The 144179-nt window shown below is 48.2% G+C and overlaps 5 protein-coding genes and 1 long non-coding RNA gene across 7 annotated transcripts in view; 3 read left to right on the forward strand and 3 right to left on the reverse strand.

Annotated features, from left to right (window-relative positions):
* The first annotated feature begins 20672 nt into the window (after positions 1–20672).
* synpo (synaptopodin) lies at positions 20673–41019 on the forward strand. The gene is made up of 4 exons (XM_033029749.1): positions 20673–21151; positions 30878–32067; positions 32203–32550; positions 40211–41019. The coding sequence occupies exons 1-4, from the start codon at positions 20821–20823 to the stop codon at positions 40700–40702; spliced, it is 2361 nt and encodes a 786-aa protein (XP_032885640.1). The 5' UTR covers positions 20673–20820; the 3' UTR covers positions 40703–41019.
* Positions 40823–64043, reverse strand: LOC116978542. The gene is made up of 3 exons (XR_004413467.1): positions 64033–64043; positions 46172–46439; positions 40823–40927 (listed from the first exon to the last, which is right to left on the reverse strand). It is a non-coding gene; the product is annotated as an uncharacterized LOC116978542 (long non-coding RNA).
* myoz3 (myozenin 3) lies at positions 45243–62284 on the forward strand. Its single transcript, XM_033029750.1, has 6 exons — positions 45243–45478; positions 53861–53956; positions 55058–55269; positions 56631–56784; positions 57857–58040; positions 61589–62284. Exons 2-6 carry the CDS (start codon positions 53881–53883, stop codon positions 61764–61766), a joined length of 804 nt encoding a protein of 267 aa, XP_032885641.1. The 5' UTR covers positions 45243–45478; positions 53861–53880; the 3' UTR covers positions 61767–62284.
* Positions 64044–68934: 4891 nt separating the features above from the next.
* Positions 68935–83909, reverse strand: rbm22 (RNA binding motif protein 22). Its single transcript, XM_033029751.1, has 11 exons — positions 83781–83909; positions 79224–79277; positions 78478–78507; positions 77253–77385; positions 76038–76138; positions 75142–75314; positions 73745–73945; positions 72761–72925; positions 72231–72322; positions 71955–72089; positions 68935–71272 (listed from the first exon to the last, which is right to left on the reverse strand). The coding sequence occupies exons 1-11, from the start codon at positions 83832–83834 to the stop codon at positions 71139–71141; spliced, it is 1272 nt and encodes a 423-aa protein (XP_032885642.1). The 5' UTR covers positions 83835–83909; the 3' UTR covers positions 68935–71138.
* A 6388-nt stretch (positions 83910–90297) lies between these two features.
* Positions 90298–115451, reverse strand: dctn4 (dynactin subunit 4). 2 transcript variants are annotated; one of them, XM_033029752.1, is made up of 14 exons: positions 115257–115436; positions 110684–110754; positions 108761–108939; positions 107565–107608; positions 106783–106890; positions 104905–104925; positions 102422–102495; positions 100851–100963; positions 100032–100141; positions 96238–96311; positions 94609–94663; positions 93417–93524; positions 91636–91733; positions 90298–91271 (listed from the first exon to the last, which is right to left on the reverse strand). In XM_033029752.1, exons 1-14 carry the CDS (start codon positions 115389–115391, stop codon positions 91058–91060), a joined length of 1404 nt encoding a protein of 467 aa, XP_032885643.1. In that variant the 5' UTR covers positions 115392–115436; the 3' UTR covers positions 90298–91057. The 2 variants fall into 2 exon arrangements, with proteins under 2 accessions (XP_032885643.1, XP_032885644.1); XM_033029753.1 differs by lacking the exon at positions 104905–104925 and having other exon boundaries at positions 115257–115451.
* Positions 115452–137870: 22419 nt separating this feature from the next.
* gpx3 (glutathione peroxidase 3) overlaps positions 137871–144179 on the forward strand; it is a 17627-nt gene continuing 11318 nt past the window's right edge. The window contains exon 1 of the mRNA XM_033029755.1: positions 137871–138035. Within this exon, the coding sequence (XP_032885646.1) occupies positions 137964–138035 (72 nt within the window). The 5' untranslated portion in view covers positions 137871–137963. The remainder of the gene's footprint in view (positions 138036–144179) is intronic.

Below are 144179 nucleotides of genomic sequence, written 5' to 3' on the forward strand. Positions count from 1 at the left end.
TGTGGGAGGAAACTGGAACACCCGGAGAAAACCCACGGGGTCGCAGGGAGAACGTACAAACTCCGTACAGGCAGCACCCGGTAGTCAGGATCAAACCCAGGTCTCTGGCGCCGTGAGGCAGCAACTCTACCGCTACGCCACTGTCTACCCTATAACTGCAATTGGTGGTTTATATCAAATATAGAGCAAGGTGCTGGAGTAACTCAGTGACTCATGCAGCATCTCTGGAGGAAAAAGATCATATTTCTCCAGTAATGCTGCCTGACCCACTGTTATTCCAGTATTTTGTGTCTACCTATGCCAAACGTTGGCTCCCACTGTCTGACAGCGGTTAATTCACCCCTTGAAACACGTTACGCCAAGAAACTCCGCCAAAGACACTGCCCTGACAATTCAAGACAAGTTCTCGCTCGTCCAATATTTTCTTTGCTTCCCCCTTCTTTACCGATTTGACTTCTGAAATCTTGTAACCCGATCTTTGAGAATTCTGAAGCAATTTGCTTTCTAACTAACCAGAGAAAGACAGAAAAAAAATATTCCAGCAACTTTGGCAGCTTTAACAAGTTTGATTTTTTACTTCATTTCTCCCCCTCCCCTTCCCTCCCCTCCCCTCCAGACCTAACTAGGTCAACAAAAGAAATTCTATTTGATTAGGTTTCCTCCCCTCCGCTCTTTCTCCTCCCCGTCTGTGTAAGTGACACGGGGCAGTAGAGACCCAGGCAGCAAGGCAGGAGACTCTCTCCCTCTCTCTCGGTCTCCCCGACCCAAGGTCCTGTCGACGCCGCAGGTAAGACGGACACGATCCGGTCTGTCTGTGTGTCTGGGCTGGGGCAAGGGTTGGGAAACGCCAACGGAGACTTGTTGTCTACACGATGCGAGCAAGATAGGAGGGGGAGACGCGGCGATCGATGTCCCGGGCCAGAGAGAGACACAGAGAGACAGACAGACAGGGAGAGAGGGAGAGTTTGTAGACCGTTCACCCAGCATTGCTGTTCGGTCCCTTATGCTCATACTAGCCCCTACACAACGCAATCAAGGGAACGGGGCGATATTTCAGGTCGGAGGGAAAAAACAGACCGCCCACCCGTCATTGCGGATCAGAGCAGAGAGAGACAGACTTTTCGGCCAGTTATACCCATACTAGCCCCCTACACAATGCAAGTATGGAAGGGGAACGGGGCGATGTCTTGGGCCGGAACGAGGGAAAAACAGAGACCGTCCACCCATCAGAGCAGAGGGGAGAGAGAGAGAGAGAGAGAGAGAGAGAGCAAAAGAGAGACTTCGGCCCGTTATACTCATGCCAGCCCCTCCACAATGCAAGCAAGGGAAGGGGGCGAGGCGATGTGGCGGGCCGGAGAGAAGGAAAAACAGACTGAGGCCGTCCACCCCTCATTGTAGAGCAGAGGCAGGCTCTTCGGCCTGTTTACGCTATACTAGCCCTTATACAATGCCAGAAATGGAGGGGGGACGGGTAATCTCATAGGCTAGAGAGGGAGGGGGGGAAGCAGACTTTAGAGAGACGGTCCACCCTTCACAGCAGAGCCGAGGGATGGTCCTTCGGCCCGCCATACCCATGCTAGCCTCCTTCCCCCTCAGGGGCCAAAACTTAGCTCGCCGAATAGAATTATTTTCTGCACCGAAAAAACAGTGCCCCGTGCATCTAATTAATTCCCAGTGTTGGAACCCCCAAATTTGAAGACTTTGGGAGACAGAGAAGAGGGAAATACAACTGTTAAGAACTGTTACAGTCCCGCGGCGGAGACTTACGATGCTGTTTACCGGCCTGTTTGTGGTCCCCGGAAAGATCTCTCCCTTGGCTCCCCACAGATGACGATTGACATGTTGAGAATCCCAGATTTCCAGGTCTATTGTTGTTGGTTGTTGTTGCTGCTGCTCCTGCCTCTTCAATCCTAGAACGGGCTCTTCGGGCCGAACGGCTCCCCCTCTGCTCCCGTTCAAACTCTCTCCCCCACATCGCGGTGTGCAGAGGTTTGTGGCTCAGTCTAGGAGAATGCTGCCTGGATTACAGGGTGTTAGATACAGGGAGCGGTTGGAGAGGGTGCAGAGGAGGTTTACCAGAATGCTGCCTGGGTTAGCTACAGGGAATTAAATGCAGGGAGAGGTTGGACAGACTTGGATTGTTTTCTCTGGAGAGTTGGAGGTTGCAGGGAGACCAGACAGAAGTATAACTAAAATGATGATAGGGTAGAACTTTTTACCCCAGGGTGGAAATATCAAATACTAGAGATATTAGGACCTAAGTTTAAAGGAGATGTGCGGGGTACGCTTTTTTTTAAATATAGAGGGTGGTGGGTGCCAGGGGTGGTGATGGAGGCAGATACGATAGTGGAGTTTAAGAGGCTTTTGAAAGGCACATGGATATGCTGAGAATGGAGGGATATGGATCAGGTTCAGGCAGAGGAGATTACTTTAATTTAGCATCCTGTTCAGCACGGACGTTGTGGGCCGAAGGGCCCCATTCCTGTGCTGTACTGTGCAGCGGTAGAGCTGCTGCCTCACAGCACCAGGAGACCTGGGTTTGAGCCCGACTATGGATGCTGTCTGTTTGTGGAGTTTGTATGTTCTCCCTGTGACCGCGTGGGTTTTATCCGGGTGCTCCGGTTTCCTCCAGAAGCTCGTAGGTTAATTGGCTTTAGTAAAAATTGTAAATTGTCCCTAGTGTGTAGGATAGTGCTGGTGTCAGGGGATCGATGGTCGAGGCAAACTCGGTGAGACGTTGGGCCTGCTTCTGCGCTGTATCTCTACAGTCTAAAGTCGAACAGGGAGATAAATACCACTTCAGTATGCATCTGTTTTCTATTATCTATAGAGCTCTGAGTGATAATTCTGGTGCTATTAACAATTTTTCCTGCCTTTGAGGAACTGAAAGTAAATGCTAGGAGAGGATGCATTGATTCATGGAGGTGGTTGGACAGACATGTTGGGTCACATCTGTCGAGTGAACTCAACCGAAAACCTTGCAGCATGAATTTTGGAACTGAATGAAACAGAGAAAAATAGGTGCAGGAGTAGGCCATTTGGCCCTTCGAGCCAGCACCGCCATTCAATATGATCATGGCTGATCATCTATAATTAGTACCCCAATCCTGCTTTTTCACCACACCCCTTGATTCCTTTAGCCCTAAGAGCTAAATCTAACACTGATCTATATCCCTCCCTCCAGCTTTACATTTCACTCCTCCTCTTAGTTTTAGTTTAGTTTTAGAGATACAGCGCGGAAATTGGCCCTACGGCGCACCAAGTCTGTGCCGACCAGCGATCACCCCGTACACTAGCATTATCCTACACACTAGGGACAATTTACAATTATCCCAAGCTAATTAACTTACAAACCTGCATGTCTTTAGAGTGTGGGAGGAAACTGGAGCACCCGGAGAAAACCCACGCAGGTCACGGGGAGAACGTACAAACTCCATACGGACAGCACCCGTAGTCAGGATCAAACCCGGGTCTCTGGCGCTGTAAGGCAGCAACTCTACTGCTGCACCACCGTGCCCCCTGATGGGAAAGGGCAGAAGAGGAAGTGACCAGGGTGAGACTGGTCCTTGATATAATCATTACGTTGTCATTAAGCCACGTTTTCATGCAGAGGGTGGTGGGTGTACGGAACGAGCTGCCAGAGGAGATAGCTGAGGCAGGTACTATAACAACATTTAAAAGACATTTGAACAGGTACATAGATATGAAAGGCTTAGAAGGATATGGGCCAAATATCAGCAGGTGGGACTAGTGCAGATGGGCCGAAGGTGCTGTTTCCATGATGTATGGCTGATTCTATAAACTCTGTGAATAATTGTAAATGGGATTTGGACAAGACAAGACAAGAGACATTTATTGTCACATGCACCAATTGGTACAATGAAATTTGGGGTCGCCATACAGCCATACGAATAAAAGAGAAGAACAGAACACGATAGACTTTAACATAAACATCCCCTACACAGCCGAATCAAAGTTTCCCACTGTGAGGGAAGGCCCAAAGTTCAGTCAGAGGGGCAGGATAAATAGGGATTCAAAGGGTTAAGGACAATGGGCAGCAGAGTTGTGCAGGGGTAGAGCTACTGCCTTACAGGGCCAGATACCCGGGTTCGATCCTGACTACAGGTGCAGTCTGTACGGAGTTTGTACGTTCTTCCCGTGCCCTATGTGGGTGCTCCGGTTTCCTCACATACTCCAAAGACGTACAGGTTTGTAGCTCAATTGTCTTGGTATAAATGTAAATGTAAAAAAGCTATCCCGAGTGGGTGTAGGGCAGTGTTAATGTGCGGGGATCGCTGGTCAGTGCGGAATCGATGGGCCGAAGGGCCTGTTGCTGCGCTGTATCTCTCAACTAAACTAAACTAGCAGGGAGTGTGGGGCTAAATATAATTGTATTCAAAGATCCGGCATCGTCACAATGGGCTGAATAACCACCTTTTGCCACGTGTCTGCGATCTGATGCCTCGTAACAATGTACAGAACATCACACTTCAAGTCAAGAGTGTGTTTAATTGTCATATGTACCGACACCAGAACAACAAAATCCTTACTCGCTGCAGCACAACAGGTCTGTGAACACTGTGCACATAAATAACATATTAAAGTAAAAATAAAGCTCAATAAATTTAAAGAAAATGATGAGTGCAAAAGAAGCCCAAGGTCCCCAGTAAACCCATGATAGTCAGTAGTTCAAAGTTTAAAACATACCCTCATTCAAAAGGCATTTGGATACACATTTTCCACCAATCTGCTTCACAATAAATCATTCCACATCCCAATGACTGGCTTTGCAAACGTCTAATTCTCTAAGCTATCTGCCGGCTGATAAAGGTGGATAATCTTTCACTGTTTACTCTCAGTCCGGCTAACATTACCTGTCCTGAATTCCCTCGTAAGCCGACCTTCCCCCTTGTTCAACAACCCGAACGCCCAGGAATGAAGGAGATGACAGAGAGTGGTGGACACTGCCCGGTCCATCGCAGATACTGACCCTCCCCACCATCGAAGGGGTCTACATGAGGCACTGCCCCAAAACGGCAGCCAGCATCATCAGACACACACCACCTGGGCCACGCTCACATCTCACTGCCACCACCAAGAAGAAGGTACAGGAGCCTGAAAACAGGGATCTCCAGGTTCTTCACAACCACTATTAGGTTCTTGAACACTGCACAATGCTAATCTAAACTACAAATACTAACTGTCTTGGTTGCACTGGGGACTGGGCTTTTTTTTGCACTAATGTTTTATTAATTTATTGAACTTTTTTGTAGTTTATGATGTTATCTATGAGTACTGTGTTTAGGCCTGTTGCCCTGCTGCAAGTAAGACATTCCTGGTTCTGTTTTCGGTACATTTGACAATTAAACACTCTTGACTCTTAACCCGAATTCCGAAACTAACCATGTACAAATACAACACCTGTTGGAGCGGATCGCGTGGGTTTCCTCCAGGTGCTCTGGTTTCCTCCCACATCCCAAAGACGTGCAGTTTGTAGGTTAATTGATCCGGGCTGTAAATTACCCCTAGTGTGTAAGAAGTGGATGAGAAAGTGGGATAACATAAAACTAGTGAGAATGGGTTGACCTGGACTCAGTGGGCCGAAGGGCCTGTTTCCATGCTGTGTCTTTAAACTAAGCTAAATCAAGATGTCTTCCATTTAACCCATGAAAGCAGTGATGTTGAGACTAGTGTCTGCAAATGGCTTTAATGACTAATCCAGGAATTCAATGCCACTGACGGCGGTGGAGGCCAAGTCATTGGGCATTTTTAAAACAGAGATTGACGGGTTCTTGATTAGTAAGAGTGTCAATCATTACGGGGATAAGGCAGGAGAATGGGGTTGAGGAGGAAAGATTGAACAGCCATGATGAATGGTGGAGTAGACTCGATGGGCCGAATGGCCTAATTCTGCTCCAATGACATGAACTTGCGAATCCTCAGTAAAAAAGGTTTTTAATGAAGTGAAGATGGAGTAGTGAGATCTCCATTGACAGGGAGTTGTGGCGATGAATGAGTTAAGGGTGGATCTGGAAGAGACATTTCACTAAGAGAGCCAAATTATTTGTAGTTCTGGAAATAGTTGATTAACACAGCAAGGAATAGCAGCAGTTTGGGTCCAGAAGGGACAGCATCTTCTGAGAATGAGGGTCTTGCCCGACAGAATCTCTCATCTCATAGAGAGTGTGTGGCTGGGGAACAAGTCAGTACTCAAGGGCCTGAGCTATAGGGAGAGGTTGGGCAGACTGGGACTTTACTCCTTGCAGCTCTATAAGGTGATCTTATAAAGGTGTATAAAATCATGAGGGGAATAGATTGGGTGAATGGACTCTGTAACCCAGAGTGGAGGACTCAAGAATCTGAGGACATAGTTTAGTTTATTGTCTCATGTACCGAGGAACAGAGAAAAGCTATTTGTTGAGCGCTGTCCAGTCAGCGGAAAGACTATATACGATTACAGTCAAGCCGCCCACAGTGTACAGATACAGGATAAAGGGAATAATGTTTAGTGTAAGGTAAAGTCCGATTAAAGATAGATTTAAGGTGAGGTTGGAAAGATTTAATAGGAACCTGAGCAGCAACTTTTTCACGCAGAGGGTGGTAGGTCTATGGAATGAGCCGCCAGAGGAGATAGTTTACTTTACTTTAGAGGTACAGCACAGAAACAAGCCCTTCGGCCCACCGAGTCCGTGCCGACCAACAATCACCCCGTACACTTGCAACATCCCACACGCTAGGAACAGTTAACAATTTTACTGAAGCCAATTGACCTACAAATCTGTACGTCTTTGGAATGTGGTAGAAAACCCACGTCAGATCACAAGGAGATTGTATCAACTCTAGACAGACAGCATCCATAGTCAGTATTGATCCCGGGACTCTGCAGCTGTAAGGCAGCTACTCCATCACTGTGCCACCAAGCCGCCCCAGTTGAGGCAGGTACTATCACAACGTTTAAGAAACAGTTGGACACGGACCTGGATAGGTCAAGTATAGAGGGATATGGGTCAAACACTGGCAGGTGAGGCAGTATAGATAGGGCATGTTGGCCAGCATAGGCAAATAGGACCAAAAGGTATTTTTCCACACTGCCTGACTCTATGACTCTAAACGCATCTAAACTTCTATAGATGCACCATAGCTTTGATTTGGGGGTTTTTCATACCTTACATTCATTTGTTCTTAGTACCCTTTCATAGTTCTAGTTTCCCTCTCCCATGGCTCTCAGTCTGAAGAAGGGTCTTGACCCGAAACATCATCTTTTCCTTTTCTCCAGAGATGCTGCCTGACCTACTGATTTACTCCAGCATTTTGTATCTATCTTCGGTGTAAACCACCATCTGCAGTTCCTTCCCAGCCATGGAAAGCGTAATGTCGGGTTGCTTCACAGCTTGGTTTGGGATCGGCTCTGCCCAAGACCGCAAGGAATTGCAGGGAGTTGTCTAGTCCGTCACACACACCAGACTCCCCAACACTGACTCAACCTACACACCATTGCTGCCTGGCCTGGCCTGGCCTGGTTTGGCTGCAGATGTAGGGTAGAGCTCCCTCATTCTAGAGGCCAGTTTGGTGAACAGACAGAAGCTGTTTCAATGAGCACCAGTCAGCCGCATCAGGTCACAGGTATCAGACTGATCACACAAGCGGTGACCTGAACACCAGGTAAATTAATGCATCTACCCTTCTGTCAGTTCAATTGGGTTGAGTTATGTTTAGTTTAGTTTAGAGTTACAGCTCAGTATAAGGCCCTTCGGCCCACTGAATCTGTGCCGACCAACAGTCCCCGTAAACTAGCACTATCCTACACACTAGGGACAATTTACGATTTTTACTAAAGCCAATTAACCAACAAACCCGTACATCTTTAAAGTGTGGGAGGAAACTGGAGCAGCCGGTGAAAACCCACGCAGCCATAGAAGAACGTACAAACTCCATTCAGACAGCACCCGTAGTCAGGATGGAACCCGGGTCTGTAAGGCGCAACCTTACCTCAGCGCCACCGTGCCGCCCTGATGTAATGTTATAACTAATGGAAGGAACCCTGAATCACTATGCACCTGTCCCAGGGCACAGACAGCACGGGTTAGAATGAAATAACATCCTCACAGCACCAGAAACCCGGGTTCAACCCTGTCTGCACAGGGTTTGTACATTGTCCCTGTGACCACGTGGGTTTTCTCTAGATGCTCCGGTTTCCTCCCACATTCCAAAGACTTGTGGGTTTGTAGGTTAATTGGCTTAGGTGAAATTGGGAATTGACCCGAGTGTGGAGGATTATGCTAGTATACAGGGTGATCGCTGGTCGGCGTGGACTCGGTGGGCCGAAGGGCTTGTTTCCATGCTGTATCGCTGAAGTCTAACCTCTATAGCAGCTCTAAGTAACCACTCACTCAGTACACTGAGAATCTATACAGGGCGGGAGCATACCCTGTTCCACAGTTCATCGTATGCCTGAGTCTTTGTCTGTACCTTAAATAATTGATAGCCTTACGAAAGGAGACTGCCTCTCACTCCGTCAACTAAAGGAGATAATGTTTCCTCATCACTCAAGGAACGTAGAACAGCACAGCACATAACAAGCTGCTTCAACCCACAATGGTCTCGATACCAAGATGAACTAATCTCCTCTGCTGCATGTGATCCATATCCCTCCATTCCCTGCATATCCATGTGCCTCTAAAAGCCTCAAATGTCACAATCATACCTGCCTCCACCACCACCTCTGGCAGCGCATTCTAGGCACCCACCATTCTAGGTACTGTGAAATCAAATTGACCCACACATCTTCTTTAAACTTTCCCCCTCTCACCTTAAACCTACGCCTTCTAGACGTTAGACTTTAGAGATAAAGCGTGGAAACAGGCCCTTCGGCCCACCGAGTCCGCGACGACCATCGATCACCCCATACACTAACATTATCCTACACACTAAGGACAATTTATAATTTTACCGAAACCAATTAACCTACAAACCCACACATCTTTGGAGTGTGGGAGGAAACCGAAGCACCTGGAGAAAACCCACTCGGTCACACAGGGAGAACATACAAATTTCATACAGACAGTATCGTAATCAAGATCAGACCCAGGTCTCTGGCGCTGTAAGGCAGCAACTCTACCGCTGCACCACTGTGCCATCATCTAGTCTTTGACATTATCACCCAGGGAGAAAGGTTCTGACTGTCTACCCTATCTATGCCAGAGTCAAGAGTGTTTTACTGTCATACGTCCTGAGACAGCACAATGAAGTTCTTACTTGCTGCAGTACAACAGATATGTTTATTTTATTTATTCAACTTTATTTCGGACTCAAGCTCCAGACAAGGGACAACATTACACAAAATACATTGCATATAAAAACCGTTAAATACATGTAAATATTTAGTATATCACTTATAAAAGCATCATAAATTATATACAAAAAACACAATACATGTTTTAAAATCCAGAATAAAAAAGAAAAATCAGCGTCCTACAACGAGACAGCGATACCAGTGTCTCCACAACTAGGATTCGTAGCGTGTAGTGTTTGACAAGGCCATGATAATTACATATTTAGAGTCATTTATCCTGCAAATAAATTTATACATATGATTTCTTAGGATAGCTTCTAAAGTACTGACTCCTGCAGCCACAAACATGTTACTAACACTACACCATCTAGGTTTCCTTAGCAGTGTTCTCATGGCATCATTATATGCCACCTTTAGTCTCTGCAAACTTGTCTTTCCGTAGTTTAACCACAGGTGCGCAGTATAGAGTTGTGTGCAGTATGCTCTAAACAGAGACATCTTCACCACATCTGTACACGCACCAAACTTACGCAAGAGAATATTCGCCTGTACATACAGCATACGTCGTTGCCTATAAATATCCTCATCATCTGTCATTTGTTCTGTAATAAAATGCCCTAGATATTTTACCTTATTGCAGACACTAAGATTATTGTCAGACAATTTAAAATCAGGAAATTTTAGACATTTATCCACTTTGGTTCAACAGATCATAACAGCACTCTTACAAGCATTATATATAATATCATGTTCCACACCATACACTGAGCATATAGTAAGGAGCTGCTGTAGACCAGCACTAGATGGACTAAAGACCACAAGATCATCTGCATACATAATATGGTTCACTAAAATATTACCAATCATGCACCCAGTATTACAGGCTTGCAATTGCTTGGACAGATCATCAATATAAAGATTAAAAAGGACTGTGGACAAAATTCCCCCTTGTCTAACACCATTGCTAACCCCAAATGGGGCTGAGATCCTATTGCCCCATTTTACTTGCATAGTCTGGTGGGCATACCAGTAGGCCAGAATTCTCACAATGTATTTAGGCATCCCTCTTTGACTCATTTTAACAAACAGGTTTCCATAATTAACACTATCAAAGGCTTTGGAAGCATCAATAAAGCACATAAGAATTGTAGAGTTTTTGGCTCTATATTTGTTCACAATCTCATTTAGGGCATATATGCAAAAGTCAGTGCCATCTTTGGCTTTAAAACCAAACTGGTTATCTACCAAACTGGTTAACAAACTCATTTACTCTATCCAGTAGAATTCTTTCGAGGACTTTTGACAATATGCTGGCTAAAGCTATGGGCCTGTAATTATTTAGGCTGCCTACTTTACCAGCTTTGTCCTTAATGACCGGCATTAGCAGAACAGACAACATTGAGTCTGGTAACAAGCCATGAATCATAAAGCCAGTAAAACAAATAGCTAGGAGAGGAGCTATCCTCATACTCGCATACTTAAGATGTTCAGCAGAAATATGATCTAAACCACTTGCTTTGTTGTTGGACAGCTTGTTCATGGCAAGATACTCCTCATGTGACATAATCACCATTGAGTCATTACTCTCAATATTGTCCACCCTATACAAGTCACCTTGGACACAGGTGAATTAAGTCCTATAATGTTGTCGCCATAACTCCGCGATATTAGCTGTTCTGGAGATTCCATCTACAGTGCATGGTAGAGATGTTTTGCAACTGTTAAGCGCTCTCACTTGTTTCCAAAAATCAGTAGCATTGTTATTTAGCAGCTTCTTAGCCATGGAATCAGCCCTCATAGCTTGCTCATTTTTACAGGTGAAGTGAATAGCATACTTATACCTTGCATTAGTGAGCTTCTTGTACTCAAACACAGGCCCCTGTCTGGGTCTACCTGCCATAGCCCATGATTTAGTGGCTTCACGGGCTTCAGCGTGATACTCAGCCACTTACTTATTCCTGCCAGGCCTGATGTTATGTGTCTTATTTTTATGCTTGCAGTAGGGCTTACTGCCTACATATAAGGCGCTTACTATACATGAAGCAGATATTTCTCCTGTGCTTCATATCCTTACAATTAACATTACTACACATTATTGCATCTTTAGGTAGATGAATATAGCTTAAGGATTTATCTGTATGGTCATAATAGGCTAAGATGTCCTCCTTTGTGAGGGTTGACCAGTCCAGTTTTTCTGTGTTTAAACTATTTCCATCTCTGGATACCACAGGTAGGTGTTCAACATTTATTGTCATAGCAACAGGTATATGATCAGTCATTGCTGCCCCATACAATGAGGCATGTGCATCATCTGTACTAATACAGTGGTCCAGCCATGACGTAGTGTGCCAGGCCTCACTAATGTGTATCATTATCTGTAGGTAAAAGCACTTTGCTTGACAATATTAAATTATTATCTTGACAGAACTGAGCCACATGATTGGCAAATAATGTTCCTGTCTGAGATATCTGCATTCATATCCCCAATGACATATACACTAGGATAATTATAGTTTTGAATAAAATAATAGATGAAAGCAAGCCTATTTAAATATTCATCCTCATTCTGATGGCAATCATAGGGTGTATACACATTCAGGATTACAAATTCCTTGTCTTTGTGAGCAAAGTGTATTGCAATACACCAATCAGCATCAAGCCGAACCTCATTTATTGATGAGTCAAGCTTCTTGCTCCATAGAGTGTTTAACTAGACTAAGTGGGACATGTTGGGTCCCAGCATCACACAGGAGGGCTGGTCCCCCAACGCAATATTCCACCTCTCCACCAATTCCAATATTGGTGGCCAGTGGGGAGAGCTTTCTGGAGTGCTAGTATGGGTGTTGTGCGCTGAAGGGACTGGTTCACAGAGGGCTAGTATGGACATTGTGGGCCGAATGTATTCTTGGGCTGGCAGTCACTCAAGCCTGTTGTGCTGGTAGCTCACTCACTCACAGCTGGTGGGCTCGCAGTTGACACGGCTATTCCTTGAAATTCCATTTCAAGCAGGGTGCAAGGGCACCAAATTCAAGTGCAGTTTCATACCATTTCAAGCAGGGTGCAAGGCCACAAAAGACAGCGAGTCATGACCTCTCCCTCCCCATCTTGCAGGGACTGAGCCACGCCCACACTTCCGGGTTTTATAGTCCCTTCCCCATCCCAGGGGCGTGGCCTTCATTGCGTGATTGACAGGAGAGAGAATCTCAACATTTTTGAAACACTAATAACTCTTTTATTTTTAATCGATGGGAAAAATCGTCAGCACCTGATGAACGGAGGGGGACACTGAGTAAGCTGGCCAAAAATCACAGCCGTACGTGGTAGCGCCTTTTCTAAATTCAATATATAGCGCAAACGGGAAGTGGTCAAGATTAGACTTTTAATTATGTAGAAGGCAAGGCAGCTCTAATTAGGCAAGGCAGCTTTAATTAGGCAAGGTAGCTTGCTTTAGTACTTTCAAAACCAAAGGCAAGGCAGCTTGCTTTAACACTTTCAAAACCAAAGGCAAGGCGGCTCGCTTTAGCACTTTCAAAACCAACGGCAACACAGCTTGCTTTAGCACTTTCAAAACCAAAGGGAACACAGCTTTAGCACTTTCAAACCAAAACACCTTTTCCATTTTCAAACTACATTTTCAAACCACATTAAGGGCACTGACAGGTCAGTAAAACCACTCACAGTTTAGAACATGTGTTCGGTGTTATTCACAGCTCAGACTGAGAATTGCGACCTCTCGCTCCCCCATCTTGCAGAGAACTGAGCACCTCCACACTTCTGGGATTTATAGTCCCTCCGGAAGGGGCGTGGCCTTCAGGAGAGAGATTCTCAACATTTTTTAAACACTAATAACTCTTTTATTTTTAATCGATGGGAAAAATCCTCTTGTCCTGCGCAGCGGAGGTGGCCAAAAATCACAGCCGTAAGTGGCAGCATTTTTTCCAAAATCAATATACAGAATAACTGGAAGTGGTCAAGATCAGACTTTTAGTAATATAGATAATTTGATGCTGTAGGGAAGAAGCTGCTCCTGAACCTGGACATCACAGGTTGCAGGCTCCTGTATCTTCTTCCCGATGGCAGGAGAGAGATGAGAGCGTGGTCAGGGTGGTGTGGGTCTCTGATAATGCTGGCTGCCTTTTTGAGGCAGTGTCTCCTGCAGATTCCTTCACAGGTCAGCTCCCGCGATGGACCCGGGCAGTGCCCACCACTCTCTGTAATCTCCTTCCTTCCTAGGCGTTTGTTGCGGAACAAGGGGGGCAGGTCGGATTAGGAGGGAGTTCAGAACAAATAACGTGAGCCGGACTGAGAGTAAACAGTGAAAGATTATCCACCTCTATCAGTCAGCAGAAAGCATAGCGAATTAGGAGTTTGCAAAGGCAGTCGCTGGGATGTGGATTTATTGCAAGGCAGATGCATTCGATGGTGGAGAGGTCAGTACACGTGATGGACCAGGCAGTTTTAGTTTTTTTTAGATTTAGTTATTTAGTTTAGTTCAGAGATACAGTGCGGAAACAGGCCCTTCGGCCCACCAGGTCCACACTGACCAGCGATCCCCGCACATTAACACTATCCTACACCGACTAGGGACAATTTTTACATTTAACAAGCCAATTAACCTACAAACCTGTACGTCTTTGGAGTGTGAAAGGTATCGGAGAAAAGCCATGCAGGTCACGGGGAGAATGTACAAACTCCGTACAGACAGCACCCGTAGCTGGGATCGAACCCGGGTCTCCGGCGCTGCATTCGCTGTGAGGCAGCAACTCTACCGCTGCGCCACCGTGACATTTCAGTACAAGTATCACAATACATTCGCACATAAGTACATCTTAGATAACCATCTCAGATACAGTACAAGTGTATAGCAGTAGTACACTGAGACAATATACAGAGTCGCCATTTTCAAGTCCCAGTTGTTGTAAGTGTAGAGTTCTTGGCCTGGCCATGAAGGCCCGATGTCCTGGCGCTGTTGCAGGGTTGCCTTGTCCAAGTATAGCCATGGTGCTCTTCGCCGCTGCACCACCACTGCAGGTCATGCTGGGTCCATGCACTCGGCCTCTTGGAGCGGCGCCCGGTCCAGCCGAGCCCCAGGCTGCTGCAGGGCCCACTCCACCGTCGAGGCCGTGCATTCCCTCCCGCTGCCGGTCTGCTTGCCAGCCCTCCATGCGACTCTCTCCACTCTGGGCGGGGGAGCTGGCGAGTGAATCCTTGCCCGGGGTGGCCAAGCCGGATTTACCGGGCAAATCTCCGGTCCACAGAGGGCAAGCCGGGCCTACTGCTGGGCCTGGGCTGGGCTGCGGCCTTTGTCCAGTACTCCAGCTCTTTGTGCAGCAATCCATCCACACACAACAACCAGCACGTGGCTGTTTCTGTCCAGGGAAAGTTGATGTTGTCACAAGGAACTGCAGATGCTGGAATCACGAGCAAAAAACAAAGTACTGGAGGAACTCAGCAGTTCAGCAGCAGCTTTGGAGGAAACAGACAGACAACATTTCAGGTCAGGACTCTTTCTCTTGGGATAGACACAAAATGCTGGAGTAACTCAGCAGGACAGGCTGTTACTCCAGCATTTTGTGTCTGTCTTTAGTCTAAACCAGTATCTGCAGTTCCTTCCTACACAACTCTTTTTCTTGGGTGCAGTTTCCCCTGGGAGAGATGGCGTTGAGGGGAGGAGCTGAGGTCTACCCTGAGTCTAAACACAAAGCTGCACTCGTTCTGAAACTATTCCTCGTCCTGCCAATCCCTCAGGCTGCCTCTCTGCTATTTTCTCAACTCAACATTCAAGAGTGTTTAATTGTCATCTCTACCGAAAATTGCTGCCTCACAGCATCCGGGACCCAGGTTTGATCCTGATTACGGCTGCTGTCCACATGCAGTTTGTACCTTCTTGCTGTGACCACGTGGGTTTTCTCCGGGTGCTCTGGTTTCCTCCCACACTCCAAAGACATAGATTAATTGGCTGCTGTAAATTGTCCCTGGTGTGTAGGATAGAACTAATGTTTATCGTGGCAACAAAGAACTGCAGATGCTTTTTTATACCAAAGATAGATACAAAGTGCTGGAGTAAATCAGCGGGTCAGGCCACATCTGTGGAGGAGCAGTATACGTGACGCTTCGGGTCGAGACCCTTCTTCAGACAGGAAGTCTGCTATCCTTTTTCTCCCTTCCTTTTTCTCCAGAGATGCTACCTGACCAGCTGAGTTACTCCAGCGTTTTGTGTCTATATACGGGTGATCGTGCGTCAGCCTGGACTCAGTGGGCCGAAGGGCCTGTTCCCACACGGTATCACCAAACTAAAACTAAGTAGCTTAACAGGCCTGTAAAAACAATTCTCATAGATCAGTGTGGTGGAGTGGTAGAGTTGCTACCTAACAGTGCCAGAGAGCCGGGTTTGATCTAGACTATGGGGTGCTGTCTGTACGGAGTTTGCACGTTCTCCCGGCGACTGCATGAGTTTTCTCTGGTTTCCTCTCGCATTCCAAAGACGTACAGGTTTGTAGGTTAATTGGCTTTGGTAAAATTGTACGTTGTCCCTAGTGTGTAGGATAGTGCCAGTGTATGGGGATCACTGGTCGGCGTGGACTCGGTGGACCGCAGGGTCAGTTTTCGCGCTGTATGTCTGAAGCCTAAAGTCTAAAGTAAAGTAACACTGGTTTTAAACTTGTGGAGAGACAGTGCATGTCTGCAACAATATGGAGCTGGTGTTGAGGAGAAAATGCATCACATCCGCGCCAGATACTGATGGGAGCTTGGTCAATCTCTCTGACTCAAACCCAAACCATTCCTCTCATTTTAATTCACTCCCTCCCTCTCACTCCCTCTCCCAACGGGTGCTATCCAGTTAGTGTGCAGCCCACAGGAGCTTGTTCCAGGACCACAGGACCATCCCTCTCCCTCAGTCCAACAGGGGAAATCTCACATAGTGATCCAACTCTAACGGCGACCTGCAGGTTACACAGGTCATAATTTAGTTTATTGTCATATGTACCAAGGTACCGTGAAAAGCTTTTTAGTTGCGTGCCATCCAGGCAGCGGAAAGACTATACAAGATTACAATCTGGCCGAGCATAGTGCACAGATACCAGATAAAGGGAATAACGTTTAGTGCAGGATAAAGTCCAGTAAAGTCTGATTAAAGATACAGGTTTACTATTTAATAATAATCTTTGACAAATCCACGCTGGGAAAAAGGTTCTGACTGTCTACCCTATCTATGCCTCTCATCATTTTATATATACTTCTATCAGGTCTCCCCTCAGTCTTCAACACTGAAGGTGACTTTAAGGGACTTCAAGATCAGCGGTAATCCTGCAGTTAACTCCCTCTGGTGGTTATTTGATAAGAAAAAAAGTGTAAAACAAAGTGCTGGAAGAACTCAGCGGGTCAGGCGGCATCTGTGGAGGGGAAGGGATATTGATTCAAGTCGGGACCCTGCATCGGGTAGATTTGGACGGTAAGGGTTTCGACCCAAAATGTCACCTATCCATTTCCTCCACAGATGCTGTCTGACCTGCTGAGTTCTTCCAGCTTTTTGTGTTTTACTCAAGATTAAAGCATCTGTTGTTTAGTTTAGGTTTACAGTCATACAGCGTGGAAACAGGCCCTTTGGCCCAACTTGCCCACATTGACCAACATGCCCCATCCACGCTAGTCCCACCTGCCTACATTTGGCCCATATCCCTCAAAACCGGTTCTATCCATGTACCTGTCTAAATGTTTCTTAAACGTCGCGATTGTACTTGCCTCAACTACCTCCTTTGGCAGCTCGTTCCATACATCCACCGCCCTTGGTGAGAAAAAGTTACCCCTAAGGTTCCTATTAAATCTTTCCCCCCTCACCTTAAACCTGTGGTTCTCCATTCCCCTACTCTGGACAAGAGACCCAGTGCGTCCACTCGATCTATTCCTCTCGTGATTTTGTACATGATTTTAGTCTAATTTTAGTTTAGTTTAATTTAGTTTTGTTTATTATTGTCACGTGTACCAGAGGTCGATGTGAAAAGCTTTTGTTTGCATTCTATTCAATCAGCGGACAGACTATACACTGGGACAGACTGGGTTTCAACAACTAAGTTACAGAGATAGGTTGAATAAGTTAGGTCTTTATTCTCTGGAGCGCAGAAGGTTAAGGGGGGACTTGATAGAGGTCTTTAAAATGATGAGAGGGATAGACAGAGTTGATGTGATCAAGCTTTTCCCTTTGAGAATAGGGAAGATTCAAACAAGAGGACATGACTTCAGAATTAAGGGACAGAAGTTTAGGGGTAACATGAGGGGGAACTTCTTTACTCAGAGAGTGGTAGCGGTGTGGAATGAGCTTCCAGTGGAAGTGGTGGCGGCAGGTTCGTTGGTATCATTTAAAAATAAATTGGATAGGCATATGGATGAGAAGGGAATGGAGGGTTATGGATTGAGTGCAGGCAGGTGGGACTAAGGGAAAAAAGTTGTTCGGCACGGACTTGTAGGGTCGAGATGGCCTGTTTCCGTGCTGTAATTGTTATATGGTTATATGGTTATACATGATTACAATCATGCTGTCCAGAGTGTACAGATACAGGATAAATGGAACAACATTTAGTGCAAAGATATAACTGAAGATCGACAAAGTCTGATTAAAGATAGTTCAAAGCTCTCTAATGAGGTAGATGGGCCATTCTCTAGCTGATGCAGTTCTCTGTCTCTCAACCATATTGCTCCTGTGCAGAACACATTATTTACTTTTAGTATAGACTATAGATATTAGTGATACAGTGTGGAAACAGGCCATTTGGCCCACCGAATCTGTGCTGACCAGCGATCACCCCGTACACTAGTTCTATCCTAAACACTAGGGACAATTTACAGAAGCCAATTAACCTACAAATTATCATATCTTTGGAGTGTGGGAGGAAACCGGAGCAACCGGGGAAATCCCACGTGATCAGAGGGTGAATGTACAAACTCCGTACAGACAGCACCCATAGTCAGGATCGAGCTGGGGTCCCTGGCGCTGTGAGGCAGCAACTCTACCAATGCTCTATCCTACACACCAGGGACAATTAACAATTTTACTGAAGCCAATTAACCTACAAACCCGCATATCTTTGGAGTGTGGGAGGAAACCGGAGCACCCAGAGAAAAACCACGCAGTCAGAGGGACAACGTACAAACTCCGTTCTAAACTCCACAAAGAATAAACAAAAGAGACCTGGTACCATCCTCGTGAACCTTCTCTGCATCCGTCCAGCTTAAGGTCTTATGGGCTCTGGCACGCTCCGGGAGGAGCGATTGCAAATGAAAACAGCCCCTGTCATCAGCTGGAACTAAATCAGTCCCTCAGACGTCTGAATCATGGCTGATCTCTGCTGAATGTCTAATTAGCACAGGCATGTAAGCCGCTGAATAATTGGATCAACGAGATGCACATGGCAGAAGCCGGCTCTAAACGTGCAGGACAACCTCTGGGATTTGTCCATAAAGTCCCCGTCTGTTAGAAGCTGGACAAATATTTGGAGTATTGCATTCAATCTTGCTGTAGGAAGGATGCCATTAAGCTGGAAAGAGTGGATGTTGCCAGGAATCATAAGATTATAGACGTAGCAGCAGAACCATCGAGTCTACTCTGCCATTCGATCATGGCTGATCTATCTTTCCCTCTCAACCCCGTTCTCCTGCCTTCTCCTCATAACCTTTGACACCCTTACTAATCAAGTATCTGTCATTCCCCACTTTAAAAATACCCAATGATTTGGCCTCCACAGCCATTTGTGGCATTGAATTCCACAGATTCACCACCCCCTGGCTACAGAAATTCTTCCTTATCTCCTTTCGAAAGATACGTCCTTTTATTCCGAGGCTGTGCCCTCTGGTCCTAGACTCTCCCACTAGTAGAAGCATCCTCTCCACATCCACTTTATCCAGGCTTCTCACTATTCGGTAAGCTTCAATGAGGTGTCCCCTCATCCTTCTAAACTCCATTGAGTACAGGCCCAGAGCCATCAAATGGCCATCCTACGTTAAACGTTCTCTTGTCTTCTCTTCTCTTTCAGGTGGTCGGTCGGGAAACAGAAGTGCGTGCCGGGACGGGGAGGATGTGAGGATTCTTGTCTTTGTTCCCACCACCGCTGCCAGCACCCCTGCTCCCGACCATGGGGAGGCGCTGAGGGCGGTCCCAGCACAGGCAGAGTATCACCCCCCGGCTCAGCTGTCTACGGTAGGTCTGGGCAACCGTTGCCGGCAGCTGGGGCCGCTGTGACTGCTGGACTCTAAGTCCTTGTCCTGCGGCCAGGACAAGGGCTTAGAGACAGACACACGCGCACTCACGCACACGCACACACACACATGCACACACACACGCGCACACACACATGCACACGCACACACACACACGCACACACACGCGCGCACACACATGCACACGCATATATACACGCACACACACACACATATACATATTCATACACATACACATGCCTGCACACACGCACGCACACACACACGTGCACACGCAGACATACACACACGCACGCATTTTCTCTCTTTCACTGTCTCTCACACATACACTCACAGTTCTACACACACATACACACATGCGCACACACTTGAACACACATAATCATATATGCACATACACAAACATATGTTGTACACCCGCAAACACACATACATGGTTGTCCACTCACAATGCATAGTCGTGCAAATACACATACACTCAATCCTACACTCGTGCACATATGTACAAATACAAGTACTGACATATACACACATACACAGAAACACAACACACATGTTCTGAAGAAGGGTGCTGACCTAAAATGTCATATTTCCCTGTTCTCCAGAGATGCTGTCTTACCTACTGAGTTACTCCAGCACTTTGTGTCTTTTTTGTAAACCAGAATATGCCGTTCCTTGTGTCTACCACATCATTAACACGTGCAATGAAGTTGTTTCTCACTCCACTAACCCACTCTGTTATCCCCCCTCGCCTACAGTTTGCCTCTGAAGACCCTCAAAGGTGTGGGTCCCCGTTGCCAGATGCCAGAAGTCAGATCGTTCCACGCTGAGGACCGCTTGCCCTCACCTTAACACATCGCCCGAACCAGGAGGCAGGTCGGACGGAGCCCTGTGTACCTACGATAAAAGACACGAGGTTTGCAACACTCAACACGAGGACTTGATACTTGTTGAAGGTTGTTCTTTTAGAAGCCACGCACCAGCCAAGCAATGTTAAACTAGGAGGACATCTTGCTGTTGGATACCTGCTGAAAGTTGTTCATCAACAAGCTAAGAAACGTTGAACTAGGAGGACACTGTGCTTCTATCTCCATCTTTTGGACACCTTGCAGTTGGACTCGACATCTGTTGAAGATTCTTCCCAGACAAACCAAGCAGCATTGAACTGGGAGGAGCCCTTGTTTCTATCTCCATCTTGCGGTTGGACTTGATACCTGTTGAAGGTTGTTCCACAACCAGCCACACAAGGCTCAATCACCGTTGAAGTGGGTTGGACATCCTGCCACCTCCTGCAGGTGGAGACACTGACCGGCCAGATGCAGTTCGAGGCAGATGTGCGTCCGTGCAGTTACATCACACAGGAGCCAAAGTCCGGATGGCCCGTGGGAGGGGCAGCTCCCTCCCCACCAGGCATGTGGGAGGAGGCAGGCGGGCGAAAGGGCGGAGTGGTGGGTGTGGACGTGGAAAGGCTGTGTCTCTCACTCAACATCTCCGGGGTCTCTGGACCAGCTCCTACGGCCTGCGAGGAGGTCGGCTCCCTGGACGAAGGCATGGACCCCATCGACAAACCCCCGGAGTGCGGTGAAGAGGAGAGGTCCACCAACAGGGGCCCTGGTGGGAGCGAAACTCCACATCAAACTCCAGCAAGTAAGGATGGTTATCTCGATTCCTCCCACGCAGTGACCTTTAGAAACTATATCTTTTCAATAAAACCTCAATGATTAGATACTGCACTGTTAGCAATAAAGGTCCCACAGCAGTGTGTCAGGAAATTAGCGCAAGCTTACAAACACAGTGGAGGTAGTGTGGGTAGTGTGGGAGGGGCAGTACTAAACATAGAAACATAGAAAATAGGTGCAGGAGTAGGCCATTCGGCCCTTCGAGCCTGCACCGCCATTCAATATGATCATGGCTGATCATCCAACTCAGTATCCCATCCCTGCCTTCTCTCCATACCCCCTGATACTTTTAGCCACAAGGGCCACATCTAACTCCCTCTTAAATATAGCCAATGAACTGGCCTCAACTACCATCTGTGGCAGAGAATTCCACAGATTCATCACTCTGTGAAAAATGTTTTTCTCATCTCGGTCCTAAAAGATTTCCCCCTTATCCTTAAACTGTGACCCCTTGTCCTGGACTTCCCCAGCATCGGGAACAATCTTCCTGCATCTAGCCTGTCCAACCCCTTAAGAATTTTGTAAGTTTCTATAAGATCCCCCCTCAATCTTCTAAATTCTAGCGAGTACAAGCCGAGTCTATCCAGTCTTTCTTCATACCATTCGCTTTCTTCACTGCCTGCTGCACCTGCATGCCTACTTTCAATGACTGGTGTACCATGACACCCAGGTCTCGTTGCATCTCCCCTTTTCCTAATCAGCCACCATTCAGATAATATACTGAGGGAGTGCGCACTGTAGGGGGGGGGGGCGGCACAGTATTGAGGGAGCGCCGCATTGTGAGAGGGGTGGTAGGGTTCCTCAGGATGCTCCACTTTCCTCCCACATCCCAGCGACGTGGGGGATTGTAGGTTAATCAGCCCTCTGTAAATTTAACCGCTCTAGTGTGTAGGGAATGGATGCAAAAGTGGAATAACATAGAACTAGTGTGAACGGGTGATCAATGGCCGTCGCCGACTCGGTGGGCCGAAGGGCCTGTTTCCCTGCTGTATCTCTAAACTAAACTATACTACATTAAAGGGTCCTGATCCGAAACGTAACCTATACATGTTCTCCAGAGATAGTGACTGACCTGCTGAATTATTCCAGCACTTTGTCTCCACCTAAACCACATTAAACCTCTTCTGCGCTTTCTTCAAAGATAGTATGTAAGTATCTTAGCATGTAATTAGGGAAACTAATATTATAATTTATTGTGAGGGAATTTAATACAAAAGTTGGTAAATAATCTTTCAGTTTGATAGATCTGGGGTACTTAGAACCTAGAATATAGAACTATGAACATTACAGCACAAGAGCTGGCCCTTCGGCCCACAATGTCTGTGCCTAACGTGATGCCAAGACCAACTCTTATCTGCCTGATCTGCGTGATCCATGTCTCTCCATTCCCTGCCTATCCATGTGCTATCTCCCGAATGCCAAACACTTCGACTCCCCATTCCCATTCCCACACTGACCGTTCTGTCCTGGGCCTCCTCCACTGTCAGAGTGAGGCCACACACAAACTGGAGGAACCGCACCTCATATTTCGCTTGGCCAGCTCACAACCCAGCGGTGTGAGTGTTGATTTCTCTCATTTTAAGTAACCCCTGCATTCCCTCTCTCTCCGTCTCTCCCCCACCCCAGTGGTCCTGCTAGTTTCACTGTTTATATCCCTTCGTTAGCACCTCTTCCACAGCCAACAATGGACCATTGTGGACTCCATCTTTCCTGGGTCATCGGTGCTGGCCCTGATTTGTACCTTGTCATACCTCCAGTTTCCCTCTCCCCTGACTCTCAGTCTGAAGAAGAGTCTCGACACTTCGCTGATTCCTTTTCTCCAGAGATGCTGCCTGACCCACTGAGTTACACCAACATCTTGAGTCAATGTTCTGCCTATCCAGAAGTCTGTGGGCTGTATCTTAGCTTAAAGCTAGATGTTTATTTAGACTGTACTTTAAACTTTAGAGATCCAGCATGGAATCAAGCCTTTAGGCCCACGGGCTCCATGCCGACCAGCGATCACCCCGTATAGTAGCACTATGTTATACACCAGGGACAATTTTACAGAAGCCAATTAACCCACAAACCTACATGTCTTTGGAATGTGGGAGGAAGCCAGAGCACCCAGAGAAAACCCACGCAGTCCCAGGGAAGACGTACAAACTCCACACAGACAGCGCCCGCTGTCAGGGTCGAACCCGGGTCTCCGGCACTGTGAGGTGGTGGATCTACCACTGCGCCACTGTGCTGCCCGATTCTTTAGGAAACAAAAGAAAACTGCAAAGTGCTGGAGTAACTCAGCGGGTCAGGCAGCATCTCGGGAGAATTCAATTCAATTCAATTCAACTTTAATGTCATTGCACAAATACTGAGTATGGGTACAACGAAATGCAGTTTTGCGTCAGTCCGTAGTAGTAGTGCATATAGAAATTAAAAAAAAAGAAGATACAGAATAATCAAAAATACAGAATAATTAAACAATGGGGACGGAGGGACCGGAGAAATCTATCGGCGGGACTCCGAGTTCAGCAATGTGATGGTATAATTGTAGAAGCTGTTCCTCATCCTGCTGGTACGAGACCTGAGGCTCCTGTACCGCCTCCCTGATGGGAGGAGGGCAAACAGTCCATGGTTGGGGTGGGAGGGGTCTTTAATGACCTTCCCAGCCCGTCTCAGACACCGTTTTCGGTGGAGGGCATCCATGGCAGGGAGCGGGGCACCGATGATGTGCTGCGCGGTTTTCACCACCCGTTGTAGTGCCTTCCTGTCCGCAACAGTGCAGCTGCTGTACCATACCGTGAAGCAGGTGGTCAGGATGCTCTCGATGGTACAGCGGTAGAAGTTGGTACGTATCTGGGGGGACAGGTGGGCTTTCTTGAGCCTCCTCAGGAAGTAAAGGCGTTGCTGTGCCTTTTTGATCAGCGTGGAGGAGTTGAGGGACCAGGACAAATCCTCCGAGATGTGTACCCCGAGGAATTTGTAGCTGGAGACGTGCTCCACCTCAGTCCCGTTTATATGGATGGGGGTATGACTGGGGGTATGACTGCCTCCTCTGACGGTAGAGAACATGGACAGGTGACGTTTCGGGTTGGGACTCTTTTTCAAACTCTGTTAGTTTTAAAGGACCTGCAATGGGTGTGATGTGTTGCCTCCCGAGCAAAGGTTGACAGGTTGGTCTTTGAACTGCAAGAGATTAGAGAAAAGGGAGAGGATGTTACTGTTATTGTTTTATTATTGTCACGGTACCAAGATACAGTGGAAAAAAATCTGTTTGTGTTCTGTCCAGTCAAACCATACCGTACACGAGTACAATCAAACCACACGCTGGTACAGCAAGTCGTGCAAAGCGAAAAATACCAGAGTGCAGAATATAGCGTTAGGGCGGCACAGTGGTGCAACGGTAGTGTTGCTGCCTCACAGTGGTGCAACGGTAGAGTTGCTGCCTCACAGTGGCAGAGACCCGGGTTCCATCCTGACCTCGGGTGCTGCTTCACTCTGCACACCGACAAATGCTTATCAATATTGCAGGTCCTATAATTACACATGCAACCAGAAAGTTACTTTGATATTTCTTCACAAGATCCAGGCATCATTGACAAAGACAGCATTCATCGCCCATCCCAAATTGCCCTGGAGGAAATGTGGCCGAACTACCTTTATTGATGGATTGATGGATGGATGGATCAATTGATTGATTGATTTACAGTGGAATCTTATAGAGTCTAACATGGGCAGGAAATATATACAGCAAATGGTAGGGCTCGGGGGAGTTTTGTGGAGCAGAGCGATCCAAGAGGGTGGTACATAGTTCCTTGAAAGTGGCGTCACAGGTAGATATTGTTATAGAGCTGAGGAATCTAGCAGTGCAGGTACATCATTCCATGAAAATGGCTTCTCAGGTAGATAGGGTGGTCAAAAATGATTTTGGCACATTGGCCTTCATCAGTCAGAGTCTTGAGTATAGTTGAGAGGTCATGTTGCAGTTAGATAAGACGTTTGTGAGGCCACATTTATTGTGTTCAGTTTTGCACACCATGTTATAAGATGTTGGAAAGGGTACAGAGAAGATTTACGAGGATGTTGCTAGGACTCGAGGGTCTGAGCTGTAGGGAGAGGTTGAGCAGGATAGGATTCTATTCCTTGGAGCGCAGGAGGATGAGGGATGATCTTATAAAGGTGTATAAAATCATGAGAGGAATACATCAGATTTCCAGAGTAGGGAAATTGAGAACCAGAGGACATATGTTTAAAGTGAGGGAGGAAAAGATTTAATAAGAACCTGAGAAATAGCTTTTTTACACAAAGGGTGGTGGGTGTACGGAACGAGCTGCAGGAGGAGGTAGTTGAGGAGGGCACTATTGCAATGTTTAAGAAACATTTAGACAGGTACAAGGATTGGACACGTTTACAGGGGCCAAACGCAGGCAGGTGGGATGAGCGTAGAGGTTGGTCGTTGTGGGCAAGTTAGGCCAAAGGCCATATGACTTGATAATTTCATAACTGCAAAAAAAACACTAAGTGCTAGAGAAACTCAGCGGGTCAGGCAGCATCTGTGGAGGGAATGGACATGTGACGTTTCGTCAGACTGACCCAATTCATCGTCGGTCCATTTCCTGCGCAGATGCTGCCTGAACGGCTGAGTTACTCCAGCACTTCTGCTCAAGTGATGCATAGAAAGTCGTTTTTAACTGTTCTGGACTCTCAGCACGTAGAACAGTACAGCACAGCACAGCCCCACAATGTCCATGTCGAACACGATGCCAAGTTACACTGACCTCCTCTGCCTGCACATGGTGCATATCCCGCCATTCCCTGCATATCCATGTGCTGATCTAAAAGCCCCTTAAATAACATTATTGTATCTGCCTCCACCACCACCACCACCCCCGGCAGCGTCCCAATCTTTAGGTCTCGGTGAGTTTACCTAAAGCAAAACACAAAGTGCTGGAGTAACTCAGCAGGTCAGGCAATATTGCACAATATTGATTTCCAGTAAGGAATCAGGCCCTTCGGCCCACCGAGTCCATGCCAACCATCGATCGCCCGTTCTCACTAGTTCTATGTTATCCCACTTTCTCATTCACTCCCTGTACGCTAGAGGCAATTTACAGAAGCCAATTAACCTACAAACCCGCACGCTTTGGAGTGTGGGAGGAAACCGGAGCACCCGGAGGAATCCCACGCAGTCACATGGAGAACGTGAAAACTCCATACAGGCAGCACCCAATGTTAGGATTGAATCCAGGTCTCAGGTGCTGTGAGGCAACGGCTCTAACCGCTGTGCCACTGTGCTGGTATTTCTTGTTCCAATGTTCCTCAAATTTAAACTAAAAATAAAACACAGGAATTCACTTATCTTGTGGCTATCCACGAGGCATGTGCTATTTAACTTGCTTTAATTGCGTGCTTTAAATACACAGCACATAGTATGTTGGTTTAAATAGTTGATATTTTGCTGACTGTCTTTTAACATATTCCCCTGGAATTTCCTAGCTTGTTGTCACCTAAACCGATGCCCTCTGGATGTTAATTCCCTTACTCTGGGTAAAAGACGTTGTGCATTCACCGTATCTATTCCCCTCATTGTGTTGAGACATTTGGGCCTTTGAATATTTATTTTCCCAAATCCTCCAGCACTCACCTCTTAGATGAATTTGCCAGCTGGTTGTGGAACATTTCTCGTTGCTTGCCACTGCTGGTTCTCTCTGACTGAAACATGAGGGTGGGTGTCTTAAATTAGCTGCACCGACCGTACCTTTTATAACACCATGTTCTCTATCAGCATCTTATAGATGTGTACAAAATCATGAGAGGAATAGATCGGGGAGACGCACAGTGTAGGGAATTGGGAGGTCATATTGCAGTTGTAGAAGACATTGGTAAAGCTGCATTGTGCTCAGTTTTGGTCACCATGTTACCGGAACGATGTTGTCAAGCAGGGAAAGGTGCAGAGAAGATTTACAAGGATGTTGCTAGGAATCGAGGACCTGAGTTATAGGAAGAGGTTGAGCAGGCTAGGACTCTCTTCGTTGGAACGCAGTAGAATGAGGTGATCTTATAGAGGTGTACAAAATCATAAGAGGAACAGATCGGGTAGGCACACAGAGTCACGTGCCCAGAGTTGGGGAATCAAGAACCAGAGAACATAGGTTTAAGGTGAGGGGGGAACGATTTAATAGGAACCTGAGGGGTAACTTCTTCACACAGTGGGTGTATGGAACAAGCTGTCGGAAGAGGTATTTGAGGCAGGTACTTTAATAATGTTTAAGAAATAATTAGATAGGTACATGGATAGGAAAGGTTTAGAGGGATATGGGCCAAATGTAGGCAAGTGGGACAGGTGTAGATGGAGCATGATGGTCAATGTGGCCAAGTTACGCCGATGGGCCTGTTTACACTCTGTGGGATTCTACGACCTCTCCACAAATCCATGGATTATTTATCTGCGTATTTTTGGAGTCATCAACACATAGATTAGTTTAGTTTAGTTTATTCTCATGTGTACCAAGTGTACCATGTGTACCATATGTACCACGGTACAGTAAAAAGCTTTTGTTGCGTGCTAACCAGTCAGCAGAAAGACAATACATGATTACAATCAATCCATTTACAGTGTGTAGATACATGATAAGGGAATAACGTTTAGTGCAAGGTAAAGCCAGCAAAGTCTGATCAAGGATAGTCCGAGGGTCACCAAAGAGGTAGATAGTAGTTCAGCACTGCTCTCTGGTTGTGATAGGATGATTCAGTTGCCTGATAACAGCGGGGAAGAAACTGTCCCTGAATCTGGTGGCGTGTAGTTTCACACTATATTTCTTTTGCCTGATGGGAGAGAGGGGTCAAACAGTGTGGAAACAGGCCCTTCGGTCCAACTGATCCATGCATCCTCGTCCCACCCTCCCATCTCCTCAGGCCCTCGGGTCCTGGCAAATCCTCCTAAATCTTCTCTGCATCCTTTATTTCTGCCTTCATATCATCCTTCCTATAGCAGGGTAACCAAAACTGCCCCCTTCACCTTAAACCTGTGTTCTCCGGCCTTCATTCCCGTACCCTGGGTAAATGACTATATGCATTCACCCTATATCTGTACGGTTTAGTTTTAGGCAAACAGCATGGCCCTTCGGCCCACCAAGTCCGCATCGACCATTGATCACCCAATCCCACTGGTTCCATGTAGATACAAGGAACTGCAAGTAAATTCATGTTCATGTGATAGGAGCATAGAAACATAGAAACAGAAAATAGGTGCAGCAGGAGGCCATTCGGCCCTTCGAGCCAGCACTGCCATTCATTGTGATCATGGCTGATCGTACCCTATCAATAACCCATGCCTGCCTTCTCCCCAGAATTAGGCCCTTCAGCCCATCAAGTCTACACTGCCTTTCAATCATGGCTGATCTATCTTTCCCTCTCAACTCCATTCTCCTGCCTTCTCCCCATAACCCCTGACACCCTTCCTAATCACAAATCTATCAGTATCTGCCTTAAAAGTGGACCTGACCTCCGCAGCCTTCTAAAATGCTAGAGTAATTCAGCGGGTCAGGCAGCATCTCTGAAGAAAAGGAATAGGTGAGATGCTGCCTGACCGCTGAGTTACTCCAGCATTTTCTGTCTATCTTCAGTGTAAACCAGTATCTGCAGTTCCTTCCAGCACATTTTGGCTGCTCCACTGTGAAATCTCTCAAGGTATGCCAACATTGAAGAAGTTCTCCTCCTCTCTCTGACGGGAGTTCTGTATGACCCTCTCTCGCTGCTCCCCCTCTAAAGATTCCTCCTGCTCTCCGCTGCCCCTTTTCAATACCTCTAGTTTCCCTCTCCCCTGACTCTCAGTCTGAAGAAGGGTCTGGTCCCAAAACGTCACCTATTCCTTCTCTCCAGAGATGCTGCCTGACCCACTGAGTTACTCCAGCACTTTGTGCCTATAAACAAGGAACTGCAGATGCTGCTTTACACAAAAGGACACAAAGTGCTGGTGTAACTCTTGTGTACCTTCATGTATCCTCTTGCACTTTGTGTTTTGCTCAAGATTCCAGCAACCGCAGTGTCTTTAAGAGGGGGAGTGTGGAGGGCGGGCGCTATGACCCATGAGGGGGAATATCCAAGCTGTCTGCAGCATGTTTGGAAATGGATGCAGCCGCTCCGATTCTGTGCCATTTAATCCGCTCTGGCGATTTCATTGCACTCCACAGAAAGTTAAAGTTAGTTTGACAGACACATGCATTTGTTACTGACTATCTAATAGCACGCTGGCAAGAATAAAAAAGGGCGGGACAGAGTTGGAAATGATATTGCAAAAAAGCAGAGGGCAACGTTACCGTTTGATCTGGGCTCGGAGGGGAAGCAAGGTAAGAAACGACAAATATTTCGAGCATGGAGCTCAGTAACGAATCCTGCATTTATGCATTTTGCTGTTTGCACCAAATACAATCAAATAAAAACCTTACGGAAGTAAACCGTCGATTCATAAACTTGGCACTGGTAAAGTTTCAAACTTTTTTAAAAAGGTTCATTTTTCATGATAAAAGTTTGCAGTAACCGAAATTATATCTGCAATATATATTAAAAAAAACGTGATTAATGTTGTCCGATTAAATATAATAGTTTAACGGGTTAATTCGGAAGGTTTTGTTTTCAGTAAACTGACTTGGTTTTGAAATGTTATTAATCAGTGTATTGCGTTTCCCTGCTAATTTTCCATGCGGTGGTGTAATTTCCCGGAGTAACGGGAAAGGAGACGAATCCTAAACTCTCTTCTCCGCCGGACCCGAATGTTGATGCTAGAGTCATCTGTTGACAGACTATGTGCGTCAATATGTTCTGTGCCATTTCATTCTGTGGGACAGATATACTGAAGCAAACTCTTATAGCTTGCACATGTGGCGCCATCTCCCGTTAACAGCACACCCGCAAACTGCGGAAGAAAATATGCATTCATGTAGCGCCTGTCCCGTGTGGAATTGAGAGCAGCTGGCAGCCAATTCACACGCAGAGAGCAAGTCCATAAATCCCTGCAATAACTCGGCAGGTCCCCAACAACCCTCACCAACTTCCACAGATGTGCCGTAGAAAGCATTTTATTGGAATGCATCACAGCATGGTTTGGGAACAGCTCCATCCAAGACCACAACAAATTGCGGTGAATTGTGGACGCAGCCCAGACCATTGCACAAACCAACCTCCCTTCCATTGACTCCATCTACACTTCACGCTGCCTGGCTAGGCCACCAAAATAATCAAGGACCAATCACCCCCCCTTTTGCCCCAGGATGAAATGTCTAAGACTAGAGGGCATAGCTTAATGTGTGAGGGGGAATGTTTAAAGGCGATGTGTGGGGCAAATGTGTGTTTTTTAAACGGAGGTGGTGGGGGCCTGGAACACGCCTCCAGGAGTGTTGGAGGAGACGTATACGATAGTGGCGTTTAAGGGACTTTTGGATAGGCACGTGGTTAAAGAGGGATATGGATCACATCCCTGTATACAAACCTGCACGCCTTTGGAGGGTTGGAGGAAACCGGAGCACCCGGAGAAAACCCACGCGGTCACAGGGAGAACGTACAAACTCCGTAAAGTCAGCACCCATGGTCAGGATCAAACCTGGGTCTCTGGCGCTGTGAGGCAACTCTGCAGCTGCGCTATCGTGCCGCCTCTCGGTGTTGTTTTAACCAGCTGGACCTGATCACTAACGCCACCTTCCTTCCATCCTTCCTTCAGGTCTCCACGGCAACTGGGGAGGAAGCGAACAGGAGGTTGTGGGGCCAACGGTCCAGAGCGGGCAGATCGCCACACAGCAGACGACGCCGCCCAGCGCCAACTCCAAGGGCGCCCTCCTCTTCAACCGGCGTAAGAAGCGGGTCAACCAGTTTGCGCTCGGTGAGCCGGCAGGCCCGGATGGAGGGGGCAGGGAGCCCGAGGGATGTCTAAGCCCCGAGGAGACCAGCGTGCCCTACTTCGAGCAGCAGTCAGCCAGCATGGAGAAGGAGAAGGAAGAGGAGGTGGTGGTGGTGGTGGCGGCTAGGCCTCAGGCTGAGGAAGTGAAGGGGCCCAGCCTAACTGCCCACGCCGAGGCCTATTTGGAGCTGCCGAGGGAGGCCCGAGGGGCGACCGAGGGCCAGAGGGGGGCCCTGCAGCCTTGGTCGGCCAAGACAGGCATCCTGGAGCATTCGAGACTCCGCAACGCCAGCCGGAAACCCATGTTCACCTTCCACGAGCGGCCCAGGCTGGAGCCCAATCCCGAGCTGCTGTCTCTGGTGCACGGAGCTGACGGGCAGCGCAAGGCCGCAGGTGGAGGTGGAGGTGGAGGCGGGGGCGGGCCAGGGCAGGGTCCGGGCGACGAGCTGGGCCTGGGGGCCGAGGCCTGCATGCTAGGTCAGCCCAAGGCCCCGGCTCCCGGACCCCCTGCTGGCGAGGAACGGCCGGCGCCAGCCTGGGCCTCGTGCTTGAGGCCTCGAGAGCTGAGGGGGGCGCCGCCGCCTCTACGCAGGCCCGGGGGCTCGCCAGGTCTGTCCGAGGTACGGGGCAAAGGGGCCGAGCTGTTCGCCCGGCGCCAGACTCGCATGGAGCGCTTCACCATCGAGGGCCCAGCTCCTAGGCCCCCCTCGCCCACTGCCTCGCTGCCGCCCAGTTGGAAGTGCAGTAACAGTCTAGTCCTGCTCCGGGGCAGGTCCTACAATGGCAAGGCTGAGGCTCCAGGTCTAGTCCGGGGTGGAGCATTCAACAACAAAACCGAGGCTCCAGGCCTAGTCCGAGGCAGGGCCTACAACGGCAAGGCCGGGGCTTCGGGCCTAGTCCAAAGTACAGCCTACAGCAGTAAAGCTGAGGCTCCAGGCCTTGTCCGGGGCAGGTCCTATAGCAACAAGGCCGAGGCTCCAGGCCTAGTCCGGAGCGGGTCATATAACGGCAAGGCCGAGTCTCCAAGCCCAGTCCCAGGCAGGTCCTACAGCAACAAGGCCGAGGCTCCAGGCCTAGTCCGGAGTGGGTCATATAACGGCAAGGCCGAGGCTCCAAGCCTAGTCCCAGGCAGGTCCTACAGCAACAAGGCCGAGGCTCCAGGCCTAGTCCGGGGCGGGTCCTACAGCAACAAGGCCGAGGCTCCAGTCCTAATCCCGGGCGGGACCTATAACGGCAAGGCTGAGGCTCCAGGCCTAGTCCGCCGGCAGATCAGCTCGACCTCCTTGGTGCTATTGCCGCCCACCGGGGCCTCTCCCACTGGGCGCGGCTCGGCTCCCCCTCCCCCTACCGCTGCCAGGCCGCCCGCGCCCAGGATCAACGGTGTCGCTGCGGAGACGACTCGAGGCGCCGACTCACCCACTGCCGGAGTTGGGCGCGGAGGAACGACCACCCCCAGGCCCAGCTTCTCGGCGAGGAGAGCCGGACTCGAGGCCCAGGTGTGGATGCCGCGCGGGGTATTTCTGTGAACGTTACGCATGTGCGTGCGTGTTGTGGCGTGTGGGGAACATGTGTCTGTCCCCTCCAGCAACATGCAGGCCCCGAGGCCTCACCTCGAATCCCAGGCCCACTCCCGTGACGACCACTCCATAATCTCGCATTCTCTGTATGCTTACTACTCCTCTCCCGACATACAAATGTGCGCTGCCCCTCTGCTACCATGTCCCTCCCCTCCCCTCCCTCTCTTCCCCTTTCTCCCCTCTCCTCCTACACCTGCGCCCGCCCCTTTCTCTCACTCCCCTCAGCCCCGTCACCCACTCCTCTCCATGATGTACACACGCACTCCCCCACGCTCTCACTCACCCCCAGGGCAGGGATTCTGAGTCGTTGATAGCAGCATTAAAGGGACATTGAAGTAAATACTTTAAGCTCAGGGTCACAAATCCGCTGCCTGAGAAGTTAAAACCAGCAGAACCCCCAAATATTTTAAAGAAAACTTAAATATCTAAAGAGCTGTGATTCTCATGATGGAAAGTGGGATTTAGTTCGGACCAGGTCAGACAAGATGGGCCAAATGGCCTCCTGAGTCCGATTTCTCCAAAGAACATCAAAGGGTTATTGAGCTCTATCCGAAACGTCACCTCTCCCTCTTCACCAGAGATGCTGCCTGACGCATTGAGTTACTCCAGCACTTTGTGTATATTTTTGTTAACCAGTTTCTGCAGTTACTTGTGTCTCCATCTCTTTGTTCTGTTGACCTGCGCCCTGAGCCGCTGAGTTCCTCCAGCACTCTGTCTTTTGCTCAAGATTCCAGCATCTGCAGTTCCTTGTGTTTCCTGATTTAAACTGGCAAAAGAAGTTTGTGGAATTCAAGGAACTGCAGTTGCTGGAATCTTGAGCCGAAGACAAAGTGCTAGAGGAACTCAGCGGGTCAGGCAGCATCTGTGGAGGGAATGGACAGGCGACATTTCGAGTCAGTTTGAAATGTCGCCTGTTCATTTCCTCCACAGATGCTGCCAGATCCGCTGAGTTCCTCCAGCACTTTATGCGTTACTTGAATCCCGAACTATCTCCATGCCCTTTAATGTGGGTGACAGAGTCATATCTGCCTCATTAGGCTCTTTAGAACCACTGCCTCACAGAGCCAGAGACCTGGTTCGATCCCAACCTCGTGTGCTATCTGTGTGTGTAGAGTTTGCATATTCTCCCTGTGACCGCCTGGGTTTCCTCCAGGTGTAATTAAGTCACAGCGTAATACAGTGTGGAAACAGGCCCTTCAGCCCAACTTGCCCACGCCGGCCAACTTGCCCCATCTGCACTTGTCGCACCTGCCTACATTTGACCCATATCCGTCTAAACCTATCCTATCCGTGTACCTATCTAAATGTTTCTGCAATGTTGTGATAGTACCTGCCTCAACTACCCCCTCCAGCAGCTCGTTCCATACACCCACCACCCTCGAAGTGAAAATGTTGCCCCTTGGGTTTCTATTAAATCTTTCCCCTCTGATCAGGTGCTCTGGTTTCCACCCATGTCCAAAGGCATGTGGGGTTTGTAGGTTAATTGGCCCTCTGTAAATTGCCCCTAGTGCGTGGGGAGTGCATGAGCAAGTGGGAAAGTATGACGCTGTGGGCCGAAGGGCCTGTTTCCAAGCTGTATCTTTGAATGCAACCAAAACTCATGGGCCTTATATCCCCACTGGTAGCAAAATCCTCTCCCCAACATCCTTATCTTTATGACACAGATAAATATGTTTCTGTTTGACTGACTGAATCTGGGCATGCTACTACACTAAAATTGTTGATTCTTGCTCTTTTACTCTATCTGTAATTTATTAAACCTCTCGCAATGAATTGTGATTTACTACTTCTGTTCTGTAATCTGAAATATTCTACTGTACTTCAGCCGGATTGTATTCTGCACTTTAATAAAGCTATTCCTTTCAATTTCCTCTCTCTCTCTTTCTCTTTTTCTCTCTCTTCCCCTCTCCCTCAGATATATCGGCCCAACTTGTCCTTGCCTACCAAGATGCACGAGTCCCACTTGCTCGTATTTGGCTCATGTCCCTCCTCCAAACCTTTCCTGTCCATGTATCTGTCCAAACGTCTTTTAAATGTAGATCTGATACCTCCCACAACTATCTCCTCTGGCAGCTCGTTCCATACATCCATCACTCTCTGTGAGAACAAGTTGGCCCTCAGGTTTCTATCATTATTGGCGCAGTGGGTAGAGGCACTGCCAGGGTTCGATTCTGACCCCGAGGGGTGGGGGGGGGGGGGGGAAGAGGTGTGTCTGTGTCATAGAAAATAGGTGCAGGAGGAGGCCATTCGGCCCTTCGAGCCAGCACCGCCATTCATTGTGATCATTACTGATCGTCCCCAATCAATAACCCGTGCCTGCCTTCTCCCCATATCCCTTGATTCCACTAGCCCCTAGAGCTCTATCTAACTCTCTCTTAAATCCACCCAGTGATTTGGCCTCCACTACCCACTGTGGAAGGGCCTGTTTCCCCGCGGTATGTCTACAGTAGACGGGTTGGTTAGTAAGTTTGCAGATGATACCAAGATTACTGGGGTCGTGGACTGTGAGGAAGGCTGTCAAAGTGTAGAGTGGGATATAGATCAGCTACAGAAATGAGCAGAGAAATGGCAGATGGAGTTTAATCCGAGCAAGTGTGTGAAGTGTTGCACTTTGGGAGGTCAAATGTATGGGGAAAGTATACAATCAAAGCCTAACAGCATTGATGTACAGAGGGATCTTGGGATCCAAGTCCCGAGCTCTCTAAGTGGCAACACAAGTAGATAGATTGGTAAAGAAGGCGTACGATATGCTTGCCTTCATTGGTTCGGGCATTGAGTATAAGAGTCAGGAAGTCATGATGCACGGTTTGGTTAGGCCGTATTTGGAGTATTGCGTGCAGTTCTGGTCGCCCCATTACAGGAAGGATGTGGAGGCTTTGCAGGTGGGTGTGGAGGAGGTTTACCAGAATGCTGCCTGGTTCAGCTACAGCGAGAGGTTGGACAGACTTGGTTTGTTTTCTCTGGAATGCCAGAGGTTGAGGAGAGACCTGAAAGAAGTGTGTTATCAGGCAACTGAACCATCCTATCACCAACTAGAGAGTAGTCCTCACATAGAAACATAGAAAATAGGTGCAGGAGTAGGCCATTCGGCCCTTCGAGCCTGCACCTCCATTCAATATGATCATGGCTGATCATCCAACTCAGTATCCTGTACCTGCCTTCTCTCCATACCCCCTGATCCCTTTAGCCACAAGGGCCACATCTAACTCCCTCTTAAATATAGCCAATGAACTGGCCTCAACTACCTTCTGTGGCAGAGAATTCCAGAGATTCATCACTCTGTGTGAAAAATGTTTTTCTCATCTCGGTCCTAAAAGATTTCCCCCTTATCCTTAAACTGTGACACCTTTTTCTGGACTTCCCCAACATCGGGAACAATCTTCCTGCATCTAGCCTGTCCAACCCCTTAAGAATTTTGTAAGTTTCTATAAGATCCCCCCTCAATCTTCTAAATTCTAGCGAGTACAAACCGAGTCTATCCAGTCTTTCTTCATATGAACCTCCCATCTGACCTTCCATATATCTCTTTGGAAATCTTTGAACTATCTTTAATTGTCTTTATCAGACTAATGATGGTTCAGTTTATATTGGCGTCACATGTTTTTGGTGAGTGCTATCCAATCAGCGAAAAGACTACACATGGTTACAATCAAGCCGTCCACAGTGTACAGATACAGGATAAAGGAAATAATGTTTAGTGCAAAATTAAGTCCAGTAATGTCCAATTACAGATAATTTGAGAGCCTCCAGTGAGGTAGATGGGAGGTCAGGCCACAGAAAATGTTCTAATTATTTGTACACTTTGTACAATCATGTGTAGTCTTTTCTCTGAATGGATAGATCACAACAAAAGCTTTTCTTACTGTACCTCAGTAGACATGACAATAATAATGAACTGAATTGAATATAATTAAAGGGCGCTGTCTGAGGGAGGTACCCAGATGTGGCACGGTGGCGCAGCGGTGGAGTTGCTGCCTCACACGCCAGTGACCTGGGTTCCATCCTGACTAAGGGTGCTGTCTGTACAGAGTTTGCACGTTCTGTAACCGTGTTGGTTTTCTCCGGGGGCTCTGGTTTCCCTCCCCATCCCAAATCCGTGCAGGTTTGTAGGTTAATTGGCTTCGGAAAAAATTAAATAATCTTAGTGTGTGGGATAATGCTAGTGTACAGGGTGATCGCTGGTCGGCATGGACTCGGTGGGCCAAAGAGCCTGTTTCCACGCTGTATCTCTAAAGTCTAAGGTCCTTTTGAACGCTTGAGCTTGCAGAACAAGGCCGGGCACTGCCCTCCAAGGCTGGACACTGCCCTCCAAGGCTGGACACTGCCCTCCAAGGCTGGACACTGCCCTCCAAGGCTGGACACTGCCCTCCAAGGCTGGACACTGCCCTCCAAGGCTGGACACTGCCCTCCAAGGCCGGGCACTGCCCTCCAAGGCCGGGCACTGCCCTCCAAGGCTGGACACTGCCCTCCAAGGCTGGACACTGCCCTCCAAGGCTGGACACTGCCCTCCAAGGCTGGACATTGCCTCTGGTCGGGAGCTACAGAAAAGTCAGAACCTTCCAGTGTAACTCTCGGTGTAACTGAAGAGCAGAAACAAGCACAGCAATCGTGTGCTGTGGTCACCACAAGGACATGGTTGTGTTGGAGTGGTGGGGAGGAAATGTTGCTTGGCATGGAATGTTTCAATTATGTTTAGCTTAGTTTCGAGATACAGCGTGGAAACAGGCCCTTCGGCCCACCGGAGTCCATGCTAACCATGCGATCAGCATATACTTGTCACCTGTTCCTTTCCTCCAGAGATGCTGCCTGACCCGCTAAGTTACTGTGTGTGAATCCCCATACACAAGTTCTACGCTGCACACTAGGGACAATTTATAGAAGCCAATTAACCTACAAACACGTGCGTCTTTGGGATGTGGGAGGAAACTGGAGCAACCGGAGAAAACCCCTTGTGGTCACAGAGGGAACCATGCAGACAGCACCCGTAGTCAAGATCGGCGCTGTGAGGCAGCAACTCTACCACTGTGCCACCTTTTTCCCATGGTGGAAATGAACAAAAGACTAGCGGGCGGAGCTTTCAGGTAGGAGGGGCAAAGTTTGAAGGAGCTGTGTGGTCAGGTGGTTTTACACAGAGTGGTGGGTGCCTGGAATGCGCTGCCGGGGATGGTGGTGGAGGCAGAGACGATGGTGCAGTTTGCGTGATCTTTTCATATAGGCGCATGGATATGCAGGGGAAATAGGGATATGGATTATGGGCAAGCAGTGGAGTTCAACTCAGCATCATGTTCAGCATAGACATTTTGGGCTGAAGGGCTGCACTGCTAAAGAGTCACTGATTCATACAACACAGAAACAGGCCCTTCAGCCCAACTTGCCCATGCCAACCAACATGCCCCACAGAGTTGTGAGTCTGTGGAATTCTCTGTCTCAGAGGGCGGTGGAGGCAGGTTCTCTGGACATTTTTAAGAGAGAGCTAGATAGGGCTCTTAAAAATAGCGGAGTCAGGGGATATGGGGAGAAGGCAGGAACGGGGTACTGATTGGGGATGATCAGCCATGATCACATTAAATGGCGGTGCTGGCTCGAAGGGCCGAATGGCCTACTCCTGCACCTATTGTCTATTATCTACACTATTCATCTCAACCTCTTCTATCCATGTACGTGCAATTATCTTTTAAGTGTTATTACTCCTGCCTCAACTACCTCCTCTGGCTGCTCGTTCCATATACCCACCATCCTCTGTGTGGAAGAATTTGTCCCTCAGGTTCCTATTAAATATTTCTCCTTGTATCTTAAACTTATTTCCTCTGGTTCTTGTTTCCCCTACTCTGGGTAAAAGACTGACCATTCATCTTATTATTCTGTCTGAAGAAGGGTTCCGATCTGAAATGTCAGCTATCCATGTTCTGTGGAGATGCTGCCTGACCCGCCGAGTTACTCCAGCACTTTGTTTCTTTCCTTGGTATAAGCCAACATCTGCAGTTCCTTCCTACACATCTTAGATGTTCCCTTCTACACCTACTGTGTGGAAAAAATGTCCCTTTTGAACTTTTTCCTTTCATTCTGTTCAGTGTTCTATGTTATAGAACAAATTGTAATGTGAAAAACTGTAGTAAATGTAATTTCGTTCAAACCTAGGTTTGATTGACAATAAATAGCATTCCATTATAGAGTCATACACTGTGGAAACAGGCCCTTCAGTCCAACTTGCCCACGCTGACCAACATGTCCCATCTACACTGGTCTCATGTACCCGTGTTTGGCCCATATCCCTCTAAACCTTTCCTATCCATGTACGTGTGCATATGTTTCTTAATCATTCCGATAGTACCTGCCTCATCTACCTCCTCCAGCAGCTCGTTCCGTACACCTACCACCCTTTGTGTGGAAAAAGCCACCTCTCGGGTTTCTGTTAAATCTTTCCCTCCCTCACCTTAAACCTATGTTCTCTGGTTCTCGATTCCCCAACTCTGGGCAAGTGACTGTGTGTGCCCACCCGATCTGTTCCTCTTATGATTCTGTTCACCTCCATAAGATCACCCCTCATCTTCCTACTCTCCAACGAAGAGAGTCCTAGCCTGCTCAACCTCTCCCTATAGATCAGGCCCTCGAGTCCCAGCAACATCCTCGTAAATCTTCTCTGCGCCTTTACCTGCTTGACGACATTGTTCCTGTAACATGGTGACCCAAACTGAACACAATGGCAGCCTCACCAATGTCTTCTACAACTGCAATATGACCTCCCAATGTCTCTACTCGATGCTCTGACTGATGGCCAATGTGCCAAAAGCCTTTTTGACCACCCCATCTAACTGTGATACCGCTTCCCAGGACTTATGTACCTTCACTCCTGGATCTCACTGCTCTGCAACCCTCGCCAGAGCCCTGCCGTTCACAGCGTAGATCCTACCCATGTTAGATTTTCCAAAATGCAACACCTCACATTTCTCTGTATTAAATTCCATCAACCATTCCTCAGCCCACCTGGCCAACCAAATGATCCTGCTGCAATTTTTGACGGCCATCTTCACCATCAGGGTAATGGAGAAGTCCAATCCAATGAATTCCTTTCACCTGCCACTTCTGCAGGCTGGAAGAGTGTGTGTTCCATGCCGACATGGGGTGTGTGAGGTTGCAGCCCCTGTTTGAGTATTTGAAGGGGCCGCTCCTTGCCTCCTGGCTGCACTTCACTCCCACCATCCTCATCTTTGGGCACCCTGTGCGTAGGGGAGAGGTTGGAGCAGAGGATGTCCTGGTTGGGTTGCTCCTGGGCCTGGCCATTCGTGGGTCACGGCGCCTGGCGGAAGAGGGCTCTGCCCGTGCCGAATGCCTGTCCCTATTCCGGGGTTACGCCCAGGGTTCACGTGGTGCCCACGGGCAGCGTGGAGGGTTCCGGGACCGCTGGGTACCACGAGGGGTTAACTGTATCCTGGATCAGGATTGTAATATAGTTATTTAATATTTACTATTAAGGGTATTTGATAACTTTGTATCACGGAGGTGGGTGCATTGGTATTGCATGTGTTGTAAATATGATTATTGTAAATAATTGATGGCATTTATTTTTGTAATAAACCAGGGGTGGACATCTCCTGTGACTCCCCCGTGGAAGACCACCCTGGAACGTAGAACCAGTGGCCCCAGGACCTACATGGACACCATCCAGAGGGAGGCAGTGATGAGTCCCCGGTCCCCCCCAAGCCCAGTCACCCCCTCGTTCTCGCCAGGGCCGGAGGTGACGGGGAGCCGCCGGCTGAAGGATCTTCTGGCCAAGAACGTGGTGATCGCGGCTCGTCGCAAGAAGCTCTCCGACTCCAGCGCCTCTTCTCCCGGCGTTCCCGGAGAGCCGCCGTCCCCCCTCAGCCCCCGGAGTGACTGCTTCTCCCCTCTCTCCCCGGGAGTCTCCCCTCCGGCCGCGTACATCCGATCGCCGCTGAGGGTGTACCGCAGATCGCTGACCGACTCGGAGTTCTCCCTGGGCTCGGACGATTCCGGAGCCCGGTCTCCCAGCTACCACAACTTCTGCCCCAGGGGCTGGTGTGCGAACAGACGCAGGACCAGCGAGCAATGACTCCCCTCTCCACCGCCAGCGGGAGGTGCAGCGGGCAGCGAGAGGCCGCAGACTGGCATCCATCACCAAGACCCGCCAGGCTGCAGACACCCGGCAGGTCGGGCAGCATCTGTGGAGGAAGGAACGGAGTCTGCAGCGAGAAGCCTTCAGAAATCGAACACTTTTTATCTTTGAAGCTTTCGATTGCCAGATCCAGATCCAGCCCACCGTGTCTGTGCCGACCTGCTCACACTAATTCTACGTTATCCCACTTGCTCATCCACTGCCTACACACTAGGGGGCAACTTTTACAAAGGGCAAAATTAACCTACAAACCAGCACGGGCACATCTTTGGGACATGGGAGGAAGCCAGAGCGCCCGGAGGAAGCCCACGCGGTTGCAGAGAGAATGTGCAAACTCCACACAGACAGTGATAGCACCCGAGATCAGGATCGAACCTGGGTCTCTGGCGCCATGAGGCAGTGGTTCTACTTGCTGCTACGCCACATCCTGTGCTCCGTCCCGACTTGGACACATCTCGTCGTCCTGAATCCCGGGATCTCCCTCCCACCAGCGCCGTAGGAGTGACTTCACCAGAAAGACCATAGTTGGTGACTCATCCCGACATCAGACAGTGGTGAATCTGTGGAATTCATTGCCACAGACGGCTGTGGAGGCCGTCAATGAGTATTTTTGAGGCAGAGATAGATAGATTCTTGGGTGTCAGATGTTATGGGGAGAAGGCAGGAGAGTGGGGTTAGCAGGGAAAGATAGATCAGCCATGATTGAATGGCGGAGTGGACTTAATGGGCTGAATGGCCTAATTCTGTTCCTATCACTTATGAACATGAACATGACACTGGGGACGGACATCAGCTGGCCGCGTTCATCTTACCTGCTTACTGGAAGCAAACACACAATTCATATGTCCAGCGTTTGACTGCTCTGGGCCTGTACTCGCTGGAGTTTAGAAGGATGAGGGGGTCCACATGGAAACTTACTGAATAGTGAAAGGCCTGGATAGAGTGGATGTGCATAGGATGTTCACATTAGTGGGAGAGTCTAGGACCAGAGGCCACAGCCTCAGAATAAAAGGACGCACCTTCAGAAAGGAGATGAGGAGGAATTTCTTTAGCCAGAAGGTGGTGAATCTGTGGAATTCATTGCCACAGAGGGCAGAGCAGGCCAAGGCATTGGGTATTTTTAAAGTTAAGATTGACGGATCCTTCATTAGTATGGGTGTCGGGTTATGGGGAGAAGGCACGAGAATGGGGTTGAGAGGAATAGATAGATCAGCCATGAGTGAATGGCGGAGTAGACTTGAAGGGCTGAATAGCCTAATTCTGCTCAGACTTTGCTTCTTTAACGCACCAATTTATTCCACAAACTTCAAAGTGTGCGTGGCAAATGAATGGTGACATTGGATGCACGCCTGTCCCCAGGCAAATGTGGACAGAGGTCGCTGGCACAGCGGGTAGAGATACTGCTTCACAGCGCCAGAGACTCCAGGTTTGGTCCTGACCTCCGGCACTGAGAGAGCGTGTGCTTGTTTGTGGAGTTTGCACGTCACCCCCATGGCCGTGTGGGTTTTCCCACACCCCCAAAGACTTGCGGGAAGGACCACTGTAACTGTTGCCAATTGCCAGCAAAATCAAAGGGTAACTGATGGCGTGAGAAGGAATGGGCAAGAGGGAAATTGGAAAGGGAGAATGGGAGCGATGGGGATTATGGATGCTGTAATCCATAATCTGCACACAGACAGCGCCCGTGGTCAGATTCTAACGCACGTCTCTGGTGCTGTGTGAGGCAGCAACTCAACCCACTGTCTCACTAGAAGTTGTTTTTGTAGAAATGCAATCAGAAAGTTTCTAAGCCAGAAACTTCAGATTCTTTCCGGATTTCTCATAATTAAAAATCTCACTGAAGTTTGAAAAGATTGCAAACTTTTAAAGAAAATTGAAAAGGAATTTAGCAAGAAGCTTGGCCCTGACGAGTCGTGGCCGTCTCCCACCAGCAGCCCTGGATCCCCCCACTGTGGAACTGGGAGAGGGAAGCCGCTGAGCCCGGCCCCTGCTCAACCCGAAGACCGGGAACCAGAGAGGAGGGTGGAGGGAGTCGGTGACGATGGCAGACACTGGACAAGGGACAGTAGGAAGGACTGGGGGGTCTTATCTTCCATTCCCTCAAGGTCGGTTGTGGGAGGTGCCCCGGGGGCACGAAGGCTGAAGATGGCCGGACGAGGAGAGGGACAATGGTTCACGGGATGATCCGCACAGAGGCGACGCCTGCAATGGACCAATATGGCCAACTGCAGCTGGGACTGGGAAATGTTACCAAACCTGGCGATTCTTGCATACAGACTCAGTGGGCTGTTTCTGTGCATTATGTGCTTAACCTGGGATTGTACTCATGTGACAATAATCTTATTGATCTGAAGACAAAAAAAATCACTGTACATCTGATAATTAAGGAACCTTTGAAATTCTCTTTCCTAGCCAACGGGTAAGAAACCAACAACTATCCATTCTGAAGCAGATCCATTTTAAATCTCTTGCAAGACAATATACACTTTTAATTCCGCTTTCAGCAGTCAGATAGCAACAAGAAAGCACATAGGCCATCAAATCATCTCTCTCTGCGCTTCTTGCTGTGTGGCAGGTTCTGATTTCTGAAAGATTGCAAACTTTTTTATTATAATGATATGTAAATGAAATGCTGTTATATAAAAACGTACGGATGTGGAATATTTCCCATTGTGGTCTTTATTTCTTTCCGTCATTCCCAATTATTCTCCGCTTGTTTCAAATGGGAGTTTCTCGGATAGAACTGAAGGCAGGAGGAGGCAATGCAGATGCCGGAACCTGGAGCAAACATTGGTTTAGGTTCATTATTGTCACGTGTGCTGAGGTACAGGGGAAAGATTTTGTTTTGCACGCTATCCAATCAGATCAGATAATATTACACATAGATACAATCAACTCCAAATCAAGTATAATATGTAAAACAAAGGGGAAGATACAGAGTGCAGAATATAGTTCTCAGCATTGTAGCGCATCAGTTCCAGAGACAAAGTCCAATATTCACAATGGGGTTGATGTTCCCTTTGGTCTGTGTGATGGACTGGGCTACATCTGCAAGCTTTGTTTAGAGATACAGCATGGAAACAGGCCTTTCAGCCCACCGAGTCCATGCCGACCATTAATCAGTTCTATGTTATCCCACTTTCTCATCCACTCCCCTACACACTAGGGGGCAATTTGCAGAGGGCCAATTAACCTACAAACCTGCTATCTTTGAAATATGGGAGGAAACCAGAGCACCTGGTCAGGGGGGAAAGATTTAATAGAAACCCGAGGGGTAACTTTTTCAGTCAGAGGATGGTGGGTGTGTGCAACGAGCTGCCGGAGGGGGGTGGTCGAGGCAGGGTACTATCACAACATTGAGGAAATATTTAGATAGGTAAATCCACATGGACACAGGGAAAGCATACAAACTTCACACAGACAGCACCTGAGGTGAGGATTGAACCCAGGTCTCGGGCGCTGTGAGGCAACCGCTCTACCCGCTGCACCACTGCTGCTTTAAATTTTGCATGCTATCCAATCAGATCAGATAACACTTGAGGCAAACTCAAGTACAACAGGTACAAAGGGGAAGATACAAAGTGCAGAATATAGTTCTCAGCATTGTAGCGCATCAGTTCCAAAGTCCAATGTCCGCAATGGGGTAGAGGTGAATCGGACAGTACCCTAGCTTGTGGAATGATCGCTCAGAAGCCTGATAACAGAGGGGAAGAAGCTTTTCCTGAGTCTGGTGCCGCGCGCTTTCAAGCTTCTATACCTTCTGCCGGATAGGGAGTGGGGAGAATGACTGGGGTGGGACAGGGACAAGTCCTTGATGTTAGCTGCTTTTCCCGAGGCTGCGTGGTGTAGATGGAATCGAGTTGAAAGCGCGCACCACCCTACTCAGGAACAGTTTCTTCCTCTCTGTTATCAGACTCTTGAACGGACGTCTCATATGCTATAGATGAATTTTCTGATCTTCCAACCTACCTAGTTTCGGCCCTGACACTTTTTTTCACTTGCATTTCCTCTGTAGCGTAAAACTATATTCTGCACTCTGTTAATTATCCTTTAGAACTACTATGATGTGCTCATGTATGGTATGATTTAGCAGAGGAGACAGGCGCATGGATATGCAGGGAATGGAATGATATGGATCACGTGCAGGCAGAGGAGATTAAATTACCGTCATCGTGTTTGGCACGGACATTGTGGGCCGAAGGGCCTGTTCCTGTGCTGTACTGTTATGTATTCCACCAAGGGGAGGTGGGAGTGCGTGGTTTTAATCAGATCAGCCCACATGTGATAGCACGGTGGTCTGAGGGGCTGAATGGCCTTGTTCGTACGTTAGTACATTAATAAGTGCTACGCTTTGGGCCATCGTTGACCTCTCCCCTGGGTCTAACACTTGCTGTTGCCAACTTGTTTTTCTGACAGGCTATTTGAGCTTCGATGTTAGCTTGCAGTGCAGGGCAGCTGTGCAGACATGTTGCAGGCAAGAGGCAACAAAGATGTCTTGAACTAAATATAAATCTGATGTAGGGTGTGCAGGAACTTGGCATCCTCAGCTCCCACTTCTGGGACTGGCCGGGAGAGATTGACAGAGAGGAATTAGGACCCGCACTCATTTCCCGGAGAGCGTGGGAGAAACCAGGAGTGTGTATTGGAAGAGAGTTAGAAGGCAAACGAAAAGGAGAATTAATAAGGAGGGGTTTACCAAAGGTCAAAGCAAAGGTAGGAGATCGACAAATTCTGCTTCTAATTCAAGCTCTTTAGATGCACAGAATCTGAAACATAGTCTGCACCGACTATTGATCACCTGTTCACACTTGTGGACACCGTAAAAAACTAATCTTCCACAAAAGGTTTTGTATAGTTTAGTTTAGTGTCACGTACACCGAGGTACAGTAAAAAGCTATTTTGTTGCGTGCTATCTAGTCGGTGGAAAGATTACTCATGATGCCAATCAGGCTGTCCACAATGTACAGATACTGGTTTAGTTTTGTTTATTGTCACGTGTACCAATGTACAGTGAAAAAACTTTTTGTTGTGTGCTATCCAGTCAGCGGAAAGACTATACATGATTGCAAACAAGCCGTCCACTGTGTACAGATACAGGATAAAGGGAATAACAGTTAGTGCAAGGTAAAGTCTAGTAAAGTCTGATTAAAGATAGATAGTCTCCCATGAGGTAGATGGGTGGTCAGGACCGCTCTCTAGTTGGTAATAGGCCACATATTGTTATGGTCACACTGCTATTTCTGTGGTTGCTTTCACAATTCACGAAATAAACCGCTTTCTTCTACCCTTGCTTATATATCGTGTGCTGGCTAAATATGGAAATGGCCATTGGCATTTGGACTTAGTTTAGTTCAGAGATGCAGCGTGGAAGCCAGCCCTTCGGCCCACCGAGTCCGTGCCGACTACCGATCACCCGTTCACACTAGTTTTACGTTATCTCACTTTCTCATCCACTCCCTACATCCCACGGTCATTTTACAGAGGGACAAGTCAGCTACAAACACGCACGTGTATGCCCTCTAGTCATTGATATTTCCACCCTGGGAAGAAACGTTCTGACTATCTCCCCATAATTACTATGCTTCCCATAATTTTAGATACTTCTATCTGGTCTTCCGTCAACCAGAGGTGTTCCAGAGACAACAATCCCAGTTTGCCCAAACTCTCCCTGTTGCTAATACCTCCTAATCCAGGCAGAATCCTGGTAAAATTATCATATGTACCGACAGCAGAGCTATGAAATTGTTACTTACTGCAGCCTAACATGCCTGTAATCACAATAACACACAGATACATATACAATAATCAATAGTACAATAAATTAATAACCATAATATTAAGTACCTACAATAGTGCAAAGACTGAAGTCTGTAGTGCAACCAAAGACACAGTCCATAGAAGATCATGGTTGCCGAGGTTGGTGCAGTGCAGCGTTCAAGAGCCTGATTGTTTTTGGGATGAAGCTGTTCCTGAACCTGGACGTTACAGTTTTCAGGCTCCTGTACCTTCCTCTCGACGGTAGGAGTGAAATGAGAGCGTGGCCAGGGTGGTGTGGGTCTCTGATGATGCTGACTACCTTTTTGAGGCAGTGCCTCCTGTAGATCCCTTCGATGGTGGGGAGGTCAGTATCCGTGATGGACCGGGCAGTGTCCACCACTCTCTGTAATCGCCTTCGTACCGGGCCATGGTGCAACCTAATGGAACCAGCTTTGGGAACAGCTCCATCCGAGACCACAAGAAATTGTAGAGAGTTGTGGACGCAGCCCAGACCGTCACACAAACCAACCTCCCTTCCGTTGACTCCACTTACTCCTCATGCTGCCTTGGCAAGGCCACCAACATAAACAAGGACCAGTCTCACCCCGGTCACTCCCTCTTCTCCTGTCTCCCATCAGGCTTGAGGTACAGAAGTGTGAAAACCCACACCTCCAGATTCAATGATAGTTTCTTCCCAGCTGTTATCAGGCATCTGAACCATCCTATCACCAACTAGAGAGCGTTCCTGACCTCCGATCTACCTCATTGGAGACCCTCAGGCTATCTTTAATCGGACTTTATTGGACTTTACCTTGCACTAAATTTTATTCCCTTTATCCTGTATCTGTACACTGTGGATTGATTGTAATCATGTATAGTCTTTCTGCTGACAGTGAAAAGCTTTTCACTCGACCTCGGTACACGTGACAATAAACTAAGTGAATATGCCCTGCACCACACACCTGTAATAGTTAGAGAAAATACTGATTGACACAAGAAATCTTTGCAGATCACATCCTGTATCAGTCGGAAGAGATTTGCAGCTTCCCTGGAGTGTTGAAGACAAGATTACTTCTTCATCGAAGCAGATTGTCCCATCGTTCAACACGCTGTCAAAATAACTACTGTTGCCAGCAATAAAATAGTGACCACACTTGTACAGTATTATCAGAGTTGCTACAACAGCACTGCAATGTCTTTTCATGCCAAGTTAAATTAATCTCTTCTATACATGATCCATATCCCTCCATTCCCTGCATAATCTAAAAGCCTCTTAAAGACCACTATCATATCTGCCTCCTCCACCACCCCTGGCAGTGCGTCCCAGGCCCCCACCACCCTCTGTGTACACACATCTATCTCCTTTACACTTTGCCCCTCTCACCTTAAAGCTATGCCCTCCAGTCTTTGACTTTTCCACCTTGGGGATAAAGGTCTACCCTATCTATGCCTCATAATATTATATATTTCTATCCCCCCATCAGTCTGAAGAAGGGTTTCGGCCCGAAACGTCGCCTATTTCCTTCTCTCGATAGATGCTGCTGCACCCGCTGAGTTTCTCCAGCATTTTTGTGTACCTTATATACTTCTCTTAGGTCTCCCCTCAGCCTCCGACACACATCTCCATTAAATATTTCGCTCTCTCACCTTATTCTCTTCAGGCTTTGACATTTCCACCCTGAGGGAATAAGGCTCTGCCTCCACTATCTACGCCTCTCATAGTTTCATATATCAGATCTCCCTTCAACCTCCATCATTCTAGGCAAAACAATCTACGTCTGTCCAACCCTCTCCCTGTAGCTAATACCCTCTATTCCAGGCATCATTCTGGTAAACCTCCTCTGCACCCTCTCCAAAGCCTCCACATCCTTCCTGTAATGGGGCGACCACAGCCGCACGCAATACTCCAACTGCAGCCCTGACCAAAGTCCTATAGTGACTTCCTGACTCTTGTACTCAATGGTTGCGTTTCCTCCCAGATAACAAACATGTGCCGCCTTACAAGTTAATTTACCATCACAAATGCCGCCATGGTGTGGTCGAGTGGTAGAACAGCCCGTTTCCCAGCTGTACCTCTCTGTGAATGAATGGCACCATTTAGTGTAGTGTAGAGATATAGCATGGAAACAGGCCCTTCACCCGACCTGCAATTACCCCGTACACAAGCACCATACTACCCACGAGGGACAATTCACAATTTTTTCCCTAAGCCAATTAACCTACAAAGCTGCACGTCTTTGGGATGTGGGCGGAAACCGGAGCACCCGGAGAAAACCCACACGGTCTCAGGGAGAACGTACAAACTCCATACAGACAGCACCCTGAGTCTATTACCAGGGTTGGGGAAATCAAGAACCCAAGAATCAAGTGTAGATTTAAAGTGAGGAGGGGAAAGATTGAATGGGAACCTGGGGGGCAACGTTTACACACAGAAGATGGTGGGTGTATGTAATGAGCTGCCAGAGTAGGTAGTTGAGGCAGGTACTATAACAGCATTTAAAAGACATCTGGACAGGTACATGGATGGGAAAGGGCCAAACGCAGACAGGTGGGACTAGTGTAGATGGGGCATCTTGGTTGGTGTGACATGTATTCACCCTATCTATACCCCTCTTGATTTTATACACCTCTTATTCAGTGATCCATTGTTCTAGATTCTTCCACAAGAGGAAATCCACCTACTAGCCTTTCCAGCAACTAATGTACTTCATTCGGTCCGCTGGAACTCCCGGTTGCTAACTATTTTAACTCCCCTTCCCATTCCCACACTGTCCTTTCTGTCCTGGGTCTCTTCCATTACTTGAGTGAGGCCACACACAAACTGGAGGGACAGCACCTCTTATTCCGCTTGGGTAGCTTACACCCCAGCGGTATGAACGTTGAATTCTCCAATTTTAGGTAACCCCACCCCCGCTCTTTCCCCGCATCTATCTCCCCTGTGTCCCGCCTGGACTCCCACATGTTTTCCCCTACCCCTCCTTTGGCTACCTACATTCCTTCCTCTAGCTTCACAATTCACACCTTCTGTCTTTTCATCTCTGGCCTTTGTCCTACCATCTGCTTATCAACCCCCACCCACCCCTCACCTGTATCCACCTATCCCCCTCACCTCACCAGGCCATGTCCTGCCCCTCCTAGCTTCCTCTTCCCCTTTATCCTGTATCTGTACACTGCGGGCGACTATTGTAATCATGTATAGTCTTTCCACTGATTGGATAGCGTGCAACAAAAAGCTTTTCACTGTACCTCGGTACACGTGATCATAAACTGAACTAAACCAAACTAAACTCGGAGGTTATTTTAACTCATTGTGAGCTGGTTTCACATATTGACACGTCTCGGACTGTTTATCTCATTCCCACCGTGACTGCTTCTCGTTGACTTTAGTTGAAATAAACCCTCACTGTCATCGGCAGCCAAGATGGCAGCGGCTGTGGCATGACATGAAGATTAATCTCCAATCTTCCGCTCCGATTTTATATTTTGCTTACAGTGGGAAACGTGATCACTCTCGCTGGGATCATTGACATAAACTGCCATCCGTATGTAGAACTGCATTTGGATCATAGAGTCATCGCCTCCTGGAGCCATACAGCACAGAAACAGGCCCTTCAGCCCAATTATTCCATGCCGACAAAGATGGCTCGTTCCTCTTGTATATGGGAATTTTTTGAGGATGTAACTAGGAAAATGGACAAGGGAGAGCCAGTGGATGTAGTGTACCTGAACTTTCAGAAAGCATTTGATAGTCCCACATAGGGGATTAGTGGGCAAAATTAGAGCACATGGTATTGGGGGTAGAGTGCTGACATGGATAGAAAATTGGTTGGCAGACAGGAAACAAAGAGTGGGATTAACGGGTCCCTTTCAGAATGGCAGGCAGGTACCGCATGGCTCGGTGCTGGGACCGCAGCTATTTACAATATACATTAATGATTTGATGAAGGGATTAAAGGTAACATTAGCAAATTTGCAGACGACACAAAGCTGGGTGGCAGTGTGAACTGTGAGGAGGAAGCTATGAGGAGGCAGGGTGACTTAGACAGGTTACATGAGTGGGCAGATGCAGTTTAATGTGGATAAATGTGAGGTTATCCAATTTGGTAGCAAAAACAGGAAGGCAGATTACTATCTAAATAGTGTCAAGTTGGGAAAAGGGGAAGTACAACGGGATCTGGGGGTCCTTGTTCATCAGTCAATGATGGTAAGCATGCAGGTACAGCAGGTAGTGAAGAAAGCGAATGGCATGTTGGCCTCATAACAAGAGGAGTTCAGTATAGGAGCAAAGAGGTCCTTCTGCAGTTGTACAGGGCCCTAGTGAGACCACACCTGTGTGCAGTTTTCGTCTCCAAATTTGAGGAAGGACATTCTTGCTATTGAGGGAGTGCAGCGTAGGTTCACAAGGTTATCTCGGGACTGGCGGGACTGTCGTATGTTGAAAGAATGGAGCGGCTGGGCTTGTACACTCTGGAATTTAGAAGGATGAGAGGGTATCTTATTGAAACATATAAGATTATTAAGGGTTTGGACATGCTAGAGGTAGGAAACATGTTCCCGATGTTGGGGGAGTCCAGAACCAGGGGCCACAGTTTAAGAATAAGTGGTAAGCCATTTAGAACGGAGATAAGAAAAAAAAATTTCACCCAGAGAGTTGTGAATCTGGGAAATTCTCTGCCTCAGAAGGCGACAGAGGCCAATTCTCTGGATGCTTTCAAGAGAGAGTTAGATAGAGCTGAAATATTTTTGAAATATTTACAAAATTATTCAAGACAAGAATGGAACCTAATACTGAAACGATTATATTTGGTGTAATGGAAGATGGGAATAAATTGAACACATCTCAAAATCTATTCCTTAACTATGGTTTAATAATAGCAAAAAAATTAATTCTTAAATTTTGGAAGGGTACATCAATACCAACGCTTAAAATGTGGATTGCAAGTATGTTGGACACCGCTCATCTTGAGGAAATGCGATTCCTCCTAATGGATAAATCAGACCAATTCATAACGAGTTGGTCTCCATTCGTCGTTTTTTTGGAATCATATGGTGCAACACAATTGTAAAAAATAACTGTTTCAGGACTGGACGAGGGTTGGTCAAGATTATAAATAATGATCTCCTTTTCTTTTTTATTTTATTTTCTTTTCTCTATTTTCTCTCTCAACTTTCTTCATTTACTCGTTTTCTTTTTTCACACACTATATATTTCACATCTTTCTATCCTTTACTATCTAACTTCTTTTTCTTATTCTAATATTTTTTCAATGTAACAAAAAAAAAAAAAGAAGTTGTACATAAAATGTATTATGAAAATATATATTAGGCACTTTGGTGCCATATGACTGTACTTACTTCTAATAAAATAAAATATTTAAAAAAAAATAGAGCTCTTAAAGATAGCAGAGTCAGGGGATATGGGGAGAAGGCACGAATGGGGTACTGATTGGGGATGATCAGCCATGATCACAGTGAATGGCGGTGCTGGCTCAAAGGGCTGAATGGCCTACTCCTGCACCTATTGTCTAGTGTTTATTGTCTATTGATAGTCTGGAGAAGAGTCCTGACCCAAACGTCACCTATCCATGTTCTACAGAGATGCTGACTGATCCACTGAGTTACTCCAGCATATTGTGTCATTTTTCTTTGTAAAACCTGCATTTGCAGATCCTGGTGCCTATGGGCCCTCCTGCTGTCACCTGACCCATATTACTCCAAACTTCTCATGTCCTTTTACCTGCACAAGCATCTTAAATGTTATGAATACACCTGCCTCAACTACCTCCTCTGGCAGCTCGTTCCATACACCCACCACCCTCTGAGTGAAAAAGTTCCTATTAAATCTTTCCCCTCTCACCTTAAAGCTATTCTCACTAATGTATATAATAATACCACAGGTAGGCTGATCCAGAAGAATAGGATGCAGGGGATGAACAGAGACCTTCCCATCTTCTTCCCATCAACCAAGGCTCTTGAACGCTACAAACTCCAACTAAACCATGAACAATGAACGGTCTTGGTTGACACTGGGGACTTTGGGCCTTTGCTTTGTTTTGCACTAATATTGGGGATTTTATTTATCAACCTGCTTTTGGTTGTTATATTATCTATGGAGTACTCTGTTCACAGAGCTGTTGTGCTGTTGCAAATAAAAAGTTCATTGTTCCGTTTCGGTATAAATGACAAGTTAACTCTTGACTCTAAACCTGGTCGCTCGGATTCAGAACCAGCCTACTGATAGAAGGCAGATAGGTGGTTGTGGTGGAAAGACAATATTCAGGCTGGAGGCCTGTGACCAGTGGAGGTCTGCAGGGATTTGTGTTGGGACCTCTGCTGTTTGTCTGCACACGCACACGCTCACTCACACACACACGCACACGCTCACTCACACACACACGCACACGCTCACTCACACACACACCCACTCACTCACACCACACGCACACGCTCACTCACACACACGCACACGCTCACTCACACACGCTCACTCACACACACACCCACTCACTCACACGCGCTCACTCACACACACACACACACACACACTCACTCACACACACATACATGATTTGGAGTTAAATGTAAAAAACACAAGGTGCTGGAGTAACTCAGTGGGTAAGGCAACATCTACACATCTCTGGAGGACACTTCCTTGCGTCTACAGTGTGGACTTAAATGTAGACAGTTTGGTTAATACGCTTGCAGATGACACCAAGATTGCTGGGGTCACAGACTGTGGGGAAAGAGGTCAAGGTATACAGCGGGATATAGATCAGCTACAGAAATGAGCGGAGAAATGGCAGATGGAGTTTAATCCGAGCAAGTGTGTGAGGTGTTGGACTTGAAGAGGTCAAATGTAAAGGGGAGAGTATACAGTTAACGGCAAGACCCCTAACAGCATTGATGTACAGAGGGATCTTGGAGTCCAAGTCCATAACTCCCTGAAAGTGGCAATACAAGTAGATTAAGCACTAAGGATAAGTCTCTGTGATGGGATGGGATATTATCCCAGGTTATTGAGAGAGGCTAGAGAGGAGATTGCATGGGCCTTGACAAAGATCTTTGCATCTTCTCAAGCCACAGACGAGGTCCCAGAAGACTGAAGAGGAGCTAAAGTAATGCTGGGGATGGTTGTGGAGGCAGATACGATAGTGACATTTAGGGGGCTTTTGGATAGGCAATTGGATATGCAGGGAATGGAGGGATATGGATCACGTGCACACAGATAAGATTTGGTCTTGGTATCATGACCGGCACAGACATTGTGGGCCGAAGGGCCTGAATCTGTGCTGTACTGTTCTATGGCTCAGCTGCCCTCTCTGCTGTTCTCTCCCCCAGCACCGGAGTAAACGTTGGGAATGATGTCGCATGCTTCCCTAATACGGGAGAGGAAGGAGAAGGCATCGGCCATCGCGAGGGAAGCCCATGGGGGAGGTAAGAACCCTCAGACGCGGTAGAACCACCACCTCACAGCGCCAGAGACCCGGGTTCAACCCTGACCTCGGGTGCTGTCTATACGGAGTTTGTCTGTTCTCCCTGTGACCGCGTGGGTTTTCTCCGGATGCCTCCCACACTCCAAAGACATGCAGGTTTGCAGGTTAATTGGCTTCTGCAAATGATCCCTAGTGTGTAGTGTACAGGGATCGCTGGTCAGCGTGGACTCGGTGGGCCGAAGGGCCTGTTTCTCTAAAGTCTAAAGTCTAAGGGATTGGTCATTCACGGCACAGGGGTGGATTGAGGAGAGATGACGAGTCATTCAGCCCATCTCATCCATGCCGCCCATAGACTGAAGATTATATCCGCCTCCATAAGACAAAGGAGCAGAATTAGGCCATTCAGTCCATCGTGCCTACTCCGCCATTCAATCATGGCTGATCTATCTTTCCCTCTCAACCCCGTTCTCCTGCCTTCTCCTCCTAACTTTTGACGCCCTTACTAATCAAGAACCTATCAAACTCCATCTTACATATACTCATTGACTTCACAGCCGTCTGTGGCAATGAATTCCACAGATTCACCAACCTCTGACTAAAGAAGTTCTCCCTTGCCTACCCCTCTCTTGATCCACACCCTCCAAAGGTCTTGGGTGGAGATGTAGCCCAGTCCATACCGTCGCGATACATCACAACTTTGCTTGGGAACAGCTCTGCCCAAGGCCGCAAGAAATGAGAGTTGTGGATGTAGCCCAATCCATCACACAGACCAGACTCCATCAACACTTCACACCGCCTCGGGAAAAGCAGCTAATATAATCAAAGACTAGGCCCTGTCCCACCCCGATCATTTCCCCTTCTCCCCTCCGGCAGGAGGTACAGAAGCTTAAAAGCGCAGACCACCAGACTCAGGAACAGCTTCTTCCCCTCTGTTATCTTGCTTCTGAACAGCAACTCTGCCATTGCACCAGCGTAAAGTTCGGGATGCTGAGTGTTTCCTGCATTTCTGTATTGATTTTGGGTTTGTGTGCCATTCAACCACCTCTGGTTCCTGCCGATTAAGTTGCCTTCTCCATCCTCTACCCCCCTCCGTGTTTTTCAGCAATAGTGCAACTTGACCTGGGCAAGAAGGTGAGTGTTCCCCAGGACCTGATGATGGAGGAACTCTCCCTCTTCGCCAACAAGGGATCCAAGATGTTCCAGATGAGGCAGAAGAGAGTCGACAAGTTCACGGTGGAAGGGGTAGGAGGAGCGCCAGGAAGGAGTGGCCTCGGTGGCATGAACGCTGCGGGATATCCTGGCCCGGGACACATGGTAAACCAACGCCTCCGTGAGGATCATTGACTGGGTTCCTGAGGAGGGGGTGGGGGGGGGTGGGGGGGGGTGAAGGATTGGGGACCCTTGGTGGAGATCAATTGTCCCACGGGTGGAGAAACATCTGTGGTCCCAGGGTTGAGAAAGATCCATGGTCACTGGGTGAAGATCAATGAACCCTATCTGGAGGAGATTGATGGTTACTGGGTGGAGAGACATCAATGGACAGGTGGAGGAAGACCAATGGTCCCTGGGTGCAGGAAGATCAGTGGTCCTAGTGTGGAGGAAGATTGGTGGTTCATCGGTAGAGGAGGATCTATGAACCCAGCGTGGAGCAGATCAATGGTCCATGGGTGGAGACCAAACAGTCCCTGGATGGATGAAGATCAGTGGTTCCAGTGTGGAGGAAGATCAATGGTCCCAGGGTAGAGAAAGACCATTGAACTCTATGTGGAGGAACATTGATGGTCCCAGGGAAATGTTGGTTTTTAGTCTATGGAACTATCAGCAAACATTTTAAGGATGTTGTAAAGCATGTTACCATCTGGGAACTAGAGAGGCAACTTTTTCACACAGGGTGTATGGAACGAGCTGCCAGACGAGGTAGTTGAGGCAGGTATTATAATAACATTTAAAAGACACTTGGACAGGTACATGAATAAGAAACCTATCAATCTCCACTGACATACCCAATGACATTGTATCCACCGCCATCTGTGTCAATGAATTCCATAGAATCACCATCCTCTGGTTGAAGAAATTCCGCCTCATCTCCTTTCTAAAGGTACGTCTTTTTATTCTGAGGCCGTGCCCTCTGGTCCTAGATTCTCCCAATCGTGGAAACATCCTCTCCACATCCACTCTATTCAGGCCTTTCGCTATTCGGTAAGTTTCAATGAGGTCCCCTTTCCTTTCAAACTCCAGCGAGTACAGGCCCAGTGCCATTAAACGCTCCTCATACGTTAACCCAAATCCCTGTTTAGTTGCCAGTGTGCCAAGGGGGTTTGGGCTGTGCACCATCTCTCACAACAGGCGGCACAGTTGCTACATTTCAGCGCCAGAGGCCCGGGTTCGATCCTGACTACAGGTGCTGTCTGTACGGAATTTGCAAGTTGTCCCTGTGACCGTGTGGGTTTCCTCCCACACTCCAAAGACGTCCAGGTTTGTGGGCTAATTGCCTTAGGTAAAAATTGTACTTTGTCCCTAGTGTGTACGCTAGTGCTAGTGCATGGAATGATCGCAGGTCGGCACGGACTCATTGGGCCGAAGGGCCCGTTTTCGCGCTGTATCTCGAAACGGAACTAAACTAAAACACCCCTGCCGTCGACCCATATCTCAAACGCTGCTTCCCTGCTCCGCAGAACGTTGATGGGATGAAGGAAAACTACCGGTCGGAGGTCCACATCGCCCATCGCGGCAAGCATCCTGGCCCGGCCGTGGCTCCAAAACCCTTCGGCAGGCTCTCCGCGGCCAAGAACATCAACGTCGTGCTGAACCCCAGCATCATCGCTCCAGGTTACGACCTCCCATACCGCGATGGTCCCAGGGTGGAGGAGATCAATGGTCTCAGGGCATAGAGGAACCAATGGCCCTTGTGTGGGGATCAATGGTCCCAGGGCAGAAGGGAAATCAATGGTTAATGGGTGGAGGAGATCTATGGTTCCTGGGTGGAGGAAATTGATGGTACCAGGATGGAGGAGATAGATGGTTCCAGGGTGGAGAGGAATCAATGGTCTCTAGATGGAGGAGATATATTGTCCCAGAATGGAGGGGGATAAATTGTCCTTGGGTCAATGGTGTCAAGGTGTAAGAATCTCAATGGTCCCTGATTGGAACAGATCAATGGTCCCAGAGTGGAGGAGATAGATGGTCCCTGGGCAGAGGAGATAGATGGTTCCAGGGTGGAGGGGAAAGAATTGTCCTTGGTGTAGGAATATCAACGGGCCCTGGGTGGAGCAGATCAATGGTCCCAGGGTGGAAGGGAATTAATGTGGGTGGAGGAGATAGATGGTCCCAGAGTGGAGGAGAATAAATTGTCCTTGGGAGGAAGTCAATTGTGACAAGTTTCTAGGAATATCAGTGGTCGCTGGAAGGAGGGAGAGCAATGGTCCCTGGAAGGAGGAGGGCCAATGGTTCTTGGGTGGAGATCGATGGTTACAGGGGGGAGGAGATGTATGGTCCCAGGGTGGATGGGAATCAATGGTCCCTGGGTGAATGTCAATGGTACCAAGATGTATGAATATCAATGGTCTCTGAGTGGAGCAGATCAATGGTCCCTGTGTGGAGGAAATCATTGGTCCCAGGGTGAAGATGGATCGTCACTGGGTGGAGGGGAATCAATGGTCCATTGTGTGGAGGAGATCGTTGGTCCCTAGATGGAGATCAATGGTCCCTTGGGCCGAGAGGATGGTCTCAACAGCCAAGATTATCAGCCTGAAGTCCCAAAACATCACGTATCCACATTCTCCAGAGATGCTGCCTGATCCACTGTTACTACAGCACTTGGATCATTTTTTCCGTAAACCAGCATCTGCAGTTCCTGGCGTCCACATCTGGATTTAATGGTCCTCTGCCCTTGACTCTCCAGGTTACTCCGGTCCGCTGAAGGAAATCCCACCAGAGAAGTTCAACATCACGGCCATCCCGAGGTCATACCAGTCGCCCTGGACAGAGGACCTGGGATACCAGGACCATCTCATCGACATGATGATCAATGAGCTTCCAGAAGCCCCTCCGAACCCCAAGCTCCAAACCTACCGGTGTTTCAACAGGTAAGTGCCGGGGAGCGGGGGGGGAGGAGAGGGGGGGTTCAATATGCCCACTCCTGGATTTTCAGTCCAGTCCACTTTTGGTCACCCTGTTATAGGAAAGATGTTGTCAAGCTGGAAGGGCTGCAGAGATTTAGTTTAATTTTGACATACAGCATGGAAACAGGCCCTTTAGCCTACTGAGTCTGCCCCGAAACTTCACCTACCCATGTTTTCCAGAGATGCTGCGCGACGCGTTGAGTTACTCCAGCACTTTGTGTCTATCTTTGGTATAAGGCCATAAGACATAGGGAGCAGAATTAGGCCATTCGGCCCATTGAGTCTACTACGCCATTTGATCATGGCTGATCTGTTTCCCTCTCGGCCCAACTCTCCTGCCTTCTCCCTGTAACCTTTAACACCCTTACTAATCCTGGGATGTCAGGACTTTCATATGAAGAAAGACTGGATAGACTCGGCTTGTACTCACTAGAATTTAGAAGATTGAGGGGGGATCTTATAGAAACTTACGAAATTCTTAGGGGGTTGGACAGGCTAGATGCAGGAAGATTGTTCCCGATGTTGGGGTAGTCCAGAACAAGTGGTCACAGTTTAAGGATAAGGGGGAAATCTTTTAGAACCGAGATGAGGAAAACATTTTTCACAGAGAGTGGTGAATCTCTGGAATTCTCTGCCACAGAAGGTAGTTGAGGCCAGTTCATTGGCTATATTTAAGAGGGAGTTAGATGTGGCCCTTGTGGCAAAAGGGATCAGGGGGTATGGAGAGAAGGCAGGTACAGGATACTGAGTTGGATGATCAGCCATGATCATATTGAATGGCGGTGCTGGCTCGAAGGGCCGAATGGTCTACTCATGCACCTATTTTCTATGTCTATGTAATCAAGAGCCTGTCAATCTCCACTTTAAAATACCCAATGATTTGGCCTCCACAGCTGTCTGGGGCAATGAATTTGGCAGATTCACCACCCTCTGGCTAAAGAAATTCCTCCTCATCTTTCTAAAGGTATATCATTTTATTCTGTCAAGTACTAGAGGGCGTAACTTCAAGGTGAGAGGGGCAAAGATGTACAGGGTATGTTTTTTTTTAACACACAGAGTGTTGCCAGGGGTGGTGGTGGACGCAGATATGACTGCAGAAATAAGGAACTGCAGATTCTGAATTACAAAAAAAGACACAAAGTGCAGGAGTAACTCATCGGGTCAGGCAGCATCTCAGAAGAACGCGGATAGGTGAAGTTTCAGGTCAGGACCCTCCTTCATATACAATAGTGGTCAAGGGGCTTTTAGACAGGAACATGGATATGCAGGGCATGGAGGGATATGGACCACGTGCAGGCAGATCAAATTAGCACTGCAAAATGAGGGCCAAAGGGCCTATTCTAAGTAACCTGCATTCCCTCCCCTCCACTCTCTCCTTCCCCACCCTTGTCATCCTGCCAGTTCCACTGTTCGCATCCTTGTATCCCTCCTGTTATCACACCTTCCCCAGCCAACATTACTGAGGTTATCTGTTGCCGGCCCCGATTTGGGCTCCGACCCAAAATGTCCTATTGTTTTTCTCCAGAGATGCTGGCTAACCCTCTGAGTTACTCCAGCACTTTGTGTCGATCTTCTGTACTGTTATAGAGTCAAACAGCTCGGAAACAGGCCCTTCAACCCAACTTACCCACTCCAACCAACATATCCCCTGCACTAGGCCCACCAGCCTGCGTTTGGCCCATATCCCTCTGAAGCTATCAAAAGGGTACTGCAGATGCTGGAATATCGAAGGTACACAAAATTGCTGGGGAAACTCAGCGGGTGCAGCAGCATCTATGGAGCGAAGAAGGGTTTCGGCCCGAAACGTCGCCTATTTCCTTCGCTCCATAGATACTGCTGCACCCGCTGAGTTTCCCCAGCAATTTTGTGTCCCTCTGAAGCTATCCTGTCCTATGTACATACCTGTCTAAATGTTTCTTAAATGTTGCAATAGTACCTGTCTCAACTACCTCCTCCGGTAGCTCGTTCCATTTACCCACCACCCTCTGTGTGAAAAAGTTGCCCCTCAGATTCCTATTAAATCTTTCCCCTCTCACCTTAAACCTGTGTTCTTTGCTACTCAATTCAACTACTCTGGCCAAGAGACTGTGCGTCTACCGGATCTATTCCTATCATGATTCTGTACTGATCTATGGTCTATGTCCCTCTTAAATCTTTCCCCTCGCACCGTAAGCTTGCGCCCTCTAGTTTTACAAGCCTCTACCCTTGGGAAAAAGACTGAGTGTTCACGGTAATATCAGAATATTTTATTCATATATAATTCATTAAACACATGGCTTTTCTGTACAGGGCACAGGTCCAACATTTAAACTCTGGTTTATTCTGGGCTGAAGTGACTTCACTACAGTGCCATGTAATGAATACATGATCCAAGTTAGACCTAAGTGCAGAAATAGTGTTGCTAACTCACTAATAATCTTTTACTGGAGCTCCCCTTTGCAGGGGAACGCACGGAGCCCATGCTGACCACAAATGACCCTAGGCGATGTGACCTCCCCCCAAGAATTCGATGGGCCGAATGGTCTAATTTTGCTCATTTACTTTAAACTTTTACTTCAGAGTTATGCCACGGAAAAAGGCCCTTCGGCCCACCGTGTCCATGCCGACTACACTAGCACTATCCTACACAGCAGGGACAATTTACAGAAGCCAATTAAACTACAATCATGCACAACTTTGGGATGTGGGAGGAAAACAGAGCACCCGGAGAACATCCACATGGATACACTGAGAACAAACTCTGTACAGACAGCATCCAAGGTCAGGATTCATCCCGGGTCTCAGGCGCTGTGAGGCAGCAGCTCTACCACTGTATCGCCCCAATCAATGACCTTAAGGTCAGTAGCTTTGGTGGGCCAAAGGGCCTGTTCCTGCACTGTATGACTCTAGGGTCAGTACAGACTTAGTGGGCCAAAGGACCTGTTCCTCTGCTGTACCATTTTATGGTTAGTACAGGTACAGTGGGCTGAAGGGCCTATTGGTGCGCTGTATGACCCTACGGTTAATACTGGTATGGTGGGCCGAAGGACCTGTTCATGTGTCGCATGACTATAGGGTTAGTTCAGGTACACTGGACCAAAGGCTCTGTGTTGTGTACTGCATGATTCTATGGCTAGTACAGGTATGTTGGACCAAAGGGCCTGTTCTTGTGCTGTGCAACTCTAGGGTTAGTACAAACTCAGTGAGCTGAATGGCATGTTTGTGTGCTATCCGATTCCAGGGTTAGTACAGGTACAGTGGGCCGAATGGTCCATTCCTGTGCAGTATGACTAGGGTTAGTACAGGCACATTGGGCTGAAGGGCCTGTTTGTGTGCTCTATGACTATGTTAGTACAGTCACGTTGGGCAGAATGGTTTGTTTGGGCACTGTCTGACTCGAGGGTTAATACATGCATGTTGTGCCGAAGGGCCTGTTCCTATGCTGTACGACTCTATGTTTAGCACAGGTGCTTTGGGCTGAAGGGCCTGCACTGTCTCAGTGGGGCTGAGTTCTGTTCCCTGTGCTGTTCCAGAGCTGCCATCCCGTTCGGAGGCTGCGGGAGGCTGTTCTCAGTGCCGGACCTGGAGAACATGGAGACGCCGGAGGAAACCGTGGCCCCGGACGTCAGCCGCCTTACCAACAGGCCCAGCTTCAACCGCAGAGCCCGCGGCTGGACCGGGCCACCCCTGCCTGAGTCCGCCGACCTCTGAGCAGGAAACACTGCCAGGAACAGAGGGGGGTGATGCTGCGGTAGTGAGGGAGAGGCCCACACTCACTCACACACACACACACATATCCTTTCACATTCATATACTTGATCACTCACTCCCCTCCCCATCACATGCTCCCTATCCCTCTCTTCCTCTTTCACACCCATTTACTTTCTCTCTCACACTTTCATACACTCACTACCCCTCACACACACCCCCTCCCTCCCACTCCCCCATATACACTGACAGCACATACCTCGAGAATCCCCTTCACTTTAACTCCACACAATTGCCCTGCACTGGCAAATCAGACGCCACACACTTAGAGTTAACCTAACACATATTAAATAATCGTAGTCTTCACTAGAGAAACGTTAGTTTCACGTTGCTCTTGGAATGTGACAGTCACTAGCGCCCTGTGTTCCTACCGCTCAGGTAAGAAATAAACTTGCCATTGACGGAATTCACAAATCGTCATTAAAATTTGTAACAGTTAATAAAATTTTGCAGATACAAAACTTCAGATGCTGGAATCTTGAGCAAAACGAAGTGCTGGAGTAACTCAGCGGGTCAGGTAGCATCTCTGGAATACATGGATAGGTGATGTGTTGGGTCTGGACACTTTAGACTTGAGAGATACAGTGCGGCAGCAGACCTTTTGGCCCACCAAGTCCGCGGTGACCAGTGATCCCCCAGCACTATCCTACACACTAGGGGCAATTTTCAGTTTTTTACTTAAGCCAATTAACCTACAAACCTGCACATCTTTGGAATGTGGGAGGAAACCCACACATTCACACAGACAGCACCCGTGGTCAGGATCGAACACGGGTATCAGGCGTTGTGAAGCAGTGTCAGTGTGTTGCCCATAATCTCATGATCCGACACTCCACCTCTCACACCCATCACTCCTGTGATCACGGACCTAATGAGTGCCAGTTGATAGAACGGCCTAATGTACACACAAGGAATTGCAGATGCTGGTTTACCAAAAAAAAAGATACAAAGTGCTGGAGTAACAGTGGGTCTGGCAGCATCTCTGGTGAACATGGATAGGTGACGTTTCGGGTCAGGACCCTTCTTCAGACTGATTGTAGTCGGGACATACGGCCACTGAAAAAATATGCAAACTTCACATACACACGCAGACACGCATGCAGACACACGCACGCACACACACACACGCAGACACACACACACGCAGACACACACACGTACGCAGACACACACACACACACACACGTACGCAGACACACGTACGCAGACACACACAGGCAGACACACACAAACACACACAGAGGCAGGCAGACACACACATAAAAAGGCAGCAGGATTTGTACACTTGGCCATAAATTCAAGGACTTTCAAGGTCCAAAAATCCCATTTTCAAGAACCAAGATCCAGCAAACTTTGATGTTTAATCAGAGATGTATATAAATTGCTTGGTATTGGATGATTTGATTCTGTACCAAATAAAAGTAAGTAAGAAGGACACCATCTCACCCTCAGATTTGATTGAAAATCATGTTTTGCACACCTCGGGTACAAAGAACACAGCAGAAAAATCAACTTTCAACTCAAAGTTCCTTCGAAGTTATGAACCATTGATATAGCTCGAATTATTGCCAAATGTCCATTGGAATTTGGAGATGAGACCTTGTTTTCTATTGTGTTACGTGTGTGCTCTGATGTACAGACACTGATTTTCAGGGAAATCTGAGGTGATCAGTCAATCCATTAGTCTAGGTTGCACAGAACGACACTAACTACATAATAATCACACAAGATGGTTGACTTATCTATATTCGTACTTCAATTGCACTGATGGTCCATTTTCTCATCTCTTAGTTGTTCAATCTGAAACCATGATAATGGAAAACTTTGCTTTTCAACCAGTCCCTGCAAACATGCACTGTCCCTGCCTGCTTCAAAGTCTCCACTATTGTCCCTGTACCCAAAAAGACAAGGATTACTGGTCCTAATGACTACAGGCCTGTCTCACTGACATCTGTAGCCATAAAGACCCTTGAAAGGCTTGTGCAGGCCAAGCTAAAAAATATCACAAACCCCCTGCTGGACCCTCTGCAGTTTGCATACCGGGCCAATAGATCAGTGGATGACACAGTAGACCTTTGTCTGCACTTCATCCTACAGCACCTAGACCGCCAGGGGACCTATGTAAGGATTTTGTTTGTGGATTTTAGCTCTGCATTCAACACCATTGTGCCAGAGCTACTACACTCCAAACTCTCCAAGTTGACTGTACCTGAACCCCTCTCTCAGTGTATCATCAACTCCCTGACAGACAGGAAGCAGCATGTGAGGCAGGGAAAGCACATCTTGGACCCTCAGCATAGGAGCACCGCAAGGCTTCGTGCTCTCCCCTCTCCTTTACTCTCAAAGGTATCAAAGGTTTTTTTATTAGTCACATTCACATACACCCAGGTGTAGTGAAGTGAAATGCTTTTTGCCATTTTGCAGCACACAAATAAAACACAGACATAACACCAATAAGAGTCTTAAACAAAGAACATCCCCCCACAATGGCTCCTACCATGAGGGAAGGCACAAAGTCCAGTCCCCAACCCCAGTTCACCCATAATCGGGCCTATTGAGGCCTCCACAGTTGCCTTTACGGAGGCCCGATGTTCCAGGCCATTCTCGCCGGGTGATGTTACTCTGGCGTCGGGAGAGTCCTCTCAGCGGCCTGGGAACCCTGGAACGGCCGCTTCCGTAGTGGAGGCCGCGGCTTCCGAAGCCAACAAGGCCGCGCCGGTTGGAGCTCCACATCTGGCGATCTCATCTAGAGGTCCCAGGCTCCCGTTGTTAAGTTCAGCGCCGCCGCCCGCAGCTGGTCGCTCCACAGTCCCGCAGCTCCGCGATGTTTTCCTCAGCGATCTTCAGCTCACTGTAGCGCGGCGACCCGGGCAAGGCATCGCCCGCTCCACGATAGCGCTCCAGCGCTGTGCCGCCGCCGAAGCCGAGGTTCTGGGCGGTCCCCGACAGGAAACGCCGCTCCAGGCCCGCTGGTAGGCCGCGAGGACGGGTCGAAGCAGCAGCCCTGAGAAAAGCTGCCTCTCCGACCAGGTAGGGACCCTGAAAGGTAGTTCCCCCCCCCCCCCCCCCCACCACCCACATAAAAAAGTCTAGACCTCCAAACAAAACACTTAACTAACTAAAAATAAAAAATAAAAGATGAAGAGACAGACAGCTGCTGGCTGGGCAGCCGTGCACAGGACAGCGCCCCCTACATCAACGACTGCACCTCTAGACTCCTCTGTCAAGCTTCTCAAATTTGCAGACGACACAACCTTGATTGGACTGATCCAGGATGGGGAGGTGTCTGTCTACAGACAGGAAGTGTCACAGCTGGCGTCCTGGTGCCTTTGTAACAACCTGGAGCTCAATGCTCTTAAGACAGTGGAATTGATCGTAGACTTCAGGAGAGCTCATCCCACTCACCATCAGCAACACCACAGTCAAAGGACTCCACAGATGTGACTTAAAGAAGTGTTCAAGAAGGAACTGCAGATGCTGGAAGATCGAAGGTACACAAAAATGCTGGAGAAACTCAGCGGGTGCAGCAGCATCTATGGAGCGAAGGAAATAGGCGACGTTTCGGGCTGAAACCCTTCTTCAGACTGATGGGGGGTGGGGGGGGGAGAAGGAAGGAAAAAGGGAGGAGGAGGAGCCCGAGGGCGGGGGGATGGGAGGAGACAGCTCGAGAGTTAAGGAAGGGGAGGAGACAGCAAGGGCTAGCAAAACTGGGAGAATTCAATGTTAATGCCATCCGGACGCAAGCAACCCAGGCAGAATATGAGGTGCTGTTCCTCCAATTTCCGGTGTTGCTCACTCTGGCAATGGAGGAGACCCAGGACAGAGAGGTCGGATTGGGAATGGAAGGGGGAGTTGAAGTGCTGAGCCACCGGGAGTTCAGGTAGGTTATTGCGGACTGAGCGGTGTTCGGCGAAACGATCGCCCAACCTTCGCTTAGTCTCCCCGATGTAAATCAGCTGACATCTAGAGCAGCGGATGCAGTAGATGAGGTTGGAGGAGATACAGGTGAACCTTTGTCGCACCTGGAACGACTGCTTGGATCCTTGAATGGAGTCGAGGGGGGAGGTGAAGGGACAGGTGTTGCATTTCTTGCGATTGCAACGGAAAGTGCCCGGGGAGAGGGTGGTACGGGAGGGAAGGGAAGAATTGCCAAGGGAGTTGCGGAGGGAGCGGTCTTTGCGGAAGGCAGACATAGGGGGAGATGGGAAGATGTGGCGAGTGGTGGGGTCACGTTGGAGGTGGCGGAGGATTATTTGTTGTATTTGCCGGCTGGTGGGGTGAAAGGTGAGGACTAGGGGGACTCTGCCCTTGTTGCGAGTGCGGGGATGGGGAGAGAGAGCAGTGTTGCGGGGTATGGATGAGACCCTGGTGCGAGCCTCATCTATGGTGGCGAAGGGAATCCCCATTCCCTGAAGAACAAGGACATTTCCGATGCCCTGGTGTGGAACGTCTCATCCTGGGAGCAGATGCGGCGTATGCGGAGGAATTGGGAGTAGGGGATGGAGTCTTTACAGGGGGCAGGGTGGGAAGACGTGTAGTCCAGATAGCCATGTGAGTCAGTTGGTTTGTAGTGTATGTCGGTCAGAAGTCTGTCCCCTGCGATGTAGATGGTGAGGTCAAGGAATGGTAGGGAAGTGTCGGAAATGGTCCAGGTGTATTGGAGTGCCGGATGGAAGTTGGTGGTGAAGTGGATGAAGTCAGTCAGTTGTGTGTGGGTGCAGGAGGTGGCCCCAAAGCAGTCGTCAATGTAACGGAGGTAGAGGTCGGGGATGGGGCCCTGGTACGTATTGAACAAGGATTGTTCAACGTACCCGACAAAGAGGCAGGCGTAGCTGGGGCCCATGCGTGTGCCCATAGCTACGCCTTGTGTTTGGAGGAAATGGGAGGAGTCAAACGTAAAGTTGTTGAGGGTGAGGACCAACTCCGCTAGGTGGAGGAGGGTGTCAGTGGCTGGGTATAGGTTGCTCTTCTGGTCGAGGAAGAACCGGAGGGCTTTGAGGCCATCCTGGTGGGGGATGGAGGTGTAGAGTGACTGGACGTCCATGGTGAAGATGAGGGGGTGAGGGCCTAGAGAGTGGAATGCGCGGAGGCGGCGGAGAGTCTCTGAGGTGTCTAGAACATAGGTGGGGAGGGATTTGACCAAGGGGGATAGTATGGATTCAAGGTATGTGGAGATGAGTTCGGTGGGGCACGAACACGCAGAGACAATGGGTCTGCCGGGAGAGCCGGGTTTGTGGATTTTGGGGAGAAGGTAAAAACGGGCCGTGCGGGGCTGGGGAACGATGAGGTTGGAAGCTTGGTCGGGCAGGGCATGGGAATTGATGAAGTCGGTGATGGTGCTAGATATGGTGGCCTGGTGCTCGTCAGTGGGGTCATGGTCCAAGGGTAAGTAGGAGGAGGTGTCCGAGAGTTGGCGCGTGGCCTCAGCTTTGTAGAGATCGACGCGCCAGACTACCACGGCACCTCCCTTGTCGGCTGGTTTGATAACCCAATCTGGGTTTTTGCGGAGTGATTCAATGGCAGTGCGTTCAGGGGGGGGGAGAGATTGGAGTGAGACAGGGGAGTGGAGAAGTTGAGGCGGTTGACGTCGCGGCGGCAGTTCTGGATAAAGAGTTCCAGAGCCGGAACTTTACGAGAGGGGTTCCACGAGGAGGAGGTGCGTTGGAGACGGGGAAAAGGGTCATCATTGGGGGGCGAGGACTCCTTCCCATGGAAGTGCACTGTGAGGCGGAGGCGACGGTAGAAGCGCTCCAAGTCATGGTGGGCGCGGAACTCATTGAGATGGGGACGGAGGGGGACAAAGGTAAGACCTCTGCTGAGGACAGACCGTTCGGTGTGGGAGGTCGGGGGGGGGGTGGTGAAAACCCGGCAGGGATGGGAGTTGGGGCCAGAGGAAGGCAGGTGGGTGGACTGGGGACAGGGCGATGTGTAGGGGGGGGGGGGGTTGTGGGTGTTGGAGGGGTGGTGGGGGAGAGAGGGCTGTAATGTGGGTGGGGAAGAGCGGGGGTGACATAGTTGGAAGGGGATGGGGGAAGAGTCAGTGGAGCAGCCACTGAGGTTAGCAAGGCTGGGCAGACGGGCACTAGCACCCAGTGGAGTTAAGCCCAGGAGAGTGGGAGTGAGCAGCGTGACTTAAAGAAGTTCCTTGTTACCATCATCTCCAAGGACCTGAAATGGGGGGCCACCATCAACTCCACAGTCAAAAAGGCACAAGAGGATGTACTTCCTGCGGCAGCTGAGAAAATACAATCTGCCACAGGCAATGATGGTCCAATTCTATACTGCCATCATAGAGTCTGTCCTCACCTTTTCCATCATGGTCTGGTTTGGCTCAGCCACCAAGCACAACACCCGGAGGCTGCAGAGAATCGTTCAATCATCAGTGAAGGTTGTTGGCTGCAACTTCCCCCCCCCCATTGACAAACTGTACACTGCAAGGGCCAGGAAGCGAGCAGGTAAGATCATCTCTGACCCCTCACCCTGGCCACAAACTCTTTGAAGCACTTCCCTCTGGAAGTGAGGTTTCACACACTCAGAGAGAGAGAGAGAGAGAGAGAGAAAGTGAGAAAGAAAGAGAGAGAGAGAGACAGAGAGAGAGACAGAGAGAGAAAGAGAGAGAAAAAGAGAGAAAGAGAGTCGCGGCTGCCGAATCTCACCATCTCCCCAGGCGGGGCACACAGCATGTGGTCTGACTGCTGGGTCCCAGTGCTCCTCCCCTCCCTCCTACAGGGAACATTGTTCGCAAACATATCTAACAATGTTCCCGACTTTTAATAAAAATACACATTATAAGCTTGATGAAAAAACGCCACATTACTGCATAATTCATGCTAAATACTTTTTATCATAAATACGAATGTTCAATGACTTTCAAGGACTATCAAGGCCTTGAAAAATAGTTTCAAATTCCAGGACTTTCAAGGACCGTATGAGCCCTGGGCAGGCAGACACACACACACACACAGACCGAGGCAGGCATACACACACACACAGGCAGGCAGACACACGCCCACACAGGTGGCTCCAGCGGTCATGATCGAACCTGGGTCTCTGGCGCTGTGAGGCAGCGGCTCTATCCGAAAGGCAGCATTAAATAAATTAGACTCCAAAGCCATTTAAAAAGAAGATGAACCTTTATAAGTGTAAATGACCAATAAATGTTAGCACAGTGTTACTAGTGACTGATCATTATCTCTGCGCTGGGCATTAGACTTGGCCCAAGCTAACCATCTCCACAGGTCCACCACTGATTTTACCGCAACTGGTGTTCTGGCACCTCTTTTAATCCGAAAAAAATTACAAGTGCTCTTGAGCACCCGAGCCCCCCCCCCTCCCTTCCCCTCCCCCCGAAACTGGCGCCTAGGCCGGGTGAGGCGGCCGATCTCTACCTCATCGGAACTTCCGTGGCCGCTCTGCAGGTCAAATGTGAGCCCCCCCCCCCCAACAGCCTAGGCGAGGCCGTGACCTCCGTTGGTCCAGCAAAATGGATAAACCGGCAAAGCTGTGGACCTAACGGTGCTGTAAAATTGGTGGTTGACCTGTACAAGTGGACACAATTCCACAGCCGCACGCGTTCAGAGGCGGAGACACTGGGAGGGGGAAGTGTCTGAGGCTGGAGGTGAGGAATACAAACTGGGACAAGGTTTTTTTGGTAGGCGGGTGGGGTCGCAGCGTGTGATGTTGAGAATTAACTTTCTTAGCAACGGGGCAGTCACACAACGGAGGCAGCTTCAGGGTTCTCCCCCGTGTGAAAACAGTCAGAGATTAGCTTAGTTTAGAGATACAGCATTGAAACTGCCCCAATGGGCCACCGAGTCCAAGTCAACCCAGCGATCACCCCTTCACACACGAGTTCCATGTTCTGCCACTTTCTCATCCACTCCCCGCACACTAGGGGCAACTTGGGGCAGCACCGTGGCACAGCGGTAGAGTTGCTGCCTTACAGCACCAGAGACCTGGGAACTATCCTGACCTCAGTTGCTGAATGTGTGCGAGTTGTACGTTCTCCCTGTGACCACGTGGGTTTTCTCCGGGTGCTCTGGTTTCCTCCCACATGCCAACGACGTGCAGGTTTGTAGGTCAATTGGCTTCTGTAAAATTGTCCCTGGTCTGTAGGACAGAACTAATGTATGGGTCATTGTTGGACGGCGTGGACTTGGTGGGCTGAAGGGCCTATTTCCACGTTGTATCTCTAAAACTAAAAACTGTACAGACGGCCAATTATCCTACTAAATCTGCATGTCTTTGGAGACGTGGAAGGAAACCTTAACACCTGGAGGAAACCCACGCGGTCACAGGGAGAATGGCAAACTCCACACAGTCAGACAGCACCCGAGGTCAGGATCAAACCCTGGACTCTGGCACTGTGAGGCAGCGGCTCTACCCGCTGCGCCATCCATTCTATTGAGAGAGCTGCAGTGAGGGGAATTAATAGATGTTTTGATTCAATACACACAGGTCTTTGGCATTTCCAATGTAAAACACAGCACCATAATTGCAACCCTGGCCTCTCCCGCTCCCTGGATCTGAAGCCCACCTCCACGGGCACAGGATAGAAGGAAGCAGAGGACAAAAGCAGGCACTAAACACCACCCCCACCCCAATCCTTCTCCATCACCCCCCCCCCCCCCAAACATGCTGACCACACCCAGGCAACGGTTAAGAACCGATTACTGTTGTACAGCTGAAGTCGCCGATGATAGGTGTGTGTTAATTGTTCTTTTATACGCTTACTCTGCCCATCTGCTCACTCTGCTTCCTCTGGGGCATCCACAAACAGCTACGAGCCTGACCCATATCAGCGTCCCACAGCTCAGATGATCAGAATCTCCCACAGAGTTTCCCAGCAGCTGAGACTTGGAAGTGACGTTGATGGCGGCCTGTGTCTCACCATCTACCGTGGCCTTTGGGGAAATGGGTGACAAAGAGGGGACAGGTTCAGATAAGCAGGGGGCTCATCCCCAAGAGGCAGGGGGACATCTTCCCAAGTGGAGTCTGGGGCAGGGTCTTTCTCTGGGAGATGTTAACCCAGAAACCAAGCACAGGTCCGACGCAGCCCAGCTCCTGTCTTCACCAACAGCTCTTGAGAACCGACATTTACACCTTCTTAAGATAGGACCAGAGAAATAAAAACTAGACTCACTAATTTCCTTAACGTACAAAAAACGAGCACAGCTGGAATGGTCGGGGGCTTTGCAAACGGGCCTCTCGTCGGTCGTGGGAATCTCTGGTTTGTCACTGCCGCTCGGCACCAGGGGCTGGCAGGGACATGAGGAGGGGTGGAGGGAGGGAGAGGAGAGGAAGGACAGGCTGGAGTTAGGCGCTGTTGGCTTTGTTCGTGTGGGCGCCCATCCGCTGGGGGTCCTGCGAGGGGTAGTGGATGGGACCCGGAGCCCGGAGGAAGGGCGGCGGCGGTGGAGGCATGCCGTGGAACAGGGCGTGTCCAAAACCTGCGGGACGGAGAGAGAGAGAGTTAGTGACAGCAGAAATCGTGTTCAACAAACCAACCTCCCTTCCACTGACTCCATCTACACTTCACGCTGCCTCAGCAAGGCCAGCAGCATAATCAAGGACCAGTCTCACCCCGGTCATTCCCTCTTCTCCCCTCTCCCATCAGGAAAGAGGTACAGAAGTATGAAAACGCACACCTCCAGATTCAGGGACAGTTTCTTCCCAGCTGTTATCAGGCAACTGAACCATGCTATTACCAATTAGAGAGCGGTCCTGATCTCCCATCTACCTCATTGGAGACCGTTGTATCTGTACACTGTGATCGGCTTGATTGTAATCATCTATAGTCTTTCGGCTGACTGGATAGCACACGACAAAAAGCTTTTCACTGTACCTTGGTACATGTGACAATAGACTAAACTAAACTAGAATAAACTAAAATAAACTAGAGTAGATTTAAATAAACCAGTGTACTAACCTAAACTAGAGTAAACTAAACTAAACCAAGTATACACAAGGTTTAAGTGAGGATCCTTTGCCCATTGACATTGGCGCCCCCCCCCCCCCCCTGTAGTTTTACACGGCCTCGCGCCCCCCTCTCCAGGGATTCCCTGTGCCCAGGATGGGGAGAGCTGTGCGGAGGCGTCGAGGGTGGGGATGGGGTGACGGGAGGGTCAGTACCTGGTGGTGGCGGGGGTGCCAGTCCCGGGGGAGGGGGCAGTGATATGTTGACCACGGCGGGCGGGGCACTGGGCGGCAGGTTGAAGAAGTTGGTGGCCGTTTCCTCCTCCATCGACACCGGGGGTGGCGGCAACGCTGCGGGGGGAGAGAGAGAGAGAGAGAGAGAGAGAGAGTTAGACGTGCATGGGAGAGAGAGAGAGAACCCCACCACCCCGCTCCTTCTCCCGGGACAGACAAACCCGCGGCCGTCTCGTTAAGCACCCTCTGGAGGCTCACCTCCAGGTAGCCCGGGAACGGGCTCCAACTTCATGCCGGACTCTGTAATGTTCGGATCCTTCTCCTTGTCCTTTCCTCTGGCCGCTTGGGATCTAATTTGGGAATCACACACCATCAACCACCCATTTGTTCATAACCATGCCATAAGAGGTCAGGTTGAGTCTACTCCACCATTCAATCATGGCTGATCTATCTTTCCCTCAATGCCATTCTCCTGTCTTCTCCCCGTAACCCCTGACACCCGTACTAATCCCGTCAATCTCTGCTTTAAAAATACCCAGTCAGTTGGTCTCCACCGCCGTCTGTGACGATGAATTCCACAGATTCACCACCATCTGGCTACATAAATTCCTCATCTACTTTGTAAAGGTATGTCCTTTTATTCTGAGGCTGTGCCCTCTGGTCCTAGACTCTCCCACTATTAGAAACATCCTCTCCACATCCACCCTATCCAGCCCCCCCCCCCCCGGTTCCCCACACTATCCAGGCCCACACCCCACCTCCACCCCCCCGCTGGGTTCCCCACTCACCGGCCCCACTTGACATTGAGTCGCCGTCCATTGATGATGAGCTTGTTGAAGGATTTTTCGGCGGCCAGCTCCGACGACTGCCTGATGGCGAACTGGATGAAGGCGCACTGCTGCCTCTGCACCACCGTGATGGAGCGGATCTCCCCAAACTGGTAGAAGTGGTTCCTGTCACACACAAAAACACCCGCCGCGTCACACACAACATGCAGCAGCGCCACGCGGGAACCGGCCGCACGGTCCACAGTGTCCACGCCAAACATGATGCCAAGCCATCTATGCCCAGACCATCACGCAAACCAACCTCGCCTCCTTTAGTTTCGTTTAGAGCGGGTTTGTAGATTATTTGGCTTTGGTACGGGGTGATCGCTGGTCGTCAGTGGCCGTAGAGCATGTTTCCGTTCTGTATCTCTGAAGTCTAATGGCTACAGCAGCTTTAGACTTTGCTCTGTAGAGATACAGGGAGGAAACAGGCCCATCTGCCCACCGAGTCTGCGCCGACCAGTGATCGCCCCGCACACTAACACTAGGGTCAATTTGCAATCCATACCGAAGCCAAATTAGCTACAAACCTGTACGTCTTTGGAATGTGGGATAAAGCCCAAGCCCCTGGAGAAAACCCACGCAGTCACAGGGAGAACATGCAAACTCCGTACAGACAGCACCCGGAGTCAGGATCAAACCCCGGTCTCTGGCGATGTAAGGCAGCAACTCTACCGCTGCGCCACCGTGCCGTCCAACCTCACTTCCATTGAGCATCTGCCTCCACCACTACCCCTTGGCAGCGCGTTCCAGGCACCCTGCACCCTCTGTGTAAACAATATGCCCCACACATCGCCTTTAAATGTTTGCCCCTCTCACTGTAACCCTGTGCCCTCTAGTCGTTGACAATTGCAGGCTGTGTGACTCTATTGACTACAAATGCCTTTTTAGCAAAGTTTCCAACAAGCTGACTGCAGTGATCCCCTGCATGCCCCACATTCTCACCTCAGCTCGGTCTCGGAGATCTGCTCGCCGAGCCCCCCCACGTACAGGGTGGTGATGGTTTTGTCCTCGGGGGGGTCGAGCCTGGGCATGGTGGCCGCTCGCTTCAGCAGCTTGTCCGCTACCGGGTCGTTGATGCCGTAGTAGCGGTCCTTGATGTTCTGGTCAGCCAGAGGGTCGTCAGGGTCCGTCGGCTTCTCGTGCCTGCACGCAACACACAGCAAGGCGAGGGCTTTACAATGTCATAGTCATACAGCATGGAAACAAGCTCTTCAGCCCAACCGAACCATACCAATCAACAAACCCCATCTGCACTAGTCCCACCTGCCTGCATTTGGCCCATGTCCCTCTAAACCTGCCTAAATGTTTCTTACATGTTGCAATAGTCCCTGCCTCAACTACCTCCTCCAGCAGCATGTTCCATAATCTACCACAGTGTGGAAAAGTTACTCCTCAGATTCCTATTAAATCTCTCCCTCCTCACCTTAAACCTATGTCCTCTGGTTCATGATTCCCCTACTCTGGGGAAGAGACTCTGTGTCTGCCCGATCTATTCCTCTCATGATTTTATACACCTCTATAGCATCCCCCCTCATCCTCCTGCGCTCCAAGGAATAAGAGTCCCAGCCTTCACAACCACTCCCAGTAGCTCAGACCCTCACGTTCTGGCAACATCCTCATAAATCTTCCCTGAACCCTTTCCAAATTGATGACATCTTTCCTCTAGCATGGTGGCCAGAACTGAACACTAAACTGTAAACGTGGCCTCACCGACGTCTTACATAACGGCAACATGACTTCCCTCCGTCTATACTCAGTGTAGAAAACAGAGAGCTGTAAGAGAGGTGGGAAAGCAGAAAGTCTGGCGAGTGATAGGTGGAGACAGGTGGAAGGTGTTTTTGCCAGGCGGATGGCTGGACAAAGGCCAGGGATGAAAAGACAGAAGGTATGAGACAAAAGGATTGAATAGCTGCAAATTGCCAGGCTAAAGGAAGGAATGTAGATAGAGGGGAGGGTAGTAATAGACTCGTGTCCAGGTGGGGCACAGGGGAGGGAAAGAAATGGAGGGTGGGGAACAGAGAGGGTGAATGCAGAGTCTTTGGGTAAAGGAAATCAAGAACCAGAGGGCATCGTTTTAAGGTGAGAGGGGAAATATTTAATAGTAACCTGAGGGGTAACTTGTTGCCAAACAGAGGGTGATGGGTGCATGGAATGAGCTGCCAGCGGTGGTAGTTGGGGCAGGTACTAGAACACCATTCAAAAGGCATTTGGACTGGAATATGGATAGGAAAGGTTTAGAGGGACATGGGCCAAACACAGGCAGGTGGGACTAGTGTAGATGGGGCATCCTGTTTGAATGACTCCACGATTCAGCCCCACCTTCCACCCGCCTGCCGTACCTGTATGGACACTCCTCGCCGCGCTTGCACTCCCCCTTGACCCAGAACGAGCAGATGTGGGGCCGGTTGCGTTTGTAGTAAGGGGTGGTCCGGGCCAGTTTCAGCAACATGTCACTGGAGCTGGTGGCCTTGCCCAGCGCTCCCACCGGCCTCGTCCCGTCCGAGTTCTGGATCTGCAGAGACAGCAGAGCATCAGCCCCACAATCAACTCAAACCCAAAACTCAACTCCTACCAAAATCCTCAACACAAAACCCCCAAACCAAAACCCCAGTACAAAACCCCAACCCCTACACTCCAACCCTAAACCCCAACCCCTACACTCCAACCCTAAACCCCAACCCAAAGCCCCAACCCCTAAAATCCAACCCTAATCCTTAAACCCCAACCCCTAAACTCCAAAACCCAACCCTAATACCAACCAAACCTCAAAGACGAAACACAAACTCAAATGTAAACTAAGGTCCAAGCTAAAATTCAACCCACAACCCTATCCCATAGCTGTCCCAAAATGCAACCTCAATAACAATGAAGGAAAGCAGTGCGTTCTTATTTCAATTATACACGGCACAAGTTTGCGATAACATTTGTCAATCAGCAACACCAGACAACCGCTAGAAAGTGCAGGGAGTTATGGATGTAGCCCAATCCATCACACAGCCCAGACTTAAGGTACTGTCTGATTCACCTCAGCCCCTTTGCAGTCATTGGACTTTGTCTCAGCAACTGGTGCGTTACAAAGATGAGAACCATATTTTGCACTCTGTATCTTCTCCTTTGCGCTACCTATGTACTTGAATTTGACTTGATTGTATTTGTATCTGTTTCGATAGCATGTGAAACAAAGTTTTACACGTGACAATAATAAACTTAAACCTAAGGGGATGAAGATAGTTACCTCTCTCTCCATGTTCTGCGTGTAATACTCCTTATTTACATCAGATTTGGGCATCTCATCCTTGAGGGAGATTCCTGCATCGCGCACCTGGATAGGCAAACCTGTCAGGGTGGAGATCAGACACGACTTTAGACTTTTGAGTTACAGCGCAGTCTGCACCAACCAACGATCACCCCGTAAATTAACACTATCATACATACTAGGAATAATTTACAATTTACAAACCTGTACATCTTTGGGATGTAGGAGGAAAACCGGAGCACCTGGAGTAAACTCACGCAATCACAGGGAGAATGGACAAACTCCGTACAAACATCACCCGTGGTCAGGATCAAACCCGGGTCTCTAGCTCTACCGCTGCATCACTGTGCCACCCATATAAACCGAATGTGCTCGTTGATAAGTGCCTCTCACTGTGCCGCCAAGATCAACTTTAACCAGCTTCAGCGCAACACTCCAACGCCATGTATTCAGCAACTTACCAATTAATATTCTGAATTGAATGTATTTTTTAATTTATTTTTTGGAATGTGGGACTACTGGTGTGGCCAGTAATTGTTACATAAAGTGTAGAATAGTACAGCACAGGAACAGGCCCTTCGGCCCACAAAGTTCATGCTGAACATGGCGCCACTCTTATCAGCCTGCACATGATCCACATCCTTCCTGCATTTAATCTCAAAACTAGTGTGAAAAATTGATCAGCCTGGATGTGGGAGGAAACCAGAGCACCTGGAGAAACCCCACGCTGACCGCGTGTGCAAACTCCACAGACAGCACCCTTAGTCAGGATGGAACCTGGGTCTCTGACGCTGCAAGACAGCAGTTGTCTGTGTGTAGAGTTTGTACGTTCTCCCTGTGACCGTGTGGGTTTTCTGTGGGTGCTCCGCTTTCCTCACACATTCCAAAGACGTGCGGGTTTGGAGGTGGGTCCATAGCCTGCTTCCATATTGTATTTCTGAACTAAACTAAAAGCCAAACTTTGAGCACCGGTGGCCAGTTTTAATACTCGGAGCAGTTCAAAAAGTCACTTTTCTAAACTTAGGATCCACGACCCCTGAGGACCCATGACCCCAGCGACCCTCAGGACAGGGCGACAGGCAAACCACTCACCCGTTGTTTTCCCTGTCCCTGGGTGCTCACAGCTAGAGGCTACTATTCAACTGCATCGGCTTCACCTGCCCCCCCCCCCCCCCTTGTCTCCCTGCCACCCACCATACTCCAGGTCCAGCAGGCACGTCTGACACACGTTCTTCAGCTTGCTGCAGGTCTGGCACACCTCCGTCTTCTTGAAACGCATCCGCGCTCCCGGGCACCAGCGGAACACCGTGAAGGGCCTGGAGCAGATCTGGAGAGGAGAGTGTAGGGAAGAGTGAACGGGGAGGGAGTGAGGAGTGAATGGGATGAAGGGAAGAGTGATGGGGGGAGGGAAATAGGAATGAAGTAGATGGAGGGAGGAGTGAAGAGAAGGGCGAAACAACCAACTGCAGATACAAAGTGCTGGAGTAAGCCAGCGGGTCAGGCAGCACCTCACCGCCTTTTGCTTTCTTAATTTTTCTGGCATTTGTTCACCCATCTGCCAATCTAATCCTCCTCACCTGCACCCACCTATCACTCGGGAGTCCCTAGGAACAGCAGATGCTAGCTTACTAAAAAAAAACACAAAGTGCTGAAGTAACTCAGCAGGTAAGGAAGCATCTCCGGAGAACATGGATAGGTGACGGGTTGGACAGTTAGAAGGTCATACAGTAACTCTGGAGAAGTTGGGACCATTCTTCACCTCACCCCCTCAACTGTATCTAGCAAGAACTTGCCTGGCTTTGCCCGGCCCCTCCTCCCTCTTCCAGCTTTCCCCCTTACAACGATCAGTCTGAAGGGGGGGTCCCGACCCGAAACCTATCCAGGTTCTCCAGACCCGCTGTGTTACTATTTGTGTCTATTTATGTACACCAGCATCTGCTGTTCCTTGTGGATACAACAACATGCTTGTGTCCTGGTATGAGAATTTGTGCACAATACCATCAAAATAAAATAATAAGAGGAATAGACTAAAGGAATAGAGGGTAGATGCACAGTCTTGCCCAGTAGGGGAATCGAGAACCAGAAGACATAAGTTTAAGGTGAGAGAAAAGGATTTAATAGGAATCTGAGTGGTAACTTTTTTACACAAAGGGTGGTGGGTGTATGGAACGAGCAGCCGGAGGAAGTAGTTGAGGCAGGTAATGTCGCAACTTTTAAGAAACATTTAGACAGGTACATGGATAGTACAGGTCTAGGGGGATATGGGCCAAACACAGGCAGATGAGATTAGTGTAGATGGGGCAAGTTGGTCGGTGTGGGCAAGTTGGCTGAAGGGCCTGTTTTCCGCGCTGTATGACTCTAATCCAGGGTGAAGAGGAGAGGGAGAGAGAACCGTGCATTTAACTAGAGACATACGCACCTTGCACTCTTTCCCATATTTCTCTTTTGTCTGAAATCACAAATAAAAACAATAGTTACGTTTAGCTTAGAGACACCGCGCTGACGATCCATTACCCGTTCACACTAGTTCTATGTCATCTCACTTTCCCAACCACTCCCTACACACCAGGGGCAATTTACAGGGGGACAATTATCCTACAAACTCGCACATCTTTGGGTTATGGGACAACACCAGAGCACCTGGAGGAAACATAAGTAGTCACAGAGAGAACGTGCAAACTTCAAGTGTGGCCTCACCACCGTGTATGAAATTAATGATAGTTTTACCTTTATCCAACTAAGTAAGAATGTGGTGGTGCTGGAACAAAGCCTGGTGAGTAATAGGATGGATAAAGGTGAGGGGGTGAGGGTCATTGGCAATGAGTGGAATAAGTGACAAAGGCTGGAGGTAAAAAGGAGACAAAAGGGAGTCACATAAGATGGGGAGAGGGGGGATGAATCAAAATGGGGGACTCAGGAATGGAGATGACTGCACTTGATAAAGTGTTGAATGTTGGAGGAACCTGGACTGAAGGGTCCCGACCGAAAACGTCCACTGTCCATTCCCTCCGCAGATGCTGCCTGACCTGTGGGACTCCTCCAGCACTTTGTGTTTAGTTCACAGAAGAGATCAAGATGTCATGATAAAGGATTTGTCCGTTTCAGCCACACAACACAACACCTCTCCCCGAACCTTCACACCGACGAGAGAATGAAAAAACTTACCATGCGAATGTACGGATTCTCCCCGAGGCATGTTTGACACAGAATCGGAAAATCCTGCTTGTAAAAAGAGAGAAGTCTTAGTTACACCAAGAAAACAGAGGCTGATCATTGCATCACTGAGGGGAAAACGTGAAGAAACTGGAATGATGCATATAGCCGGGGTCTCTCTCGCTCTCTCTCTCACAGCAGGGGAGTCTAAAACTAGACGGCCGTGGTTCAAGATTTAGGTTTAGGTTTGATATTGTCATGTGTGCTGAGATACAGTGAAAAGCGCCTTAAAAAGCATATTATCGGGATGTATCACAGCCTGGTTGGGGAACAGCTCCATCCAAGATCACAAGAATTTACAGAGAATCATGGATGCAGCCTAGACCATCACACAAACCAACCTCCCTTCCATTGACTCCATCAACACTTCATGCTGCCTCGGCAAGGCCACCAGCATAATCAAGGACCAGTCTCACTCTGGCCACTCCCTCTTCTCCCCTCTCCCATCAGGCAAGAGGTACAGAAATGTGAAAACACACACCTCCAGATTCAGAGACAGTTTCTTGCCAGCTGTTAGCAGGCAACTGATCCGTCTTATCACCAACTAAAGAGAAGCCTTGTGCGGACAGGGGTCTAAGTTTGACGAGAGTGAGCAGGAGAATGATTGGCGGCACCAGAGTGGATTTTGTGGAGGATAAGGTTATGGAAGTTTGAGTTAAAGGGAGAATGGGGATTGGAAGAAGTGAGACCCAAGTGTGGACTTCGTGAGGAAGGTTGTTGTTCTGGCACCAGTTAGACGACAGGTTTCCCTCCTCAACTCATTGTTACCTATAATCCACCTCCCAACAGTAGAGTGGTTGGCAAATTTAAAGACGTTGTTATACTTTTTCCAGACTGAATGTGGTGGGAGGGAGAAAGCTGGAAGAGAGGTGGGGGCGAGACAAAGCCCGGCAAGATAGGTGGAAGGAGAGACAAGTTTGATTTCAGGACAGAGTCACATAACAGATGTAGGAACTTCAGCCCACTACATCCACGCTGACCCTAGTGCCCATCTAAACTAATCCCATTTGCATGCATTGGATCTGTAACCTTCCACGCCTGTTTTAGTGGTGGTTAGATACACACAGAATGCTGTAGTAACTCAGTGGAATGACCATCAGCCTATTAAATACTACAACTGCCAAATAACTCCACACCTCTAAATAAGCGAACAACATAGACTTGCCATTATTTTTGTCTTAGTACTATTATCTTTTGTGTTAGTGTGTGTGTGTGTGTGTGTATATATATATATATATATATATATATATATATATATATATATATATATACACACACAGTGCTCTCCATAATGTTTGGGACAAAGACCCATCATTTATTTATTTGCCTCTGTACTCCACAACTTGAGATTTGTAATTTAAAAAAAATCACATGTGGTTAAAGTGCACATTGTCAGATTTTATTAAAGGGTCTTTTTATACATTTTGGTTTCATCATGTAGAAATTACAGCAGTGTTTAGACATAGTCCACCCATTTCAGGGCACCTTAACGTTTGGGACACATGGCTTCACAGGTGTTTGTAATTGCTCAGGTGTGTTTAAATGCCTCCTTAATGCAGGTATAAGAGAGCTCTCAGCACCTATTCTTTCCATCACCTTTGGAAACTTTTATTGCTGTTTATCAACATGAGAACCAAAGTTGTGCCAATAAAAGTCATAGAAGCCATTGTGAGTCTGAGAAGCAAGAATAAAACTGTTAGAGACATCAGCCAAACCTTAGGCTTACCAAAATCAACTGTTTGGAACATCATTATGAAGAATAATAAAGAAAAATCCCCAAACACCTGTCCGACAGATCAGAAACACTCTTCAGGAGTCAGGTGTGGATTTGTCAATAACCACTGTCCGCAGAAGACTTCATGAACAGAAATACAAAGGCTACACTGCAAGATGCAAACCACTGGTTAGCTGCAAAAATAGGATGGCCAGTTTACAGTTTGCTACAAAGTACTTAAAAGAGCAACCACAGTTCTGGAAAAAGGTCTTGTGGACAGATGAGACGAAGATTAACTTATACCAGAGTGATGGCAGGAGCAAAAATGGAGGACAGAAAGTACAGCCCAAGATCCAAAGCATACCACGTCATCTGTGAAACACGGTGGTGGGGGTGTTATGGCCTGGGCATGTATAGCTGCTGAAGGCATTGGCTCACTTATCTTCATTGATGATATAACTGCTGATGGTAGTGGCATAATGAATTCTGAAATGTATAGACACATCCTATCTGCTCAAGTTCAAACAAATGCCTCAAAACACATTGGCCGGCGGTTCATTCTACAGCGACAGTGATCCCAAACATACTGCTAAAGTAACAAAGGAGTTTTTCAAAGCTAAAAAATGGTCAATTCTTGAGTGGCCAAGTCAATCACCCGATCTGAACCCAATTGAGCATGTCTTTTATATGCTGAAGAGAATACTGAAGGGGACTAGCCCCCAAAACAAGCATAAGCTTAAGATGGCTGCAATACAGGCCTGGCAGAGCATCACCAAAGAAGACACCCAGCAACTGGTGATGTCCATGAATCGCAGACTTCAAGCAGTCATTGCATGCAAAGGATATGCAACAAAGTACTGAACATGACTACTTTCATTTACATGACATTGCTGTGTCCCAAACATTATGGTGCCCTAAAGTGGGAGGGACTATGTATAAACACTACTGCAATTTCTGCACGGTGAAATCAAAATGTATAAAAATGGCCTATATTAAAATCTGACAATGTGCACTTTAACCACATGTGATTTTCTTTTATTACAAATCTCAAATTGTGGAGTATAGAGGCAAATAAATAAATGATGGGTCTTTGTCCCAAACATTAGGGAGGGCACTGTTTAAATAGTATGTGCGTGCGCGCGCGTGTGAGAGAAAGAACTGCAGCTGATGGTTTAAACCAAAGATTGACATAAAAAGCTGGACTAACTCAGCAGGACAGGCAGCATCTCTGGATAGAACAAATTGGAGATGTTTTGGCTCGAGACCCTTCTTTATATTCCATTTACACATAGTTCCATTTTGGGATATTTGATAACCTTCCCTTTCCACCCATATCCCTCCGCATTTGCATTTCACTCCTCTTCTCTCATTTTGTGACACCCTTTTGGCTCCTTTTCAACTCCACTATTTATCATACAACATCTCCCCCATCTGTATCCACCTATCACTCGCCAAGCTTGATGCCTCTCCCACCTCTTTTCCTGCTTTCTCCCCTCAACAATCAGACCGACGGAGGGTCCTGACACGTCTCCCATCCATGTTCTCCACAGAACTCCCATAGCTACCTTGACTACACTTCTTCCCACCATGCTTCCTATAAAGACTCTATCCCCTACTCCCAATTCCTCCGTCTACGCCGCATCTACACCCAGGATGAGGTTTTCCATACTAGGGCATCGGAGATGTCCTCATTCATTAGGAAACGGGGGTTCCCCTCTTCCATTATAGATGAGGCTCTCACGAGGGTCTCCTTGATATCCCACAGCTCCGCTCTTGCTCCCCCTCCCCCCATTCGCAACAAGGACAGAGTCCCCCTTGTCCTCACCTTCCACCCCATCAGCCGTCGCATACAGCATATAATCCTCCAACATTTCGCCACCTCCAACGGGATCAAAGGACAGGTCACATCTTCCCATCTCCAAAGCTTTCTGCTTTCCTCAGAGACCGTTCCCTCCACAACACCCAGGTCAACTCGTCCCATCCCACCCAAACCACCCCCTCACTAGGTATTTTCCCCTGCAACACAGGAGATGCAACACCTGTCCCTTTACCTCCCACCTCGACTGTCCAAGAACCCCCACTGTTTTTTCAGATGAGGCAGAGGTTCACTTGCACCTCCTCCAACCTCATCTACTGCATCCGTTGATCCAGGTGCCAAATCCTGTACATCGGCGAGACCAAGCACAGGCTCGGTGATCGTTTCGCTGAACACCTCCGCTCAGTCCGCCTTAACCTACCTAATCTCCCGGTTGCTCAGCACTTCAACTCCCCCTCGCATTCTGATTCAGATTCAACTTTAATTGTCATTGTCAGTGTACAGTACAGAGACAACGAAATGCGAAATTCTCAATCTGACCTCATATTTCGCTTGTGTAGTTTACACCCCAGCGGTATGAACACTGGCTTCTCAGATAGCTCTTGCTTTCTCTCTCCACCCCTCCTAGTTCTCCCACTAGTCTTACTGTCTCCAACTACATTGTATCTTAGTCGCGCTCCCTCCCCTGACATCAGTCTAAAGAAGGGTCTCGACCCGAAACATCGCCCATTCCTTCTCGGGGGGGGGGGGGGGGGGTGAAGCGGCTCTGTGACCGAGGGGGGGGGGAGGAGTCTGTGACCGAGGGGGGGGGGGGTGAAGCGGCTCTGTGACCGGGACCTTCCCCCGGACACAGGCCCGAGGCCGCGGGCTGCTCCAGGTGGCCGTCCCGAGTACGTGGGAGGAGGGATCGCCTTCGGGATCGGGATCGCCCCCGTGACCCTCAGCCCTGTCCCCCGGTCCCGCCGCCGCCGCCGCTCACCGCGTCCTCCCAGTTCTGCCGGTTGTACGTGTTGGCTCCGAGCGACGTCGCCATCGTGCCCCTGCCACCACCGGTCCTCCAGCGGCCCGGCCGGCACCGCGCGCTCAGTCCTCCAGCGGCCCGGCCTGCACCGCGCGCCCAGTCCTCCAGCGGCCTGGGCTCTGCTATAGGATCTTTGATACTTACTGTGAGGGATAAGATATATCTCACACTTACTATAAGATCCTATAGGATCTTTGGTGACAAACAGCGGGACGGGCAGCGTCTGGGGAGGGAAGCAATGGTGGACGTTTCATGTCGAGACCCTTCTCCAGACCAAATATCCTGTAGCTCGCTAATGGGATCTTTGCTCCAGCCTGAGAGTCAGGGGAGAGGGAGACTAGAGATATGCAAGGGTGAGGTGTGAAAACCACGGATCAAAGCAGATACTGATAGGGAAATGTAGAATGGGCTGAGGGGAAGGTGACCAGGAGGCTTACAATCAGTAAAATTGATCAGGACAGAAAATAGTTGGAGAACTAGTGTGGGGAGGGACGGAGAGAGACGGAATAGAAACACAAAGTAGGTACAGGAGGAGGCCATTCGGCCTTCGAGCCAGCACCGCCATTCAATATGGTCAAGAGAGTTTGGTTGTCATATGTCCCAGATAGAACAATGAAATTCTTACTTGCTGCAGCACAACAGAATATGTACACATAGTGCACTGTAAACAATATGATAAACGAGAGAAAAAAAAGTTCAGTGTGTATATATGCACACTGAACACACAGTACAAGTACACACACAACATAGTAGTTCAGAGCTTATTTGAGTTTGTAGTGTTTAATAGCCTGAAAGCAGAAGGGAAGCTGTTCCTGAACCTGGACGTTACCGTTTTCAGGCTCTTGTAACATCTCCCCGATGGCAGGAGTAAAATGAGTGTGTGGCCAAGATGGTGTAGGTCTCTGATGATGCTGACTGCCTTTTTAAGGCAGAGACTCCAATAAATCCCTTCGATGGGGGGAGGTCAGAGCTGGTGATGGACTGGGCAGTGTTCACAACTTTTTGCAGTCTTTTTCGCTCGTGGGCATTCAAGCTGCTAACCCAGGCTGTGATGCAACCAATCAATATGCTCTCTACTGTACACCTGTAGAAGTCCAAGAGAACTTCATGGCTTCTTCTTTCGTGTGGCGTGCACAGCCTAAAGTTGTAGGACAACTTGTTCTATTTGATCTTCTGTTTGTGCACGTCGAGTTGATTGCATTAGTCGAAACAGGGCGGACCATGTGAAGGTTGCAATCTTCCACCCCAACTTCATGGCTAATCATCCAGAATCATTTCCCTGTTCCTACTTTTCCCCATATCCCTTGATTCCATTAGCCCTAACAGCTCTATCTAACTCTCTTGAAAACATCCAGTGAATTGACCTCCACTGCCTTCTGTGGCAGAGAATTCCACAGATTCACAACTCTGGCTGAAAAGGTTTTTCCTCATCTCAGTCCTAAATGTCCTAACTTTCAAGAGAGAATTAGATTTAGCTCTTAGGGCTAAAGGAATCAAGGGATATGGGGAAAATGCAGGAATGGGGTACTGATTTTACATCATCAGTCATGATCATATTGAGTCCCAAACATGGTTTAGAATAAGGGGTAGAAAAATAGGTGCAGGAGTAGGACATTCTGCAAACTTGACATAAAGCTGGGTGGAAGTGTGAGCTGCAAGGATGATGCTATGAGACTGCAGGGTGACTTGGATAGGAATGCAAGGGTTACTTGAAATCAGAGAAATCAATATTCATACCACTGGGCTGTAAGCTGCCCGTGAAATATGAGGTGCTGTTCCTCCAATGTGTGTGTGGCCTCACTCTTGACAGTGGAGAAAGCCCAGGACAGAGAGGTCAGTATGGGAATGGGAGGGAGAAATAAAATGTTTGCAAACTCGGAGATTGTGGAGTTAAAGTGTCTGAATAAGGATCTCAACCTGAAACGTCACCCATTGCTTCTCTCCAGAGATACTGCCTGACCCACTGAGTTACTCCAGCATTTTGTGTCTATCTTCGATGTAAACCATCATCTGCAGTTCATTCCTACACAAAATGTTTAGCAACCGGGAGATAGGGTGGGTCTAGGCGAAATGGTTGCCGAGCCTGCGATTGGTCTCGCCGATATATGAGTCCACGCCTGGAACAGCGGATGAGGTTGGAGGAGGTGCAAGTGAACCTCTGCCTCACCTGAAAGGACTGTCGGAATCCCTGGATGGACGAGGGAGGAGGTGAGGCAGAGGTTCACTTGCACCTCCTCCAACCTCTGCATGAACCATTCTACATTTAAGAAGGAACTGCAGATGCTGGTTTAAACTGAAGATAGACACAAAAAGCTGGATATCTCAGCGGGACAGGCATCATGTCTGGAGAGAAGGAATGGGTGACGTTTTGAGTCGAGACCCTTCTTCAGACGCGGTCAGAAGGGTCAAGACCTTCTCTCCAGAGATGCTGCCTGTCCCGCTGAGTTACTCCAGCTTTTTGTGTCTATCTACATTTCCTAACCATCATCTGCTTTGATTCTGTGTTTTCACACCTTAACCTTCCATAGCTCTGTCTCGCTCTCCCGACTGTCTGAAGAAGGGTTTTGACCCAAAATGTCACCCTTCTCTCCAGAGATGCTGCTTGTCCAGCTGTTACTCCAGCATTTTGTGTCTTTCATCGGTTTAAACCAGCAGTTCCTTCCTACCTATGTTAAACTAGTTCCTAGCCTACGTTTCCAACGTTTCGACGCCCTCACCTTGGGAAGGGACAGCAGGTGGCAGCAGTGAGCTATCGCTCAGTGTGGTCACAGACATGGTGAAAGACACAAAGTACACAGCGGGTCAGGTAGCATCTCTGGAGAACACGGATAGGTAACATTTCAGGCTGGAATCCTTCTGCAGGAACTGTGCTGCAGTTCCTTATGTTTACACTGACCACTGTTTATACAATAGCTTATTTCCACCTCCCTCCCCTTTAAATGCACTCAAATTCACTTGGACCATCACCGACACCTCCCTCCCCTTTAAATCCAACGGGATCAACTAGCCACATCTTCCCATCTTTATCCCTTACCGATTTCTGCAGAGACTGTTCCCTCCGCTAACTCCCTGGTTAACTCATCACTTCCCATCCAAACCATCACCTCCCCAGGTACCTTCCCCTGCAACCGCAGATGCATCACCTGTCCATGTACTTCCTCCCTCGACTCTGTCGAAGGATCCTGACAGTCCTTTCAGGTGAGGCAGAGGTTCACTTGCACCTCCTCCAACCGCATCTACTGTATCTGTTGGACTGCATGTGTGGACTCCTGTATATCTTTTTTATTCTTCCGTTGTCGGTACAGATGACAATTAAATGCTCTTGACACTTGAATCTAGTCCACGGAAGCTACTAGATCCGCGGTCAAGAGTATTTAATTGTCATCGGTACTGACAACAGAAGAACAAAATTCTTACTTGCAGCAGCTGAACAGGCCGATAAACACAGTGCTCATGGACAACATAATAAACAACATTTAAATATTATTTTATTTCCTTCGGGCGCACAGCTGGTAGAACCGCTGCCTCACAGCGCTAGTGACCCGTCCTGGTTCGATCCTGACTGGGTACTGGCTGAGTGAAGTTTTGCACGTTGTCCCTGTGACCGCGTGGGTTTCCTCCGGGTGCTCCAGTTTCCTCCCACATCCCAATGATGTGCGGGTTTGCAGGTTAATTGTCCCACTGTAAATTGCCACTAATGAATAGGGAGTGGATGAGAAAGTGGGATAACATAGAATTAGTGTGAACAGGTTGGCATGGACTCAATGGGTCGAAGGGCCTGTTTCCATGCTGTATCTCTCAACTTAACTAAGTAAATCAATAACCCCAATACTAAAGCCACCAAGGACAGTCCATAGTTGAGGTTGTGCAGTGTTTGAGCCTGATGGTGTAGGGGAGAAGCTCCCATACCTTCTTCTGATGGCAGGAATGAGGTGAGAGCGTAGCCAGGGTGGTGTGGGTCTCTGATGATGTTGCCTGCCTTTTTGAGGCAGCGCCTCCTGTAAATCCCATTGATGGTGGGGAGGTCAGTACCTGTGATGGACACTGTCCACCACTCTCTATAATCTCCTTCATTCCTGGGCGTTAAGTTACTGAACCAGGCCGTGATGCAACCAGTTAACATGCTTTCTGCTGTGCACCTGTAGAAGTTCGGGAGAGTACTCATTGACATACCCTCCGAATCTTCTCAGGAAGTAGAGGCTTTCTTTATGATTGCATCAATGTGCTGGGTCCAGGACAGATGTTCAGAGATAAACCGGTGCAGGAACTTGAAGTTTTTGACTCTCCACCAACATCCCGTCGATGAAGACAGGTTTATGGATCCTTGACCTTCCTCTTCCAAAGTCCACAATCAGCTTCTTGGTCTTACTGACATGAGAACAAAGTTGCAGAAACAAGGAACTGCAGATGCTGGTTTATACCAAAGATAGACACAAATTGCTGGAATATCTAACCGGGTCAGGCAGCATCTCTGGAGAAAAAGGACGGGTAACGTTTTGGGTTGATCTGAAGGGTCTCTACATTTCCAAATGTCTATCTTTGAGAACAAATTCTTTGTCTGCACCAATCAGTCAAGCGATCTCCTTCCTGTACCCAGATTCATCATTATTCGTAATTTGTCCAACAACGATGGTGTCGTCGGGCGAACTTAAAGACAGCTTTTGACGTGTCTTTCTCACTACAGTCTGATTTCCAGACTTTCAGGTAAGGAAGGCAAAGGCAATGCTCATGTTCATTTTGAAAGGATTAGAATATAAAAGCAGGGATGTAATGCTGAGGCTTTTTCAGGCACTGGTCTGACCACATTTGGAATATTGTGAGCAGTTTTGGGCCCCATATCTGAGGAAGGATCTGCTGGCGTTGGAGAGGGTCCAGAGGACATTTACAAGAATCATCCCTGGGATGACTGGGTTAACGAATGATGAACGTTTGACGGCACTGGGCCTGTACTCGCTGGAGTTTGATGGATGAATGGACCAATCATTGAAACTTACCGATTAGTGAAAGGCCTGGATAGAGTGGATGTGGAGAGGATGTTTCCACTAGTGGGAGAGTCTAGGACCAGAGGGCATGGACTCAGAATAAAAGGAGGTACTTTAGCCAGGGTGGTGAATCTGTGGAATTCCCTGCCACAGACGGCTGTGGAGGCCATGTTCTTGATTAGTAATGGTGTCGAAGGTTATGGGGAGAAAGCAGTGGAATGGGGATGATAGGGAAAGATAGACCAGCGATAATTGAATGGTGCAGAAGACCTGATGGGCCAAATAGCCTAATTCAGCCATAAATTAAAGCAGTCGGTTGGTGCATTGAGTATAAAAGTCCGGAAGTCATGATGCATTGGAGAGGCCACATTTGGAGTATTGCTTGCAGTTCTGGTCAACCCATTACAGGAAGGATGTGGAGTCTTTGGAGGTACACAAAATTGCTGGAGGAACTCAGCGGGTGCAGCAGCATCTATGGAGCGAAGGAAATAGGCGACGTTTCGGGCCGAAACGTCGCCTATTTCCTTCGCTCCATAGATGCTGCTGCACCCGCTGAGTTCCTCCAGCAATTTTGTGTACCTTCGATATTCCAGCATCTGCAGTTCCCTTTTGAACACTGGAGTCTTTGGAGAGTCTGCATAGGTGGTTAACCCGAATGTTGCCTGGATTAGTGGATATTAGCTACAGGGAGAGGTTGGACAGACTGAGATTCTTTTCTCTAGAATGTCGGAGGCTGAGGGAAGAAGTTTATAAAATGACGAGAGGCATAAACAGAAACCAGGGTGGAAATGTCAGATTGGAGAGCATAGCGTTGAGATGAGAGGGGCAAAGGTTAAAGGAGATATGCAGGGCAAGTTTTCTTTATGCAGAGGGTGGTGGGTGCCTGGAACACCAGCGATGGTGATGGTGGCAGATATGATAGTGTTGTTTCGAAGGCTTTTAATGAATATGGATCTTGTGCAGGTTGGGAACATTAATTTAACCTGGCATAGTGTTCAGCACAGGCATTGTGGGCCGAAGGGCCTGTTCCATTCAGCACGCCCTCAGGAACACAAAAGCCTGAGCTTATAGGGAGAGGTTGAGCAGGCTGGGACTTTATTCCTTGGAGAGCAGGAGGATAAGAGGTGATCTTGTAGAGGTGTACAAAGTCATGGGAGGAATAAATAGGGTGAATGATAGGATTACCCAGAGAGGGTCAAGAAATTAGGACAGAAGTTTAAGGTGAGAGGGCAAAGATTTAAGAGGAACTGGAGGGGCAACATTTCCACACAAGTGGTGGGTATGTGGAACAAGCTGTTGGAGGAGGTAGTTACTACAGCAATGATCAAGGGACATTTAGACAGTTCCATAGATAGGACAGGTTTAGAGGTACACGAGCCAAACACGGGCAGGTGGGACTAGTGTAGATGGGACATGTTGGTCGGTATGGGTAATTTGGGCTGAAGGGCCTGTTTCCATGCTATATGACGGTGATAAACCACACACACAGCCAGGAGGGTTACACGCATGTTTATTCAGTCAATACATAAGTTACATGTGAATATGTTAGGACATCTACAGTGACAGCACAGCGGTTACGGGAAGCGGAGTCACGAGCCGGACCGGGGCACGGGAGGGAGATAGACAGGCAGAACGGCCTTTTTGTCCCACACCATGGTGTGCCCACAGCGAGGGGGGAAGGCAGCACATTCACCACGGGGAGAGGGGGTAACCGTGCTAGAGCAGGCTGTCACCCCTCTGCTTCCCGCCTGTCTATCTGGGACCCTCACTGTCTAAGACCTCATCTGTCTCCGTCTACTCTGTGTCTGTCCTCCATCTGTCTGGCAATTTGTCGGTCCGTCCAAGACGGCGTCTGGCCCCGTCTATCTGTCTGGGACCCTCTCTGTTCCGCATCTTGAGACGCCGTCTGATTGTCTGGGACGGATCTTATCCGCCTGAAAATCTGTCTGAGACACGTCTGGTCTGAACTTCAGCTGGTGTCTGGGAGCGGGGACAGACGCAGCGGTGGGGGCCGGATGTACCGGGGCTAAACTGTGAGCTATGTGCCATGCTGGGGATGGGGGAATCAGAGCAAAGGGACGGGGAGAGGAGAGGGGGGGGAGGTGGGTGGGGGGAGAGAAGAGGGGAGGAAGGGGGAGAGGGGGGAGTGAGGGTGTCATGGGAGGAATAACAGAACTAGTGTGAACGGGGGAGGGGAGGGATGTGGTAGTTATGGGGGGAGTGAGGAGGGGAGGGGGTCTGACCTCCCCAACCTCAGGGAGCGAGGGGGCCTAGGGTGAGTTGGAGGGTCTGTGTGAGCCACACAGTGTCAGGGGGGGAGTCGGGCTGGTCGGGAGGACGCAGGGGCCCGGGGGGGGTGGGGAAGTTGTGTCGGAGCCGGAAGCTGACGGTGACGGGACCGCTGTCGTTCTGGGGGACCACCCGCACGTACACGCCCACCTTGTTGGCCTTGCGGAACGCCACCACGCTGCGGGAGAGAGAACGGGGGGGGGTTAGCGGGTAGACAACTCTGGAGAGCCCGCGCTCTCTAACCCCTCTCCCCGCGCTCCCTCCCTCCCCCCCACACCCACTTCACCCCGCAATCTCCCCCTTTCCCCACCCCGCGCTCTCCCTCTTCCCCACGCGCCCTTCACCCCCTGCTGCTCCCAGCTGTACTCTCCCCACTCTCAACCCTGCCCCTTCCCCCTCCTCACGCTCCACCCCCTCTCCCCTGCTCCTGCTCTCCACCCCATCTCACCCCTCTCCCTGCGCCCACCAACCCCCCAACCCTTGCCTCTCCACCCCTCCCTCCCTGTGTGGATCCCCATGCCCCCCCCCCCTCCCGCACTCACTCGGGGTGGTCGTGGAACTCCTGCGGCTCTGACAGCTCGTCGTACTCTGCCGCTGCGTCCTTCCCCGCCAGGACAATCTCATTGGAGGGGAGCACCACCTGCAAGGACACCACAGCCAATCAGAGAAGCGAGTCATGGCAGCCAATTAGAGGGAGGGCGGATTTACAGCAGCCAATCAGCGAGAGGACGGAGCGCTGATAGGCAATGTTTCGGGTCGGGACACTTCTTCAGATCGATGGAGTTGGGGGGAGAAAGCTGGACGCGAGGTGGGGGCGGGGCAAAGCTTGGAGATTGATGGGTGGATACAGGTAGAAAGACAGAAGAGGTTTTGAGCTGGGAGGTGGATTTGAGGGACCAGACTCACCCCGGTCACTCCCTCTTCTCCCCTCTCCTATCTGGCAAGAGGTACAGAAAGTGTGATAACGCACACCTCCAGATTCAGGGACAGTTGCTTCCCAGCTGTTATCAGGCAACTGAATCATCCAATCACCAACTAGAGAGTGGTCCTGACCTCCCAACTACCTCACTGGAGACCCTCAGACTATTTTTTAATCGGACTTCACTGGATTTATCTTGCACTCAATGTTATTACTCAAAAGGATTTGAGTATAGGAGCAGGGAGGTTCTACTGCAGTTGTACAGGGTCTTGGTGAGACCACACCTGGAGTATTGCGTACAGTTTTGGTCTCCAAATCTGAGGAAGGACATTATTGCCATAGAGGGAGTGCAGAGAAGGTTCACCAGACTGATTCCTGGGATGTCAGGACTGTCTTATGAAGAAAGACTGGATAGACTTGGTTTATATTCTCTAGAATTTAGGAGATTGAGAGGGGATCTTATAGAAACTAAAAAATTCTTAAGGGGTTGGACAGGCTAGATGCAGGAAGATTGCTCCCGATGTTGGGGAAGTCCAGGACAAGGGGTCACAGCTTAAGGATAAGGGGGAAATCCTTTAAAACCGAGATGAGAAGAACTTTTTTCACACAGAGAGTGGTGAATCTCTGGAACTCCCTGCCACAGAGGGTAGTCGAGGCCAGTTCATTGGCTATATTTAAGAGGGAGTTAGATGTGGCCCTTGTGGCTAAGGGGATCAGAGGGTATGGAGAGAAGGCAGGTACGGGATACTGAGTTGGATGATCAGCCATGATCATATTGAATGGCGGTGCAGGCTCGAAGGGCCGAATGGCCTACTCCTGCACCTAATTTCTATGTTTCTATGTTTCTATATCTGTACACTGTGGCAGACAGCACTGAAGCTATTTACTGCCTCAACACTAGGTTAACTGTATCCAAATGGCAAGCTTAAAATAGCAGCAAGCTTGAGATTTCACAAACAACACACTCTATTTGAGCTGGTGTGGGCAGCTCGAATGGAAGATAAACAGGATCTTAGTGTCGCCGAGACCCAGTGTGCCAAGCACACATCCTGTTATTGCTGCAGAAAATAATCTAACTCCATTAGAAGCTAAAATCTGCCAACATAAACACTATCACATGCAATCCACATTATTTTTTGGATACAGTGAACTGCAGATGCTGGTTCATACAAAAAGGCTCAAAAAGTGTTTAGTTTAGAGATACAGTGGATTAGAGACAGATTCCCAAGTTGTGTATCTTTGGGGTGTGGGAGGAAACTGGAGCACCCACGCAGTCACAGGGAGTACGTACAAACTCCGCACAGAGAGCACCCAGAGTCAGGATGGAACCCGGGCCCCAGGCGCTGTGAGCTACGCTGACACCCGGAGGAGAGGAGAGGAAGGAAGGGAGAAGGACTGCGTTACCTTGGCAGTGCTGTCGGCAACGTCAGAGTCGGACTCCTCGCACGGCAGCAGGGTCACGTGGGTGAGATTCTCCACCGGGTTTGTCAGGGTCAGAAGCACCTGGCTCTCCTGAAACAAGAGGCACCAGCAACATCAAGGGCTGACCAAGCTCCCCACCGCCGTCTGACCTCGCCCCCCCCCGCTCGCCCCCATCTTCGGCATTCGTCAACCTCCTCACCCCTCACTCAACCCTGGGGAAAGGCAGGACTAATCCAGTCCCACCAGAACACGATGGGCCAAAGGGCCCGTCCCTCACACTTTGTCCAGGATTGTTTTCCCTGGAAAGTCAGAGGTTGAGGGAAGACCTGATAGAAGTGTATAAAATTATGAGAGGCAAAGCTGGGGTAAAGAGGAAGAACCCTTTCCCCAGTGTGACCCCGGTTCAATCCTCACCTACGCTGTTCACCGTGTGGAGTTTCCACAATCTCGTTGGGGTTCCCAGGGAGAGTATAAGAGTCGGGAAGTCACGATGCAGCTTTATCAGCCTTTGGTTAGGCCGCATTTGGAGTATTCCCTGCAGTTCTGGTCGCCCCCATTACAGGAAGGATGTGATGAGGGTGCAGAGGGGGTTTACCAGGATGATGCCTGGATTACGGAGCATTAGCTACAGGGAGAGGTTGGACAGACTTGGATTGTTTTCTCTGGAATGCTGGAGGTTGAAGGGAGACATGATAGAAGCAAATAAAATTATGAGATGCATAGATTGGGTCGACAGTCAGAATCGTTCTCCCAAGGTAGAAATATAATTAAAAACTAGAGGGCATAGATTTAAGGTGAGAGGGGCAAAGTTTAAAGGAGATGTGTGGGGTTTTTTACATAAGAGGCTGATGGATGCCTGGAACACTCTGCCAGGGATGGTGGGGGAGACAGATAGCATTTAAGAGGCTTTTGGATAGGCACATGGATATGGAGGGATATGGATCAGGTTCAGGCAGATATTAGTTTATTTTAGCATCATGTTTGACAGGGTCATCCTGGTCTGTTCCTGTGCTGTAGTGTTCTATGTTCTAAAACAGACTGCTGGCAATCAACCAGCACTTTCTCTCCCTTCAGACGCTGCCTGGCCTGCTACGTATTTGAAGTGCAGTCTGCTTTTTAGTTTTGGAGTCGAGGCACCCGTGGTGTTTTGCGCCTGGCCTTGAATTGTACTTGCCTTCATGAAGCGCAGGTTGGGAATGGTCAGAATCCGTACCTCTGGAACGTAGTTACTGCAGAACAAAAAATAAGAACGTGCCATTTCATTTAGAGTGCTGCCACACGGCCGCTGGAAACCGGAGTACCCAGAGAAAACCCACGCGGTCTCAGAGAGAATGTACAAGCTCCCTACAGACAGCACCCTTAGTCAGGGTGGAACCCGGGTCTCTGCCGCTGTAAGGCAGCAACTCTGCAGATCACTGCGGAACTCCATTGGTCACAGATCTCCAGCCTGACGATAGACCTTCCACCACAACCCTCTGTCAGTAAGCCAGTTCCACATCCATAATGCAACCTGTTCAACTATAATCCTAGCAAGCAGTAGTTGCACAATGCAGCTAAACATTTAGACATGGCTGCACTTAATGGGTGGAAATTCAGTGTCATTCAGTGCATCAATCAGGGGTGTCAAACTCATCTTAGGTCACGGGCCGGATTGGGCAAAATGTGACTTTGTGCGGGCCGGATCAGTTGTGCACGGGCGAATGTCAGTCAGCCAGCCCGAGGCCAAGTGGAGCTCAGCGCCACCATCTTGTCTGTTTGACAGTGGATGCTGGGGGGTAAACATCCCCATGGCAACCGCGGGCCAATCACGGAGCGGAGGACGGGAGCGCCCCTGCCGGCGCAGCAGGCGGCACAGACAGCGGTGGGAGAGAGAGCGGCTGCCGGACAGATACATAATAAATGGTCATGAATATACTTTTTTCCCCCCCAAATCATCCCGCTGGCCGGATTGGACCCCTATGCAGGCGGGTATTTTGACGCCCCTGCAGTAAATAAATAATGCAGGCAAGGATACTTTCTGCTAACATTAAATGGGCATCAGATTCAATTAGTGATTCTAATTACAAGAGATTCAATAAAGATTTCTTCCGGTCAGGGTGGGTCTCGGAGTGTTGGGATGTTGATGCTGGGTTAGGGCAGAGAGCTGGAGAAACCATTTGCATATTGATTTGTGAGGCTGTGGATTGAGACAGAATCATAGTCACAAAGTACAGAAACAGGCACAAGGCCCAACCTGCCCATGCCAACTAACATGTCCCATCCGCACTAGTCCTACCTGTCTCCGTTTGGCCCATCTCCCTCTAAACCTTTCCTAGCAATGTACCTGTCCAAATATCTATTGAACATTGTTATTGTACCTGCCTCAACTACCTCCTCTAGCAGCACATTCATTACACCCACCACCTTCTGTGAAAAAGTTGCCCCTCAGGTTCCAATAGACAATAGGTGCAGGAGTAGGCCATACGGCCCTTCAAGCCAGCACCGTCATTCAATGTGATCATGGCTGATCATCCTATTAAATCTTTCCCCTCTCGCCTTAAACCTCCAGTATTTAATTCCCTGCCCCTGAGTAAGCGACTTTGTGCATTCACTCATCAGCCACTTCTAAAATAAATGTTAGAGAATTGAGGACACAGCCCAGACCATCACGCAAACCAACCTCCCTTCCATTGACTCCATCTACACCACACTGCTTCGGCAAGGCCACCAGCATAATCAAGGACCAATCTTACCCCGGTCACTCCCTCTTCATATTGAACTAGTGTGAACGGGCGTATGGTATTGAATCGGAGGATGAACTTACACTGCGACAAGCTGGATCTTGAACTTGATGGAAGTTGGGTTAAACTCGGGCTTGCTCAAGTTGTGTTCACATTTCTACAGCGCACAGGAACGTGGATACAGGGTAGGGAAGGTGGGATGGGGAAGGGGGACAAACAGCAAGGAGAGAGAATGAAGAAATTAAAGTCAAACGGACACACTGCACGTCTCGCACGTCTGATATTAAACAGAATTCAAACTGCATGCCACATGATTAGCATTGGTTTAGTTCATTTTAAACCATGATTGCTTAGTTTAGAAACATTGTTCTTCTCTTCAAGGTTATTTTTGCACCACCATGGTCTCATTTAATACAACTGGAAAACTGATGGAAGAAAGGTCCCGACCTTAAACGTCATCAATCCATGTTCTCCAGAGATGCTGCCTGACCCGCTGAGTTATTCCAGCACTTTGTGCCTATCTTTGGAAAACTGTCTTGCTCAGCAAAAGAAACACATACGACAGTGGCATTTAAGAGGCTATTAGATAGGCAAAACGAGATACAAAGTGCTGGAGTAACTCATCCCGTCATGCAGCATCTGTGGAGGGAATGGACAGATGATGTTTTGGGTCAGGATTCTTCTTCATCAGTCCGAGGTTCCTCAACAAAAACGTCATCCATCCTTTTTCCTCCACGGACATTGCCTAGTCTGCTACGTATTACAGCCTATACTTACAAAGAGGACTTAATTATTACTAGAATATAGACACAAAATTCTGGAGTAACTCAGTGGGTCAGGCAGCATCTTGGGTGAAAAAGCATAGGTGACGTTTCGGTTCGAGACCCTTCTTCAGACTCTATTGAGGTCAAGGGGGGGCAGGGATGGTGAAAACATGACAACAGTGGGGGTTGGGGTCAGAGAGGGGCAGGGGAGTGGACAGAGGTGGAGGCAAGGTCCTGCGGAAGGATAGTGGGGGATCTGAGGGGGGGGGGGGGTAGTCGGTGTAACCTGGTTTACTTTTACCTATTCTGCTATAAGACTTAAGTATTACTAATCTTATTGTGCTTTTGTGGATATTATCAACGTGATGAAAATTGGTTTTAGTAAGATAACAGAAGATTGGCATTGCATGTTTAAGATGGAAAACCACTTTGCCTTATCTACAAAATATCATGCATTCATGACAAAACAAACTACTTGGAACAAGCGAATTTTGATCTGATTTGCCCCTCGAATCAGATGTTCTTTTAAAGAAAACAAGATAATCGAAGTAAACGCATGGCTAAGCAGTCAAAAGTGCTGATCTCATGTTTGTTCTGGAACTGGGCAGAAGCCCGTTTTATTATTTACGGAGAACGGCTCACATTAGCGTCCATGTTCTGATGTGAGAATTTGTTAAGGATATTACAGGAGTGGCTGCAGTGTTACAGCCAAGTTAAACAAAACCTAAATGAGCTTTAATTGCAAAAGGACATTAACAGAATGGTGCCTTGAGGAGTGCAGTCCAAGCAGTCATGTTTGATCTTTCCCTGCAACTTTGTATCATGATAAATTAGGCATGAAAAGTTTTAGATTCGCTTAATTTAGAGACACAGCGCAGAAACAGGCCCTTCGACCCATCGAGTCTGCGCCAACCAGCGATCCCAATCCACTAGTACTACTCTACACACTGGGGACAATTTACAATATTTATCAAAGGCAATTAACATACAAACCTGTACGTCTTTGGGATGTGGAAGGAAACCGGAGCACCCGGAAAAACCACATGTGGTCACAAGGAGAACGTACAAACACCGTAGTCATGATCGAACTGAGTCTCTGGTGCTGTGAGGCAGCAACTCTACCACTGTGCCGTCCCCAAGCCTTGTGCAAGGCTTTTAACACAGAACAATAGAATGGTACGGCATAAAAACAAACCCTTCGTCCCTCAATGTCCGTGCCAAATATAAATACTGAACGTGATCTATTTTCCTCCATTCCCTGCACACCCCTGCCTATCACAAAGCTTCTTAAACACCACTATCGTATCTGCCTCCACCTGCAGCGCATTCCAGGTACCCACCACCCTCTGTGTAAAAAAAAAACACATCCCCACACATCTCCTTTAAACTTTGCCCCTCTCAACTTAAAACTATGCCCTCTGCTGTTTGACATTTCCACCTTGGCGATAAAGGTTCTGACTGTCCACCCTATCTGCACCTCTCATCATTTTATATACTTCTATCAGGTCTTACCACAACCTCTGACATTCCAGAGAAAACAATCCAAGTCTGTCCAACCTCTCTCTCTCTCTCTCTGTAGCTGAAACCCTCTAATCCAGGCAACATTCTGATAAACCTTCGAACCCTCTCCAAACGTTCCACAACCTTCCTGTAAAGGGGTGACCAGAAGTGAACTGTACAAAATACTCTAAATGCAGCCTAATCAAAGACCTATAGAGCTGCATCATGACTTCCTGACATATATATAAATATATGTGTCTGTGTGTACTTGTGAGTATGTGTATATATATACACACCAAACTTTTCTTCTTTGGTTTATTATATTGTTTACAGTGTACTATGTTTACATATTCTGTTGTGCTGCAGCAAGTAAGAATTTCATTGTCCTATCTGGGACACATGACAATAAAACATTCTCGACTCACCCTCAATGCTCTGACCTATGAAGGCAAGCATGCCATATGCCTTCTTTACTGCTCTATCTACTTATGTTGCCACTGTCAGGGAATTGTGAATTTGGATTTCAAGATCCCTCTGCCCATCAATGCTGTTAAGGGTTCTATAAAGTCTTATAAAGCTGAATCATGACTTCCTAACTCTGCAGCTTCACAGAACTTTGGCGAGGCATCGTTTGGAGTGAATGTAATTCCAAATACAGGAACTCCCCGACTTACATAATAGGCGACTTGCCTAAACTCGCACTTACGTGAACAGTTCTGTACTCAGTTCCTAGTGCAACCAAGGCAGTCTGTAATTTGCACAACACTGTATGATCACTCGAGTTCACATCGGAATCAAGCCGGCAATGGCAGCGATGCTTACCCAGAGAGTGCCCTGGAAGCAGTCAAATGCCGCTGAGACGGTTAATACTTTCAGTGAGTTATTTTGGGCAGTTATTCACATGTGGAAGTCTAGGACCAGAAGGCACAGCCCCAAAATAAGGTCAGGAGAATGAGGTTGGGAGGGAAAGATAGATCAGCCATGATTGAATGGCAGAGCATACGTGATAAGCCGAATGGCCTAATTCTGCTGCTAGCACGTATGAATTTACGTAAAATCTGTTTAACGTAAGGGTTCACAGAGTGCTTATATCTGCGTGCTGATATCTAAGAGCTAGGTTTGGCCACATTGATATTTTTTACAATACGCCAGCTCCACCACCGATTTTCCAGCAACTGGTGGTCCGGCACCTCCTTTAATCCGGACAAAATTACGAGAGCGCACTTAAAATCCCTCAGAGGTCTCCCCGAAAATGTGGTGCCTAGGCCAGGTGAAGTGGACAATCTCAACCTCATCAGGACTACTGCGGCCGATCGAATTTGCCCCGTGGCCAGGGCTCTGGACCTCCAGCATGGCTGGATCCTGGCGGATCAGTTCCCATCGCCGACTTCCGCGGCTGGCATTGCGGACCGGTATCTCGGCCCCCCGACGGCCTAGGTGGACCGTTCCTGTACCGTTAGACTCCTCACGGAGGAGGTGACCCCTGTTGGTCTGGCAAAACGGATAATCCAGAAAGGCTCTGGAACAAGGGTGTAGAAAAATCGGTGGTGGACTGTGCCACTGTCTAACCGCTGTAACAAGGCGAATGGGTCTGGATTTCGCTCTAGACTTACCCGACAACGCAGAGAGCGTTTTATGAGGAGATGCTTGTGTTTGGGATACAGCTGGGAGGCATTGATGGGCTGGAAGTCTGGTTGCAGCAGTCGCTGGTGAAGGGTCGTCACTGAAAGGTAAAAACAGAAATGATCAGGATGATTAAACCCCGACCCCGAAACATCACCTATCCATGTTAAGACTTTAGACTTTACTTTAGAGATACAGCATGGAAACAGGCCGTATTGAGTCCGTCCAACCAGCAATCACCCTATACAATAGTTCTATCCTAAACATTATGAACAATTTACAGAAGGCAATTAACCTTCAAACCTGCACGTCTTTGGAGGGGGGGAGGTGGGGAACCCACACGGTCACAAAGAGAACGTGGAAACTCCACACACAGACAGCACCTGAGGTCAGGAACAACCCAGGTCTCCCATGCTGAGGTAGCGGCTCTACCCGCTGCACCACTGTGCCAGATGTGGTAAGGGCTCAATGACTGTGTCCAGCAATAGTGCACGTCCACCACAGATTTTCCAGCAACTGGTGGTCTGGCACCTCCTTAAATCCGGACCAAATTACGAGAGCCACTTGAAATCCCACCCTGGAAGTCCCCCCCCGAAAATGTGGGGCCAAGGTTGGGTGAGGCGGCTAATCTCGACCTCATCGGGATTGCTGCGACTGATCAGCAGGTCGAATTTGTCCCCTGTGGCCGGGGCTCTGGAACCCCGGCCCTGCCAGAGCCGGCAGATCCGTTCCCATAGCCGACTTTCCAGGCTGACTTTGCGGCCCAGTATATCAATTTTCCATCTCCCGTAGCCTGACCTGGCTCTTACCCTCGGGCAGATTAATGGGTCTGGTGTAGTAATCCTCAGGCAGAGGTTCAACCTCCTCCAATGCCTGGGCAGGCTCGATCTTGATCTCCTTGTGGTCATCTGTTTCTTTCAACCTAGAGGGCAGGAGAAAGGCTAAAGTGTTGGAGTAACTCAGCGGGTAAACCACTATCATCCCAGCCCAGCCTGTGAATGCAGAGCAGAACAACAGACAGCCAACCATGTCATCTCTGGGTGCCCTCTCTACCACCCACCAAATGGAGCTCAGGGCCTGGCAGACATTGACGCAGAGACAACCACCTGGCTGCTCAACACCCAGCTTGAGATCTAACTATTCCTTTGGTTTATGTTTCATTCGCAAGAAGAAGTAGGGTATGGGAATAATGTTTAGTGCAAGATAAAGTCCAGTAACGTACGATTAAAGAGTCCAAGGGTCTCCAATGAGGTAGATGGGAGGTCAGGACCGCTGTCTAGTTGGTGATGGGATGGTTCAATTGCCTGATAACAGCTGGGAAGAAACTGTTTAGCGTTAGTTTAGTTTATTATCATGGGTACCGAGGTACAGTGAAAATGTTTTTGTTACGTGCTATCCATTCTGCGGAAAGGCTTTTATTGATTACAATCAATCTGTCCACAGTGTACAGATACAGGATAATGGGAATAATGTTTAGTGCAAGATAAAGTCCTGTAAAGTCCGATTAAAAACAGTCTGAGGGTCTCCAATGAGGTAGATGGGAGGTCAGGACCACTCTCTAGTTGGTGATAGTATGAGTGGTCCTGACCTAACACACAAAGTGCTGGAGTAACTCAGTGGGTCAGGCAGCATATTTGGAGAGCCTGGATAGATGACGTTTCGGGTCGGGACCCTTCCTCACTCAAACCAACCCAAAACATCACAAACTATATAGAACAGTACAAGTTGGAGGTGGAGGCCAAGTCATTGGGCATTTTTAAAGCAGAGATTGACAGGATCTTGATTAGTAAGGGTATCACAGGTTATGGGGAGAAGGCATGAGAATGGGAGGGAAAGATAGATCAGCCATGATCAAATGGCAGAGTACACTCGAAGAGACGGATGCCCTAATTCTGCTCCTATGAGTTATGAACTCATCAGACAGGATCAATGTCCTCTGGCCACACATAGTCATATTGCACAGAAACAGACCCTTCGGCCCAACTTGCCTACGCCAACCAGCATGCCCCATCTACACTAGTCACAACTGCCTGTGTTTGGCCCATATTCTTCTGAACATTTGTTATCCGTGTACCTGTCGAAATGTTTCTTAAATGTTGCGCTAGTACCTGCCTCAACCACCTCCTCTGCAGCTCGTTTCTTACACCTACCACCCTTTGTGTAAAAAAAATGTAATTTCAAGTTACTTCTCTTGTCACATACACCAATTGGTGCAGTGAAATTTGAGTTACCATACAGCCACACAAATAAAATAAAAAGAACACAACACTATAGAATTTAACATGAAAAAAAGCTGTCCCTCAGGTTTCTATTAAATCTTTCCCCCCTCACCTTAAAATTCATCCCATCACATGTTGGGGATGAATTAAAAAAGACTTACGTTGGTCCGGCGAGGCTAATAATTGGAGCACCAGCTCGCTGTCGCTGCAGTCTGGTACCCAAGCCATACTTGTCCTAAAACAGAATATAGCAAAATCAAACCAGGCTCCTCCCTGTTACACGTAACACAGAACATACGTGATCCCACTATGGCAAGGTGAAGGGTAACAGAAGATGATATGTTCACACCATCTACAATCACACAGAGATGCCACCTCCAACAGTGACAGATTCACCCCCTTTCCAAGCCTGGGTCCCAATGATAATTTAGGCTATTTCAACCCCAGAATATATGAAAGTAGGGCTGTAATGCTGAGGCTATATGAAGTTTTGAGAGCAGTTTTGGGCCCCATAACTGAGTTGGATGTGGTGGCGTAGGAGAGGGTCCAGAGGCGGTGTTCAAGAATGATCCCAGGGATGACCGAAGGGCTTGTCCTCACTGGAGTTTAGATGAGTTCGGGGGGACCTCATTGAAACTTACTGAATAGTGAAAGGCCTGGATAGAGTGGATGTGGAGAGGACATTTCCACTAATGCGTTTAGGACTACAGGGCATAGCCTCAGAATAAAAGGACGTACCTAGAATGGAGATGTGGAAGGATTTCTTTAGCCAGAGGGTGGTGAAGCTGTGGAATTCATTGCCACGGAGAGCTAAGTCATTGGGTATTTTTAAAGTGGAGATTGACAGATTCTTGATTAGCACAGGTGTCAAAGGTTATGGGGAGAAGCAGGAGAATGGGGTTGAGAGGGGCAGATAGATCAGCCATGATTGAATGGCGGAGTAGACTCGAAGGGTTGAATGTTGATGCCTCACAGCACCAGAGACCCACGTTCGATCTTGACTACGGGTGCTGCCTATATGGAGTTTGTGCATTCTCCCCGTGACCGCGTGGGTTTCCTCCCTGTGGTCCAGTTTCCTCCCTCCCTCAAAGATGTGCAGGTTTGTAGGTTATTTGGCTTCAGTAACATTGTAAATAATCCCTAGTGTGTAGGATACTGCTAATGTACGGGGTGATCACTGTTCGACGACGACTCGGCGGGCCAAAGGGCCTGTTTCCACACTGTGTCTCTGAACTCTAAACATGGATTAGCAATACAATGAGAAATCTGGCAAAGAAACCTCAAAATGATTAACTTGATTGTATGTATACATGAAACATGTGAGTAACAGCATGCAACCATGCACAGTACACACACACACACACTCATCAACTGTGCATACACCAGATTGGGACGACAGATGGCACAATGGGCTAAGTGTTCGGCTGGCAACCGGAAGGTAGCCGGTTCGAATCCCGCTTGGAGTGCATACTGTCGTTGTGTCCTTGGGCAAGACACTTCACCCACCTTTGCCTGTGTGTGAATGTGTGTGAGTGATTGGTGGTGGTCGGAGGGGCCGTAGGCGCATAATGGCAGCCACGCTTCCGTCAGTCTGCCCCAGGGCAGCTGTGGCTACAGAAGTAGCTTACCACCACCGAGTGTGACTGAGGAGTGAATGAATAATGCGATGTAAAGCGCCTTGAGTATTAGAAAGGCGCTATATAAATCCCATCCATTATTATTATTATACACCAACATATTTAGCAGAACATCTAGATTTATGAAGTTCTCTTGTAAAGATTATTTTTTATTATCACCTGGCATTAAAACAATGACAACTTAAAGGTCCACAAACATGTATAAATGGTCACCATTCAGCCGAGCTGCTTAATTACCCAAAGTTGTCTATCTCACCCCTCTCTCCAAGCTCACGCCATCACTTCCTTGAAGGGGGCAACCTTTTGTTTGTAGTAGGTTTATCATTGTTCCCAAATGTAACAGAAAGGGAGTGTCGCTCCTGAGCTATCATTGGCTCCAGCAAAAGGTCAGACAATGCTCACATGGATCATGGGTCCATACACAGTCATACAGCACAGATACAGGCCCTTCGCCCCTAATCGCTCATGCCGACCAAGATGCCCCATTTACGATAATCCCATTTAGTCAATAGACTGATGCAGCATGGCAACAGGCCTATGGCCCAACTTAGTCCATGCCCCATCTACACTAGTCCCACCTGCCCTTGATTGGCTCATATCCCTCTAAACCTCCCTCTATACATGTCTGTCCAAATGTCTTCTAAATGTTGTTATAGTACCTTCCTCAACTACGTCTCATGGCAACCCGTTCCATACACCCACCACCCTCTGAGTGAAAAGTGGCCGCAGGTTCCTATTAAATTCCCCCCCTCACTTTAAACCTACGTCCTCTGGTTCTTGATTCCCCTTCTCCGGGTAAAAGACTCTGTGCATTAATCCTATCTATCTCCCTCATGATTTTAAAGATCTTTAGAAGGTCACCCCCTCAGCCTCCTACCCTCCAAGGAATAAAGTCCTCGCCTGCTCAAGTTCTCCCTATAGCTCAGTCCCTCGAGTCCTGGCAACATCCTCGTAAATATGATCAAAGAACACTGGGCAAATGAACATAATAAGCAACTCCAACTCACCACCACATGTATAGTGTGTGTCTATACACCAGGAAGAGCAGCAGTATTGAGACAAAAAAAAAGATAGTTCAACAGTTATGACAATCAAATTAACATGCACGACCTAAACAGATTTGGTTAAACACTAGACGAGTCATTGCCGATGCTGGTATACAAAAACGACCCAAAGTGCTGGAGTAACTCAGTGGGTCGCGCAGCATCTCTAATGCAATCATCAAAAAAGCACATCAGCGCCTCTACTTCCTGAGAAGATTACGGAGAGTCGGATTGTCAAGGAAGACTCTCTCTAACTTCTACAGGTGCACAGTCGAGAGCATGCTGACCGGTTGCATCGTGGCTTGGTTCGGCAATTTGAGCGCCCTGGAAAGGAAAAGACTACAAAAAGTAGTAAACACTGCCCAGTCCATCATCGGCTCTGACCTTCCTTCCATCGAGGGGATTTATCGCAGTCGCTGCCTCAAAAAGGCTGGCAGTATCATCAAAGACCCACACCATCCTGGCCACACACTCATCTCCCTGCTACCTTCAGGTAGAAGGTACAGGAGCCTGAAGACTGCAACAACCAGATTCAGGAATAGTTACTTCCCCTCAGCCATCAGGCTATTAAACCTGGCTCAGACAAAACTCTGATTATTACCAACCACTTTCTGTTATTTGCACTATCAGTTTATTTATTCATGTGTGTATATATTTATATCATGGTATATGGACACATTTATCTGTTTTGTAGTAAATGCCTACTATTTTCTGTGTGCTTAAGCAAAGCAAGAATTTCATTGTCCTATACAGGGACACATGACAATAAACTCACTTGAACTTGAACTTGAGAACATGGATAGGTGACATTTCAGGTCAGAACCCTTCTTCAGACTGATCACATTGATCAAAACATAGAACATTGAACAGTACAGCACAAGAACAGCCCCTTTGGCTCACAATCAGTCTGAAGAAGGGCCCTGACCCGAAACATCGCCTATCCATGTTCTCTAGAGATGCTGCCTGACCTGCTGAGTTACTCCACCAGCACTTTGTCTCTTTTTTAAAAAATTAGACAACTCTGGTTGCTATACAGCCTCTGCTATACAGACAGTGAGCAAAAGATTTAAATGTCAAACAAAGTTCACAAAGTACGCCGAGTTTTGGAACGCCTCAGGTTCCTATTAATTCTTTCTCCTCTCACCTTAAACCAATGTTCTCTGGTCCTTGATGCCCCCACCCTATTTATTCCCCTCATTATTTTATACACTTCATATGTTCACCCCTCAGTGTCCTGCGATCCAAGGCATAAAATGCATTAGCAGAGAGAGCTGAACAGCGTTACATTTTATTTTCTTCATCTTATATGATAGGAAAGTATGACGGAATAAGTCTGTGAAACTGGTGCTAATTGTTGCACTATACATGTACGTTATACAGGTCCACCACCGATTTACCGGCATCCTTGGTTCCAGAACCTTTCTGGAATATCCGTTTTGCCAGACCAACAGAGGACACGGCCTCCCAAAGGAGTCCCACGGTTCCAGAGTAGTTTACCTCGGCCACCGAGGAGCCGACATGCACAGCCGGCCGGGAAAGTCAGCTATGGGAACGAATCTGCCGGCTGGAATGGGCTAACTCGAACCGCCGATCGGCCACTGAAGTCCCGATAAGGTCAAGATCGCCCGCCTCACCCGGCCTCAGCGCCACATTTTCGGGGGGACTTCCAGCGGGAGATTTCAAATGCGCTCTCCTTTTTTCCGGATTAAAGGAGGTGGCGGACTACCAGTTGCGGGAAAATTGGTGGTGGACCTGTTCGTTAAACACCTGCAGGTCCGTAGAAGTTGGCGGACGGAGGAGTGAGTCAGTAGCGGTGAGCGGGCTCGATAAAAGGGAACTCACAGAAAAAGCCAAGGGCATGTAGTTTCTACGTCTAACCAGTTTCTTTCGGTCACGTTCAAGCTTCTCTCTTTGTGCCAGTTGGTGGTAATACTCCAGCAGTTTATTGATCTGTAGGGAAAGTTGGAAAGTAATGGTTTTCATTTACATCACACATCACACACTGTAACGTCCGGGTTCAGGAGCAGCTTCTTCCCGACAACCATCAATCTTCTGGGTAAGCACCACCGCCATTGCCGGCTTGTTTCTGATGTAAACCCGAGTGATCGTACAGTGTTGTGGAAATGACAGACTGCCAGACTTGTTTATGTAAGTGCGATTTTACATAAGCTCCTATTGCGATGGACGGGGAGTGTCTGTACCATGTTTGCAGGTCAGTTGTGCTGTCGGAAGTAAGAATTTTATTATTCTATTTCGGGACATAGACAATAAAACACTCTTGACTTGCCTAAACTGATGAGAATATGACACTTGACTTTTACTTCATTGCATTTCGGTATAGCATGACATCCCAAAGACGTGCGAGATTGTAGGTGTGTATCGAGTAGGTGAGAAAGTGGGATAACATGGAACTAGTGTGTGGAGAGAGGATCGATGGTCAGCGTGGACTTGGTGGTCTAAGGGCCTGTTTCCAAGCTGTATGTGTGAGCTGTTCCACAGCCTGGTGATGTGTGCCTGCAGCCATGCTGTATCTCTCTATGAATCCATATGACTAGGACTCTTTGACCATAGCTCAGCAGCAGTCAGTGACGTCTTGTTTGCTACATGTGAGAGCAGGCACTCACCCTCTGGGTGTGAAGGTTCTCTGGTTCTTGCCACCCTCCGCTGGCTGCAAAAGAAAGAACATTGTGAGCACAGTTCACAGGACATTCTGTTGTGCTGCTGCAGGTAGGAATTTCATTGTTCTGTTTGGGACATTTGACAATAAAATACTCTTTGACTCAGCCTCCAACAATCAAGGGAAAACAAGCCCAGCCTATCCGATGCATTATGCACCCAATCTCTTCCCATAACTAATGTCCTCCAATCCAATCAACGTTTACATAGATGCTGCCTGGCCTGCTGTTTAGAATTCAGAGATGTAGCAGGGAAACAGGCCTCTTGGCCCACTGAGACCATCCATTACCTGTTCACATTAGTTATACGTTATCCCCCTTTCTCATCCACTCCCTACATACTGGGGAGAAATGTTACAAATGCCAATTAACCTACAAACCTACACATCTTTGGGATGTGGGAGGAAAACTGAGCACCCGGAGAAAACCCAAGTGGGCACAGAAAGAATGTACAAACTCCAAACAGACAGCACCCGTAGTCAGGGTCAAACCCGGGTCTCTGGCGCTGTGAAGCAGCAACTCTACGATGCGCCACCATGCACGTCCAGTGTTCTATGTGCTTGGTTCCCCTTCTACCAGCCAAACCTCTTCTGGCTGAATATCGGAGTGCAGAAGAGTCATTTGGCTACCCATGCAGTCTTTCCCCATACACAGCTTCTTCCCAGCTGTTAACAGGCAACTTAACCATTCTATCACCAACTAAAGAGCGGTCATGACCTCCAATCTACATCATTGGAGACCCTCGGACGATCTTTAATCGGACTTTACCTTGCACTAAATATTATCCCCCTTTTTCATGTATCTGCACACTGTGGACGGCTCAATTGTAATCACGTATAGTCTTTCGACTGACTGAATAGCACACAACAAAAAGCTTTTCACTGTACCTCGGTACACATGACGATAATGAACTAAACTAATTTCTCCCTCCCTCTTTCCTTCGCCTTTCTCCATTTAACCTTATTTCCTTTATCCTGTATCTGTACATTGTGGACGGCTCGATTGTGATCCGGTTTAGCCTTTCCGTTGAGTGCATAGCACGCAGCAAAATGCTATTCACTGTACCTCGGTACACATGACAATAAACTAAATTAAACTGCATCCAATTCATCTCCCTGCATCCATGATGGTCAGTCCTCACTCACCAACAGATTTGTCTGCCATGCCAACATCCCGGGAGGTCCAGCGACAGAAGCCACAGGCCAGGTAGTAAGCCTTCTTCATGGTAGTCTTGGCCGGGTCATCAGGCAGGGGTGCAGGGATGTTAGTGGCCCTTGTGGAAAGAGTATGCATGCAGCTCGGACAATCAAAGCAATTGGCACACCTGAAGGACAAGAAGGAAAAAGAGTCAAGAGTGTTTTCTTGTCATATGTCCCGATACGTAACAATGACATTCTTACTTGCAGTAGCACAAAGTGAGCGGCACAGTGGCGCAGCGGGTCGAGCTGCTGCCTTACAGCGTCAGAGATCCAGATTCGATCCTGACTAAGGGTGCGGTCTGTACAGAGTTTGCACGTTCTCCCTGTGACTGCGTGGGTTTTCTCCGGATGTTCCGGTTTCCTCCCGCAACCCAAAGACGTGCAGCTTTGCAGGTCAATTGGTAAATTGTCCCTAGTGTGTAGGATAGAACTAGCGTACGGAGTGATGTTGGTTGACGTGGACTAAGTGGGCCGAAGGGCCTTGTTTCGACACTGTATTTGTAAACTGATCTAGACTAAGCACAACAGCAAAAGACAAGTTGAGTAAAAACAAACAATAATAGTGCAAAAAAGACAAAAACATGCCCCCCCCCCTCCCAAGTATATGTCGTTCAGAGTTTATTTGGAGGTTGTAGTATTTCATAGCCTGATGGTTGGATGGAAGAAGCTGCTTCAGATCCTGGGTTATTTCAGGCTCCTGTACCTTCCTCGATGGCAGAAGTGAAATGAGAGCATGATCATGATGATGCGGGTCTCGGATGTTGCTGGCTGCCTTTTTAGAGGCAGTGTCGCCAGTAAATCCCTTCAATGGTGGGGAGGTCAGTACCCATGATGGACCAGGCAGTGTCCACCACGTTTTGCAAACTTCTTCATTCCTGCCTCTAAGTAAACATTAGTTTAGTTTTTAAGTGCTGGAGTAACTCAGCTGGTCAGGCAGCATCCCTGGAGAACAGACAGGTGACGTTTTGGGTTGGGACCGTTCTTCAAATGGATGAAGGGTCCCAACACGAAAGGTTATCTATCCATGTTATCCAGAGATGCTGCTTGAGCCGCTGAGTTACTCCAACACTGTCCTTTTGTGTAAACCAGCATCTGCAGTTCCTTGCGTCTATATTAGTTTAGAGATGCAACATGGAAACCTTCAACTCGACAAGTCCATGCCGACCATTGATCAATCACTAGTTTATGTTATCCCACTTTGTAATCCACTCCCTACACATTAGGGATAATTTTGCAGAAGGCTAATTAATCTACAATCCCGCACATCTTTGCGATTTGTCGGACTCTACCCGCCACTGTGCCATCCCATTGCCTTGAATAATCAACATCACTTCTTGCAAATGCATTCAACTCGGTTGCAAGAGATTGGAAGATCATATTCGCTCTGATGCAATTAGTTGGAAAGATTAAAGCTGATTGTCTTGTTTTAAGAGCAGGCAAAATAGGTTGAGATTTCCCAGAACAAAATTGGTATTGATTTATTAATGTCACATCGACCAAGATACAGTGAAATGCTATCCAATCAATAACATTGAAAGAAAAAGCACAGTGCTGGAGTAACTCAGCAGGTCAGGCAGCATCTGTGAAGGACATGGATAGGCGATGTTCTGGGTCTGAAGAAGGGTCCCAACCCGTAATGTTACCTATCCATGTCTTTCACACATGGATAGGGCCCTTCCAGTCCTATTAAACCTTTCTCCCCTCAGCTTCTTGAGAGGATGGTAGAGGCAGGGTCTCTCATCACGTGTCCACCCTGGGACAAAGATTCTGGCTGTCTACCGCAATCTTGCAGTCCAACTCGACGGCAGTCAAAATAATCCATTTTTACAGCAGCGACCTGTTTTACAGAGAGAACACACACACACACACCTGTTCTTTTTCAGTTTTGCCTCAGCCGAGGGCATGTTTTCCAGGCAACTTGGGCAGTAATGGGAGTCCACCTGCAACGAGAAAATGGAATATTAGGAGTCACACAATCATGTTTGTAAAGTCACAGGAGCAGAATCAGGCTATTTGGCTCATCGGGTCTACTCCACCATCTGATCATGGCTGATCTATCTATCCCTCTCATAGAAACATAGAAACATAGAAATTAGGTGCAGGAGTAGGCCATTCGGCCCTTCGAGCCTGCACCGCCATTCAATATGATCATGGCTGATCATCCAACTCAGTATCCCGTACCTGCCTTCTCTCCATACCCTCTGATCCCCTTAGCCACAAGGGCCACATCTAACTCCCTCTTAAATATAGCCAATGAACTGGCCTCGACTACCCTCTGTGGCAGGGAGTTCCAGAGATTCACCACTCTCTGTGTGAAAAAAGTTCTTCTCATCTCGGTTTTAAAGGATTTCCCCCTTATCCTTAAGCTGTGACCCCTTGTCCTGGACTTCCCCAACATCGGGAGCAATCTTCCTGCATCTAGCCTGTCCAACCCCTTAAGAATTTTATAAGTTTCTATAAGATCCCCTCTCAATCTCCTAAATTCTAGAGAGTATAAACCAAGTTTATCCAGTCTTTCTTCATAAGACAGTCCTGACATCCCAGGAATCAGTCTGGTGAACCTTCTCTGCACTCCCTCTATGGCAATAATGTCCTTCCTCAGATTTGGAGACCAAAACTGTACGCAATACTCCAGGTGTGGTCTCACCAAGACCCTGTACAACTGCAGTAGAACCTCCCTGCTCCTATACTCAAATCCTTTTGCTATGAAAGCTAACATACCATTCGCTTTCTTCACTGCCTTCTGCACCTGCATGCCCACTCTCAATGACTGGTGTACCATGACACCCAGGTCTCAATGCATCTCCCCTTTTCCTAGTCGGCCACCATTTAGATAATAGTCTGCTTTCCTGTTTTTGCCACCAAAATGGATAACCCCACATTTATCCACATTATACTGCATCTGCAAAACATTTGCCCACTCACCCAGTCTATCCAAGTCACCTTGCAGTCTCCTAGCATCCTCCTCACAGCTAACACTGCCCCCCAGCTTAGTGTCATCCGCAAACTTGGAGATATTGCCTTCAATTCCCTCATCCAGATCATTAATATATATTGTAAATAGCTGGGGTCCCAGCACTGAGCCTTGCGGTACCCCACTATTCACTGCCTGCCATTGTGAAAAGGACCCGTTTACTCCTACTCTTTGCTTCCTGTTTGCCAGCCAGTTCTCTATCCACATCAATACTGAACCCCCAATGCCGTGTGCTTTAAGTTTGTAAACTAATCTCTTATGTGGGACCTTGTCGAAAGCCTTCTGGAAGTCCAGATACACCACATCCACTGGTTCTCCCCTATCCACGCTACTAGTTACATCCTCGAAAAATTCGATAAGATTCGTCAGACATGATTTACCTTTTGTAAATCCATGCTGACTTTGTCCAATGATTTCACCACTTTCCAAATGTGCTGCTATCCCATCTTTAATAACTGACTCTAGCAGTTTCCCCACTACCGATGTTAGACTAACTGGTCTGTAATTCCCCGTTTTCTCTCTCCCTCCCTTCTTAAAAAGTGGGGTTACGTTTGCTATCCGCCAATCCTCAGGAACTACTCCAGAATCTAAAGAGTTTTGAAAGATTATTACTAATGCATCCACTATTTCTGGAGCTACTTCCTTAAGTACTCTGGGATGCAGCCTATCTGGCCCTGGGGATTTATCAGCCTTTAATCCATTTAATTTACCCAACACCACTTCCCGGCTAACCTGGATTTCACTCAATTCCTCCAACTCCTTTGACCCGCGGTCCCCTGCTATTTCCGGCAGATTATTTATGTCTTCCTTAGTGAAGACGGAACCAAAGTAGTTATTCAATTGGTCCGCCATATCCTTGTTCCTCTCAACCCTGCCTTCTCCCCATAACCTTTGACAGCCATTCTAATCAAGAACCTATCAATCTCCACTTTAAAAATACCCAATGACTTGGTCTCCACTGCCATCTGTGGCAATGAATTTCACAGATTCACCACCCGCTGACTAAAGAAATTCTGCCTCATCTCCTTTCTAGAGGTACTCCAGCGAATACAGGCCCCTCTGGTCCTAGACTATCCCAATAGTGGAAACACCCTCTCCACATCCACTTCATCCAGGGCTTTCACTATTCGGTAAGTTTCAATGAGGTCTCTCTTCTTTTCTAGGTTCATCTTTCTAAACTCCAGCGAATACAGGCCCTGTGCAGCCAAAACTCACTAACACACTGTAATGCACTCTCTGCTCATCAGTCAAAATACAATGGGTACATCCTACATTGGTAGTGGTACACTACTGCCATGTGTACTGAGGCACAGTGAAAACTCTGGGTAGTACGTAGAAACAAGGAACTGCTGATTTACATTGAAGATAGACACAAAGTGCTGGAGTAACCCAGCAGATCAGGCAGCATCTCTGAAGAAGAATTATGCGTGAGGTTTCGGGTTGGAACCCTTCTTCAGACTAACTGCAGATGCTGGCTTACACAGAGTGCTGGAGTAACTCAGCGGGTCAGGCAGTAGTACCCTGGAGAATATGGATAGGTGAGGTTTCAGGTCGGCAACCTCCTTCAGACAGAGTGTGGGAGGGAGGGAGGAAAGAAAGCTGGAAGCGAGCATAGGCAGGGCATAACCAGACCGGGAATCGGGGAACACAGGCGAGTGAAACTATCGGTGAGTGGTAGGATAATGGGTGACAGTAATGCTGGGTTACATGGATAATTAATAGAGATATGGGATTAGTTTAGTTTAGAGGTACAGCGCGGAAACAAGCCCTTCGGCCCACCAGATACGCACTGACCAGCGATACCCGCACATTAACACCACCCTACACACACTAGGGACAATTTTTACATATACCAAGCCAATTAACCTACAAACCTGTACGTCTTTGGAGTGTGGGAGGAAACCAAAGATCTCGGAGATAACCCATGCAGGTCACAGGGAGAACGTACAAACTCCGCACAGACAGCACCCGCAGTCGGGATCGAACCCGGGTCTCCAGCGTTACATTCGCTGTAAGGCAGCAACTCTACCGCTGCGTCACCATGACCAATTGTTTTATAAACCAGCATCTGCAGTTCCTTCCGACACATAGACTGTAACCTCATAGGTTATAAGGAAATGGATATGCAGGGAATGGAGGAATAAGGATTATGTGTGGGTAGATAAAAGATGGTTTTGGCATCATCATTGTGGGCTGAAGGACCTGTTCTTATGCTGAACTGTTCTATGAAATTATGGAACTAATCATCGCAAGGATTAAGATGAGGAGAATGTATATAAATCTACATAGGAGGGGGCGAGGAGGAGAAATAGCATGATGAGGAAGGTTACAGAAGCAAATAGCATGCTTTCTATAGTTCACATGACATATCAACAATGTCAACAACTAAAACCAATGACCAGAAAATCAGGTAATTTACAGACGATGTTTCATGTTGTCATCCTTCAGACATTTTGGATCAAGACTGAGAAAGCGTCCAACCCAAAACGACATATGCCCATTTTCCTCTATAGATATTGCCAGACATGCCCAGTTCTTTGTTTTTTTGATCAATTTGACAGGCGGGTCGATTGACTGAAATATTAAGGTCAAACCCAAGGTATGAGCCTGATTATACCAAGGTATTATCTACACTGAAGATAGTGCACAACAAAGGCATTGTTTGCAAGTGAACAGCTTGCAGCCTAAGTATGGGCAGGATCTTGTTGAAGCAAACTCATAATCAGTGCGGCAACGTCAGGTTGAGGTGGGGATGGGGGGTGTTGGGGATGGGTGGGTTGATGGGGGGGGGGTTGATGTATGGAAGGTTGATGTGTGGAAGGTTGATGTGGGGGGGTTGATGTGTGGGGGTTGATGTGTGGGGGGTGATGGGGGGGTTGGGAATGGGGTTGTTGGGCATAGGGGAGTTGATGGGGATGGGGTGGGGGTTGATGTGTGGAAGGTTGATGTGGGGAAGGGTTGATGTGGGGGGGGTTGATGTGGGGGGGTTGATGTGGGGGGGTTGATGTGGGGGGAGTTGATAGGGGGGGTTGGGGATGGGGTTGTTGGGCATAGGGGGGTTGATGGGGATGGGGTGGGGGTTGATGTGGGGAAGGTTGATGTGGGGAAGGGTTGATGTGGGGGGGGTTGATGTGGGGGGAGTTGATATGGGGGAGTTGATATGGGGGGGTTGATATGGGGGGGTTGGGGATGGGGCTGTTGGACATAGGGGGGTTGATGGGGTGGGGGGATGGGGATGGTGGGGGTTGTTGGGAATGAGGGGGGAACCAGTGACGAGCTGAGGTGGCTCCGCGCTCCCATTGGCCCGGCGGTCTGACTGACGGCCCCGTGAACCAATGATAGCGCTGCTCATTGACGGAGTGGGCGGGGGAGCTGTGACTGACAGCTACTATGGCCAATGAGCTCCGGGCTACGCCCCCTCGACCGGCAGGTACCATACCCTCCCCTGCCTCCCCTACCCGCACCCACCTCATGCGACACACACTCCAGCGAGCGCAGTTCGTGGCAGTAGCGGCAGAAGTAGAGCTGCGACAGCGGCAGCCGCTGCTGCTTCTCCCCGTCCACCAGGTACACGACCCGCTCCAGCTGCAGCAGCGACGCCATCTTCCTCCGCCGCGCCCGCCGGCCCGGCCCGACGCACCCTGCGCGATGACGTCACTCCCCCTCCTGCGTCCCCAGCGCGGTGACGTCATAGGTCCGCCCAGCTATCGGCATTGGAGGACCAGGCAGCAGGGCAGGGATCAGGCCCTTCGGCCCACAGCCTCTCTGCTGTACACAATGCTAAACTAAACTGATCTATACAATCAAAACCATAGGACCAGGCCCTTCGGTCCGCAATGTGCGTGCTGTACACAATGTGACTTGGATAGGCTGGGTGAGTGGGCAAATGTTTGGCAGATGCAGTATAATGTGGATAAATGTGAAGTTATCCATTTTGGTGGCAAAAACAGGAAAGCAGACTATTATCTAAATGGTGGCCGACTAGAAAAAGGGGAGATGCAGCGAGACCTGGGTGTCATGGTACACCAGTCATTGAAAGTGGGCATGCAGGTGCAGCAGGCAGTGAAGAAAGCGAATGGTATGTTAGCTTTCATAGCAAAAGGATTTGAGTATAGGAGCAGGGAGGTTCTGCAGTTGTACAGGGTCTTGGTGAGACCACACCTGGAGTATTGCGTACAGTTTTGGTCTCCAAATCTGAGGATGGACATTATTGCCATAGAGGGAGTGCAGAGAAGGTTCACCAGACTGATTCCTGGGATGTCAGGACTGTCTTATGAAGAAAGACTGGATAGACTTGGTTTATACTCTCTAGAATTTAGGAGATTGAGAGGGGATCTTATAGAAACTTACAAAATTCTTAAGGGGTTGGACAGGCTAGATGCAGGAAGATTGCTCCCGATGTTGGGGAAGTCCAGGACAAGGGGTCACAGCTTAAGGATAAGGGGGAAATCCTTTAAAACCGAGATGAGAAGAACTTTTTTCTCACAGAGAGTGGTGAATCTCTGGAACTCCCTGCCACAGAGGGTAGTCGAGGCCAGTTCATTGGCTATATTTAAGAGGGAGTTAGATGTGGCCCTTGTGGCTAAGGGGATCAGAGGGTATGGAGAGAAGGCAGGTACGGGATACTGAGTTGGATGATCAGCCATGATCATATTGAATGGCGGTGCAGGCTCGAAGGGCCGAATGGCCTACTCCTGCACCTAATTTCTATGTTTCTATGTAATTTCAATTAAACTAACGTCCTTTGCTTGCAATTAATCCAGGGGAATAGAAACATAGAAACATAGAAATTAGGTGCAGGAGTAGGCCATTCGGCCCTTCGAGCCTGCACCGCCATTCAATATGATCATGGCTGATCATCCAACTCAGTATCCCGTACCTGCCTTCTCTCCATACCCTCTGATCCCCTTAGCCACAAGGGCCACATCTAACTCCCTCTTAAATATAGCCAATGAACTGGCCTCGACTACCCTCTGTGGCAGGGAGTTCCAGAGATTCACCACTCTCTGTGTGAAAAAAGTTCTTCTCATCTCGGTTTTAAAGGATTTCCCCCTTATCCTTAAGCTGTGACCCCTTGTCCTGGACTTCCCCAACATCGGGAGCAATCTTCCTGCATCTAGCCTGTCCAACCCCTTAAGAATTTTGTAAGTTTCTATAAGATCCCCTCTCAATCTCCTAAATTCTAGAGAGTATAAACCAAGTCTATCCAGTCTTTCTTCATAAGACAGTCCTGACATCCCAGGAATCAGTCTGGTGAACCTTCTCTGCACTCCCTCTATGGCAATAATGTCCTTCCTCAGATTTGGAGACCAAAACTGTACGCAATACTCCAGGTGTGGTCTCACCAAGACCTTGTACAACTCCAGTAGAACCTCCCTGCTCCTATACTCAAATCCTTTTGCTATGAAAGCTAACATACCATTCGCTTTCTTCACTGCCTGCTGCACCTGCATGCCCACTTTCAATGACTGGTGTACCATGACACCCAGGTCTCGCTGCATCTCCCCTTTTCCTAGTCGGCCACCATTTAGGTCCTTCAACCCATAATCTGTGCAAAATATAATGCAAAATTAAACTAATCTCGCTGTCTGCAATTAACTCACAGGCACAGGCCCTTCGGCCCACAATCACTGTGCTGTACACAATGCCAAGTTAAACTGATCTCCTCTGCCTGCACATGATCCAAGTCAAGTCAACTTTATTTGTCACTTACACATGCAAGATGTGCAGTGAAATGGAAGTGGCAATGCCTGCGGATTGTGCAAAACAACAGAACAGAACGACACAGAGCCAGTATTTACGTTTTAGTTAAAAAAAAGACACAACAGTAAATTAGTCCCTGGTGAGATTAGAGTTTACAGTCCTGATGGCCTGTGGGAAGAAACTCCATCTCATCTTCTGTGTTTTCACAGCGTGACAATGGAGGCGCTTGCCAGACCGCAGCAGAAGGATCCCGATTCGAAACGTTAACTATGCTTTTTTTCCAGAGATGCTGCCAGACCCGCTGAGGTACTCCAGCACTTTGTGCCCTTCTTCGGTATAAATCAACATATGCAGTTCTTTGTTTCTACAGACTAAAGGTTCATTGACCTGAATCAGTGGCAATTTCTCTCTCTCTCTCTCATGCATACCACATGATAAACTGAGCACATCAAATATTTTCTGTTTTGTTGAATTTCAAGCTCTATGCTCCACACCCATGGGTATGTGGATGACATTACAACACCCAGTGTCTCTGAATTTCCATTGAAATATTGCATCAAGTTTGTAATTAGACAGTAAATTAGACAGTGCATCCAAGAGGATTCTATTCCTTACCGATAGTATTTTAACAATCAACTTCACTTATTTATAAATCACTTTTCCAGCAGTTTTGAGGAATTGGAGAGCTTGCTAAAATATGTATTGTTGAAAATCTCAGTGGAAGCTTTACAAATAAAACTACCCACAGAGGCTACTGATATTATAAACACACAGCAGGTTAGAACAAGCCCATTGTGTCTGTGCCAAACTCTCTGGAGTTTAGATGGGTGAGGGAAGCTTACCAAATAGTGAAAGGCCTGGATAGAGTGGATGTGGAGAGGACATTTCCACTAGTGGGAGAGTCTAGGACCAGAGGGCACAGCAGAAAATGATGTACCCACTGAAAGGAGTAAGGAGGAGTTTCTTGAGTCAGAGGGTGGTGAATCTGTGGAATTCATTGCCACAGATGGCTGCGGAGGCCATCATTGGGTATTTTTAAGGCAGAGATTTACAGATTCTTAATTTGTATGGGTGTCAGGGTTTGCAGGGTGAAGGCATGAGAATGGTGTTGAGGGAAAGATGCCGTAGACTTGATGGGTTAAATGGTCTAATTCTGCTCCTGGAACTTATCAACAAGGAGAGACTCTTCAGCTCAGGATCCTTCTTCAGAGTATATCCTTCTTGACTTCCGACCTGAAACGTCGCCTGTCCATTCCCTCCTCAGATGCTGCCTGACCCGCTGAGTTCCTCCAGCACTTTGCAGATGCTGGCTAACAAACAAACATTTTGCAGATGCTTGAATCTTTAGTTAAATGTGGTTTCTTGTGCTTCTCTCCAGAGTCTAAGTGTTTATTCCAGCCTATTTATTTTTAGTTTCCCAGCATTTACAATTTCTTCAAAATACTATTCAAACAGATCAACTTTACCTAGCAGTATACACAAAATGCTGGAGTAACTTAGCGGATCAGGTAGCATCTCTAGAGGACATGGATAGATGATGTTTTATGTCGGGATTCTTCTTCAAAACCTGAAACGCCACCTATCCATGTTCTCCAGAGATGCTGCCTGATCCGCTGAGTTACTCCAGCACTTTGTGTCTTCTTTTGTAAAGCAGCATCTGCAGTTCCTTGTGTCTACCATGTATCTTCCTCTCCCTCTTCTCTCCCATCAGGTACAGAACTAAACTCAAAACGTTATTACCTTTATCCTGTATCTGTACACTGTGGACGGCTTGACTTCAATCATGTATAATCTTTCCGCTGTCTGGAAAGCACGTAGCAAAATAGCTTTTCAGTCAACCTTGGTACATGTGCCAACATTAATAAACAAAACTATTATATCTGATCTGCATGCAAAATAAATATTTTCAATGTAACTAGGTAGATAAATCTAAGCCTTAGACACAATAAACTGCGGATGCTGGTTTACAAAAGTGCCTCATTCCTCCAGCACTTTGTGTCTAAAGATAAACCGATTTGATTTATAGCCAGTGGCTGCAATTCCCTGCCTAAATATTTAATGCACTTTTGTTTTCATTTCCCACCCTTCTGCGTTTGGTTTCAGCCGGTTAAACTGCCCATGAAACAGAAGATTTATTGCTGCGCTGCTTTGTTGGATTGGGGAGGGGCAGGGCTGGGATCAGGACTGGGAAAAGCTCGCAAGAGGACCTGCGTGGGACCTTCTCATGGGGAGAAGGGGAGCAATGTTGGGGGTGGAATGAGGAAGGTCTGCGTGAAAACGTGACCAAATTGCAGGCAAGTCCACACGAGGAGACTTCTAGAGGGAGCTGTGCCACTGGGAGACACCCAGCAGAAGGTTGAGAGAAGTCCATCCATTGACCAGATCCCCAACCTCAACGCCCAAAGAGGTCAACCACGAACGTAGGCTGCGGGGAGGCAAAGCCTCGCCCCTCTCCCCGGATCCGAGACTTATCCCATCAACTCCTCCAGGTGAGCCTAGTATTGTGCATTACCCTCTGTGTTAAAAACTTGCCCTGTATTCTCTCAACTTAAACCTATGTCATCTGGTTCCTGACTCCCCTACTCTGGGTAAAAGACTCTGCGCATTCACCCTATCTATTCCCCTCATGATTTTAGACACCTCTGTGATTGATTACCCCTCAACCTATTGAGGGCGTTGAGCGGTTGAGGAGTGGGATAGGCTTGAGTGCTCCACCTGCTCCTGTGATCTTCCAGGGCTGTTTGGGGGTGAAGGATGGTTCACAAGTTCACAAGTTAAGGGGCGGCGACCTAATTGGCGAGTTTAGAAGAGTTTGCCCTCGACTCATACTCGCAGCATGGTCCACACGAGGTCCTAGGAGATCTTTGTAACTCTCCTTCATGCTCGAGAGTAGTCCCCGCGTACACAAGGCCTCAGCTAGGTTGCGGCGTATTTTTCAACATGTCGACTAAAAAAAGGTCGCCATGGGAAAATTCAAAACTTTTCTTACTCGTAGGTTTAGTCGAAGTAGGTCGTAGTAGGTCGGCATGTTATTTGTAGGTAATCGAGGGTAGTCTAAGGTAATCTAAGGTAGTCGTAGATAGTCTTTAACATAGTCGAAAGGAGATCGAAGGAGGTCATCTTCACTCTCCACTATTCGGTGTCTAATTTTCCCGAAGCTAGTCGAGGCTAGTCTTCAACATAGTCGAAGGAGGTCTTCCACATGACACTTTTTCAAACTCTCCTAAACTCGCCAATTAGGTGGCCGCAGTGGGACAGCCCCTTTACAGGAGTAGAATTCGGCCATTCCGCCCATCGAGTATACTCCACCATTCAATCATGGCTGATCTCTGCCTCATAAACCAATTTTCCTGCCTTCGCCCCATAACCCTTGACACCCGTTCTAATCAAGAATTTGTCTATCTTTGCCTTAAAATATCCAATGACGGCCTCCATAGCCCTCTGTGGCAATGAGTTCCACAGATTCACCACCCTCTGACGATAGAAATTCCTCCTCACCTCCTTTCTAAAGGATGTTCCAAACTCCTTTATATCTATGCCTCTCATTATTCTGTAAGTTTCACTGAGGTCCCCCCTCAACCTTCTAAACTCCAGCGAGTAAAGGCCCAGTGCTGTCAAAAGCTCATCATATGGTAACCCACTCATTCCTTTAATCTTTCTTGTAAACCTCCTCTGGACCCTCTCCAGAGCCAGCACATCCTTCCTCAGATGTGGGGTCAAAATTAGCTCACAGTTCTCCAAATGTGGCCTGACTAGCACCATATAGAGTCTCAGCATTACATCTCTATATTTGTATTCCAGTCCTCTTGATGTAAATGCTAGCATTGAATTTGTCTTCCTTACCGCCAATTCGACTTGCAAATTAACCTTTTGGGAGTTCTGCACCAGCTCTCCCAAGTCCCTTTGCGCCTCCGATTTCTGGATTCTCTCTCCATTTAGAAAATAATCTAACGTCTTTCTTCTTATTGCTAAAATGCAATGACTCTGCAATTTGCTGCACTGCATTTTAGTAAGCCACTTCTGCTGCCCACTCTCCTAACCTGCCCAAGTCCTTATGTAGAGTCCTTGCTTCCTCTACACTTCCTGCCCCTTCACCTATCTTAGCATCATCTGCAACTTAGCCACAAAGCCTTCAATCCCTTTATCCAAGTCATTAATATACAATGTGAAGAGAAGCGGGCCCCAGCCCCGAGCCTTGTGGAAATTCACTAGTCACTGCAGCCAACCTGAAAGAGTGCTTTTATTGCAACTCTTTGCCTTCTGCCATCCAGCCAACCCACTATCCATGCTAGTATCTTCCCTTTAATACCATGGGCTCCCTTCTTCCTTAGCAGCCCGATGTGCTGGCAACTTATCAAAGACCTTCTGAAAATCTAGGTATACAACATCTGCCGCCTCCTCTCTGTCTATCCTCCTATTAACTTCCTCAAAGAACTTCAGCAGATTTGTCAGGCTAGATCTTACCTGCACAAAACCATGCTGACTTCGGCCTATTTTATCGTGAACTTCAAAGTACTGCGTAAACTCATCCCTTATAATTGACTCTAACATCTTCCCAACCACCGAAGTCAGGCTAACCGGCCTATAGTTTCCGTTCTTCTGCTTTGCTCCCTTCCTGTACAGCGGGGTGATATTCACAATTTTCCAATCTTCAGGAACCACTCCTAACTCTAGTGATTCTTGAAGTATCACAACTAATGCCTCCACAATCCCTGAGGCCAACTCCTTCAGAACCCTGGGGTGCAGTTCCATCCGGTCCAGGTGACTTATCCACCCTCAAACCTTTCAGTTTTCCTAGCACCACCTCCTTAGTAATCGCCACTCCGCCAACTTCCACCCCCTGACTCTTTGGAATTACAGGCATACTGTTGGTGTCTTCCACTATGAAGACTAAATGCAAAAAAGTGATTAAATTCCTCTGCCATTTCTTGATTTCGCATTATCACTTCTCCTGCATCATTCTCCAGCGGCCCAACGTCCAGTCTTGCCTCTTTTTTACTCATCATATATCCATAGAAACTCTTGCTATCCTCTTTTATAGTATTGTCTAGCTTACATTCGTACTTCATCTTATTTTCCTTTTAGTTGTTCTTTAAAAACATTCCAATCCTCTGACTTCCCACTGATCTTTGCAATGTTCTCTTTTGCTTTTATGTTGTCCTTGACCTCCCTTGTCAGCCATGGCCATCTTATTCCACCCTGGAATCTTTCTTCCTCTTTGGAATGAAATGATTCTGCATCTTCCGAATTATCCGCAGAAATTCCTGCCATTGCCGCTCTACCGTCATTCCTACTAAAGCCCCTTTCCAGTCAATCTTTGCCAGCTCCTCCCTCATGCCTCAATAGATCCCCTTTGCTCAGCTGTAATAACAACACATCCAATTTCACCTTCACCCTTTCAAATTGTTGGTTAAATCTTATCATATTCTGGCCACTTCCTCCTACTGGTTCTTTTACCTCAAGTTCTCTTTTTAAATTAGGTTGATTGCACAACATTAATCTAGAATTGTCTTATCACACAAAGGGTGTTGGGTGTATGGAACAAGCTGCCAGAGGAGGTAGTTGAGGCTGGGAGTATCCCAACGTTTAAGGAACAGTTAGACAGGTACAGGTGCTCCCCGATTTACGATGCTTCGACTTACGATATTTCGTCTTTACGATCAGTAAACGCTCGGCAACGGCAGTGAGCTGCACGTCACTTCCAGTCACGTGATCACAATATATATCGCAATGCGTTTTCGACGCTATATTTTCGGTTTACAATGGGTTTATCGGAACGTAACCCCATCGTGGGTCGAGGAACAGCATGGATAAGACAAGTCGACAAAAATGCTGGAGAAACTCGACCCGAAACGTTGCCCATTTCCTTCGCTCCATAGATGCTGCCTCACCCGCTGAGTTCTCCAGCATTTTTGTCTACCTTTGATTTTCCAGCATCTGCAGTTCCTTCTTAAACATGGATAAGACATGTTTGGTTATGGACCGAGCACAGGCAGGTGGGACTAGTGTAGCTGGGATATGTTTGCCAGTGTGGGCAAGTTGGGCCGAAGGGCCTGTTTCCACACTGTATCACTTTATGACACTAATGTCCATGCTGAACATGATACCAAGATAAACTGATCTCCTCTGCCTGCACGTGATCCATATCCATCCATTCCTATTCCATGTGCCTATTTAAAAGCCTCTTGAACACCACTCTTGATCAGCCTCCACAACCACCCCTGGCAGCACATTCCGGGCACCCATCACCCTCTATGTGAAAAACTTGCCCTGTATTCTCTCAACTTAAACCTATATCATCTGGTTCCTGACTCCCCTACTCTGGGTAAAAGACTCACCCTATCTTGAGACACCTCTATGATTGATTACCCCTCACTCAACCTTTTGAGGACGTGGAGCGGTTGAGGAGTGGGATAGGCTTGAGTGCTCCATCTGCTCCTGTGATCTTCCAGGGCTGTTTGGGGTGAAGGATGGTTCACAAGTTCACAAGTTAAGGGGCTGTCCCACCGCGGCAATCTAATTGGCGAGTTTAGAACAGTTTGGTTAAATCTTATCATATTCTGGTCACTTCCTCCTACTGGTTCCTTTACCTCAAGTTCTCTTATTAAATCCGGTTGATTGCACAACATTAATCTAGATTTGCCTTATCCCTGGTAGGTTCCGCTACAAGCTGCTGTGAAACTGTGAATCTCGGAGGCATCTCGGTGGAGATGGTTAAGGGAGAGTGGAGATGTTGTGGTGGGTAGGAGTGGGTGGAGATGGTGGAAGCTGGTGGAGATGATTGGGGTGGGGCAGGGTGGAGATAGTTGGGCAGAGATGGTGGGGTCCGAGCTGGCTGCCTCTTTCTGACCTTCTCCCACCTCTCCCCACAGGTGGTGATGGAGGAGCAGACCCTGCCTGAAGCGACGGGTGTGCCGGTGGGAGACTCCCTCCCGCCCCACGTGCTGGAGGTCTGGGCCATCCTGCTGCTCATCCTGGCCACCATCTTGGTGATGAGCCTCCTGATGTTCGGGCCGGCCGTGTCCTTCATCGTCTACCGCGTGTGGAAGTCACCCCCCCAAACGGAGGTCTGGCCGGAGGGTTGACCCTGGGGGTCGTGACCTCTAACATCATTGGGGTCATGAACCCCAACATCACAGGGGCCATGACCCCTGATATCGCTGGGTCCGTGACCTCTGACATCGCAGGGGCCGTGACCTGTGATATCAGAACGGATGTGACTCTTGACCCCAGAGCCAGTGTGAAACCTTCCGTTGGACGCCAGAGGAGCCGTGACCTTTGACAGTGGGAAAGAACTATACATTGGAGATGTCGTGACCCTTGACATCGCAGATGGCGAAACCTTGAGATCTAAGAGGTGACGACATCTGCTGTCGGGGGTGTCGACCTCTGACTCCCAAGGTCAGTGTGACCTGTGACCTCAGAAGCACCATGACCTATGACATTGAGCCAAATAATAATAATAATAATAAATTTTATTTGTTGGGCGCCTTTCAAACATCTCAAGGACACCTTACATAGATTAACAGGAATATAAACATATAATCAGAGTAAAATAAATAATAAAGACATCACAGAGACACAAACTAAAAACAGAATTAAGTCCAAAAACAGAAAATCAAAAACACAATGTGAAGAGAGAGCAGCGGCAGCCAAAGGGCGCCAGCGTCCACTCTCCCTTCACGGCAGCCATCTTGGACACAGACTAACAGGATTACGTAGAGACAGAAAATCATCCCCCACAATGGATACCACTGTGGGAGAAAGCACAATGTCCAGTCCCCAACCCCAAGTTCACCCCAAAGTCAGGCCTGCCACCGCAGTTGCCTCTACGGAGGCCCGATGTTCCTGGCCGTTCTCACCGGGTGGTCTTGCCCCGGCGTCGGGAGAGTCCTCCAGCAAATGAGAACTAAGGCACTGATGTGCTGCGACCTTCGCCCCCTGTACCATATGGGGAACTTCCTCCAAGAGTCCCACAAACTCCACAATTCCAGAAATTAGTGTTAAGAAGGACATAGCGTGGAGAAACATGTGGAATCATCCTAGGCTGTCACCGATGTTTTACACTAGTTGAACTTTCAGCCATTATCTCCCTTCCTGTTCACATACCTGAGATCAAGTCTTAGAGAGTGGCAGAGCAGGGGAACAGGCCCTTTGGCCCAACACACACACACATTGCCTATGAAAGCTCTCCCCACCTGCCCAACCTGCCCACACAGACCAACATTCCCCATCTACACTAGTCCCACCTGCCCGCATTTGGCCCATATCTGTCTAAACGTTTCCTATGCATGTACCTGTTCTGTCTGCAGAAGGGTCTCGACCTGCAACGTCACCCATTCCTTCTCTCCAGAGATGTTGCATGTCCCGCTGAATTACTCCAGCATGTTGTGTCTATCTTCGGTTTAAACCAGCATCTGCAGTTCCTTCCTACACATACCTGTGCAAATATCTTTTCCATGTTGTAATACCTCCAACGGCAGCTCATTCCATAAAGCCACCACTGTGTGAAGAAGTTGTCTCTCAGGTTTCAATTACATCCTTCCTCCTCTCACCTGAAACTTATCCAGAACAAGGGGTCACAGTTTAAGGATAAGGGGGAAATCTTTTAGGACCGAGATGAGAAAAAAAAAATTCACACAGAGAGTGGTGAATCTCTGGAACTCTCTGCCACAGAAGGTAGTTGAGGCCAGTTCATTGGCTATATTTAAGAGGGAGTTAGATGTGGCCCTTGTGGCTAAAGGGATCAGGGGGTATGGAGAGAAGGCAGGTACAGGATACTGAGTTGGATGATCAGCCATGATCATATTGAATGGCAGTGCAGGCTCGAAGGGCCGAATGGCCTACTCCTGCACCTATTTTCTATGTTTCTATGCCCTCTGGTTCTTGATTTCCCCTACCCAATTCGGACTTTACCAGACTTTACCTTGTACTAAATGTTATTCCCTTTATCCTGTATCTGTGCACTGTGGACGGCTCGATTGTAATCATGTATCGTCTTTCCACTGACTGGATAGCACACAACACCTTTCACTGTACCTCGGTTCATGTGACAATGAACTAAACTAAACTAAATTGAACTCTATAAGATCACCCCACAGCCTCCTGCGCTCCAAGGAATAAAGTCTCCAGCAGCTCATTCCATATACCCACCAGCCTTTGTGTGAAAAAGTTAACCCTCAGGTCCCTATAAAATCTCCCCCCCCCCCCCCCCACCTTAAACCTAATTCTTCTTGTTCTCGACTCCCCTACTCTGGACAATAGACTGTGCGTTTACCTGATCTATTCCCTTCATGATTAAACACCTCTATAAGATCAGCCTCCTCCTGATCTCCAAGGAATCAAGTTCTAACCTGCTCAACGTCTCCCTGTAACTCATGCTAGACAAAAAATGCTAGAGAAACTCGGGGCAGCATCTATGTAGAGAAGGAATAGGCGACGTTTTGGGTCAAGACCTGAAACATTGCCTATTCCTTCTCTCCACAGATGCTGCCTCACCCGCTGAGTTTCTTCAACATTTCTTTGTCTGACCTTCGATTTTTCCAGCATCCGCAGTTCTTTCTTAACACCCCCCTCTAATGGGATCGGACCAAATATTCCCGTGTTCCCGCAGATTCCAGGAAAGCGGGGAATGTTGCAAGAGTTTGTTCAGGCTGTGAGTGTACGGAAGTGGTGTGTGTTCCCTCAGGGAGATCAACATGTGTGTGTGTGGGACACGCAGTCCCCATCTCCTGCCTCAAGCTAAAATTAAACACACATGGGATTCTTCTTCAGTTGCTGCAAATCTATTAACATCTGAGGCACGGCTCTCCACAATGGCAACCACATTAATTTAATTTTAATTTTAATCTACAATGCTGAGAACAAAAAGCAAATAAAAGCTTTTCACATGACAATAATAAACTAAACTTAAATGGAATAAAAACGTTCTCTCTCTTACATAATGCGCTACAATGCTGAGAACTGTATTCCGAACTCTGCCCCTTTATTCTACCTATTATAGAGTAATAGAGTCATACAGTGTGGAAAAAGGCCCTTCGGCCCAACTTGCCCACACCGACTAACATGTCCCATGCTCCCACCCGCCTGACTTTGGCCCATATCCTTCTAAACCTTCCTATCCATGTATCTGTCTAAATGTTTCTTAAACATTACGATAGTCCCTGTCTCAAATACCAGCAGCTTATTCCACACACCGACCACCCTTTGTGTAAATAGTTACCCCTCACATTCGTATTAAATCTTTTCCGCCCTCAACTTAAACCTATGTCCTCTGGTTCTTGGTTGCCCTACTTTAGGTAAAATACTGTGAATTTAACCTATCTATTCCTCTAATGATTTTGTACATCTCTATAGGATCACTCCTCATCATCCTGAATAGGGTTTAGAAGGATGAAGGGGTACCTCATTGAAAGGCCTGGATAGAGTGGATGTGGGGAGGATGTTTCCACTAGTGGAAGAGTCTCCATAGCCTCAGAGTAAAAGGACGTGCTGACAGAAAGGAGATGAGGAGGAGTTTCATTAGTGGTGGTGAGTCTGTGGAATTCATTGCCACGGATGACTGGAGGCCAAGAATGGATATTTTTGTGGTAGAGATTGATTGGTTCTTGATTAGGAAGGCCGTCAGGGGTCATGGGGAGAAGGCAGGAGAGTTGAGTGGGAAAGATAGATCAGCCATGATAGCTTTACCCCTGTAGCTCAGGCCCTCGAATCCAGCCAACATCCTTGTAAATCTTCTCTGCATCCTTCCCAGCTTGACAAATTCTTTCCCATAACATGGTGCCCAAAACTGAACAGAATACTCCAAATGCAACCTCGCCAACGTCTTATATAACTGCAACTTGACTTCCCAACTTCTATACTCAATGCTCCGACTGATGACGGCTAATGTGCCAAAAGCGTTTCTCCTCCCCCACCCCCCGCTGCCTCTCCCTCTTGAGTATCCTCCCCCATCACCCTCGCACCACTCACTCTTCCCCTCCCATAGTTTCCCTCCCATTGTCTCCCCCATCTCCCTCTCTCGTCCCTCCCCCGTAAGCCTCCCCTGCTGAGTGGAGAGGGGGCTTTGATGAGGAGGAGGAGGAGGAGCAAGGAGAGATCGACACCCAGCCTCAGCTGGAGGTCATAGACCTCTTCCTCATAGTCACACAGCATGGAAACAGACCCTTCGGCCCAACTTACCCACCCTGCCCAACATGCCCCATCTACACTAGTCCCACCTGCCTGCGTTTGGCCCACATCCCTCTAAACATTTTCATGTCCATGTACCTGTCCAAATGTTACTTAAACATTGCGATAGTGCCTGCCTCAACTACCTCTTCCATCAGCTCATTCCATACACCCACCAACCTATGCCTAAAACAGTTCCTATTAAATCCCCCGCCATCCCCCACCCCCGCTCACTTTAAACCTATGTTCCTCTGGTTCTCGATTCCCCTACAATGGGCATGAGACTTTGTGCGTTACCCGATCTATTCCTCTCATGTTTTGTACGCCTCTCCCAATAGCTCAGGCCATCAAGTCCTGGCAACACCCTCGTAAATCCTCTCTACAACCCTCTCCAGCTGCAACAGTGGTGCCCAAAACTGATCACCAAACTCTAAATGCAACTTCACCAACGTCTTGTGCAACGACAATATGACTTCCCAGGGCCAAAGATTACAGGTTGGGGGTGTAAGAAGATAGAGGCCCCTCTCCCCTCCACACCTCCCATCCATCAGCCCTCCCCACCCACTCACACCTTACAACAGTGAACTGTGGAATACAGCAGGTCTGTAGAATAGGACATCGTCACGGCAACCAGACCAATACCCTACGGTCACGGGGTAAGGATCAAACTGACCCCATAACAAATAATGTGTAGGAAAGAACTACAGATGCTGGTTTAAATCAAAGGTAGATACAAAATGCTGGAATAACTCAGCGGGTCAGGCAGCATCTCTGGAGAGAAGGAATGGCTGATGTTTCGGGTCGAGAGGCTGAAGAAGGGTCTCGACCTGAAACGTCACCCATTCCTTCTCATGCTGCCAGTCCCGCTGAGTTACTCCAGCATTTTGTGTCTACACCAAATAATATTAGTTCGTTAGTTTAGTTTATTATCATGTGTACCAAGGTGCAGTGAAAAGCGTTTTGTTGTGTGGTAACCAGTCAGCAGAAAGACTAAATGATTACAATCAAACCGTCCATAGTGTACAGATACAGGATAAAGAGAATAACGTTTAGTTTATTGTCACGTGTACCGGGGTACAATGAAAAGATTTAATGTTGTGTGCTATGCAGTCAGCGGAAAGACTATATATGATTACAATCAAGCCATCCACAGTGCACAGATACAGGATACAGGGAATAACGTTTAGTACAAGATAAAGTCCAGTGAAGTCCGATCAAAGATAGCCCGAGGGTCTCCAATGGGGCAGATGGGAGGTCAGGACCGCTCACTGGTTGGTGATGGGATGGTTCAGTTTTAGAAGTTGCCCCCAGGAAAAATTGCGGTCTCCTTCTTCCTGTGTTAAAGTTGGTGCAGTTAGTAAAGAATGTCCTCTAGTGCAGTGGTTCCAAACCTTTTTTAACATAGCCCCCTTGGGATCTTTTAATTTTTCTATGCCCCCCCCCCCCCCCTGACATTATTAGCGGGAAAAAAAATACTTCAATATTATAATACCTTCCATAAAAATATCAGTGTCTATTAATTTCACATATATTCTCTTCTATTCTATTCCACAAACATCAAAAATATTTCAGCTACATAGATTTAAATTTATTAGAACTGAAATTTAGGAGGCAACAGGGTGGTAGCTCTGTGGCCCCCTTCATTGAACCTGTGGCCCCCTAAATCCCAATTTTTTTCTGTGGCCCCCTGAAATTTGCCATGATATGGCCCCAGGTTGGGAATCACTGCTCTAGTGCACGCTAGTTTAGTATTCTCTGCCCTGCGTTTGTTTGTTCATTTGTTCTGATGAAGGCGCTGTGCACACGGCAGCCAGCCAGCAGTCGCTTGCTTTTTTCTTTTTGTTTTCATTTTTAATTTCATGTTTTTGTGTACCTTGTGTGTTGTGACTGTCGGCAGAACAATTTCCCTCCGGCGATGAATAAAGTTTTATTGTATCGTTTTAGTTTAGTTTATTCTCATGTGTACCATGTTGTCAAGTGGAAAGCTTTTGTTTGCATGCTAGCAGTCAAAGAAAGGTATACATAATTACAATCAAGCCATCCATGGTGTACATTGTAGGTTTCAATTTTGGGTTATTATTGTCAGTGCACCAAGGTACGGTGAAAAGGGTTGATCAAAGGCCAGAGATTAAAATACAAAAAGTTGATAAGTCATAGTAGCAGGTTTAGGTCCATACGGCCCATCAAAAGTCTACTCCCCCATTCAATCATGGCTGGTCTATCTTTCCCACTCAACTCCATTCTCCTGCCTTCTCCCCGTAACCCCTGACACCCTAATGCCCCTGTCCCACTTAGGAAACCTGAACGGAAACCTCTGGAGACTTTGCGCCCCACCCAAGGTTTCCGTGCGGTTCCCGGAGGTTTAGTCAGTTTCCCTACCTGCTTCCACTACCTGCAACCTCCAGCAACCACCTGCAACCTCCGGGAACCGCACGGAAACCTTGGGTGGGGCGCAAAGTCTCCAGAGGTTTCCGTTCAGGTTTCCTAAGTGGGACAGGGGCATTACTAATCAAGAAAAAGTGTGCAATAAGGATAGATAGTGGCGTAAAATGTGCAGGGTCCCAACACGAAACCTCACCTGTCCATGTTCTCCAGATATGCTGCCCGACCCTCTGCGTTACTCCAGCACTTTGTGTCTTTTTCGTAAACCAGCATTTCCTTGTGCCTACAGTGAAAGCTTAGTTTTGCATGCAATCCAAACAGATCAGATAACACTATGCATAAATACAATCGAGCCACACTCAAGTACATTAGGTAGAGCAAAGGGGAATATACAGAGTGCAGAATATAGTTCTCTGCATTGTAGCGCATCAGTTCCAGAGACAAAATCCAATGTCTGCAATGGAGTAGAGGTGCATTGGACAGTACCCTAGCTTATGGAAGGACCGTTCAGAAACCTGATAACAGAGTGGAAGAAGCTGTTCCTGAGTCTGGTGGTGTGCACTTTCAAGCTTCTGTACCTTCTGCTGGACGGGAACAGGTAGAAGAAGGAATGACCAGGGTGGGACAGGGACAAGTCTGTGATTATGTTTACTACTTTACCGAGGCAGCGTAAAGTGTAGATGGAGTCGACGATCTGGTCTGTGTGATGGACGAGGCGACATCTACAACTCTCTGCAATATCAACAGAATTTACTTTAGTTTAAGTTTCAATTTAGAGAGATACAGCATGGAAACAGGCCCTTCGGCCCACCGAGTCCGTGCTCACCATCGATCACCCGTTCACACTAATCATGTGTTGTTACTCTTTCCCATTCACCCCTGACATACCAGGGGGGGCAATTTACAGAGGGCCAATTAACCTACAACCCCGCAAGTCTTTGAGATGTGGAATGGAACCAGAGCTCCCGGAGAAAACCCACATGGTCACAGGAAGAACGGTCAAACTCCACACAGACAGCACCCAAGGGTAGGATCGAACCCGGGACTCTGGCGCAACGAGGCAGCAGCTCTACCCGCTGCGCCAGTGTGCCACCCATTTATTTTGAGAACATGGAGCTCATTATGGAATTACATCATGTCTGACCCACTTGATGAGAGATTATAATCAAATCATATTAAAATGTAAACCCAAATTAAAACAAACACTCGGACTATGTTTCTGGATCTGAATCTCATCTACATCATTTGCAAATAAGTCATGCAAATAGCAGCAGCCCTGTATGTATCTGTGTCGACTGTACAGAGATTGTGGGATTATTCAATACAAACCTGGTTTAACTCGTTCACACAAAGCTGCCAACATTATTAGAAAGGACACAGAGTGTTGGAGTAACTCAACTCAGAGAAGTTCAACAACTGGAGCAGCTTCTTCCCTACCACCATCAGGCTAATAAACACTGCATATTAATGCATATATATATAGTATGTATATATGTGTGGGTGTGTGTGTACATATATGTGTGCACATGTGTCTGTGTGTATATATATATATATATATATATATGTGTATGAAGAGATTCATTCATTCATTCATTCATATGTAAGTGTGTGTATATGTATGTGTGTGTATATGTATGCGAGTATTTGCATTGTGTGTGTGTATATATATGTGTGCATGTGTGTGTATTGTTATGTGTGTGAGTGTATATATATGTGAGCATGTATGTGTGTGTATATGTGTGAGTGTGTGTATGTGTACATGTGTGTGTGTGTGAGTGTATACACCAATCTCTGTCCTCCATGTTGACACCTCGTTGTCCCACAGTCCAACAATACCTCGATGTTTTAAATTCTCAGCGTTTGAGTCTCCAAACGTTAACTCTGTTTCTCTCTTCACAGACGCCGCCTGGCCTGTTGACTGTCATAAAGAGAATGAGCATAACAATGAGGCCATTTGGCCCACTGAGTCCACACTGACCCTCAAAACACACATTTACACCAATCCCATTTATTCTCCCCCCATTCCCATGAACCCCCTCTCTCCCCCATTCCCATGGTCCCCACCCCACCCCTACCCCCCACTGCGGCGACCTAATTGGCGAGTTTAGGAGAGTTTCAAAACATGTCATGTTGAAGACATCCTTCGACTATGTAGAAGACCTCCTTTGACCTACTTCGACTGTGTTGAAGACTAGCCTCGACTAGCTTCGGGAAAATTGGACACCGAATAGTGGAGAGTGAAGATGACCTCCTTCGATCTCCCTTCGACTATGTTGAAGACTGTCTACGACTACCTTTGATTACCCTCGATTACCTACGAATAACATGCCGACCTATTTCGACTAAACCTACGAGTAAAAAAAATATTGATTTTTCCATGGCGACCTTTTTTTGCTCGCGGACATTACATACTCTGTCAATTACATGTCAAGTACAGGCAATATTTCAAAATTGTGTTAGTCAACGAAGCATAAAATATGAGGTGCTTTTATACAAAAACGGAACTTGAAAGTTTGCACCACCAGACTCTTCCCCTCTGTTATCAGCCTTCTGAACGGTCCTTCCATCAGCTGGGGAACTGTGTGATTCACCTCTACCCCATTGCAGACATTGGACTTTGTCTCTGGAACTGATGCACTACAATGCTGAGAACTATATCCTGCACTCTGTATCTTCCCCTTTGCTCTACCTATTGTACTTGAGTTTGACATTGATTGTATTTATGTACAGTATTATCTGATCTGATTGGACAATAATAAACCATTACCCATAACAATATTTTGTCTTGTGTTTCAGTAGGAAACGCTCAGGACTTGTTGATGCCTGATTGCGGTTGCTTTCTTAGCTAGTAACACCACTCAGATCACTCCTCCACAGAAATTCAGCCAATTATTATATAAATCATTCTTGGGGTTAGGACATTAATGACAAGAGCAACACTTAATGCCTAACGTGGTGTTATAGAGTCCGTAAGGCTTTAAAATATAGGAGCAGAATTCAGCCGTTAGGCCTGTCGCGTCTACTCCGCCATTCAATCATGGCTGATCTATCTTTCCCTCTCAACCCCATTCTCCCAGTAACATATGTCACCCGTACTAATTAAGAACCTATCAATCTCTGCTTTAGAAATACCCAAAGACTTGGCCTCCACTTCCATCGGAGGCAATGAATTCCCCAGATTCACCATCCTCTGGTCACACACCTCGGAAGAAGGCCCTTCGGCCCAACTCTTCCATGCCGACCAAGATGCCCCATCCAAGCGGGTCTCATTTGCCCGGGTAGAAGGCTCTTTACATTTGCTCCATCTCTTCCCCCCTCACCTTAAACCTACGTCCTCTGGATCTTGATTCCCCTACTTTGGGTAAAAGACTCAGGGCATTCGCCCTATCTATTCCACCCATGATATTATACACCTCTAATATGATCACCCCTCAACTTCCTGCGCTCCAAGGAATAAAGTCCTAGTCAACCCAACGGCTGACTATAGTTTGTAATCATGTATAGTCTTTCCACTGACTGCAGAGCACACAATAAAACAAGCTCTTCACTATACCTCGGTACAGGCAATATTACATGACAATACTAATAAACTAAATTAAACTCTATAATATCACCCCTCCCCCTCCTGCACTCTGAGGAAGAAAGTCCCAGCCTGCTCAACCTCTCCCTGTAGCTCAGGCCCTCGAGTCATGGCAACATCCTCGTAAATCTTCTCTGCACCCTTGCCATTCTCCAGAGAGGAGGCTGTTTAGTTTCTGGCTGGAGATAGACACAAAATGCTCGAATAGCTCAGCGGGACAGGCAGCATCTCTGGATAGAAGGACGAAGCACCACCATTCCTTCTACCCAGAGATGCTGCCTGTCCCGCTGAGCTACTCCACCATTTTGTGTCCATTGAGTATAGGAATTGGGGTTCCTATACTCGCAACAAGACGTTGGAGAGGCCACATTCTGTCCGACACATTAGTTTCTGGCTGGATTTGATTCTGGATTGGATCTGTCTATCTGTGAACAGTCTGTACTTGGCCAATATTCCAGTCAGTGGGCTAAAGGCCAGATCAGCAACCACACTGCGATCACTTGTCTCAGCGCACAGCTCATTCTGGAGTGCAGGTCTTTGCTGCCCAAGTCATTATGTTCGGGAACAGCTCCATCCAAGGGAATGCAGATAATTGTCGACACAGCCCAGACCATCACACAAACCAACTTCCCTTCCATTGACTCCATCTACACTTCACGCTGCCTCAGCAAGGCCACCAACATAATCAAGGACCAGTCTCACCCCCGGTCACTCCCTCTTCTCCCCTCTCCCGTCAGGCAAGAGGTACAAAAGTGTGAAAACGCACACCTCCAGATTCAGGGACAGTTTCTTCCCAGCTGTTATCAGGCAACGGAACAATCCTATCACCAACTGGAAGAGTGATCCTGATTTTCCATCTACCTCATTGTAGAATCTCGGACTATCTTTAATTTGACTTTATCTTGCACTAAATGTTATTCCCTTTATCCTGTATCTGTACAATGTGGACGGTTGGATTGCCATCATGTATTGTCTGCTTTGACTGGATAGCAGACAAACAAAAGCTTTTCAGTTTAGTTTAGTTCAGTTTAGTTTATTATTGTCACGTGTACCAAGGTGCAGTGAAAAGCTTTTTGTTCTGTGCTATCCAGTCAGCGGAAATTACAATCAAGCCGTCCACAGCGTACAGATACAGGATAAAGGGAATTGCGTTCAGTGTGAGATAAAGCCCAGGGAAGTCCAATTAAAGATAGTCTGTAGGTCTCCATTGAGGTAGATTGGAGGTCAGGACCACTCTCTGGTTGGTGATACAATAGTGTGGAACGAGTGGATACTGAAATAGATATTTCCACTAGTGGGAGAGTGGCACAGCCTCATAATACAAGGACGTACCTTTAGAAAGGAGATGAGGAGGAATTTCTTTAGCCAGAGGGTGGTGAATCTGTGGAATTCATAGCCACAGATGTCTGTGGAGGCCAAGTCTTTGGGTATTTTTAAAGCAAAGATTGATAGGTTCTTGATTAGTAAGTGTGTCAAAGGTTACGGAGAGAAGGCAGGAGAATGGGGTTGAGAGAAAAAGATAGATCAGCCATGATTGAATGACGGAGTAGACTCGATGGGCCGAATGGCCTATTTCTGCTCCTAGGACTGTTGGTCTCAGGAAATGTCATCTGTCTATTTCCTCTACGATGCCGCTTGACCCGCTGAGTTACTTCAGCACTTTGTGTTTTGAATAAGCAGGAACATCAAGGCAGAAGGTTCTGGAATCTGATGACAAAGGAGGATGTTAATGGGAGCGATTAGGGGAAAATTAAAAGTCAGAAGGAAATAGAACAGCATGGGGGATGGGGAACCGCAGCAGAGAAACCTGGTATTTAGTTTTAGTTTAGCGATGCAGCGGGGAAACAGGCCCTTCGGCCCATCAAGGCCGTGGCGACCATCAATCACCCCATTCACACTAGTTCTATATTATCCCACTTCCTGCACACCGTGGGCAAGTTACAGAGGGCCAATTGACCTATAAACCTACACGTCTTTACAATGGGGGAGAAACCGGAGCACCTGGAGGAAATCCACACGGTCACAACGTGCAAACTCCACACACACAGGCAGCACAGGTCAGGTCAGGATCTAACCCAGGTATCTGGTGCTGTGAGGCAGCAGCTCTACCCGCTAGCTTCAGAGGCAAGATATCAGTAATCATAGGGGGTCCCGGCGAGTGTGTTAGTTTAGTGTTTACAGAGGGTCGTGGGGAGCGTGTCAGTATTTACAGGGGGTCCCGGGGGGGGGGGGGGGGGGGGGGTGTGTGTGTGTGTGTGTGTGTGTGTGTGTGTGTGTGTGTGTGTGTGTGTGTGTGTGTGTGTGTGTGTGTGTGTGTGTGTGTGTGTGTGTATACAGGGGGTCCCGGGGTGTGTGTGTGTGTGTGTGGGTGGGTGTATACAGGGGGTCCCAGAGAGTGTGTCAGCGCCGTGAACGAAGGTGGTCCTGGCGGGGGGGTGGGGGCGCTTGCTGCCGCGTGCAGCTACAGGCCTGGTTCAAGCAGAAGATAAAACAGTTTGATGGACTTTATGCACCTATATCAGCGCCAAAAACGTGGCACCTGGTGTACTGCCAAGGTGATGTCAGCTGTATGATCTGTATGCAAACCGAAACATTTCACTATACACGAGTACATGAGTCAATTAAGTAGCATTGAATCATTCAATCTTTGAGGTACAACCCAACAGTATGAATATTAAGTGTGTAAGCAGGAACTGCCGATGCTGGATTAAACCGAAGATAGACAAAGAACGTCTCGACCCGAAACGTCACCCATTCCTTTTCTCCAGCGATGCTCCCTGTCCCGCTGAGTTACTCCAGCTTTTTGTGTCTATCTTCGGTATGGACATTGCTTTCGCTAATTTCAAGTAATCCTTGCATCCCCCTCTCTCTCTCTCTCTCTCTCCGCCCCTCCCACACCCTAGCTATCCTGCTAGTTTCACTGTTCGTATCTCTTCGTTATCACCTCTTCCACAACCAACAGTAGACCATTGTGGGCTCTTTGGTCATCGTTGCCGGTTCCGATTTGATCTGTACCTTTTCATACCTCTAGTTTCCCCTCTCCCCTGACTCTCGGTCTGAAGAAGGGTCCTGACCCAAAAACGATCCCTTTTCTCCACAGATGCTGCTGCCTGACCCGCTGAGTTACTCCAGCATTTCCCTTCACTTGTTTGATGAACTGAAAGGGTTACACTGTTGTGCTGGATCAGAGCTAATGTCTACCCTTCTGCCATTGATTGGCTGCCTGCAGTCCTGCCCCTTCTCTCTGTCTCTATTTATCCAGGAGGATGTTTGTTCAATCCTCGCAGCCTCTTGTGTAAGCAGACACGACTGGGCTGGGGCATGGTGTCTCTGATTCCACAATGAAGGACACAAGCAAGGAATGGGTCCTGTTATCGTTGCTGCTGGCCTGGATTCACAATGCAACCAGTCAGGTAAGAAACATGGCACAGTGGTAGAGCTGCTGCCTCACAGCGCCAGAGACCTTGGTTCAATCCTGACTACGACAGGTGCTGTCTGTATGGAGTTCGTACGTTCTCCCTTGTGACTGCGTGGTTTTTCTCCGGGCGCTCCGGTTTCCTCCCACACTCTAAAGACGTACAGGTTTGTAGGTTAATTGACTTTGATAAAAATTGTAAATTGTCCCTCGTGTGTAGGATAGTGCTGGTGTGTGGGTGGGTCGCTGGTCAGTGCGGACTCGACGGGCCGAAGGGCCTGTTTCCGTGCTGTATCGCTAAACTAAACCATCCTTTTCCTCCAGAGGTGCTGTCCGACCAGCTGAGTTACTCTAACACTTTCTGCCTCTAAGAGTTGCGGGTTGGTAGGTTAATTGTCCCTAGCGTGTCAGGTAGAACTAGTGCACGGGTGATCGATGGTCGGCGTGGACTTTGTAAGTCAAATACACAAAAGGACACACAAAGTGCTGGAGTAACTCAGCGGGTCAGGCAGCATATTCATGTGCCTATCGATTATCATATCTGTGTCCACCACCATCCCTGGCAGCATGTTACAGGCCCCCACCACCCTATGTAAAACTTGCCCTGCACATATCCTGAACATTGATGGGTCACCCTTCTTCAAACCCCTGTTCCCAACACCAAGTGACCCGAAACGGCATCTATCCACGTTCTCCAGAGATGCTGCCTGACCCGCTGAGTTACTCCAGCACTTTGTGCGTTTCTAGGTTAATCAGTATTTATTCGAAAAACGTTTTTCAAGTTAGCCCAGGATATTGATGGCAATCATAAGCTTGACATGATCGAATTGTTCAACTCCTGTGGCAATGATTGAGAGCGGACAGGATAATCAGTAATGAAGAATAGAAAAAAAGACTCAAAGTGCTGGAGTAACTCAGCGGGCCAGGCAGCATCTCTGGGGGAACAAGGGTAGGTGACGTTTCAGGTCAGGAAACCTCTTCAGACTGATTGCAGAAGGGGCAGGTAATCGGTGGATACAGGTGAGGGGGGGTCCCGGGGAGTGTGTCAGTGTTTACAGAGTCCTATGCAGGCTGCAATATGATCTCCTGACTCTTATACCCAATGCCTCGACAAAGAAGGGTTTTGACCCGTAACGGCACCTATCCATGTTTTCGAGATGCTGCCTGACCCGCTTTGTGTCTTATCTTCGAAGGCAAGTAGATCAGGTGCCCTCCAACATGTTGCTATTTGTATCGCCTGCACCAGATCTATGTGATTTGCCCACTTTATCAACACAGACCTTGTCCCAGTCTGTGTTTCAGGGCGATGTACCAGGGAGTGGGAAACGGGCTTGCAAGACATTGGCAACTCCACCACGATATAACAAGTACACAAAAACAGCTAGCACCGTTAAAAGCTGCTTCAATCATTAACTCCCCCTGGCTCACCTCTAATCATGACCCTGTGATCCTGCCTGTCATCGTAAATCTACACACAGTCCCGTGCACACATTCTCTCCCATCCCAATTCTCTCTTTTTCTTTTCACCTTCTCTTTGTTTCATTCTCTGTCCGTTACCTTTTCTTTCTTTCCCTTTCCTTCATATTGTCTCTGTATTCTTTTCCTTTCGTTTTACCTTCTCTCTCAATCTTTCTCCTTGCTTCCCCCCCCCCCAAGGACTTTATTCAGCAAAATGCATAATACATCAAAAACACATTCAAAGGTTACAATACATCAAGCAATCATTATAGTACAATGATGCAGTCATTATTTACAATGCTCTCGATCCTACGCGGCGACCAGCGTTCACGGAAGGCCTCCAGTGTCCCCGTGGACACCGCTTGTTTCCTCTCCAGGGACACGCGATCACGGACGTAGGCCCGGAAGAGGGGCAGGTAGCCGACTCTGGCATGACCATCGACCACCTGCTGCCTGGGCCATCTTGGCCATCTTGGCCAGGCCCAGGAGCAAACCGACAGGGAGGTCCCCCCCCCCCCCCGATCGATCGACTCTCCCCACTCCCTGCCTTGTGTCCAAACACCAGGATCGTGGGACTAAAATGCAAAAATGCAACCAGAACCTGAGGATCAGCCCCTTCAGATATTGGTACAGGGGCAGCAACCTCACACACTCCATATACGCGTGGAACACGGTCTCTTCCTCGCCACAGAAAGCACAGGTGACTCAAAGGTTTATTACACGCCACCGCTCTGTGCAACACTCTCCACCCCAGGTCCCCAATGTAAAGGGGGAAGACTCCCTTGTAGAGAGACCTCCACTGGGGACCGCCCCCGCCTTCAGGTGGTAACACGGACCGCCAAGCTGTGTCCAGACGGAAGACGAAGGCAAGGAGGTGCAGAATGTGCAGAAGCATTCTGTACAGTGTGCGCCTCTTCGCTCTCTCTTTCTCACCTTACTTTCTTCCCTCCCCTCACTTTTGTCTTCTCTCTCCATTCTCCGTCTCCCAGTGTCAGAGAGTTATACAATACAATACAATATGGTTTATTTGTCACATTGCACAAAAAGTGCAAGTGAAATGGATATGTCAGCAGCGATACAATGATAAAGAGCACACACAAAAACACAATAAAAATTTAACATAAACATCCACCACAGCATTCATCACTGTGGTGGAAGCCACACAATTTGGCCGGTCCTCCTCCATTTTCCCCCGTGGTCGGGACCTCAACCCTTGGCAGCCGCTGCTGCGGGTGTCCAGATGGTAAGGACAAGGTACGAGTCCAGGTAAGTCCAGAGTCGGCTCTTCCCCACCGGAGACCGCGGCTTTAAGTTGGTGTAGGCCGAAGATTTAAAGTTCCCTCCACGCCACAGCCAGAAGCACCGCAGACCGCAAGGCCGGCGGTCGAAGCTCCCCTCCAGGGGTGATGTTAAGTCCATACCGCGCCCGCGGTAGAAGACGACCGCGGGCCGGCGGTGGAAGCTTCTTCTTACCCCGGGTCCCCCCCGAGGGATCCCGGGCTGTAGACGCCGCGCCAGCTGGAGCTGTGCAGACCGCGGCTTCAGGCTGCCGGCTGCTGCGGGCCAACGAAACGGAGCGCTCCCCTCCAGCGAGCCCCAGTGAGGGCTCGCCCGCTCCGTGCTGACAGCACACGCTGCACCCGCCGCCCGAGCCCCGGGCTCGTCTCCGGGATAGGCCGCGCGATCCTCGCTGTTAGGCCACGGGGGAGGCGACCTGGAAAAAGTCGCCTCTCCTTGGAGGAGGCGACCAAAACAGTTTCCCCCTCACCCCGCCACACCACCACCCACACAAAACACACAAAGAAACATTAAAAACATACTTTAAAACATACTAAAAAAAATAAAAAAGTTGAAAATAACTAACGTGCTGCTGACAGGGATGCCACCATTGCAGCGCCCCCCCCCCCCGTGTCATTGAGTGATACAGTGTGGAAACGCCCTTCGGCCCAACTTGTCCACACCGGCCAACATGCCCCAGCTACACTAGTCCATCCTGCCTGTGGTTGGCCCATATCCCTCTAAACCTGTCCTATCCATGTACCTGTCCAAATGTTTCTTAGACATCTCTCTTTTCTCTTTTCTTCATTTTCTTCCTTTCCTTTTTCCTTCTTTCTTTTTCGCTTTTATTTCTTTTCTCTGTCTGTCTGTCTGTCTGTCTGTCTGTGTATAGAAGGCTGTGGTTTTATAAGATGACGGCGTGGGAGCTCGGAAAGTGGAAGTCATTAAAGAGACGAATGCCTCGAATTCAATGCCTCGACAAAGAAGGATTTTGATCCTAAACATCACCCGTTCCTTCTCTCCAGGGATGCTTCCTATCCCGCTGAGTTACTCCAGCATTTTGTGTCTATTGAGCATGGAAATTGGGATGTTATGTCACAATTGTGCTAGATGTTGGTGAGGCCACATTTGGAATATGGTGTTCAGCTTTGGTCACCCTGCTCCAGGAGAGGTACCATTAAACTGGAAAGATTTCAGAGAAGCTTTGAGGATGTTGCCGTGACTCGAGGGTCTGGGCTACAGGGAGAGTTTGGGCAGGCTAGGACTTTTTCCTTGGAGCACAGAAGGGTGAGGGGTGATCTTATAGAGGTGTACAAGATCAAAAAAACATTCCACGCAAGATCATAATTACTGAGGTTAGTAGAAACGCGGAACTGCAGATGCTGGTTGACAAAAAAAATGGCACAAAGTGTTGGAGTAACTCAGCGGGTCAGGCAGCATCTCTGGGGAACATCGTGGGAGGATAGTGGAGCACCCAGAGAAAACACTTTAGAGATACAGCATGGAACCAGGCCTTTTTGGCCCAGAGTCCGCACCAACCAGCAATTACGCCGTACACTAGCACTATCCCACACACTAGGAACGATTTACAAACCCTCCCGTCATTGGGATGTGGGAAGAAACCAGAACACCCAGAGGAAATCCACGCAATCATTGGGAGAATGTACAATCTCCACACCCACCCACACTGACACAAACCCCCACCCGCCCAGGTCAGGATGGAACACGGGTCTCTGGCAGTGGCTTTACCCGCTGTGCCGCCGCGCCATGGAGTTTGCTGAATTACACTCTGCCACGTTGACCAGCTCAGCTCTGGCTTCGTCCCACGTCAAACACGGTGGCGGGAAGGAAGTAGTGTGGAAACTATCTGACCCACGATCAGTAAGAGCTGCACAGGGGACCTTCTGGTCCCAGCCTCTGCTAATGGTTTAATGATCAATTCAGCTTTATCAGCTAAGCAAACACTCTCTGCATGTCAACTGCCGAGCAACGCTTGTTCCCTCTCCCTCACTTACTTTCACTCTCAGTACTTTACCACTCACTTTACTGTATTTTACTACTTTACATTACTACTTTAGAACGTTACTTTATTACTTCTTACATTAGTACTTTATATGACTTTATGATTTGGATGAGAACGTACAGGGCAAGATTACGTTTGCGGATGATACAAAAGTGGGTGGTTTTGCAGATAGTGAAGATGGTTGTGAAAGATTGCAACAGGATCTGGATCAATTGGCCAGGTGGGCTGAGGAATAGTTGATGGAATTTATTGCAGGTAAATGTGAGGCCTTGTATTTTGGGAAGTTTAACAAGGGCAGGACCTACACAGTGAATGGTCGGCCTCTGGGTGGTGTTGTAGAGCAGAGGGATCGAGGAGCACAGGTGCTTGGTTCGTTGAAGGTGGAGTCGCAGGTAGATAAGGTGGTCAAAAAGGCTTTTGGCACATTGGCCTTCATCTGTCAGGGTATTGAGTATAGATGTTGGGAGGTCATATTGCAGTTGTATAGGACATTGGTGAGACCGCACTCAGAGTATTGTGTTCAGTTCTGGGCACCATCATACAGGAAAAATATTGTCAAGCTGGAAAGGGTACAGAAAAGATTTATGAGGATGTTGCCAGGACTAGAGGGTGTGAGCTACAGGGAGAGGTGGAGTAGGCCGGGTCTCTATTCCATGGAGCACAAGAGGATGATAGGTAATCTTATGGAGGTATATAAAATCATGAGAGGAATAGATTGGCCACAGTCTCTTGCCCAGAGTAGGTGAATCGAGGACCAGAGGACATAGCTTTAAGGTGAAGGGGAAAAGATTTAATAAGAATCTGAGGGGCAACATTTTCACACAATGGGTGGTGGGTGTATGGAACTAGCTGCCAGAGGAGGTAGTTGAGGCTGGGACTATCCCAAATTTAAGAAACAGTTAGACAGGTACATGGATAGGGCAGGTTTGGAGGGATATGGACCAAATGCGGGCAGGTGGGACTAGTGCAGCTGGGACATGTTGGCCAGTGTGGGCATGTTGGGCTGAAGGGCCTGTTTCCACACTGTATCACTATTACTTTAGCACTTCCGGCATCAATCAGCGATCACTCCGTACACTAGCACTAACCTAAACACTATGGACAATTTACAAACCCTCACGACATTGGGTTGTGGGGAAAAAAACAGAGCACTCTGAGGAGTCATTGGGGGAACATACACACGCGCACACCCCACACGCACGCACACCCCACACGCACACCCCACACGCGCACACCCCCACACACCCACCCACACACACACCCCCCCCCCCCCCACACACACACCCTCCCCCCCCCCACACACACACCCTCCCCCCCCCACACCGCCACCCGCCAAGGTCAGGATGGAACTCGGGTCTCTGGCAGCGGCTTTACCCGCTGTGC

Source organism: Amblyraja radiata, chromosome 11 (genome assembly GCF_010909765.2).
Source record: "Amblyraja radiata isolate CabotCenter1 chromosome 11, sAmbRad1.1.pri, whole genome shotgun sequence".
NCBI lineage: Eukaryota > Metazoa > Chordata > Chondrichthyes > Rajiformes > Rajidae > Amblyraja > Amblyraja radiata.

Coding starts and splice junctions, on each gene's coding strand:
- synpo (XM_033029749.1), top strand. CDS start 20,821: ATGCAGTTCGAGGCAGATGTGCGTCCGTGCAGTTACATCACACAGGAG. Junction 32,068..32,202: donor GCGGGTCATATAACGGCAAG/GCCGAGTCTCCA, acceptor TACAGCAACAAG/GCCGAGGCTCCAGGCCTAGT. Junction 32,551..40,210: donor GAGCCGGACTCGAGGCCCAG/GTGTGGATGCCG, acceptor GTAATAAACCAG/GGGTGGACATCTCCTGTGAC.
- myoz3 (XM_033029750.1), top strand. CDS start 53,881: ATGATGTCGCATGCTTCCCTAATACGGGAGAGGAAGGAGAAGGCATCG. Junction 56,785..57,856: donor CCCCAGCATCATCGCTCCAG/GTTACGACCTCC, acceptor TTGACTCTCCAG/GTTACTCCGGTCCGCTGAAG. Junction 58,041..61,588: donor ACCTACCGGTGTTTCAACAG/GTAAGTGCCGGG, acceptor GTGCTGTTCCAG/AGCTGCCATCCCGTTCGGAG.
- rbm22 (XM_033029751.1), bottom strand. CDS start 83,834: ATGGCGACGTCGCTCGGAGCCAACACGTACAACCGGCAGAACTGGGAG. Junction 72,090..72,230: donor CGTTCCCGGGCTACCTGGAG/GTGAGCCTCCAG, acceptor CTCCCCCCGCAG/CGTTGCCGCCACCCCCGGTG. Junction 71,273..71,954: donor GGCACCCCCGCCACCACCAG/GTACTGACCCTC, acceptor TCCGTCCCGCAG/GTTTTGGACACGCCCTGTTC.
- dctn4 (XM_033029752.1), bottom strand. CDS start 115,391: ATGGCGTCGCTGCTGCAGCTGGAGCGGGTCGTGTACCTGGTGGACGGG. Junction 100,964..102,421: donor ATTAGCCTCGCCGGACCAAC/GTAAGTCTTTTT, acceptor CCTGCCCTCTAG/GTTGAAAGAAACAGATGACC. Junction 91,272..91,635: donor GAGTTCCACGACCACCCCGA/GTGAGTGCGGGA, acceptor TCTCTCCCGCAG/CGTGGTGGCGTTCCGCAAGG.